The 144,179-nt window shown below is 42.1% G+C and overlaps 5 protein-coding genes across 12 annotated transcripts in view; 3 read left to right on the top strand and 2 right to left on the bottom strand.

Annotated features, from left to right (window-relative positions):
• Positions 1-33,465: 33,465 nt before the first annotated feature.
• PDP2 (pyruvate dehydrogenase phosphatase catalytic subunit 2) lies at positions 33,466-45,420 on the bottom strand. Of its 7 annotated transcripts, none has more exons than XM_060275970.1 (4): positions 45,047-45,420; positions 41,940-42,003; positions 40,258-40,323; positions 33,466-39,492 (listed from the first exon to the last, which is right to left on the bottom strand). In XM_060275970.1, the coding sequence occupies exon 4, from the start codon at positions 39,447-39,449 to the stop codon at positions 37,842-37,844; it is 1,608 nt and encodes a 535-aa protein (XP_060131953.1). In that variant the 5' UTR covers positions 39,450-39,492; positions 40,258-40,323; positions 41,940-42,003; positions 45,047-45,420; the 3' UTR covers positions 33,466-37,841. The 7 variants fall into 7 exon arrangements, with proteins under 7 accessions (XP_060131953.1, XP_034976262.2, XP_060131954.1 ...); XM_035120371.2 differs by having other exon boundaries at positions 41,940-42,000; XM_060275971.1 differs by lacking the exon at positions 45,047-45,420 and adding an exon at positions 44,833-44,968.
• A 16,687-nt stretch (positions 45,421-62,107) lies between these two features.
• CA7 (carbonic anhydrase 7) lies at positions 62,108-77,071 on the bottom strand. The gene is made up of 7 exons (XM_035119127.2): positions 77,008-77,071; positions 74,583-74,780; positions 66,808-66,926; positions 66,321-66,416; positions 65,316-65,378; positions 63,894-64,049; positions 62,108-63,452 (listed from the first exon to the last, which is right to left on the bottom strand). Exons 1-7 carry the CDS (start codon positions 77,045-77,047, stop codon positions 63,330-63,332), a joined length of 795 nt encoding a protein of 264 aa, XP_034975018.2. The 5' UTR covers positions 77,048-77,071; the 3' UTR covers positions 62,108-63,329.
• Positions 77,072-83,871: 6,800 nt separating this feature from the next.
• Positions 83,872-99,772, top strand: NAE1 (NEDD8 activating enzyme E1 subunit 1). Its single transcript, XM_035120317.2, has 20 exons — positions 83,872-83,999; positions 85,359-85,462; positions 85,548-85,608; positions 86,198-86,228; positions 87,604-87,675; positions 88,376-88,455; positions 89,234-89,343; positions 90,263-90,372; positions 91,096-91,158; positions 91,557-91,620; positions 92,464-92,555; positions 92,874-92,933; positions 93,016-93,149; positions 94,015-94,090; positions 95,117-95,156; positions 95,730-95,816; positions 97,674-97,766; positions 98,209-98,323; positions 98,415-98,464; positions 99,254-99,772. Exons 1-20 carry the CDS (start codon positions 83,914-83,916, stop codon positions 99,361-99,363), a joined length of 1,638 nt encoding a protein of 545 aa, XP_034976208.2. The 5' UTR covers positions 83,872-83,913; the 3' UTR covers positions 99,364-99,772.
• Positions 99,773-103,820: 4,048 nt separating this feature from the next.
• On the top strand, positions 103,821-119,810 carry TERB1 (telomere repeat binding bouquet formation protein 1). Its single transcript, XM_060276461.1, has 17 exons — positions 103,821-104,117; positions 104,574-104,684; positions 104,793-104,921; positions 106,395-106,526; positions 107,508-107,568; positions 107,658-107,770; positions 107,878-108,000; positions 109,103-109,246; positions 109,676-109,807; positions 110,524-110,649; positions 111,079-111,242; positions 112,353-112,776; positions 115,698-115,778; positions 116,238-116,408; positions 117,382-117,494; positions 117,858-118,067; positions 119,698-119,810. Exons 1-17 carry the CDS (start codon positions 104,084-104,086, stop codon positions 119,722-119,724), a joined length of 2,295 nt encoding a protein of 764 aa, XP_060132444.1. The 5' UTR covers positions 103,821-104,083; the 3' UTR covers positions 119,725-119,810.
• Positions 119,811-122,443: 2,633 nt separating this feature from the next.
• DYNC1LI2 (dynein cytoplasmic 1 light intermediate chain 2) overlaps positions 122,444-144,179 on the top strand; it is a 22,977-nt gene continuing 1,241 nt past the window's right edge. Inside the window, exons 1-13 of one of the 2 annotated variants that reach the window (XM_035119167.2) lie at positions 122,444-122,587; positions 127,703-127,776; positions 128,283-128,399; positions 129,524-129,754; positions 133,435-133,598; positions 134,283-134,376; positions 135,608-135,743; positions 136,838-136,949; positions 138,743-138,802; positions 139,362-139,403; positions 140,861-140,978; positions 141,600-141,716; positions 142,205-144,179. The exon at positions 142,205-144,179 is cut by the window's right edge and continues 1,241 nt beyond it. In XM_035119167.2, coding sequence (XP_034975058.1) covers positions 122,457-122,587; positions 127,703-127,776; positions 128,283-128,399; positions 129,524-129,754; positions 133,435-133,598; positions 134,283-134,376; positions 135,608-135,743; positions 136,838-136,949; positions 138,743-138,802; positions 139,362-139,403; positions 140,861-140,978; positions 141,600-141,716; positions 142,205-142,311 — 1,503 coding nt within the window. In that variant the 5' untranslated portion in view covers positions 122,444-122,456 and the 3' untranslated portion in view covers positions 142,312-144,179. Of the gene's footprint in view, positions 122,588-123,088; positions 125,196-127,702; positions 127,777-128,282; positions 128,400-129,523; positions 129,755-133,434; positions 133,599-134,282; positions 134,377-135,607; positions 135,744-136,837; positions 136,950-138,742; positions 138,803-139,361; positions 139,404-140,860; positions 140,979-141,599; positions 141,717-142,204 lie in introns of those variants that run through there. The other variant, XM_060275969.1, reaches the window with a different exon arrangement.

The raw sequence follows: 144,179 nt of genomic DNA, 5'->3' as shown, positions 1-144,179 counted from the left end.
TCCCTGGCTGGTAGCCTTGGGTAGATCTATTTTCCAGGAATTTGATGGTTTTTTTCTGTAAAGCCATTGAGGTCAGCACTCACTGATACATCTTATGCCAATGCATGCCATAATATAATGGCACATTGCTTTGCAAAGAACTGCTTATGCTTGTTGTGGGCCTACTGTGTTAAGCAATGTTATTGATAGACCTTGAGTTTTTGACTTGGCTGTCACTAAAGTGACAGTCACTAAAGTGAAAAGCCAGCCTTCTCCAACCTGGTACCCTCCAGATTTTGCTGGGCTACTTCAACCCTGATCGTTGGACATGCTTATTGGGATTGATGGGAGCTGTACTCCAATGACATCCAGAGGGCACCAGGTTGGGGAAGGCTATGGTAGGCCCTGCTTATTGTTGGTTCTGGCTCCACCTACTCTTGGCTGCTTTCCCTTCTGCCCTACCAGTTCCAGTAGGCACCAGCCACCACTGAGTGAGGGACTTTGTCAAAAGCATTTTGAAAGATCAAGTACACATACTGACATTCTCCACAAACTCTAAAAAGCTAGAGAGATAGGAGACTTTGGAGAACTAACAGGCAAAAAGCAGGGATGGGTGAAATGATCAATTCCTGTTTCAGTTTCTCAGTCTGAAGTACACATTTCTGGTTCAGTTTGCAATTATTATTATTTTAAGTCATTGTGAAAATTTGTTAGCAGTTTTGTATACTAATATATACTTACCGTACCTGAATGCAATTTTGCCCAACACCTATTTTTGCAAGTAATTGTCATTAATATAATGCACCTTTGCATGTTGTTTTCATTAATATACTGTATGCCTTTTTGTACACATTATTTGGTTGGAGAACCACATCACAAAATTCAGAGAAGTGAGAATTTAAAAGGATAACTGTACTTTAGTTCATCTTTGTTTCAGAAAGTGTGAATTAGGTAGGTTGTCATCAAAGTTAGAACTGAACCAAATTTCTTTGCTGTCCTTTGTTACAAGTTGGGGAGGCCTACTCAATCATCTTCCTCCTTTTGTCCTCTTTTTCCTACCCAGGGTAATGTTGCACAGTCCAGGACTAACCAATTTCTGCTGAACACTAATGTACCATCAAACACATTCCTTCTCTTACATCCTTGATACGATGAATGCTTTTATAGGAAGTGAGGGATGAGGAGAGTAAGATGAGTAAGTGTTCATTCCATAATGGGATCAAACCAAGCATGAAGTGGGCAATCCACAGTTGGGTCTCCTGATTCCTCCTCCTGCCCTTAAAACTGTGTGTGTGTGTGTGTGTGTGTGTGTGTGTGTGTGTGTGTGTGTGTGTTGTGGGGGGTGGGAATCAGAAGCAGCAGTGGTCCTGCATTTTATTCCTAATAAATACTGTAGCTTGGGACGGAGGCAATTTGGATCAGGAAATGTAGAGGGAAAGCATTCAACAACTCCTCCACCAACGCCTCTGCTCTAACAGCACACCTGCAACTGTTTTAACAAACAAATTCTCATGAAATCACAGCTCTTCTATGTCCTGTGAAGTTTGGCCCCAGATCTCTGAGTTAGATTACAGCACATCGAGGATGGAGAATTTACAGCATACCTGTATACCTGAAGGAGCGTCTCCACCTCCATCGTTCTGCCTGGACACTGAGATCCAGCACTGAGAACCTTCTGCCCCTTCCCTCGCTGTGAGAAGCCAAGTTACAGGGAACCAGGCAGAGGGCCTTTTTGGTAGTGGTAGTGGTAGTGGCAAAACAACTACCAGACTTTTAGAGGACATCTGAAGGCAGCCCTGTTTAGGGAAGCTTTTAATGTTTAATAAATTATTGTATTTTAATACTTCTGTTGGAAGCCGAGCAGAGTGGCTGGGGAAACCCAGCCAGATGGGCGTGGAATAAATAAATAAATAAATTATTATTATTATTATTATTATTATTATTATTATTATTATTATTACAGCAGGCCTCCAGGCTTGGGCTTGGCGATACCTGGTTTTCAACATTGTGAAAATCAACAGCTAAACATCACAATATACTGATATATACAGTGGAACCTCGGTTTATGAACACCTCGGTTTATGAATTTTCGGTTTATGAACGCTGCGGACCCATCTGGAACGGATTAATTCATTTTCCATTACTTTCAATGGGAAAGTTTGCTTCAGTTTATGAACGCTTCAGTTTATGAACAGACTTCCGGAACCAATTACACCCATGCTTCAGTTTATGAACGCTTCAGTTTAAGTACTCCGCGGACCCGTCTGGAACGGATTAATCCACTTTCCATTACTTTCAATGGGAAAGTTTGCTTCAGTTTATGAACGCTTACTCTGCGGACCGTCTGGAACGGATTAATTCACTTTCCATTACTTTCAATGGGAAAGTTCGCTTCAGTTTATGAACGCTTCAGTTTATGAACAGACTTCCGGAACCAATTGTGTTCATAAACCGAGGTACCACTGTATAACAATGTCTGAAATAAGCATGGAGCTATGTAGGGGCATTGGCTGGCTTCACGGTTTCCCCCACATTGTGATTTTTTTTACTTAGCGCACACACATATATCATGATTCGCGATATATTGCTAGGTCAAAAACTATGAAACCAATAGTACGATTTGGACTTCAAGCCGGTTTGGGGTGATATATCGATACATCACCCAGCCCTACTCCAGGTCTCTCTGGCTGGCCCTGGTGACTCTCCTGAGTTCATACCTTCTCCACAGCCACATCTCTCCTCCTTAGGCTACACCCATCACTGGCCTTCCTTCACACCCTTCTCTGGCGTTCTTGCCTTACTAAAATGTGTCCTTGACTCTAATTATGCACCTTGCTTGCCTGGATGGACGAGAGAGAGAGAGGGGTGTGTGTGTGTGTGAACACATGTGGAAACTAGGCTATTATACAAAGTTTACATGAGTTGCTCTGCCCACTTTTGCCTCTGGCCCTGCCCACCACTGTCATGTGGCCCCCAGAAGGTTGTCCAGAAGGGGATGTGGCTCTTGGGATAAAGAAGGTTCCTCGCCTTTGTAGTGCACCATTTCTGCTGCGAGGCATCGGTTCCCTCCTTCCTCCTTGTTCCAATCAACCCAGCACTGGGTACATACTAACCTTTTTGATTAAATCACAGAATGACTCATTATATCGCCCAGTCAAGCTGCTACCCACCTGCGGCCAAGACAATCTGCACTCAAGGTGTGTCATCACCATCGTCTTTAGCCCCTTCGAGATTGCCCATTCATAGGAAGCAACGCCAGCTTCAGAAAATGCAAAAGCCAAGTGTTCCATCCAGGCACGCGCTGCCAGCCGAATGACTGAGGCTTGATATGATACAAGCAATTTATTGCAAATTGCCCACATCCCCCCCCCCGCTGCACTTCTCTTGACAGCGACAATAGTAAACCTTGTGTCAGACACAGGTGTGAATCAGACCTGTCTGATTCTCCTGAAAAGGGAGAATGTTCTAGTCTGAATTAGCTGGAGCTCGATGACGTCACGGGAGGATGAATCACTGGAGCGTTTATGGGAATAAATTGTTGTGATCTAACCTGCTAATGTGCCTGGTGCTGCGCTGCTCTGTTCCTTGGAAATAGCTGATCTATTGCAGATGACGTCATTTCCCACCCATATAACAAAGGTTTAAGCCAGGACAAGGGTCTCTGATTTTAAGAATTTGCAAAACAGAATTTGCAAAACAAATGTATAGAGATATAAGAACATATGAGGGAGGGTTTTTTTTATTAGGTTGTTTTTCGTTTTATTATGTGTTCAGTGTTTTTATATTGTGATTTTATGTTATAACTGCAGGTATAGGGCAGTATACAAATATAGTTGACAACAACCACAGAAGAGATTTGCTGGAGGTGACAGGTGTCCATGTAACCCAATATCCTGCTTCCAACCTGCTCTGCATAAATAAAATACATCGCCTTCATATAACATCAAACTTTATTTTGACTTCTAAATCAATCCTTTCCAGTACCTCTGTCAAGTCTTGAAGAAATCTAAATATCTCTGATTTGTGGAAAAGAGGGACTGGAAAGCAATATAATACCATACTAAGGAAACAGCGGCTCTGAGCATATACAAAGCACTGTTCCCTTAATACATATAGTAACTTCAATGGGGCCCTCTCGCTTGCAGTTTTAGGAAATACTTTAATCTCAAAGGCATCATTTCAGGGTAGACTCAGGCTAGTATGGCATGGCTCAGAAAAACAGAACTAAATGGTTACTATTATGGGCAGGGGGCAATAGGAGCAGTCCGCCCCGGGTGCCACTGCCACCCGGGGGGGGTGACACTCGGTGCGTCCCTCCCTGGCCCGCCTCTCGCCTCCGCCCGCGCGTGCCGAGTAGGTGAGCAAGCAAGCTGTGGAGCAAGAATTTTTACTGGGCGGCAGGGCAATGGTGCCTCCCAAGCTGCCCAGTAAAAAAACCTCGCTCTGTGGCTTGCTGGCGCCACTGCTCCAGTGCCTTACGGACAGTGCCGGGATCAGTGCTGGAGCGCCGCCACCGGCAACCTGCGACGCAGCGCGCATACGTAGCGGCGCCGTGCATGCGCGCAGCGTCATGGGTTGCCGCTCCGGGTGCCGGAGCGCCCTCTTCTGCCGCTGATTATGGGGAAGAGGTCTATTTCTGCCAATCACTTGTGGATGGCCAAAACCCTGCAGTGAAAATGTTTGCTTGCCGAAATAGTTATTGTGATTATTATTAACTAGCATTAGAAACATAATGGGCATTTGTTTTCTGCTTTCCTTCCAACATCACTTATAAAAAGTACAGCATATAAAATACTGAGATGGGATTGGCATTGTTGGATTATGCACTGGTATCTGTTTACCTGTAAGCACACACCTTTAATATCTCCCCCCATACAAGTTTCTCAATCTACCAGATTTGCACAAAACAGCAGTCGTGTGTGTGTGTTGCTCCAAGCCAAGAAACCTGATATCCATGAGTATTTGTTTACATGTGCACCTACACCTTTCATGATCTAGCATGCTTGCACAAAAGAGCAGTCCAAAACTAAAAATAAGTGATGCCTCACTCCAAACTAGGGCCAGAACGCTGGCCTGACCCGGACGCAGGTTTAGCAAAAACTGCTTACATCTGATTAGGAGCAAAACTGTCCTTTTACAGCCCAATTGCAGTCCCATTTAATAGTGACAGGCTGCACTTAAGAGTCACATTCAAACCCATTTTCAACTGTTGTGCTTTCATACCAGCCTTCCCCCCCTTAGAAGTCAAGAAAGGCCACCGAGTCACAGCTTTGGGCTGCAGCCAATCCAACTAAGGAAATTAAAGGCTTGGGTGTTGTTTTCCAGCAAAATTCCATAGTAACGAAAAGGTAGAAGGCAAATACAGTTGAATGGAAGCTGATTTCAAAATTTCAGCACCTGCCTCCCGACAGATTATTCAGCTGGCCATCTTGATGTTGATTGTCCTTACATTTAGCAGTTTCTTGTTTAATGAAACAAGAATGGGCAACTCTCACTCCCCACAAAAAAAACTGCTGCAGGGGAATCTTACATGGATTGGGAGTGTCATTAATGTGGTGATTGTTAACCCTTTACCCCCAAGTGTGGGGAGGAGGTGATTTTTGGCGGGGACATGGTACTGGAGGTTGTTATCGTTTGTTTATTTTAATTGTTTAAAATATGCTTTCTGGGACCCAGCCCTCTCAAGGTGGCTTATAATAAAAAGAAAAGCATAATTCCAATAATATAAAGGTAAAGGGTAAAGGTAAAGGGGCCCCTGACCATCAGGTCTAGTCGTGTCCTACTCTGGGGTTGCGGCGCTCATCTCGCTCTATAGGCCGAGGGAGCCAGCGTTTGTCCGCAGACAGCTTCCGGGTCATGTGGCCAGCATGACAAAGCTGCTTCTGGCGAACCAGAGCAGCGCACGGAAACGCTGTTTACCTTCCCGCCGGAGCGGTCCCTATTTATCTACTTGCACTTTGATGTGCTTTCAAACTGCTAGGTGGGCAGGAGCTGGTACCGAGCAACGGGAGCTCACCCCGTTGCAGGGATTCGAACCGCCAACCTTCTGATCAGCAAGCCCTAGACTCTGTGGTTTAACCCACAGCGCCACCCTGGGTCCTATAGGTAAAGGTAAAGGGACCCCTGGCCATTAGGTCCAGTCGTGACCAACTCTGGAGTTGCAGTGCTCATCTCGCTCTATTGGCCGAGGGAGCCGGTGTACAGCTTCCAGGTCATGTGGCCAGCATGACAAAGCTGCTTCTGGTGAACCAGAGCAGTGCACGGAAATGCTGTTTACCTTCCCGCTGTAGCGGTACCTATTTATATACTAGCACTTTGAGGTGCTTTCAAACTGCTAGGTTGGCAGGAGCAGGGACCAAACAACAGGAGCTCACCCCGTCACGGGGATTCGAACATAGCTGCCAAGTTTTCCCTTTTCTCGCGAGGAAGCCTATTCAGCATAAGGGAAAATCCCTTTAAAAAAGGGATAACTTGGCAACTATGGATTCGAACCGCCGACCTTCTGATCGGCAAGCCCTAGGCTCTATACAATGGTATTAAAAAAACATTGGGAGTTCAGTACCACATTTGTATAATGTTACTTTAAGCAACTAAAAGGAGCGATAGAAAATTGCTAATTTAAAAACCGCAGTAATAAAGAAATAGAGTTGACCTATCCTTTCCCACAACACAGTTCCAATTTGCCTCAGTGACAAAAATACCAGCTGTTTTTCCTGCCTACTGTGAACTGTCCATATGGCTGCCTAGATTGAACACACTGCACAATTCTCTCCATTTTGCAGTGGCTCCTTGGCAAGCAAATCAGTATGGAAAGAATTCCCTGAAGGTAGGAGCTAAGTAAGGAAATGCACCTTCCCTTATAGTCACTTTCTGTGTACAGGTACCAAAAGATCCTGTTTACATTACCACCCACTGGAGTTGTTGCTCAGGGCAACTTCCAAACAAAGGAGCTTCTCATGCAATCAAGTGTTTTGTGGCATCTACACAACATTGTCACAAAAATGCTAACCACGGTTCCCCTAATAACAATTTACCCTTTCTTGGGGGGGGTCCAATAAGCTTTTAAAAAACAAACAAAAACCTGCTCCCGGTGACGCATTTGGGATACCTCACTGACATATTTACAATATTAAGTCCCCGTTTGGAAGTCCCCCCCCCCCCCAGTTATTCAGAGAGGAAGAACTAGTTGTATTGTAATCTGCCCTGTGGTGAAGAGTGGTATAGAAATGTAATATATGTAAATAAATGGCTTAATTTAGTTTTAAATCTTGTCATTCTGAGTGAGTATAGAATTGGCACCTTTAATATTCTGATTTGGCTCTTGTGCAGGAGATTGTGGAAATTATTTAGTGAAGCTTTATATAGCATGAAAATAAAGGAATGGTGCGGCTGACAGAGCAGATGGACATCCTTTGTGTGTTCAGTCTGCTGCTGTTAAACACATGAGAGTAAACCCAAGAAGAGGTGGCAACTCTAAGCACCCACTTTTAAGTCCTACTTGTAGCACAGAACTCACTTTTTAAAAAAACCATATAGCAGGGATGAGGAACCTGTGGCCTCCAGATGTTGTGGGACTTCAGTTCCCACACACCCCTGACCATTGGCCATGCTAGCTGGTGCTGGTGGGAGTTGGAGTCCAACAACATCTGGAGGGCTGCAGGTTCCCTTACCCCTACTGTAGAGATTAGGGCCTGAATGAGAAATGTTTTCCATCTATTTTGCTAAAATAGCAATTAGCAGTTAAACAAATGAACCTAACCGAGAGGTAAAAAGAACAAGCATTAATGGAGAAGATATATAAGCACAGTGTGTATTTTTAAACTTTTTCCATCCTCAGATTTATTGTAACGCCTTAAATAAGGCAAATATTTTTTTTTCTGGACTCCCCTCTCAACATGTAAAAGTTTACAAGTTTTAGCAAGATCCTTCAGATTTATGAACAAAGTTTCGTCTCTCCCTTGGCCCACACAAGAAGACTTCTTGTTTGTCTGTTCCCAGACTTGATAGGTACCTATATGTTTTAGGAAGGAATTCAGCAAGCTTTTGGGCAAGTTTGGAGTTTCCATATTACCTAAATAAACATGCTTAAGGCTGTGTATTAACAAATATACATTACATTTCAGGGGTTGGGAGCCTGTGTTCATCCAGATGTGCTAAACTACTGGCTTTAGGCCATCTTGCTGGGGCTGATGAAAGTTGTAGTTCAGCACAGCTGGAAGAACACAGGTTTCCAACCCCTGAAATAGATTGCCTTTTGTCCAGTAGGATACCTGGCCACTCAAAGCCGCCTCTACCATTGGCTTTGACCAGCGAAGGATGTGTGACAGGTCCCAAGGCTTTCAAAGTCGACTGGAAGTGAGCCATTGACCCCAAGGCCTCATGAGGTTGTGCACTACCACCCCTGCCAAAGCATGATACTTGCTTAATTCACCACAGTGCTGAGCAAGCTAGCTGTGAGTGAGGCAATGGCACAAGAGTATGAAAGCAGAAAAGGGTTTTCTGTTATGAGGAAGGCATTTCTGAAACACTGGAGGGCATGTTATGTCATAACATGCCTACTAAGCATCCTCTCCTGAACTGTTTTGGCTTATCTAGTTGACACCTCCACCTCTCTTATTATCAGTGGGAGATCTTTAAATGAGCAGCTCAGAGCAGGTTGGCTGGCACACTGTTGTGCTGCCTGAATTTCTCCTACCTGCAGTCCTTGTCAAAATGAGCAATCCCTGCTCAGTTCTGCTATGCAAAGTCTGAAGGTGCTTACTCAACAAACTCAACATCCCTTTCTGGAGCATCAGTCAAAGTGCATTGTAAGGATGATCCTCAATACAGGTAAATATACTTAGGTCTTTTGCATAATTGCTAGATACCACTATGAAATTGCACTATATAAATGGGGATGGTGATGTGTGTATTATAACAGGGATATAATGAACAGCTCCCACGGCCAAAGGGACAAACCATTTTATAACTGGTCAGTGGCTTGTCTCTTTGGCAGTGAGAACTACCATAACAAAAAGACATGCAAAGTTTCAGCTATGTGCATGTAAGCCGGCGTCTATATTGTTGTGAGTTGTGGTGGTGGGGGGGGAGGTTGGTTAGGCCGTATGCCTGAGTCCCTTCTAATTCCTGGATCCAGCAAAGGTTCAATTGCCAGAATAACCTGACCAGTTTCTTGATAATAGCCCTAATAATGGGTTGTTAAGGTAAGACCCAGGTGGCGCTGTGGTTAAACCACTGAGCCTAGGGCTTGCTGATCAGAAGGTCGGCGGTTCGAATCCCTGTGACGGGGTGAGCTCCCGTTGCTCGGTCCCAGCTCCTGCCAACCTAGCAGTTCGAAAGCATGTCAAAAATGCAAGTAGATAAATAGGAACCGCTACAGCGGGAAGGTAAACGGCATTTCCGTGTGCTGCTCTGGTTTGCCAGAAGTGGCTTTGTCATGCTGGCCACATGACCTGGAAGCTATACGCCGGCTCCCTCGGCCAATAATGCGAGATGAGCGCGCAACCCCAGAGTCGGTCATGACTGGACCTAATGGTCAGGGGTCCCTTTACCTTTAAGGTAAGAAAGGAAGTGGCTCTGTGCTAGAGGGCAAATAGGTGGGTCCCCTTCTTTACCTGGCTGTTCATGAGAAGAACAAAGCCCAGAGTTGCATGTGTAAGCAGGCTGCAGGCCACATGCCAGCCAAAGTTAAAAGTGGACGGGGATGTCAGGGGGTCTCTTTACAGAGAGCCCGCACCCATCATTTTCACCAGCTCATCACCCAGCATCAGCGAGTCAGAGGAGAGCCTTGAGGCAGTGAGCAGAGTGGAGAGAGGGCTGTCATATGCTACAGAGCCCTTGCACCACTCTGAGGGAGAGCTAGGGGAGGAGTAGCTGAGACAGCCATCGGACACAGGGCAGCCGTTTCCCCCCGACGCCTGAATTGAGGCATGCTACCACCCGTAGGGTAAGGGAGGGGCGTTTTGGAGTCCCCAGGCTCTTATGCTGGGTGAAGACCAGGAAGAAGCCATTGCGAGGTTCTGATACGGATTGAGCAGTCATGTTTCCCGATACTCTTGCACTGTAAACAGCATGCACAATAAAACTCTGAAAGAAAAGACAGAGTGGAGCATCGTTACTCATGAGTAGCCGCAACCTTCTTTGACAGGAGCAATAAATGTTCATTTCACCTTGTAGAATAGTTAACTTAATACATAACACCCATTGTGGACCTGAGTGAGAACTGCAGCCACAGTGGGCAGGGTAAGAACTGCAGCCACGGTGGCCAGAAGGAGTACTGCAGTTAACTTAATACATAACACACCTTAATACAGGAAGCTTGTTTCTACACCCACTCACCTCCACTTCCATATTCTCCATCCAGGCAAGCAAGAAGCATGGACAGAGTTCAAGGGCAAAAATGAACGCGAAGTAGGGCTAGGCAAAAATGAACGCGAAGTAGGGCTGGGAAGGAGTGTGGTCTGAGGTGAGTCCCGAGGACTGGAGAGAGATGTTCGGAGCCCGAGGCTCCCAGTGCACGCTCTGCCCTGGTCCATGTAGGTGACCTTTACTTTATGCATAGCTGTTATCTAATCTCATCAAATTGGCTTCTTCTCTGTACTTGCGTTATCAATCCATTTGTCTCTGACAGCTATAGCATGCAATTAGTGCGCACTTTCAGTATGCACTTCTATTTAATAGGTATCTAAAGTACAAGTGGATTTTTTAAAAATTCAGATCAATGACATGCAGCGACTTATTTTCGCTTCACAAAGGACTGCAGTGAGATCAAAGCTTTTGTCCACGAGTTTAATTTTTGCCATCACTGAATGCAGTGGGCCAGGGTTAGGGTGGATTTACCTCACTGTGTCCGATTGAGAGAATCTGAGCTGTTGGAAAGCCATTTGAAGGCTTCCGTCAGTGTTCGCAGCTGGTAATATGGAAGCACAATGCAATTAATGAGGAGTTCAGTCATGGGCACTTGGCAAATGAGTGCGAATGGAAGTGGAGGGGAGTGAGAAAAGCAAATGTTTGGGCACAGCACTTGCTAAGCATCTTTCAGACGATGACTCAAAGCATGTGAAACACTGTGGCCCAGTTGTAAGTAAAAGCCACGTTGCCATGCAGCCAGGTGTCTTATTGAATCAGTGAAACCAGGAAAGTAACCCGTGGGGATCCAGAACAGCTAATAGGCTTCACAGTTTGCCTGGTTTGGCAACAAAAGTAACCGTTGTGGTACATTCCAGAAGGGACAAAACTGAACAAACCAGTGTACAACTTAAGCATAAAGGGATTTTGCCTTCAGATCAGGGTTAGACTCAACTAAACATGCCAAATATAGTAAAACAGACAATAGCAATTAAACTCAGCTTTCACAATAATCCAGGTTTGCTGGCTTATCTTGGTTTATTAGAATGCTGCACCTGATTCAGTCTCGCCTGCCGCCCCACTATTTTCCTGCTTCCACCACTGCTTGCTACATTGTCCCCTTTGTGGTGGCAGCAGTGGCATCTTCTGCTTTGCCCCTGATGCCTCCCCCCATTCTTTTTCCTCACTTATAAATGAATGAATAAATATAAATAAATAAATAAATAAATAAATAAATAAATAAATAAATAAAGCTGTTGATTTAGTGTGGGTTGATGTTGACTGCTGCACTAGCTGCAAAAGTTTCGCAGACTTAGTTTTTTATTTTTTAAAGTTACTTGCAACTTTACTTCTAATTCTAAGTTTAAGCATCCTTTCTGGGCACTGCAGCCAACCATAGCAGAGGCACAGGCACCCTCCAGGCCAACTCACCCAGAATGCCTCACTCTGAGAAAGGAGACCCGTGGCATTTTCCCAGAGCAAGGATTAGGCAGGCAAAAAGTTGAGCCCTGGCCTCACTGGCTGGGTGGGGAGATGATTGGTTGGCTAGCCCACCCAGGAAGGAGGTGAGCAGGATGCCAGAGGGTGCCATTTGCCGCTCCCCAAGAAACAATTGCCTCATTTCATCTCAGCGTTGGGCTGGCTAGCCTTGCTTCTATGATCCTCTATTTATAGGATTGAAAATGAAGCGGGGGTGGGGGGTGTATCTGAATTATGACAGCAATAAATGCATAGTCCAAGCCTGGGGGAAAAAGTCATTGGAAATCTCTGCTTGGAAGGAAAAAGGAAATGGAAAAAACCCCACGCATAGTACACCAACATCCATACAAATTAGATAAGGAAATGCTCATTCTTAATAGAAGCCTAGCAGCAGTGGCAATGTTCTAGGACTTTAATGAATGACACATTCCCCCAACTGGTGAAACTTTGGGCTAAACGTTGAGAGGAGGAAGAGAGTCGTGACTGGCCCTCTTCATCATGTCTTCTGAAGAGGCAGGCGCCGCGGCCACCCCCTGTAGCAAAAGGAAGGAGCCTCACTATAGAGGTCGCCCCCTCCAACCCAGTAAGCTCCAAAGTTATTTGATTTCCAAATGCAAATGTATTGCTCACTGACACATCAGACCAGATACATGCACACAATAAAATAAAAAAACAAGATAACACCAAAATAAGTCCAAAATAAGAAAGGAGGCATGTTTTGCTGTTGCAAATGGAACAGTTTTAACTGGTGGAACACATGAAGGCTGCCACTCTCCCGCACCGTCCATATGGGCGTCCATATGGGCATCTCGCATAGCGACTGTACGGGCTGCTGTACGGATGCCGTGCACAAGCGGCAGCCTGTATAATCATCGTGCATGCACACTCCGTATGGGATGCCGCACATGTGCAGTGTGTCACCAGGCGTTTCGCCCTTCCCCTCAGCATCCCACCCCGGGTGCCAGAGAGGGTTCCTCCGCTACTGGGTGTGGGGAAGTGTTTGAATCAGGAACATGACTCTAGAGACCAGGAAGAGGGAGTTAATCCTTCTCCTCTGCCCCCCAATATATTCCTGATTTGATATCACCTCACCAATGCTTCTCTTTCGCCAGCTAGGGGAAATTGGCACCCATATATTATATTGATCCACACATCCCATGCCCCCTGATTTCAGCATTGGGTTTTAATAAGGAAAATGGTATGTTTGGAGGGGGAGTGTTAAGCCCCCCTCAGTGCTTTACTGTGAAGCTCTCTGATTGGCTGTGGAGTAAATCACTTTATAGCAGGCACGTCCAACAGGTAGATTGTGATCTACCAGTAGATCACTGGATGTCTGTGGTAGATCACTGCTAGATCACTGGCACCCCTAAAAAAAGCTCACCCCAAATTTTCCTCCTCCCTAAAAAAAGCTGAACTATGACCTGAAGCCCTAAACAAAAATGGGCCTCCCTCCCTCCTAAAAGAAGCTCAACAAGTTTGACCTAAACCCCCCAAAACAGGGCTTCCCTTCCTTAAAAAAAACTCAACAGCTTTGACCTGAACCCCCCAAAAGGGGGTAGATCACTCCCAGTTTTTAACTGTGAGTAGATCAGAGTCTCTTGGGAGGTGGCCACCCCTGCTTTATAGCAAGTGTGGAGAACCTTTGGCCCTCCAGATGTTACTGACTTACAACTCATGTCATCCCTGTCCATTGGCCATCCTTGCTGGGGCTGATGGGAGTTGTAATTCAGCAACATCTAGACAGGGCAAAGGGTTTTCCCACGCCTGCTTTACAAGATTGTTGGGTGAGAATTAAAACGGCTAAGGTTGCATTCTTAACTCCGCTTCCCTGAGAGTAAGTGGCACTGAATTCAAAAGAGGGTACTTCAAAATAAGCATGATTAGGATTGCACCATGATTCTGCATGTGTTGCCCTGAGCCATTTGTAGAGAAGAGCAGGATGCAAATTTGATGAATAATTAATGGAACTTTTCATTGTAAAATAACACTTGGTTATCTTTACATGTGTGTGTGCCACCCCCCCCCCCCGAATCATCAGTGTTGTTTTTGTGGAGGGGTGTAAAACTGAATGGGGAATGAAGGATTATTTCAGTACAAACGGATGCTGTTTGCAATCATGTATGAATAATGCTGTAAATGTTTAGATTCATCTGATGATAAAAGGTGGGGCTGTTGAGAAAGATGAATCTGAATATGCAGCCCTTGCCATTTGACCAGCCATTATATAACCACTAGAACAGATTGTACTTCTGTAGTATTACGTCGCAGTTCACTCACAATGGTTAACTCCTGTTGCCAAGAGAACCAGGCAGGGAGAGAATCAAACAGATTTGCAGGGCGAGCCCAGAAATGGATAATCAATGAAGGATTGAGTTTATCATCACAGCTTCAGCTCACTGGAAACTTTGCCAGGAATCCCTTAAACCAGTGGAAGCCCCTTCATGTGGGACACAGATTCTGATAGTGGAGAATGCAACATTCCAGGGAGGGCCAGGATCCATGGGGGGCTTTTTTCCTGTCACCAGCCAAGAAATAGGTGAGTTGAACGCCCCCTTACTCAAGATGCATAAGCCTTCCAAAGAGCATAGCTGCCAAGTTATCCCTTTTTAAAGGGATTTTCCCTTATGCTGAATAGGCTTCCTCGCGAGAAAAGGGAAAACTTGGCAGCTATGCCAAAGAGCTTTCTAGACTTGAGGTGGGTGAATACAGCTGTCAATGTTGGCTTTTCTCATTTTTCATTTTCCCAATCTTAAGATTCGTTCTCCAGTTTTCAGTTTGCAATTGTTTAAGGCCTTTTGAACATTTATCAACAATTTTGTGCACATTTCTCCTAACAGATACATTTTAAACACAATTTTGCCTAATACACACATTTTTGCAAAGCGATTTCCCCTCATGTGATGCATTTCTGTATGTTATCTTCAGTAACATGTGCAATTTATTTTATCCTAGCAATTGCAGCTAAGTTCACGTTGCTTGGCTGGAGAGCTGCACTGCAAAATTCACAGAGGTGCAAATTTCAAAGGATAGCTGTGTTTCAGTTCATTTATTGTTTCAGAAAGTGCAAATCAGGTAGGTTCACCTTTAAATCAAATTTCTATTCCATCCCTACTGCCTACGGCCTTGAGTTCTGTGATGGGATTTCTATGATGACAGATACATGTAAATTAATACATATCTGAGTTCATTTTGTTTTATTGATGTAGTTATCAATAGAACGATTTATGCGTATCAAACAGAAATACCAATAAACAAATACAAAACCAGGCCTGCCAACTGTGACGGCATGACAGCTGAGCTAACATAGCATTTTATTTTGTATTATGGGAAGAAGACGACAAACAATGTTCTTATATTAATCAGTCAGAGGGACTTCAGGCATCATAAACAACATTGATCAAAAAATTCTCACTTAAATAATTAGGTCCCCCCCCCCAAAAAAGCTGTTGCATATTGAGCTGGTATTGTCAGTATTATTGGGATGAAAAATAAAATTAATCCATGTTGCAAAAAAAGAAAGAAAAGCATTTGTTGGTTTTTTTGCCCAGTTTTGGTGTTTGGTTCACTACATGTAGGTGCTCCCACCACAGAGGGAAATAAATGTCTTGTTTTGTTAAATCCCCTCCACAACAGTTTGATGCACATTCTGGGTACAATGTTCCCAATCTCAGTGGGGTATAATACCCTCTATGGATTGTCTGGAATTTGAATTTTCGGAGGCAGCTATTTCCCAAATTGCCTGATCAGTCTGGTATGTTTTGGAAGAGCTGTGGAGAACTAGTGAATAGGTTTAGACCTACTTTGTGGAAGAGGTTTAGACCAGATGGTCCAATGAATCTCATTTTAGACTCAGCAAAAAAAAAAAAAATCACCTTATTTTTGAATCCTGTTTCGTGGTTCACAGATTCATTTTTTCAGCATGCATTGGCCTAATTACCCAAGGCGCGAAGCAAGCCCATTTTTAGCTATCTACTGTAAAGTAAGCATTGTTACTATTCTTACTCAGAATCAGCACCATGTGTCATCTATTCCCACACTAGGCTAATATTTAGTAAGGTCACAGGGTTGGCTAGCCCTTATCAAACACATTCCCTGGAAACTTGGCTGGAGCTCCACTTTGAAAAGACCTCTGCAGTGTAGTGTTGGTTACCGTTGTTAGGCTTTCTTTGCTTTATTATGCGTGTCCCTCCCCCTCCACCGCCGCTTCTACTCTGTGAGTTATCATAAATGCAGTTTTTAAAAGAGTGGATTAATGAAAGGTTGGTCAAGAACTATATGTTAACCTGTAGATTTGCCACCTTTTAAATGAGTTCTGCTCTTGTGCCTTCAACAGCAGCCTGATATGTGGATAATTTAGCAGGGAAAGCTTTCCCCATTACTTTTCTCTGTTCCAGGAAAGACTTCACCTACTTATTTCATGCATATCAACCTGCCTTTTAAAGCCAGCAAAAGAAAAAAGGGGGGGAGTAGCATCCCAAATAAATGTCCACAGGTGAATAAAGTGTATGGTGTAGTCCAGGCATGTCCAAGAGGTAGATCGTGATCTACTGGTAGATCACTGGGCGTCTGCGGTAGATCACTGGTAGATCATTGGCTCTGATCAAAGAAGCTGAACAACTGTGACTCCCCTAAAAAAAGCTCAACATTTTACCTTCTCCCTGAAAAAAACTCAACAACTTTGACCCGAACCCCCAAAAAACGGGCCTGCCTCCTTCCTAAAAAAAAAAGCTCAACAACTAACTTTGACCTGAACCTAGATCACTGCCAGTTTTTTTTATTCTGTGAGTAGATCGCAGTCTCTTGGGTGTTGGCCACCCCTGGTGTAGTCAAACTTCTTTTGCATGTGTACAACATAATCAACATCAGTAGAGTTATTTTAGTATCACAAATTTTGAAGGAGGAAAAGGAGTGGAGAAAGAGAGAGTGTGTTGAGGGCAAAAGCAACAGAGGCTGAGAACTTGGGTAACCTGCAGGGGCAAAACAGATCCAATCAGGCAGCCATGCTTCTTTTTCATGTATCTGCCTTGTTCGAATATAAAGATGGGGTTGAATGCCTGATTTTCTACATCAAGGGGAGAGCAGATGAGGGGAGCTGAACCTTCCATGCCTTACCTCACTTCAGACCAGGAATGACTCCGAGGGATACCGAGGAGAAAAGCAGGAGCAGAGCCACTACTGGTATATGAGCTAACCACTAGGTGGGATGCTGTTGCTTAATTGGTGGGGTGAGATGCTGGGAAGGTTGACACAGTTCATTTGCACCAACAAAGCCAGTTCAGCACTCCTGCTGGAGTGTTTGCACTGCACCACACCAACCCACCCTGCCTTGCCTTGCCTCTCCCTGCCTCTGCCTCCTTGTAAGCAACAGTAGCCAGGAAGCTAGTGTGAGCTAGCTCATCCAAAAATAGTTCCCTCCAGCCCATTAAGTCCTTCAGCTTTTAGTCCTATATAAAGGTAAAGGGACACCTGACTGTTAGGAGCAGTCGCAGACGATTCTAGGGTTGTGGCACTCATCTCGCTTTACTGGCTGAGGGAGCCGGCATACAGCTTCTGGGTCATGTGGCCAGCATGACCAAGCCACCGCTTCTGGCCTGAAGCAATGGGGCATGGGGAAACTCGGTGAGGAGGGTTTAGTCTCTCTCTCACCCATATGTCCCTTCTGATCTAGCCTAGGAATAGGGAACCTATGGCTATGATGCTCCAGATCATCCCATAGGCCATTGGCCATGCTTTCTGGGAACTTATAGGAGGCTGAGACATACACATCAAGAAACAAGCAGGATTGCCCCCCCCAATGGATGTATAGATTTGCTCAAAGCACTTAGTGGTTGCCTGGAAAGTGCAGCCAGGCAGCCATCTTGCCATTCCCACAGGAAATTAAGCAGGAGACTCTTACTGATTGGCTAACAGATGCTAGGCTGCTTCCAAGCCATTTTTTGCACATCTCTCCTCTCCCCTCTCATCCAGGTACTAAACAAACTGGCACTGAAGTGTGCAAAGTAAGAGGGATGAATGTTGTGTCATTTGAAAGACTATGAAGAATACTATGAAGAATCAGGACAGCTTCAGGGACTCACGTGGAAGTCACTGTGTCCTTTGTACTGTTTATCTTTGGTGTTTGCAGGCTGCTGATTGCCTTTCTATCTGCCTCCCTGCGAAGTGGTGGTGTCAACACTCCCAACCAAAATAAACTGTCCTGACTAACAGAATGGGATAGAGACTCTTCTGGCTCAGTGGGGAAGGCTTTTAATAGCAACCCTTTGATTTCAGATATAAAAACAGTGAGCTATTTTTGGTGCAAAGAGCCCAGGAGACTTTCGTGATCGTTGGCCTGTGACCACTTTCACACATATCGCTCAGGACTGTCTGTCACAGTTAACTGTGGTCAAGAATGCATTTACTCCAGCCCGGCACCTTACAACCTTCCCAGGCACACAGGGCACCCTCTCAGTAGGAACGGCAAGGTCCAAAGGCCCCACTCTTGGGAGCAGTCAATGTGAAAATAAAACACCACAACGTTTGTTATGGTTGTTTCTTTTTACTCTCACAACAGTAACGTGAAGACAAATCCATCACTGCCAGCAGTTTTCATTAGGGCATGGACTAGGAGCTCAAAGTATGCAAGATAATCCTCCTGAGCCTTCTAGTTGCTGGAAACACCAAGATCTCTGGCTCCTTGTTCTCTGAAATTGACAGATTCACCCACCCCTAATTCAAACTGTTCTTGAAGCTACGAACATGAGTTTGACCAAGCTGCGGGAGGCAGTGGAAGACAGAAGTGCCTGGCGTGCTCTGGTCCATGGGGTCACGAAGAGTCGGACACGACTAAATGACTAAACAACAACAACAATTCAAACGGATGAGTTTTAGTCATAGGTATAATATGGACACCCGTCAGCTGTTGCAGAGTTTTCTGGAAAATCTCTAGCAAGCAAAAGCACATGGCTTTCCCCTTACTTATTGCACGAAGGGGAATCCCCAGTTCTCTTTCCAATTAACAGCATAAATAGATCTCTTAGCAGAGCTATTATGTATCAGATTACCAGGACATTCCACTTACAACATGCTCCTTTTGCTCACTACATTTAACAGACACCAAGTCATTCTTGGTTTGTCTATAATATTCTTAATACTTTCTGAATAACCTGAATTTCAAAAGTATGGCCCAAAGCAAAAATTTGTTTGAAGATATCATTGAAGTCAAAAGTTCTCTGTTCTCATCTTCACAGACAACAGAACAATGCTGCTAATGTCAGCACTGTGTCAAACATACCAGGTCATCCTGTGAGCAAGAACGGCTGGCTTCGTGTCATAGTGTTACTGTTAACAATTTTGCAATGCTTTCCTATTTTCCAAGTACTTTTGCAATAAACTCACTTTATATCTTCTTCAGGCAGGGGACTGCATTGGCACATAGGGAACTGGGAAACAGATCAGGGTGACACCTCTGCTGCCAGAAAGAAAGACAGAAAAAGAAACAGTGTCCCCTGCGCTATAAAGATTATAGGAATGTGCCCTCTGCCTGGAAGTCCCGACTTCATGTTTCTTTCTGAAATGAGCAGCCAGAAGGAAGCTCTAAGGGAGGGGTGGGGGATCTGTAGCCCTCCAGATGTTTCTGAACTTCGGTTCCCATCAACCTGTACCACTCACCATGTTTACTGAGGCTGATGGGAGTTGCAGTTCAGCAACATATGGAGGGCCAGAGGTTCCCCACCCCTGCTGTAAGGCCAGATAAAGAGTGTTCTAGGGTTATACAGTATACGTTGTTCCACTGCTGAGCCTATTGTGGAAGCCACCCTCTCCCCCAAACCAAGTTTAAGAGAAGCCTGCTCTTGGGTTTTGTAGCAGAAGAGAGCTTTGCACAGAGCAGAGACCCTGTGTCCAACCCAAAACTGCATTCTCTCCTCAAGTGAGATTGTGCACCGCACTAATTGGTGGGTCTTCACGTCCATCTTGAAGACACAACCTCCCTCTTTTCTTGCAGCTGGTTTCAAAGTGTTAAAAAGAAAAGTTTGATGAGATAAACATTAAAAGTGCTTAAATCAAGTATGGGACAGCGTAAGATCGGGAAGCTGTATACTGTATGTGCCATGACAGAAGTGAAGACAAGGGAGCAGAGTTTGAACTGGAACCTGACAGCCGCTCCTGTCTACAAGTACTGTACATCTGTAGGCAGCTCAAGGCAATAATGTTGCTGTCATTTGAAGCCTCTCTTTAGAACTGGCATCACTTGGCCTGGAACAGTGGATCATAATTCTCTGGAGCAAATCACTTTGGCTTACCTGGTAGTTGGCTTAGGGTGGGAAGCGAAGCGGTGGCTGTGACACTGACTTCTGCAACTTGAAATGTGAGCTAAAACAAAAGTCTCGGAAAGAAAACAATTTTAATCCGGCCACACTTTCAGAATGTTGTCACAGAAAACCATGGCAAGGCTGCTGTCCTAAGCTTGTTGAAGTCTCGTCAAGTTCAATGGGGCTTACCTCTGAGTTAACACGCATTGGTTCACTTCATGCATTCTGATCAGTTTTGCGATGTGCCAGAGGTTCCTTCACTCAAGATGAACTCCTAAACTGAAGCCCCTTAAAAACTAGTGTTGCAATGGAATTTGTGAATGACAAGCTTTTGCAAATGAAACGACAATATTCTTCTATCATGAACTGGAATTTCTTTTTGGTTCTATCTACAGAAAAAAACACAGCCAGCAACTACTCACTGCAGAATGCACAAAACGAGATCTTTTGTGCACCAAAATAAATTATGGCGTCACGTCATGAAATATGAGATGACAGTAGTGCTGAAAGAGTGAGATGAATATTTCTGGCTCATTTATGATTTATGACCAAATTGTTAAAATGGAAATAGCAGCTAGCAAAGGCTGATAGAAATAACTATTCCTTTGAGCTCATAGCCAAGCAGAAATGTAAGCTTTGCTTCCATCCATAATTTACCCAATTACTCTTTAAATGGGAAGCCTGGAAATAGGCCTGCTTAGCCACAAACTTGTAAATAGGAGAAGGAATAATGAAGTCTAGAAATTATGCTGGTGTAATGCGAATTGGCACATGCCAGTTTAGGGACATTGTTCCATTTGCTTGATGACTTGATTACTGTAATATAGTGGGAGATAGCAGCAGACTTCCCATCCCAGTTGCAACGGTGTCTCCCATACAATCTAATGGAGTGGTGAAATTGATTAGACCATATTGCATGCAGCTTCTGGTCTAGTTAATTTCATTCCTAAGGGAAACTAAGGAAAGAATGTTTAATGACAGTGCTTTGCATTATTTGTGTGGCTTTTTTTCCTCCCTTTTTAGAGAATTACATAGGTGAATATGTAAATGAGCATAATCTTTCACAAGAAAGTGTTTCGGGAACAATTCAGACAAATTTTAAAATGTCATTCATTCCCAGGGAGAAGATACCAGTACATAACTGTGGCTGAATCATGCTCCAGGCAGCGGGTGATTGACTATGGTGGAACAATAGGCATTGTTTGTATTCATTTATTTATTACAAGACATATTTCCCACGGATTAAGAGTTCTGGAGAACTTAACAACATGTCACATTTTTGTGACATTTTGGTTGGTTCTATTCCATGGAAACAAAAAGAGTAGCTTTACTTCTCCAGATTGCACTTCTCCAATATGTGTCCAATCATTTCTCCATCAAATAATTTGTGCAGAAATGGCACTGTGGGTTAAACCACTGTTATAGGAACCGCTGCAGCGGGAAGGTAAACAGCGTTTCCATGTGCTCCTCTGGTTCACCAGAAGTGGCTTTGTCATGCTGGCCACATGACCTGGAAGCTATACGCCGGCTCCCTTGGCCAATAATGCGAGATGAGCGCGCAACCCCAGAGTCGGTCATGACTGGACCTAATGGTCAGGGGTCCCTTTACCCTTTACCTTTTTTTATGCAAAAAGATTTAAATATTGGTGAAGTGACATATAAAATGCATTATAAGGGGAAATTATTGCAAAAATGTGCATTTTAGGTGAAATTTGCACTAAAAGGCTGGTGTATTTTTATGAGAACTAAAAAAAACTGATACAAAATGTAGAGAACTGGATTTAAGACTGGAAAAAATGAGAAACTGAGAGAGAATTCAAACTCAACAGATTGGTCTATCCCTTGCCGTAATACAAATTCATCACCAAAGTTCTGAGCTTAAACGCTACAGCCAGTTCCTTGGCATTTCCAACCATATCTGGAATTCTCTTTACATGAAATATAAATAAACTTTTTGATGTGACATTTCAGCACCTTAGAAACCCCTGCCCCAAATTTAAATAGCAGGAAATTGTTAAACAGGGTGCAAACTAAAGTTGTTAATCTTGAAATGATACATTATTTTTTTACCTCTTTCTCTGAAACATTATTTTTCTTCTGCTTCTCTTTGTGAGCAGGATGAATAAAAGATGAATTGACAAGTCGAGTCCTCTTAAGTATTTATTACTAGCAGGCAATGAAAATGACAGGAGAATGTTTCTAAAAGCCTGTGCAGAGAAACATCTTAAAAATTTATCATACTGTATTAACCATCCCCTCTAAAAAAGGAAATGAAAGTAACTAGAAGGATTCCTTCCAGCTCAATATTAAGGCTATTACAAGTGGCACCTGCAACAAAGTTTTGCAGCATGGTGTGTGTGTTCACTCTTCAGGTCAGTCAGCTTGGCTGTCTTCCAGGCTACAGTGGTGCCTTGGTACTCAAATGGCTTGGCTCCCGAACAAATCAACTCCCAAACGCCACAAACCCAGAAGTAAGTGTTCCGGTTTGCGAACATTTTTCTGAAGCCAAATGTCCGGCGCAGCTTCCACTTGAGTCCAGGAAGCTCCTGCAGCCAATCGGAAGCGGCACCTTGGTTTTCGAACAATTTCGGGAGTCAACCGGACTCCTGGAATGGATTAAGTTTGAGAACCAAGGTCCCACTGTACTCCATTCCATCCTCCTCCCCCTGCAATGTTCAGCGGAATTCTGCAGCTGCTGAGCCTGTTGTGTCTTCGGTGGTCTGTGTTTGGGGCCTACCTCCTTAGAGTTTTCTACATTAAAAAAAAATATTTCTGAAAATGCTGGGTTCCCCTGAGATCTGCTGATACTTCCCTTTTGTGTATGGGTGGCACTCTTTGGGCTGCATAAGAGATGGCCCAGATGGAATATTGAAAATGGAGCGAAAGGCAGAAGAGGTCCATCCTCTGTTACATAAGGAACAAAAACACCACAAGTTTAGCCTGAAACCACACAGCCGCTGAGTGACTCATCAACACTTAACACTAACTTGCTATCAACTGTAGCCTGCTAGGTGCTGGATGGCAGTGCTTGCGATCCCAGGCAGGGAACATGAGCAGGACATTTAGTGCAGGATTTATAGAGCCAGAGGGAGCTTTTATTTGACAGGATTTATATACCACTTCATCATGAAACCTCTGACCCTTACTCACATGTAGATGCTTAGGCTTCCTCTTAGAATTTCTGCCTTGCCGCTGCCCAGCAACACTTAACACCAGCATACCTTCCAGGCTCCCCATTTTCTGTGGGATGCTCATGGTTCTTTGAAGGCAACCCCAGGCTCTGTCTTTGTCCTGGGGTGCCCCGATTTCATGCAGCCTGCAGACAGGGGCTGCGGAAGCAGCTTATGCGGCAGCAGTGGGAAGGAGGCAGGGGAGCTTCTTCCCTTCCGCACCAACACGGCACCCTTCTTCTCTACAACACCCATCAGCCCCGGAGAGAGGGGGATGTTTCTTGCACTTGCACCCCCACCCAGGATGTCTTCTTGCGGATGCCACAGCGCATGCTTTCTAAGGATGCCTCAGGTTAGCGTGATACAAAGTGAGGCAGCAGTGGCAGAGGAGGCAACATGGTGTGTGGGTGGGGGTGTCCCAATTTGCCCTCCTGAGATGTTGTAGGATCTGCACCATGACAGCAGACTGAGCAGACACACAGGTCATCTTGTCATAGACCCCCAACTATGGAGAGATGTATCCATTTCTTTAAATTATAGCAATTACTTCTTAATGTGTATGTGTAAAGGTAAAGGTAAAAGTCCATTAGGTCCAGTTGCGGACGACTCTGAGGTTGTGGTGCTCATCTCGCTTTACTGGCCGAGGGAGCTGGCGTACGGCTTCTGAGTCATGTGGCCAGCATGACTAAGCTGCTTCTGGCGAAACCAGAGCAGCGCATGGAAACACTGTTTACCTTCCCGCTGTAGCGGTTCCTATTTATCTACTTGCACTTTGATGTGCTTTCGAACTGCTAGGTTGACAGGAGCTGGGAACGAGCAACAGGATTCGAACCACTGACCTTCTGATCGGCAAGCCCTAGGCTCTGTGGCTTAACCCACAGCGCCACCCACGTACATGGTATATATATATATATATATATATATATATATATATATATATATATATGCAAATGTTGGTCTTTTTGGAAGTAGTGGGTCAAAAGATTTCCTCCTTTTGGGTGAAAGGTAAGTGACCATCTGGACAGAGTTTGTTTGGTTCAGTCCCATTAGCTCTGGTGGGACTTAATCTGCACATTTTTCACCCATATTTAAAGCAAGTGTCATTCCCCAAAGAATCTGGGGAGCTATAGTTCACCCCTCGCAGAGCTGCAATTTGCAGCACCCACAACAAACTACAGTTCCCAGGATTCTTTGTGGGGTGTTGTGTGTTTTAAATGCATGGCGTGGGTGTGACCAATGTGTGCAGGATGTCTCGTTCCCAAGCTACAGACTCCAGACATCCAATGCTAGTATATAGCAAGCAGCTTAAAAACTCCCCCTGTGTTTAAGAAAACATGTTAGGGTGTAGCACTGGGGAGCTGTGGTTCAGGAAGAACAGTAAAAAAGCTCCTTTCTGGGTGGGTTAAAATAAGCACACAAATAAAATGAAACAAAATCTGTAGCGAAGGCTGTGGACCAAAATAAAACAAAATATTTTAAACCTCTGCGTGCAGAGAACATTTTGCTTCTAAAGCTGGCCTTCTGTTGCCTACCCCCTGAGGAAGAATATTTAGCCTAACAGCTAATCCAGTCCCAGGAAAAGGACGGGAAACTGTCAGGGTGCCATAGGACTATCCCTAATGCTTGGTATTCTCGCAAGTCACTATCCTCCCCTTGCTGTCTACACATTTTCAAGCTTTCTTGCACAGCCAGGAGAATCCCACCCCCATTTTTAAAAGAGATATTCATTTTACAAGTTGTGAAATTACGCAGCAGATACCAGATTATGTCATTATATAGTGAACACACACCAGTAAACGTAAGCAGAGCCCTGTTGGATCAGACTAATAGTCTATCTAGGTAAAGGTAAAGGACCCCTGGACGGTTAAGTCCAGTCAAAGGCGATTAAGGGGTGTGGCGCTCATCTCGCTTTCAGGCTGAGGGAGCCGGCGTTTGTCCACAGTCAACTTTCGGCGTCATGTGGCCAGCATGACTAAACCACTTCTGGTGCAACGAGACACTGTGACCGAAGCCAGAGCGCACAGAAATGCCATTTACCTTCCCACCGCAGTGGTGCCTATTTATCTACTTGCACTAGTGTGCTTTCAAACTGCTAGGTTGGCAGAAGCTGGGACAGAACTACAGGAGCTCACCCTGTCAGCAGATTCAAACTGGCAACCTTCCGATTGGCAAGCCGAAAAGGCTCAGTGGTTTAGACCACAGCGCCACCCACATCCTGCTGATGGTCCATCTAGACCATACTTGATTGCCAGACCCATCTTCTCCCACATCAATCTGCCCATGTGCAAAGGTCTAAAATGGAGACACTTATTTAAGTGATCCCACCCACTATCAAAAGTAAGACACATGGCAGTCAAATAGGGCGCCTGTCTGTGTCTGGTGATGGCAAAACAGGCACCAGCTGAATATGGAAAGAAGGAAAACCGGGTTCTCCGCCCCTGTTTATTGCAAGTCTACCTATTCACTGCAACACATGCATGCTTTTCTTTTTTTTCCCATTTTCCACTGCAGCTTGGGTGTTTTCCGGACATTTTGAAACAGGTACATTTTGTACCTGAATTGAAAGTGAAGTGTGAATTGGCCTCTAGCAGTGCCATATGAAAGGTTACTTTGCCCATTCTCTGTGAACCTCTCCCATGCCAAATTAAATGCTGACACCTTGTGGCTAGTCCTTGCTATGCAATCTTCAAGATCTTCCCAGAAGATACTAATGAGCAAGTGAACACCATAAAACATGCCAGAATCTGCAACTATAAGGCCCTGTTGAAATGGCCATGGGATACACAACATCTACATTTATGTGAGTTTATCCCACACCATTGCTATATCATCCAATTGCCATAGGGCTAGTGTAGGTTTTGCACATAGTAGTGGCTTGAAATGCAAGGAGGTCATTCCCCCCTGCTGCGTTTCAACTCACATTCTTAGGCAGGGATGTCTTCACCCAATGCCCATTACCCAATTTGTTTCTCTGCAGAGAACTCCAGTTCATTAACTCTGTCATCTGCGCATGTGCGATGGCTACCTGAAATGTACACAACTCAGCTTCACCATAACTTTCTATCTTCAAAAGCTGGTCTGAGGGAAAGCACATTCAACAGGCATAGTTCTCAAGGAGTTGGAGGATATCTATGGTTTATGGCTAACATCACGCATACTCAGCATCAAACGCCAAAGGTGGAAGTGCACTGGAGCTGCGGTAAGCAGTAATGTCACAGGAGAACACTCCCCCTAAATGACGCAGCAGCTCTGGGAGAGGCTCTCATGGAAAACTGGCTTGCAGGCTGTTGCTCTAACATGTAAAGAAGGGATGGGTAGCCTCATGGGTTTGCTTAGTGTGGTGCAGGTGGACACATGATTTGTGTGCATGATGCTAACAGTCATGTACCTGCCAGAGGTTTTTCTTGGGGGGGGGGAGCACTGCTTCATTCCCAATTTCCTACTGAAATCCCATAGCTTTTCATACCACAAATATTTTGGGGAAGTTTTTTCCCCTGATTTTGTTGTTCTATACCCCCTTGAGACAGCAATACTGTAGTAGCACTGGGGAAGCATTGCAGAACAATTAATAAAGCAGAATAAATCCACCACTAATGCCCTACTATTGTGTCATGAACATGTTACGGAATACACCTGCAGTAAAGCACCCATCTGGAGGGACCCTACATCTGTATAAACTTCCCTTTCTTTAAAATTATAAATCAGGACATATATTTTTAATGCAACATACCAAACATCCTCTGCCTCTTCTCTGGACAACGAGTTAAACTATGTTGGACCTTTACTCAGCAGCATTAAATTAGCTCACTCACCACATAATGACAGTGAGAGCATTTATTTAATAACACCTCCATCCCTGAACAGCTCTATAAATTTGTCTCTTTGTGAATAGCATAAAGGACAATTGCCCACAAATCCACCTCCACCACTACAATTATCCTATTGTGAATGGCAAAGTATAAAGAAGCTAACACAGAAAGTACAAATGAGACCACATTCCTCTCATTTCTTTATTCCTTATTTCTCACTTTCACTAGCTTCCAGTTTGCATCCAGACCCTATTCAAATAGCTGGTTTCAACCTATAAAGCTTTACATGGCTTGGGCGTTGGAAGAGCAGCAGCAAGGATCATTCAGTTAGTAGGTGGTTGTTGCCTAGCAGCCAGAGTGGCATGATCCTTGCAAAGTGGTCTGATCTCCTAGATTGTTCTGAAGTCTCCCCCTGTGCCTGTTGTTGAATATCTCCCTGCTCTCAACTAAACCTATCAATAAGACAGAACCCCTATGTTTTTTGCTCCTCTTGTTATTTACCATTTTTGCTCAGTTCATCCAGAAAAGTATAGTTTCTTTTCTCTCTGGACTCCATGTCCATTCGTACCTCAGTGCATGAAGAAATGCCTCTATGTACCTATGAGCTACAAGGGTTCTTCTCCAAGTGCCCCCTCAACCTGAGGGTGGCTACAAAAGAGAAGGCCTTCTTTGTAGTTGTCCCATGCAGGTGGAATACTCTCCCTGGAGAGTCCTCTCCAGCTTATACAAGGCCAGAGAGGCCTTTCAACATTCCATTTTTACATTGTTTTTTTGAAGACTATTGAGGACACTTCCAGACTATCGCTATTTCTAGGTGGGATTCAGTCACATGCCGGCAGATTCAGGTTGTGCAATTGTCAGTTTGGAAGGTCATGCACAACAAACCAGCTTCCCCACAAAATCAGATAAAAAAAGTGATGGGGAAATGCACTGGGAAGTGTGGAATAATACTTGCTTTCTTGCAATGTCACCTAACCTCACTGCAAAATAAAAAATAAAAATCAGGAAAGAGGTTGTCTCAAAGCACCCTTAGTATCCTGTATTGCAGGGGGTTGGACTAGATGATCCTTGGGATCCCTTCCAACTCTACAATTCCGTAATTCTTTAAGATTGTTTACATTCTCCTGGCCTCTGTTTTAATGGCAGTTGATCAGTTTTTAGCCCCTTCTAGTTATTTTTATATGATTACGTTGTTTTAGTATGATATGCTATTTTATTCTCTGTTTGCTGTGGGACTTTTTAGACCAGGTTGTGTATATAAATCTACGTTATGGTGTGCTCCTTTTAGAAACTTAATGGTTGCATGTTACGTAGAGAATTTAGGTTATGAGGTGACTCACACATGCAAACAAAGAATCAAGCAATCTCTGGATGAAACAGATTGTTCATCTCAATTCCTATATAGAAAGAAAATTCCAGAGCGACTTTGGTTTCCATGGGAAGAGAGGGAAGCAGGGACTCATGATTTTAAAAATAATAATAATCTGCTTATATACAGAAATAGAAACAGCAGGCAAGAAACTAGCAAGCAGAGAGGACAGCCATAAAATGAGAATACTGCACCAGTGACCAAAAGCAGCAACATGGGGTAAGCCAAGTGACTGGAAATGAGAGTCATTGGATCAGCCAGAAGTCAGGACTGAAGTGTGTCAGTACTCAGGACCAAAGGGCAAACCAGGAGATGGGGTTGTGCAGCAAGCCAGAAGTCAGGTCTAAAGAATAACTAAGAATATAGAAGGTGCCAGAGCTCAGGCAGACCACCAAACAAGGTTCAACTGGAACGGGAAGCCCTTCTATAGTACTTCTTCCAATGGCCAGCCTGGGTGGGGGAGTCAGTCCAGGGCCTAAAGGCACTTAAGTGATAAGAAAGGATGGGGAAGAATTTTAATTCAGGTCACATTTAAAGATGAACCACCCTAATTCACTTTCTGAAATAATATGAGAACCAAAGCACAGCCATCCTTTGAAATTAGATTTTCTAAATGTTGATAATACAGTTCTCCAGCCAAGTAATGTGTACAAAATGGTATATACTTGGGTAAAGTGTCATGTATGAGTGAAAATAACATTTAAAAATGCATTATTTTAGGGGAAATTATACTGTACAAAAGCGTGTGTTCAACTTTCCCCCCAAAAAGCTCAACTTTCACTTTTTGAAATATGGCAACCCTAGTTAGACCAAATTGCATTCACATGTGTATTCCACACTCAAATACAAATGAATTTGCATATGGACTTTTTTATATATATAAAAAATTGCAACCTGATGTGGAAATGTGGAGAACTGAAGACTGGAGGAAAAAGCGAATATGAAAATGACAGATTTTCCCAATACTACTAGGTTCCGGTTCCCGCCTGCAGGAATGGCGGACCTGTTTTCCATCCCTCTGACCTTCGTAAGGAATTTGGCGGTTGCTAGGGGAGTAAATGGCAACCCCCTACCCTCTCCGGGGGTTACGGAGAGGGGCCGCTGGCCCGCGATGCCCCCAGACCCACTCCGACTGTTTTTGGAGTGGGGGGAGCTTGGGCTGAAGCACTTACGAGGGCCGGGACTCCCGGACGCTAATCTGCATGGCGGGGATTTCCATGGTTAAAGAAGATAATTAGGCTTAAATCTATGGACATACTTCAGAAGGAGGGGAAGAAGCGCTGTTTACTGCTGAGAAATTTACGCTGCTGAGGGTGAGGAGTCAAAGGCTGTATTTCATCTGGAAGAAGGATTGATGGGGACGGAGCGATAAGGGAAGTGAGTTTTTTTTGTTTTTTTTCATATGCGTTACTTCGTACCTTCCCAGACGCGATGTCCTGGCTTGTTTGGAGTGAAAGAGAAGCAAAAGACTGTGTGAGTTGAACTTTATAAACTGTTGTTACTGAGCATATTTTTTAAAGATGAGGAGTTGCCGACGAGAAAAGCCCCCCTCTAGTTGGACGGGAGGAGTGCCTGGACGCGTTCGGAGGATTTATGAGCTGTGACGCACTTTGAATTGGAGCAGCGACCTGAAGCTAAGTTCAGCTATAGGGCAAGGAGATCCATTAATTTATCAAGAGTCTATGCATGGTGTGATGTCTGGATCTTCGGCCTGGAAAAGCTGTAAATTTTACAAAGATCGTTAATCTACATGGTAATGAGAGAAAACGAAAGTGATTTGAGTTTTTTAAGATGGCGCTGCTTCGTGTTGACGACGCAACAGGGAGCTCCAGACTAAGAAGATTTAGGGGGAGGCTGGACTGATTAACTCACACAGGAGAAAGAACATTTGTGAAACCTTGTTTGATATTATCTCAGCAGCTGGGAAACAATCGGTTGAAAGAGGAAAACATCTATGTGACTGTAAGGGAAAGATCTGGATTATTATGGACCCGGAGAGACGATTTGAATTTTAGAAAAAAGACGGCAGTGGACGGTTGCGAGGAATCGCCAATTTCTTGAAGCATGGGAACCCCCCAAAAAATTTTTTTAGATGGTTTGGTATAACATTCGGTTTGATTGATATATATGTGTATAATTTGAAATAATGAATGTGATATAATTGGTTTTAATTGGAAAATTGGTTTTAATTGGAAAAAAAGATTTTCCCAATACTACTGAGAAACTACATTTGGCAATTCAGTGATGCACCACATGGGGCAGCTGCACACAGATCCAGCTGCTCCTAACACCTTTCTCACCCTTTTCCTACTGCATTTCATTAACCAGCTCTGCCTTACCAAATTCAGACAGCACAAATGGCTTGTTTCTGCTCTCACCATGCAGGTTAAGCATGTAGGTTCAGCTCCACCATCAACTAGCAAGTTATGCAAACAACAACAAAATGGCCTCTCTTCCCTTAGCACAATAGGATGACATAGTGACATTGAGCAGCAGGGCTGCATTGAAATGCCCATGCATATGTGTACTGAAATGTGTTTATGGATGCAGGGCTTTCCTGCAGCAAACTCTCAGTTAGGGAGGTGTGAAAAGCTGGGGCCAAAGCAGCCTTATACCACGCAACAGCCCCAGAATCTCTTTTCAGTATCAGAGAACTGAATTCTGGAACATGTGAAGCAATGCTGAATAACTGCCAAGAAAGCACAGCCCGGGCTTGTACCGTTAGGATCAAGCACCGGGGTTTAAGATCCTGCAGTTCATTTGAGTTCACATCCTTAGTCATTGCATGATGAAAACTGATTTTACCTGTAGATAAAATTTTCAAGAGGCTAGTATAGTTGCCAGTACTTTTGCAATGACATTCAGACTTTGTTGTGCAAAGCAAGCATATAAACTGGGATCCCAAGAACAGAACGAGTTCCACTCTCCTTGACATTAGCTGTTCCTATTCTGAGTTGTAGCATAGTGTCAACTAGTTGTTCCCTTCTTTTGATTGCTTTTGTTTTTTTATTGTGGTTTTGAGTGTTTATCCTCTCTTGAGAATCTCTCTCTCTCTCTCTCTCTCTGGTAATCTAATTCAAGAAAGGCGAAAGATCTCATTCTCCACCTAATTTGGCTTTCAAGCTGTTACATTATTTTTTTTTAAAAAAAGTGGTTTGTAAATGAGGCAGGCTATGAAGATGATTCATATCTATTCAATTCAGAACCATTAATTAGAAAGTATATTACCTTGATTTTCATTTCAGAATAAGGCACAAAATACTGAACAAAGTAGTCAAATACATTTCTTAACACATTCTGTCCCAATTATATACCTTTATTCCCAAATGTACAATATTTACAATTTAGAAAAGTATGTATATTAAGTACAGTATACACATTTAATCATATTTTCTCTTCAGCTTTGCAAACCAGAGCACTAACATTTTAGCTTAACACTACCAGTATAATACCCAACACTTTTAAATAGAAATTTACATATATTTTCCCTTACAATAGGCACATTAGCAGTATTGCAATCAAATTGATAAATGTTGATTTCTGCACTTGAACTGTTGTTCTTTGCTACATAATGTTGTTGATAATATAACCTTTTCTCCTAGTTGATTTTAAGCAACAATGGATTCTGAGAGCAGAATATACTGGAAACATTTCTTGTGCGAATGCCACTTAATTGTGCAACTCCTGATCCCTGCAAAATTGGAGTTATGCATCTTAGTCACCATCTGAACCAGTTGTGACTAACAAGGAAAGCGACTGTAACATTTTAATGCATAGCTCAATAAATACATTTGAGCCAATATGCAGCAGGTGTTAAGAAAAGGTGAACTGAATTCTACACTAGGGATCATTAGGAAAGGAATTTAGTGGTGGACCTTGGGGTCACAAATTTCTACAGCACCCTGTGCAATGCCAAAATCTGTCCCCTGCCTCTCACACTCCATTCTAAATAATAGTTGTAGCGCCCTCTAGGCTCTGCACCCAGTGCGACTGAACCAGTTGCGCTCCTCTAAACCTGCCTCTGAGGGATTGAAAATAAAACTGCTGCTATCTCAATGCCTTTATAAAGATCTAGGGTTCAACTGCACTTAGGATTCAATGGACAGTTTTAGTTACTGCATCTCAAAAAAGATACTGTAGAATGGGAAAAGCATAAAGAAAGGGACAAACAAAATTATCAGCGGTCTGGAACTACTCCTTTATGAGGGTTGTGTACACACCATACATTTAAAGAACATATAAAGTGCATGGTTTCCCCCAAGGAATCCTGGAAACTGTTGTTTGTTAAGGGTGCTAGGAACTGAAGCTCTGTAAGGGGTAAAAACTTCAGTTCCCAGGGATCTTTGGGGCAAGTCTGGTGCTTTAAATGTACGATGTGCAGCTGAGGAAAGGTCACGGCATCTGGTGCTTTTAGTTTAGAAAAAAGGTGAATGAGGCCATGACAGAGGTGTGTTAAAAGTATGAACAGTATAAGGAAAATGGAGTTTTTCTCCTTCTCTCATAATGTTAGAACCTCGTGTCATCCAATGAAGCTGAATGTTGGAAAACTTGAGACCAACGAAAGAAAGTTCTCCTTCCCATAGCACATAGTTAAACTCTGGGATTCAATGCCGCAAGATGCTGCAATGAGCATCAACTTAAGGCAGCTTTTTAAATTAGACAGGTTCATGGATGACAAGGCTATCATGGTTACTGGTTATAATGGCTGTATATTATCTCCAATATCGGACATAGCATGACTCTGAATACCAGGCACAACACAAAGAGATGGCAATTGCACTCTTCTTGTTTGCAAACTTCCCAGAAGTACCTGGTTGGACCCTGTTTGTGCTAGATGGGCCTTTGGTTTGATGCAGCAGGGCTGTTCTTATTTTCTTATGCTATATCTCAGGCATCCCCAAACTTCGGCCCTCCAGATGTTTTGGACTACAATTCCCATCTTCCCCGCCACTGGTACTGTTAGCTAGGGATCATGGGAGTTGTAGGCCAAAACATCTGGAGGGCCGCCGTTTGGCGATGCCTGCTATATCTGCTTGCATTACTAAATATTAGGTGTATACAGCACAAAAATGACAGTCCTTGCATAGAATTATACTGTGCAACAGACACCACAGTATACAGAAATGGAGAAAAGATCACGAACAGACCAAGAAAAGCAGTAAATGAGTTGGGGAAGAGCAAGACAACAGAGGTGAAAAGTTCATAGCTCAGTGGTACAGTACATGCTTTGCATGTGTAAGGTTTTGGGTTCAATCCCCAGCATCTCTTCTGTTAAAAGTGCTCTCAAAAGAGGGCTGGGAAAAACCCAAGAAAACAATTGATGGAACAGACCACTGGGCTTATGGGTTTTTTTAAAATTGTTTGTTAAAACGAGTTTTGAAGAAGGTTTCAGGAGACAGGAAGTAGGCTTGTCAAACAAGGAGGTCATTGGCCTGGTTAACACATAACACTAAGCCATAATTAGTTTAAGCCATGGTTTGTTGCACAAACTGCAAGTTTACAATGGTTTGTCCCACACATGATCAAAGAAACTGTGGTTTGTTTCTCCAGTGTTGCTCTTGCCTTGTGCCTTTGTAGTTTGACTAGCGTTTGGGGGTGTATGGTGGTCAAACAAACCCATAGTTAAGGCTGTTGTGGAATGGAAAGCCATAGTTAAAACAAAGCAAGGTTCATAAGCCAACAATAAAGCATGGTTTAAGATTGTAGTTTGTTGGTAGTAGAAACACCATAGTTAAGCTGCTGACCAGGCATCCCCAAACTTCGGCCCTCCAGATGTTTTGGACTACAATTCCCATCATCCCTGACCACTGGTCCTGTTAACTAGGGATCATGGGAGTTGTAGGACAAAACATCTGGAGGACCACAGTTTGGGGATGCCTGTGCTAAGCCATGTTTTAATGAACTCTAGCTTAATAAACCATGGTTTAGCATTAGGTGTGAATCAAGACATTGTTTTATACTGTTGAAGGTGATAGCATGACAGAAGTCACAGAAACAGGAGCGCAAGAAGGACAGGGGCTTGATCACAGAGGAGCTATTACAGAATAGATGGAGCAAGCAAGGAAATTTAATGGGTAGGATATTGTCATATTGTCAGTGACAGAGTTATGGGCAAGTGAAAAAGAAATAACAGGCAGAGAATCAAATAACAGGCAAAGGACTTCAGGTGGGACCAGACATGATCCAAACTGATTGAACAGAAACACACATTTATTTAGCAGAGGTGCTTTGAACTGATTCAGTGGGTCAGATATACCAGGAGGGTAAGCCAGCAAGGAGTTGTGCTTAGATCAGAAACAAAAGCTTGGAATGAAGTATCATATTGACACTTGGGAAAGCTGTAAGTCACATGCTCCTGAAAAGCAACAGCAGCCTGAGGAAATTCAGAAGTTGCCTCAGAAGCATAGTACCGGTAGTTAATGGCAAACAACTGTATTGCTGCAGCTACAGAAAGAGTAGAATGTACAGCCAACTGCATAATTTGCATATATGTTAAACACTTTCTAAATATTAATTTTCACACTCTGAATTAAAACACTCTAAATTAAATACATGCTAAGTCTGTTTTTACAGGGAAAAACCCACAAATGTAGTCTCTTAAACAGTAAACCCAGGTGGTGCTGTGGGTTAAGCCACAGAGTCTAGGGCTTGCTGATCAGAAGGTTGGCGGTTTGAATCCCTGCAACGGGGTGAGCTCCCGTTGCTCGGTCCCAGCTCCTGCCCACCTAGCAGTTCGAAAGCACATCAAAGTGCAAGTAGATAAATAGGGACCGCTCCGGTGGGAAGGTAAACGCCGTTTCCGTGTGCTGCTCTGGTTCGCCAGAAGCAGCTTTGTCATGCTGGCCACATGACCCGGAAGCTGTCTGCGGACAAACGCCGGCTCCCTCGGCCTATAGAGCGAGATGAGCGCCGCAACCCCAGAGTTGGACACAACTGGACCTGATGGTCAGGGGCCCCTTTACCTTTAAACAGTAATTGCCAGTTAACAAGTACAGTTCAACACAATCTTTCTTAACATTTTTTTTAAAAAGGTTAGTGTGTTTAAGTAACACACACCATTTCTTTTGAAGCGGACATGAAAAAGCCTCATTCGTAACTATCTTACTTATGCACAATTGACTAAAATGATAAGAAAACCCTTCTAATGAGGTATTAGAGATTGTACTTGAAGCTAGAATCTGCATCTACTTAAAGGATATCTCTCCTCACATTTGACGGAGATCTTACACAATTCTCAGGTCCATTGCTAAATAATGCCTAGACATGCATTCAGATCCAGCAATATTTTATGATTTAAGCCTTTCCTGTGTGCAAAACCAGGTACAGTAGTTTGGTTTTAAAGTGCAGGCAGAAAAAAAGCAAACTTTTGAATTATAATATACTTTTTAGAAATTGATTCCAAAATAAGAAGTGTTAAAATTCTACAGAAATGAATACATGTTGTGAATGATGCCCACTTCCTTCTTTCCTAGTTCTCTTCTTACTCACTTTCTTCTGCTTTCAGTTAAGGCATTCCTGCAAGTCTCAAGTTATATCACTTGGAAAGAGACAAAACTTATTTCTAATCCACATCAAAAACTAACTCATGAATTGTACCTCATGCCATTCCCCCAACCTGCCCACATTTCTTTGTACAGAACATGACATTTAAGATTTTAATTCATTGGGCTTTACTCCTGAAATTTGTACTGTAGGATGTGGCCTCCAAACACCGTTAAGTCCCAATTTTGACTCAGAGAGTGGAAAATTCCACCTGTGTGATTCTTCATTGCCCAGTACAAAGGCATTGTATTCAAGTTTAAGTGATAGACTGAAGTGTATTAAATGTGGCTTTATCTGATGGTTTTGAAAGAAGGTTGCAACTGTTAACTATGAATTGGATTTCAAGTGAGCAGTTGGTTAGGTAAGGTCTAATCTGAAAGCAGGATTCAAACTATACAGAACACTAAATAAAGGCTCTTTAGGAAGCATTTTTCACGAAGATTCAATATGCATGAAACAACTAGCACTGTGTGCAGATTCAGGACAGCATTTCCATATAGCCTACAAACAAAACTTCAGCCATCTTTTCTTAAAACGAAAACAAAAAAGATCTTTTTAAGCTATTAAAAGAATACATTTCCCAACGAGCCAAAAATAGCTAGCTTCCACTGGCAATGATTTATTTCAAAAGACATGAGTTGCCCCGATAGCAGATCCAGATGCCCAGACATGTTAAAAGGTATTAGAAAGGATACTTTCTGAAAACTAGAAGTATTCGGCCATATGCTTTGCAAGGGTGCAACATAACTAAAAGTAGTAATTGCTTCTGAGGTATTTTTAAAAGGACAACATTTCTATAGGCTTGAGAAGCTCTGAGGCATAGATACAATTGGTACTATGGCAGCAGCAGCAGCAGTAGTCAGCAAGTGATCTGAATCCCTGTAGTGCAGTATAAATGTGTTCAAGCAGCAATTAGTCTAGTGCATAAACAATCTCACAGTCAGAACAAGAAGAAAGCTAGTTTTCAGATTTTAAATAGGGCACTGCAGGAAGCTGAGTAGGAGAGCCAGTCAAACTGACATTTAATTTTAAATGGCTGCACTGCTTTGTGAAACAAATATTCCCTGCAGGAATAAATGCAAAGAATTTATCATGCTAGTTTGGAAGTGAGTCTCAGTGAAATATTGTGCACGATTTCCTGAGACAGTTTTCTAATATGTGCCCCTTTTGTTCAGCTGCTATGCATTTCAACACATCTTGTACCAGAATAGTACCTAGCAGACTTTCCCTTGGAAACACTCAGTCCTGGGGGCACACCTATACCAAGCCCCTCCTCACCTGCCATACAGTATTTGCATTCATGGCTATCTTGCAACTTGGCCTTCAAAGGAAAAGTGCTGGCCACCATTCTAGCGTATTTTTCTAATATTGTTCAGCGCAAGTTCTCTCAATTCACAGAGAAATTTGCCATGAATTTCAATGGCAATGATATTCAGCCACTTGAGTTTATGGCTTTGATTAACAAGCAGCATATTTCACTCTCATCCACCTTGGCACAAGGATGCCCCTTCCGCCCAGGATGTCTTACAATCTTTGTTCTACTAAATAAATAATTTTGCATTGCTTTAACCCACCTGTTCCCCCCACCTGGACTATAATTCAAATCAGCCCCATCCAGCAGGTCTTTGCCGGCTGAGGATGATGGAAGTTGGTAGTTCCAAAACGTCTAGATAGTTGGGGATAGCTGTTTTAATCAAAGCAGGCTATTAGAATTTTTACATGAATTCTTCATTAAAAGAGCCATTATAAGACTTCTGAAGACAAGAGTTTCTGCACAATGGTATTGCTAGGGATTTAATTTTTTTTTAATCCCTAGTGGTCCATAGAACATGTACGGCTCATAAAGACAAGTCCATTATTCGTTATCTCTGTAGTAACTTTCAATTATATCCGAATTAAAATATATCACAGTAACTGTGATGTCATCCCTGTAGAGCCGTGCTACATCATCAGGAAGAGTCAGCATTGCCACAAGCCTCTCTGGATCAATCTCTCCATATTCATTATTGCCAATGGCATTTCGGATGAGGTGGGTAGCCACGTTATGGTCATAGGAGCGGATGTGCCCGCCCTTCCTCTGAAGAAGGAAGTTTTGCATGTAACCTAGGTTGGCTGGTTTCTTAAAAGCAAGTGGTGTTTTCTGGGCATTGTCTTCAAGCAGATGCGTGGCAACAAGCTTGACCACCTCTTCATTACTCAACATGTCCCACAGCCCATCTGAAGCAATCACTAAAAATTTATCCTGCTTTCTTATTTTGTGGTACGTGACTTCAGGTTCTGCAGTTAAATAAGGAGGTGTATGATAGTTTGGCGGTGCATACTCATAAATGTTCAAAGCCTCCGTGTTGCAACCATTTCCTAGCACACTCTGCTGAAGTTCCTGGCTCCACTTAAATCTGACATCTCCAAAAGCTCTGGAGGGCATAAGAACTCCCAGCAACCTGTTGTTCACAATGAGAGTGTCCTCTTCAGAGGCTGGGTGCTCACTTTTTAACCTTAAAGCTTCCAATTTGTTAAAGGCATTGTGGTCTTGAGTAAGAGGGAGGGCGGACCACATCCCATCTTTATTTTGAACCCCTAGAACTGCTCTACAGTCACCAGTATTTGCAACATGCAAATTAACACTGTCAATGTGAGCCACACATGCTGTTGCGCCCGAGAAAGCCACCTGAAGAGCTATGTTCCTTGCCAATTCATTTTCTGTGGGAGCCTGGACTTCCAAAGAGAAATCTGAATCCAGCCTTTTAAATGCATAGATCAACGCATCCTTCTTAGTAAGGCATGGCTCCATGTCCAGGTTCAGCAAGTCTTGCCAATAAACTCTGAGCTGCTCCAAATACATTGGGGCGACCTCATGAAAGAACCTGTCGTTGGGATGTTTGTGCCACTGCAGAATAGGCAGAACTGGTTTCATGGACTCCATGGCAGACTCGATTTCTTGCAGTGTTTGTTGAGACAGAAGAGAAACAGCAATGTAAAAAAACAGCCTCTCACTGACCGACTGTGCACAAGCATAGCCTGCATGGCCATCAAAAACTCCAAACATCATCCCTCTGGTCTGCAAACATGTAGCTGCACTTCTACGGTCTTCACTCGGGGCGTTGGCAGCCAAGTGGTTACTCTCAAATTTCAACACTGAACTCGGGTTTTTCCCATCAAATTCAGGTACTGTATAAGACAACTCATTAGCCCTTATGATTTCATTTATCTGTGATGGTGTCAGGTGGAAGGAGAAGTCTTCTTCTTCTGTGGAGGTGTGCCTGAAAGCTTTTCTCACAGCGCTGTCCACGCCACAACTGCAACTTGACAGGAAAGAAGAAATGGAGTCTTTGGCAAGCAAACGCCTCCATGCTACTTTGTTCTGGCTTGAAAAGCACCTGGAATACAAACGTCTTTTTCCATGCAAAGTGGAGATAATGTTTCTTGCCGAGATTATACTCCAGGAGGTCATAGTGCTGGACATCTTAAGAACTGGTTCTGCTTTAAAGCAGGACAATTTGAAAAGCCTACAGGTAAAAATAAAGCTATTAATTTTTTTTTAAGGCAACAATGCTTCATGTTAACATCCATGCTGTGATTTATACCAAGAGTTTTGCTTTATAAATCTAGAATGCAGTTGTAGTTACATGTCTGGCTGTACTCAGAACAGAAGCGTCAGAAACTGGCTTGTTATTTCCCTCCCCTCTCTGCTCTCTCTTGACATGAAAAAATAATCAAATAAGGTTTTATTGTCCTTCCAATCCTAAGAGTTTAAGCAAGCCTACATAGCTCATGACACTTTGTTATTATTAATAATTACCTGCCCTTCACTCTAAGGCCCCGGAACAGGTTACGACATTAAAACACAATATCAAAAATAGTTTAAAGCAACTTACAATCACCAAAATGAAGTGGTTCCTAAAAATATACACCTCAAGTGTCAAAAGTCAGGGTAAAGAGGTGTGTATTCAGCAGTCACTGGAAGTTGTACAGTTAAGGTGCCAGACACACCTCTGCCAAACACAGTCTATCAACTACGTATGAAGGACTACATAAGGTGCCCGGTGACTCCATGTCTATACTATCATGTATTCAGCAAAAAAGAAAAGAAAAAGAGTTTCATTAAACTTCTGGTGATCAGCATACACAGTTGTTGAAACGGAGTTGGGCTTTGCAGGCTACAAATGTAAAGCTAAAGACTTTGGGGTCCTATTGCTTGTAAAAGGGTAGTCTCAGGACAGAAAACTTCTACATGTATGATTTAATAAAATATTTAACAGATATGCACTTACAATGGAGAGACTGTCCTATCCTGGGTAACAGCTGGGCATTTCCCAAGAATGGTCTTTTTTAAAGAACTGTGAAATAAAGAAGATAGATAGATATAACATAATCAGAATCGAAACATTAAATCCTGCACTCCCTTTACCAATCACATTTTTCTCTTTAATACGCCTTCAAAGTAATTTGTTAGCCAAGCACAGGAAGGTTTGCAGCCCCTGAACTATTACATGTGTCAGATAAATGCCTCATCAACAGCTCATAATATGGTTACAGGTAGGTAGCCGTGTTGGTCTGGATCGAAGTAAAATAAAAAAATTCCTTCAGTAGCACCTTAAAGACCAACTAAGTTTTTATTTTGGTATGAGCTTTCGTGTGCATGCACACTTCTTCAGATACAGTGAAATGGAAGTTTCCAGGCACTTATGTAGAGAAGGGGTGGGGAGGGGTGGGGATGGGGAGGGGGGATCACTCAGAAGGGTGGTGGAAATGGGTGATTGACTGACTGATAGCTGTTGATGACCGCAAACGACTGCAAATGGTTTTGCATGAAAAAGCAAGGGTTGAGATGGCTGAAGATCGCTTATCATGTATAATGAGATAAGAACCCGATATCTCTGTTCAAACCAGGTCCCTCCATGGTTTTGAGCTTGGTGATAAGTTGCAATTCAGCAACTTCTCTTTCCAGTCTATTTCTGAAATTCTTTTGTAGTAAGACAGCTACTTTGAGATCTTGTATAGAATGTCCTGGGAGATTGAAGTGTTCTCCTACTGGTTTTTCTGTCTTCTGGTTCCTGATGTCAGATTTATGTCCATTTATCCTTTGGCGTAGGGTTTGGCCTGTAGGGTTTGGCCAAACCCTACGCCAAAGGATAAATGGACATAAATCTGACATCAGGAACCAGAAGACAGAAAAACCAGTAGGAGAACACTTCAATCTCCCAGGACATTCTATACAAGATCTCAAAGTAGCTGTCTTACTACAAAAGAATTTCAGAAATAGACTGGAAAGAGAAGTTGCTGAATTGCAACTTATCACCAAGCTCAAAACCATGGAGGGACCTGGTTTGAACAGAGATATCGGGTTCTTATCTCATTATACATGATAAGCGATCTTCAGCCATCTCAACCCTTGCTTTTTCATGCAAAACCATTTGCAGTCGTTTGCGGTCATCAACAGCTATCAGTCAGTCAATCACCCATTTCCACCACCCTTCTGAGTGATCCCCCCTCCCCATCCCCACCCCTCCCCACCCCTTCTCTACATAAGTGCCTGGAAACTTCCATTTCACTGTATCTGAAGAAGTGTGCATGCACACGAAAGCTCATACCAAAATAAAAACTTAGTTGGTCTTTAAGGTGCTACTGAAGGAATTTTTTTTATTTTAGCTCATAATATATTACATTTGTGAATATATAACACAAGGTTCCTTTGACCGGGTTGGATGTAACATGAGACAATGATCATTCTGTAGGAAGTAGGATTTCCAGCTTGGACCTACAAACCATGTGTATTACTTTACTTTCCTGTGTATTTTCAAGATGTGTGGTTGTGGTTTGTTTTTTTTTACTATTTTCCCACTTCCTTATTCCTTCTGTCACTTTCCCTTTCTCCCACCTACAATCAATATGGATTCCTTCTGTTTATATAACCAAAGAGAATGGAGATACAAAACATCTGGCATTTATTTACCTTGTTAATAATACATGTCTCAGCTATATTTCTGAGCATAAGTAACGTCCTGCTTCTAAACCTGCTGAAAATAAAAATAAATAGGGGGATTAAGAAAGAAGGATGCAAAATAATTTATAACTGCTTTCAGAACAGAAGCTTTTATTCCCTCTAACAGCAAACTTGGTGGTCCCATGCCAATGAGTATATCAGTTAAACGAAGCTACCTGCAAGCTAAGGATTTCTGCATTGGCAGTCAACTCCCCAGGTATGCATAAAAATATTACTTTGTAACAAGGGGGAGGAGAGCGAGACAGGTTATTTTTACTTCACTTATGAGGCATCCCAAAGTGATACGCCTATATAAAACAGTTACATATATAAAAACAGTTTTAAACAATATAATAAATAAATAAATATAAAAACAACGTAAAGCAACAACAGCACATAAAGAAATTCAATTCAAATCAGAGACAGATACCATCTGGGATAAATATTTCTGAAAGCTTGCTGGGGGAAGAAGTTCAAACACTGAAAATATTTAAAAGCTTTCCTGTAAGAATGTTAGAAGATAAAAGTTTTGACAATGAAAATGTGAGAGGAGTAAACTACTAAACCCATGGAGAGACCAATTTTGTTTAATGAAGGCAATAGGGGTGGAAGCAGAAATTGGCCCTAGAGGAGAATTCTACCCCCTACCCAATCTTCAACAACAGAAAAGGAACCATCCAAAACAGCATGAAGAAAGAGATATAGTACTGTAGTCCCATTTCCCCTGCTGCACTGTTCAGAATGGGGCTTAATTACACAGTCACCTCTGAAACTTCACTCCTCTGTAGAGCTACAGTTTCAGAGCTCATGGTGCAGTGGGGGGGGGGGCAGTCTGACAACCACCTATGCTATGCTACCATCAACCTTCCCTGATCTGTGTCTCTCCACCCCTAACAAGGGGAGAAGGGAAGATTAGCACACTAAGTCCTCTTGGATTCCCAATAAATCAAATACCCTCGATGCTAATACTCCAAAAATGAACAGCATCTAAGATTTCAATCCTATCCACACTTACCATTGAATTTAATAGGGCTTACTTCTGCATAAACATTAATGGGATTATGCTGCAAATTTATTTAATATCAAGACCAGTTACAACAACATTGCACGTTGCCAAAATACTGCTATTTTCACCATAAACTTCACCTTGTTTGCATAATAGATCAGCCAAAGTAAATATTACATTTGAACTTGATCAAAGTGGTTCTCTTCTTGGTTGTAGTTTAAGTGCAATGGCGTCTGTTTACTTTTTCCTCATGTTGCCAAAGAGCTATCAGCAAGTTCAAAAAGTAAAAAATAAAATAAAATCCAACCAAAGTTTTTTTAAAAAAAGAAAATGAAGGAGGAACAAATTAAGCAAGGACAGAGCAGCCATTCCCCCATGACAAGATTACACACTTGCAGCACAATCCTAATTGTGGCTACTCAAAATAAAGTCCTATTGAATCCAGTTGGGTTTTCTCCCAGGTTAGGATAGCAGCTTTATATATTCACCTTTATACTAGTCCAAACAAATAAAGCACACATTGTCCCTCCATTAAGATTAAAACCTGAAAACAGAATAAATGAACATTTCCTAAATCCACTGCTAAGCGGGCCGGAGCTGGGAGAAGTACAGCGACAGTATATAGAAGATCACCCCAAAACTTTGGCTCCTGAGAATTCCAGAATTTCTCTTTGCTTCTTTGCCGGAACTGTGTTTTTAGTCAAATTAAAACGGGGGAAATCAAATGTTAAGAGAGCTCCTAAGAATACGGCTTGACATTCTATAAAATTTTGGAAAGTTTTGGAATCGAGTTGCCAGCTTTCAAAACGGTTCCTTTTACAGTCGTTTGATCTACGGCAGTAATTAACAGGTGGCAAAGTTAGAAAATCAGATCCTGAAATGTATCACGGATAAGAATTGCAAATAAATAGCGTTTTGTTTTACCTGCTGACTTCTTACACATCAGTGAAACCTCTGACAGAGACAAGACCGAGCCGCGCCAATAGACTTCATTTTGCTTTGGAGTTTCCCCCCTCCGAGTCCTAGCCACTTGGCAGCTCTCCCCTTCCGTTACACGGAGAACAAGCAGGACAATTCAGCCCGTAACACACTAAAGCCAGGCTGACGACTTTAGGGAGGAACAGCTCGGCTCCTCCCCCAGGACGCTCAGCGATTGGCTGCAGAGAGGGGCGTGAGGAGACTATGGCGGAGCCAAGCGGCGCGTGTTCGGAGCGGACTGTCCCTGCCCAGCCATGCTGGTCTGCTGAAAAGCGGGGCGCGCGGGCGGAATAAGCGCACGGCGCGGGAACCTGCTCCCAGAATGCCTTTAGAAGGAGAACGCGTGAAGTTAAGGAACAGATCCCATTCTTGGCTTAAGCGTCCACCGGATCGCAGCCTTTAAAACATGTGCAGTTTCCCCTTCCACGGCTGGGGCAAGGAGCATGGCTGTCAACTTTCGGATTTGAAAATAAAGGGATCAGCAGCAGCCTCACCTGTCCCGGGGACAGTCTACGGTATATCTAACAATCCAGGATAGCAGCGGGAAACGAAGCTGGAATAAGGGAATTTCCAGCAAAAAAAAGGGAAGGCTGACAGCTGCGCCTTGGAATAAGGAAGTTTCCCACAAAAAAGGGAGGGTTGACAGCTATGGCAGGGGGGGGGGGCGAGTCTTAGGCACGCTTACTCGGGAGTAAACACAGCTGGCTTTTGGGAGGTTTTGCGCAGTGGCACCGGTTGTAAGCCCATGCTTCAACGGGGCTTCCTTTGGAGTAGGACAAACCGCGTTGTTACCAGCCCTGCACAATCCTAGCCATTTCTACTTCTCCTCGGAAGGGAGCCCCCTTGAAGGGTGTGGCTGTGGCCGTGTGCTTATTATACCTAGGACTGCGGGCTTATCTCCTACCACCCGACGCCCGTCTGCTCCGAAGTAAGCCCCAGCGACCTTCCTCAACGGAGCCTCCTCGCAGCAGGAAATCGTGTAGGTAAAGGCGACCGCTGCTTCCGACGCTGGAGGCTCGGCCCCTCCTCCTCCCGCAGTCTAACCCAGCTCGTCTCCTTCCTCCATTCCCACAGGACACCAAGCACCCCTTACCCGCTTGGCTTGGCAGAGGCAGGAATCGGGGCCGCCGCCGTCAGTCCATGGTCGCCCCACGCCTTTCCCGCCCCCAGGCCGTCGCCGTGCCTTGTTCGCCTGGTTGCCGCTAGGTGATCCGCCGCCCGGCGTCTGCAGCGCGGCTAGGTCCTCCTCTCTGCCTTGACGTTGCTGCTGCCTCCGCCGTCCTCGCCTCACCTCGGCCTTGAGCGACTCTGCCCCAGGGGCTTGGCGTCCGCCCAGCTTCCCTCCCCCGGCTGTGAAGGATACGGGTCACAAGCGGCCTGTTGCCTGCTTCTCGCCCGGCCTGTTTTAGCGGATGTTCTGTTCCGCCTTGCCAAAGAACGGCCTGCTTTTCTCCCTTTAAGAGGCTTAATGATAACATTAGGACTCGGGAGCAAAGAGGAGGGCAAGGAAAGTTGTGCTTAGGACGTTGGCCGCCTTATCTCCCATTAGGGGGACTCTAATGATACTTTTTATTGACATGTCTGAGCTACCCTTCATCCAAACCAGACCCCATTAGGCTACTAAACCTCTGGTGGCTCTGATCTGCCCTCTCCTCATCAGAGGTGCTGAAAAATGCCGTTGAGCCCAGGACCTACTTGCTAGTGGGCTTCCCAGGGAGGCATCAAGGTGGCCGTTTGCGATAACAGGATGCTGAACTACGGTAGATGTGTGACTTCTGTTGTGTGCAGTAATAAGAAAATGCAATACTGTAAAAGCAAAACACTAAATGGTTAAATAAAAACCCCAAAAGTCAGTGGCTAAAAACCAAACATCAAACAGAAGACAAATGCAACGCCATTAAAATGTCAGAGCACACAGGAAAGCCTTAACCTTAAAGATTGCAGTGTCAAGGCCTCTTTCTGGCTGTTACCTCAAAGGTCACAACGGAGAGAGTAAACTTTCAAACTCACCAGAGCTTTTCTTCAGGCTGGATAAGCTATGAGTATTCTGTGGCAGCTTAAAAACTAACTAAGGCAACGTGATGCATAGCTGCCAAGTTTTCCCTTTTCTCGTGAGGAAGCCTATTCAGCAAAAGGGGAAATCCCTTTAAAAAAGGGATAACTTGGCAGCTATGGTGATGTGGTTAGAGAAGATTGGGAGAGAGGGGTTCAAATCCCCACCCAGCCATTGGATACGTTTCTTTATCTTTGCTTCTGGCCTACTTCACAGGGTTGCTGTAAGGAGAAATGAAGGGAAGAACCACTAATGGACCCCTGAGCTCCTTGAAGGAAGGGTGGGCTTTAAGTGTAATAAATACATAACAAATTTTGTATGGCATATATACTTTCTGACACATAGTGAAGTATTATCCTCAGAAAGAATGGGTGCTGGTGGAGTAAAGATAAACAGGTCAAATGGACATGAAATTCAAAAGTTCAGTAAAGGCAGGGAGGAAGAAGGGAGAGGAAAAGGATGTTGGTGGTTATGATGGGAAAACCCCAGCCTGAACTTTATTACAGACGGCAGTTGCAAATATTGCAAATTGCAACATGGTTTATTTCCATGACATCCAACATTTATAAATGTCTGTGGTGCCTTTTTGCATAAAATTTAGCATAAAGAAAAAATTCGACCTCGTGACTTTTTACCCTTTAAGTTAACTTAAAGATGTCACCAGTACACAATATAAGGGTAAACCTTATATTGATAGTATAGTAATCTTTGGTTTACCCTTCTTGCTTATTTGTTTTTGTTTTAACTATAAGTGTTTGCATTTTAATTTTAGTTTTTTATAAAGAGATATCATTGCAGCATGAAGCTCCTACCCCCATATTCTACATCCTCTGTGAGTGTATTCAGTGATGAGTGGTAGTCATACAGTAGCTGCTTAAAAGCTGACAATGTGGTGCAACCATATGGAAAGGTGTTTTCACTCCTACCCCGCACAACATGAGTTGCTAAACAATAATCAGGTTTAGATAGTAAAAGGGCTGGGGTTGCAAGTGGTAGTTACTGCACGTAGCCAGGGCTGAAGTTCTTGTGATGAACTTACATCACAGTATTGGTAATCAGAAGCAAACATAAGATACTACAGAGTTAAACAGTAACTAGCTGTCTACATATATAAAATGTTGGTGATGACAGTTACCAGTAAGTGTTCAGCTCATTCCTCAAGGACAGGAACACTTCCTGGCCAAGTCTATTTACTATTTGTAAAGATAACAGATAAAATATCTTATATTATCCATTTGAGAATAGTTTACTTTTTATAATAAAATTATAAAAGCATATAAATCCAACTAGTAGAACAGCATTGATCCTGTACTATGGTCCTGTTTGCTTCTGGCCTGTGCATTTTATATATTTCTTTAACCTTCTCTTTGCAGTGCAACATGGAACTGCCTGGAAATTGAAATGGACACTCACGAGCCACATCAAAGCTAACTGGGGTCATTCCAACTAAGTTCTACTCAAAGTAGACCCAAAGAAATGAATTGACCTAAGTTAGTCATGTGTATTAATTTCAATGGGTCTACTCAGAGTTGCATACAACGAATAATGTATGAGCAACAGATCACCAGATAATAAAATACTGTTGTTGTAATAGCTGCATATTAGGATCACGCAACTTATGAAGTAGACTCTCATCCACAAAAGCTTATGCCAAACATAACACTTTGTTGTTATTGCATATTAGAATGTTTAGTTAAGAGGACGTTTTCAATGCACTCAGTTTTCTTCCATTTGTCATTTAACAAACCACTTTTGATGTAAGATACAATTACATTAAAATTTTAATCAGTCAAAAAGTACAAAGTAGTTTTTTCTTTCTTTTCTTGTGCAGAGAAATTCATTAGCGCTGACTGCAGTCCAGTTTGTGTTTATTTCCAGAAATACTGCTGTGCTGATCCAGCATGAGATCAAGACACACACAATTATAACACTTCCGATAACACAGCCTAATAACCTCAGTTTCCAAAAGTGATTCGCTCTGTGACAGGTTGAACAGACACCTGCCTGAAACCCTGGATTCCCACTGCTATTACTGAGCAAGATGGATCAAATGTTCCAATTGAGTATTAGGCTGCTTCCTATATTCATTCCTTTAAGAAGTACAGCATGAGATTGTCACATAAAGCCACAGCACAGATAGGAACAACTACCTTAAACAACCTTCATTTCTTTTAAAGGTGCATAAGGCAGAAACATATCCAAATATCACTGTAAAATCTCCAGCTCCAATGAAAAGTTCTTCCACACAGTGCCTGCCCGTTGACCTGTATCATTCCAATAACTGTTTGCCCCAAGCAGACAGACAATAGATATGAACAAAGTGTACTGTGTGAAAGTCACCTGGAGAACAGACCTACTGGAAGTCTTTTTTACCCACAGATTGATCTCAGATAATGCTGAATGTCTGGTGACGAGCATGAATATGTTGCCCTCTTATTGGCAAACACTTGATGGTGGTGGTGGTGGTGTTTATATTTGTTAAAAACTTTTCTCACAAAAGTGACTCAAGACAACTTACATTAAAAACCAACATAATTCATAAAGGGCTAAAAAACACATTTATGCAGATACCAGTAGATGACAGATCCCATCCCACTAAACCCTAAGGAATGAAAGCCTTGGCAAAGAGAAAGGTCTTTGGTGCCTTTAACAAAAGATGGTGCCAGGTGTGTCTCCCTGGGGAGAGCATTCCACAAGTGAGGGACCACTGCTGAAAACTTTAAGTAACAACAGTTATGATCTCATGTAGTTACGGGTAGGTAACCGTGTTGGTCTGACGTAGTTGAATATTTTTTTTAAAAAAATCTGCATCTGAAGAAGTGTGCATGCACACGAAAGCTCATGCCAATGACAAACTTAGTTGGTCTCTAAGGTGCTACGGGAAGGATTTTTTAAATTTTGTTTCGATCTCATGTAGATACAGCTAATCGTAACCCAACTCATCCCTTTGAAGTTCTCATCCAGGCACTAAAGTGGCCAGCTGGTCTTTGTCTTCAAAGAAACTTGCCTGACCAGTTTTCTTCAACCTCCACCAAACTCCGAACAATATGTTGGGGGTGCAAAACAGAGAATGGGACATATGTGGTGGCCATGTAGTTATGCAGAAAGATATTGGAAGGTGATTACTAGATTGATGACAAAAATATTGATATATGAAATACTCTTAGATCCTGTATTGATATTGCTGAACTTTATGTCATTTTCCTTTTTCTTTTCTTTTTTTAAAAAGAAAATTTCCTATTTATTAACAGCAAGGATGCTATTGGAACAAAACTGGAAAGTTACATTACTCCCTCACTGGGAAGAATGGCCTAACAATGTTTGGGATTTGGCTATAATGGCAAAAATAACATTGTTTCAGAGCAAAACTGGCAAGTGGATACAGAAACACATTCTAGGAAAACTGGCTAGCTTTTATACAAGGAAGTATGTCCTGTAAAAGCAAATTCATGTAGGTTTTGAATTTTTTAGAATAAATATTTCAGTTTTATGTTAATTTACATTTATTTGCATAACATGATATGAGGTGATTTTTTAAATTTAGTTTTGTTGAGAACTGATGATTGCTAAAAGAATAAATTGTGACTAATGATGATGATCTCTGGTTTTTCTCTTGGAAAACCAGAGATCTGTTCAAGAAAATTGGAGACATGAAAGGAACATTTCGTACAAAGATTACCATAATCAAGGACAAAAGTGGTAAGGACCTAACAGAAGCAGAAGACATCAAGAAGAGGTGGCAAGAATACACAGAGGAATTATACCAGAAAGATATGGAGGTCTCGTACACCCCAGGTAGTGTGGTTGCTGACCTTGAGCCAGACATCTTGGAGAGTGAAGTCAAATGGGCCTTAGAAAGCACTGCTAATAACAAGGCCAGTGGAAGTGATGATATTCCAGCTGAACTATTTAAAATTTTAAAAGATGATGCTGTTAAGGTGCTACACCCAATATGCCAGCAAGTTTGGAAAACTCAGCAATGGCCAGAGGATTGGAGAAGATCAGTCTACATCCCAATTCCAAAGAAGGGCAGTGCCAAAGAATGCTCCAACTACCACACAATTGCGCTCATTTCACACGCTAGCAAGGTTATGCTTAAAATTCTACAAGGCAGGCTTAAGCAGTATGTGGACCGAGAACTCCCAGAAGTGCAAGCTGGATTTCGAAAGGGCAGAGGAACCAGAGACCAAATAGCAAACATGTGCTGGATTATGGAGAAAGCTAGAGAGTTCCAGAAAAACGTCTACTTCTGCTTCATTGACTATGCAAAAGCCTTTGACTGTGTCGACCACAGCAAACTATGGCAAGTTCTTAAAGAAATGGGAGTGCCTGATCACCTCATCTGTCTCCTGAGAAATCTCTATGTGGGACAAGAAGCTACAGTTAGAACTGGATATGGAACAACTGAGTGGTTCAAAATTGGGAAAGGAGTACGACAAGGTTGTATATTGTCTCCCTGCTTATTTAACTTATATGCAGAATTCATCATGCGAAAGGCTGGACTAGATGAATCCCAAGACGGAATTAAGATTGCCGGAAGAAATATCAACAACCTCAGATATGCAGATGACACAACCTTGATGGCAGAAAGCGAGGAGGAATTAAAGAACCTTTTAATGAGGGTGAAAGAGGAGAGCGCAAAATATGGTCTGAAGCTCAACATAAAAAAACCAAGATCATGGCCACTGGTCCCATCACCTCCTGGCAAATAGAAGGGGAAGAAATGGAGGCAGGAGAGATTTCACCTTCTTGGGCTCCTTGATCACTGCAGATGGTGACAGCAGTCACGAAATTAAAAGACGCCTGCTTCTTGGGAGAAAAGCAATGACAAACCTAGACAGCATCTTAAAAAGCAGAGACATCACCTTGCCGACAAAGGTCCGTATAGTTAAAGCTATGGTTTTCCCAGTAGTGATGTATGGAAGTGAGAGCTGGACCATAAAGAAGGCTGATCGCCGAAGAATTGATGCTTTTGAATTGTGGTGCTGGAGGAGACTCTTGAGAGTCCCATGGACTGCAAGAAGATCAAACCTATCCATTCTTAAGGAAATCAGCCCTGAGTGCTCCCTGGAAGGACAGATCGTGAAGCTGAGGCTCCAATACTTTGGCCACCTCATGAGAAGAGAAGAATCCTTGGAAAAGACCCTGATGTTGGGAAAGATTGAGGGCACTAGGAGAAGGGGACGTCAGAGGACAAGATGGTTGGACAGTGTTCTCGAAGCTACGAACATGAGTTTGACCAAACTGCGGGAGGCAGTGAAAGACAGGAGTGCCTGGCGTGCTATGGTCCATGGGGTCACAAAGAGTCGGACACGACTAAACGACTAAACAACAACAACAATGATGATGATGTACAAAGTCTCTGTCCAGCATCCTGTTCTAACAGTGACTGATCAGGTGCCTCTAGGAAGCACCATAAGCAGGGTGAGGAAGCCAAAGCTCTCCTACATCCTCGCCCTCCCCCAGTAACCTTTGCTACTTTGGGATATTTCCATTTAGCTATTGTGGAAAATAACCACTGATTGCTCTATCCTCCATGAATTTGTCTAAGCCTTCTAAGCCACTTGACCACATCCTGTGGCTGCAAAAATCCCCCAAGTTAATTAGGTGTTGTGTGAAGAAGTACTTTCTCTTGCCAATTTCTCTGTATAAACCCAGTCAGTCTTAGGGGGGGGGGGGGAGACAGAAAATCCCTCAGTTCACTTTCTCCACTATCGTATATGTCATCTCCCTGCTTTCCATACTGAAATCATTTGTGCCTATGTACAACCAGATTTCTATCAGCATGAAGTGAGCAAAAGTTTACTGACCAATGAATTCTCAACCAAGGCTGCAACCCGGAATATAGCTAACTTAATCAATAATGAAAACATCATCTGTAATACCTGATCATAATGTGAGTTTCACACTTTATGTGATTTTTATTGTATAGATATAGTGGTTGTAAATTACTTTGATATTTTTAAATGAAATTGCAGTACAATTAAAAAGAAATAAATAAATAAGTTATGGGAGTTGTAGTTCAGCAACATCTGGAGAGCCACAGGTATTACTCCTGAATGCAATGCAAACACGTATTTAGTAACCCTTATTATAACACCCTTGCGGAGCAGGCCTTATTATCTCCATATTGAAGATAAGGGGTTGAACCTGAGAAATAGTGACTTCATTATATCTGCCTAGTAATTCATGACTAAAGCGAAATTTTGAAGCAAAAGCTTCCTGGCTCACAGCTCATACTCTTACCTGCCAGGCTATTACCTAACTGATTCCACAAAAGTGTTCATTCATATTATGTTGTTAATCCAGATTACTCCCTTAAATAGTTTACTGCCAGTGAACTGTCTGAAAATAGGTAAGTCTCTGTGATTAACCTCAATTAATAGCAGGGCAATTCTATAAAAAGCACACATCATTCCAAAAAAGATTTGTAGGTAGGAACTGGAGGGGAAAGGTAGCTGGAGGAGAGATTTCAGGGCTGTCTGCGCACGGAGGTTAAAATGGAGCAATTACTCGCCACCCTGTCTCCATCAGCAGTGCGAGATTCCAAGGGTATCAGGCACGCTTGCCGGGGTCTGTGTTCCCTTTGGGGGCAATGAGGCAAAACAAAGACTGCAGTGTTTTTATGATATATGACCTGTTCACATATATACAACCTGCACCTAGATGGATTGCAGAGTACAGTATTCACATCCTGAAGGACTTGTCCTTCCTAGCAGCTCAGCATTGGATTCAGAGCCATCCTAAGTGTCTCTCCGTAACAGCCTGCTCCAGCCAGCCAGCATGGCTGCTGCCCTTCAGTCCCCAAATGAAGTTCTTCTCTCCCTCCTTCCCAGGAGCACTTGCAGCAAACAACTCCTCCCCTTCAGCTTCCAGTATCGTGCCCCTGCCCGCCATCACCCTGGCAACCTCCTTTTCTCAAGCTCACTGCAAAAGGCACATTTCTCTATTGTTTACATCAGGCCAACAGTAATCCTGCCCCAAAAGCTACAGAGGCTGCACTGTCATGGCTTGCCATTATCAAACAAACCAGGCCATTATCGTCTTTTGTTTCTTCAACAACCTGCCCCAGCAAGCCTTGCCAGGTTGACCTCATGAGAAAGGTATTGGAACTGGAACAAATCCCTTTTTAAGACAAACTTTCCAAGCACAACTAGGGTTGCCGTTTTTTCAAAAGGTAAAAACCTCGCCTAAGATCCAGGACAAAGCGCTGCCTTTCAGAAATTCCCCTCAGACATCAATTCCACCTTGGAAATCTTGGAAAATCTGGACTTATGGCAGCCCTAAACTGCACCAAACTGGCAATAGCACCTGCAGTCTTCTCCTGGTCCACCTTGAGTTACATAAAAATACCCATAATTGACACTGAAGATGAATTTTGTACTGACACGGTCCATAGTGCACAGAAATGCTGACATCTTCAGAGACCTGATGTTCATTCCACTGAAGTTGGGCACATGTTTTCCTGCATAGTCACGATTTTTAGACACTCATATTTAAATAGGGAGCAGGGTGGTAAATTTGGTAAAGGCAATGATCTGACTTTAAACCAGGACCGTGAAGAGCAGGAGGCACGAGGCCGGGTATACTTCCCCCAGGCCTCGGAGGGCTAAGCTGCCAGGGGCCCCACCAAGGGGTATAACCTGATATAAAATATACCCTTCAATGAACTATATTGACCCTGGTGCTGGTTGTTATCTTAGACATATCCTGAAAGGGATGAATAAATATTCTAACTTCTTAATATAAAGATCAGCACACTAATCCTGGGTTATGAGCAAAGTCTAATATCACCTGCAGGGGTTCTGCACAGACAATACAATCTTCCTCTAAAAGTAAACTCAGCATTCAGGAAACACACAGATAACTTACTGATTTCTCATTAGGGCCATGTCTTTTCAACTACAAATTGAGCAAGGTAAATGAAACAGCAGACAGCCAGAAGCTTGTTGGAAATAAACAACTTACTCATCCAAAAAGGCCCCTTCCCGTTTCCATAAATATGTAATAAATTATATTTGGGAAAACACAAAAGGCAATACAGGAGCTAATGGCAATACTGTAGTAAATAAACCTTTGTGGCAGGGGGTTTGTGTAGTTCATAAAAGAAGATATCCACCAAGCCCAATGTAAAAACATTCTGCTAGATAAGAAAAATGGTTGATGTTTTTACTCAACCATCATTATTTCAAGGGACGCGGGTGGCGCTGTGGTCTAAACCACTGAGCCTCTTGGGCTTACTGATCAGAAGGTCAGCAGTTCGAATCCCCACAATGGGGTGAGCTCCCGTTGCTCAGTCCCAGCTCCTGCCAACCTAGAAGTTTGAAAGCACTTCAAAGTGCATGCAGATAAATAGGCTACAGCAGGAAGGTAAACGGCATTTCCGTGTGATGCTCTGGTTTCGGTGTTCCATTGCACCAGAAGCGGCTTAGTCATAGTGGCCACATGACACAGAAAAACTGGACAAACGCCGGTTCCCTCAGCCTGTAAAGCGAAATGAGCGCTGCAATCCCAGAGTCGTCTGCGATTGGACTTAGCTGTCAGGGGTCCTTTAACTTTTATCATTATTTCATAAGGATCTGTTTGTACTTACCGTACCTTTTGCAAATAACTATATTCCCACATTACCCTCAATAAAAATATAAACATGCCATCTGCATTATTTGTACAGTTGTTTTGAAAAATATCAAACTATGCATTAAAAAAAGAGGACAGGGAGTATGCTGCCATTGAAAGAACCGATCCATTAAAATATTTCTGCCCAGGACAAAACTAGTTACACTCTATTCCACCCTAAGCCACACACCCTAACTTTCTCGTTTAACAATTTCAAAGGCTGTTCCAGGGGTTGGGGGAGAGATGCAACTCTAAAAATGCAATCTTATACATGTCTTCTCATAAGTAAATCCCAGTGAGTTCAATGGAATTTACTTCTAACTAAATGTGTATAGGATTGCAGCCTCAATTACTGCTACTTTGGAGGCAAGCAGAAGCCACAGAGGACACAGAGCTCATGCACTTTTAACAGCTGTGGAGGAGGGGAAATTTCAATGGGTGCAGCTTACATGACAAGCTACACAGGTACAAATTTCTACACAGCTGCTGAAAGTGCAGGGGCCCTGCCCTCTTTGGCATCTGGCCAGCCAACAGCTATATTGACACATGCAGCCTCCAGCCTGTCAATATTTTGCAGAAAGGATTTATGCACACAGAGTAGATTTAGGTTTGCGCAATTAACAAACAAACAACAAAAAAACAAAAACCAGATTTTTTTTTTTTCGGTTATGCGAGTGATGTAGGAATGCACTGAAAAGTGTGGAAGGAAGAAATGGTGAACTCAAACATGTATATAAAAACTCTGAATGCAAATCAGAATTAAGAATGGGCAAGTCTGTCCATTTTGGTTTATCTCCGCTTCTCATTTTTGCAATCTTCAGTTCAGTTCTCCTCATTTCCACATTTGCAATATTTTTTTAATGTCCCCATGAAAATTCATCAGACTTTCAGTATGCATTTATCCCAATATACATATCTTTTGTGCAGTTTTTGCTAAAAGAATGCACTTTATTTTCACCGATATATGCAGTGAAGTCCATATTTATTTTACTTTAGTTTGTTGTTTTTACTTTATTTTATGTAATATTATATGATTTTAGCTTAACAGATATCTAAGCGGAATTAGAAGGTTAAATTAACATTTTTATGTTAAATTACTTTAAGAATATTTTCTTGTATGTATGTTTATGTGTGAAGTTAAATTTGTAATGACAATGAATTTCAATAAAGAATTTGTGTGTGTGAGTGCGCGCACACACACACTTTACTCTAACATTCACATTTTTGTATAAATATTTTGGTTGGAGAACTGCATTGTAAAACCCAAAGAAGTGCAAGATTTGAAGGATGGCTGTGTTTTCATTTGTGTATTATTTCAGACAGTGCAAATTAGACAGGTTTGTATAACCTCCCCCAAACAAATAATCACAAATGTTCAATATAGCTTTGACGTAGTCTAACCTCTGCATACGTTTTGTGCAGGATAAATGTTAAATTTAAATCTTAAATTTAATTTTAAACAGGAGGAACAGTTTCCAGCAGTCATTTATTGCCACATTTCTATACCATACTGCAGGCAGTAAAGGTAAAGGTACTGTAAATGACTCCTGGACGGTTAAGTCCAGTCATAGGTGACTATGGGGTGCAGCGCTCATCTCGCTTCAGGCAGAGGGAGCCAGAGTTTGTCCACAGACCGCTTTCTGGGTCATGTGGCCAGCAGGGCCGGCTCTAGGTAGATCCCCGGTGGTGCGGTGTGTCAGGGTGCTGGGCCGGCAGGCAGGGCGCCGTGCGGCAAAGCCGCACGGAAACCATCCTGCGCCCTGCGAGGGCGGGGGCGCCGGAGCGATCTCCACCCCTCAGCACCAGGGCGCGCGACCTGCTTGAGACTGCCCTGGTGGCCAGCATGATCAAACCATGCACAACGGAACACCTTGAAAGAAGCCAGAGTGCATGGAAATGCCGTTTACCTTCCCACCACAGTGGTACCTATTTATCTACTTGCACTAGTGTGCTTTCGAACTGCCAGGTTGGCAGGAGCTGGGACAGAGCAACAGGAGCTCGCCCCGTCAGCAGATTTGAAATGCTGACCTTCCGATCAGCAAGCCCAAGAGACTCAGTGGTTTAGACCACAGCGCCTACTGCAGGCAGTGGACACATCCAGTACCACTTCTAGCTGTAAATCTGCAGTCACACTCAGTTACTGACAGATTAGTATTTTAATAAATGCACAGCACCTATTTTTTTCACAAATAGGAGAATGGGCAACCCAGACAGGCTGGCTCAACGTGCCAGCCATAGGTCACAGCAAAACATTCTCCACTTTTAATACAGCAGAATCTACCTTTGAACCTTTAGAATAAAAAACAGAGAGCAAATCCTGTGGTCCCAGAAACGCAAACAAATTCCAAACAGAGTAAATACAGAAGGGACAAGATATTGCATCTAAGTGCCAGTGGTCAAAAGACAACTTTAATTTCCTTCACTACTGAGTTGCCCTTTCATTTTAGTTTCAGTCCCGTGAATTTACTGGTAATTCCCTGTCCTTCCATGCATATGTACCAGCTACCCTTCTGCAATTAACTTGTTTACCTTCCTTTGCTCATCAAAGTATTCACACTTCACATACAGCCCGACATAGTGGCAGCTATTCCCACAACCTTCTTTTTCTAGCTTGATACACAGTCCAGCCAAAACTGGCTCCATAACAGCATTATATCAGTACTTTTATTTTCAATTACTTTCCTAATGATGCCTAACATGGAACTCACCTTTTAAAGAGCTACTTGCACATTGATCCAACATATTCATTGAGCTATCCACCCCAAACCCAATATCTCTTTCTGTCACTGCCAGTTCACAACTCATTATGTGACATAGCTGAGGGTCACCTCAACCCTGGTAATAATGAGGCAGTGCCCAGTTTCTGTTACTTCCACTTAAAAGTGTGGATGAGTGAAACAATCAGTCTTGCAATGTTACATTTTTACAATGTTAGGTTCAGTTCTCCACATTTCCACATCAGTTTGCAATTTATTTATTTTCATAAAGTCTTCATGAAACCAGTGCTTATTTCTTCTCCTAATACACAAGTTTTTGCATGTAATTCTACCTAAAAGACATATTTTTGCAAAGCAAATTTCCCTCATACAGTGCAATATACAGTGTATATTATGTTCATTAACATAAGCATTTTAATGCACACTTTATCCTAGTACAGTATATGCATTTTCGAACACATTACTTTGCTGGACAACTGCACTGCAAAAATTTGGAAACCTTTTCGAATTTTCAAGGATGGCTGTGTTTTGGTTCACATTTTGCTTCAGAAAGTGTGAGTTAGGTACCGTAAGTTCACATTGAAATGTGAATTGAATTTCTACATCAACCCTACTGAAAGAGAACCCTCAAAGATTTCAACAGTCCTCATTTCCCAGCAAGTATATTGGGAACTGTTATAAAATCATATTGGGGGGGGGGTTGCAGGACACCATTATTAATGAACAGAGAGGGGTGACAGCTGCAATACCCAGAATCCTGTTCAATGCCATCTTCCCTGTCTCCCCACCCCTCCAGCTAGGACTCGACCCTGCCTGAAGGAAGGCTTAAGGATCTGCATATGCACAACAGTTAGCATAAACTCACACATTTCCCCTCTCCACCTCCCCTCCGCCAGAACAAAACAATGTTTCCAGAAGAAGGGGGGGGGAAACCGCCCAAATCCAAAGTTAAACTTTTCTACTCAAGTTAATAATACAGCCTATTATATGTTCTCTTACCATGAAATCTCTATCCGCTGCCTCTGTATTAGAACAGAGGCAGCGGATAGAGATTTCATGGTAAGAGAACATATAATAATATTAGTGCACATGTGCACAGTATTTTTTAAAATATTATCTGGAATGACCTGAAATACCTTCAGAAAGGAAGAAGGGTGTTGCTGAAAGCCTCTACAAGGAGCTATGTGATAAGAGACTTATCATATGGCCTTATCGTGCAGCCTCTGGATTGCTTTCATGTTGTATCTATCTCCTCAACCTTTGTGCAACTTTGAAACCCCACCGGTGCAAGGCTGTACTTTGTCACTTGCACCCATTTCCTGATCAGTCACACCTGGAATGCACCCCACATGATCGCCTGCTGTGCCACAAAAGAGACGGCATGTCTAGCAACACCTCCTTGAACTCTCGGCACATGAAAGGATTCAAAAGCAACTTTCAATATTGTCTCAAGTGTTACAAGTGTACAGCTAGCTGAATTGTCAGCTGTGAATTCTCATGAACAAAGGAGGTTCTCAGACAACCCCAATTTGGATGGATCTCTATCCTCAAAAATCAGGGGTGGGGAACCCGTGGCCCCCTAGGGGTTGTTGGACTCCCAGATCCCATCATAGCTGCCAAGTTATCCCTTTTTTAAAGGGATTTTCTCTTATGCTGAATAGGCTTCCTCGCGAGAAAAGGGAAAACTTGGCAGCTATGGATCCCCTCAGCCCCAACCAGCATGGTCAAAGGGCACTCTACAGTTCCCAGGATTCTTGGAGGGGAAGCCATGATTGTTTAAAGTGTTATGATGATACTGTTTTAAATATATTGCCTACATGGGGACTTACTCTCAAATACAGTGGTACCTCTGGTTACAAACGCTTCAAGTTACGAGCTCCGCTAACCCCAAAGTAGCTGCTCCTGGTTGCAAACTTTGCCCCATGATGAGAGCGGAAATCGCGCGCTGGCGGTGTGGCAGCAGCGGGAGGCCCCATTAGCGAAAGCGTGCCTCAGGATAAGAACGGTTTCAGCTTAAGAACGGACCTCCGGAATGAATTAAGTACGTAACCAGAGGTATCATTGTAAGGGCATAATGTTGCTGCCTAGGTCAATCAAGGCCACTAGATGGCATTTGCAAACTAACTTTTTCATTATCCATTTCTATTAGTGAGTACTTGCTGTATACAGTACCTCCAGTATACAGAAGACACCTATATAGCAGAAACAGGGGCTGACCATCTGGAGCCTAGGGGAACAAGGGTTAAAAGATCATGGTAGGAAAGGACATGGGTCAGTAGCACAGCATGTGTTTTACACCCAGAAGATCCCACCTTCAATCCCCAGCATTTCCAGGTAGAGTTGAGAAAGGTCCCCGTCTGACACTCAGGAGAGCCACTGCCAGTCAGCACGGGGTCCAGGGTTTCTCAACCTTGGGTCCCCAGCTGTGGTTGGACTACAACTCCCATCATCCCTAGCTAGCAGGACCAGTGGTCAGAGATGATGGGAGTTGTAGGCCAGCAACATTTGTGAACACAAGGTTGAGAAAGGATGTGAGACAATGCTGAGCAAGATAGACCAATGGACTGAATCAGTATAAGGCATCTTCTCATGTTCATAAAATGTAACAGCCATTGTTATGGGAGGTGGGGGAGATCTGGCCTGTAAAACAGTTTGAGACAGAGCTGAGGTTTTCTAACTTGTTCTTCAGACCTTTAATTAAGAGGGTTCCTTATGAGATGAACATTATTGTCAGAAATGTAAACTACAGCTACTTACATATTTAAAGCATACACCCCTCCCAAAGAATACTAGGAAATATAGTTTATTGTGAGAACTACAAAATCCAGCACCCGTAACAAACTACAGTTCCCAGGATTCTTTGGTGGAATGTGTTTAATGTCTGGTGTGGCCACAGCCTGAAAGTCTGCCTGCAATTTTGTGTCTCCCCATCTCCCTTGCAGAGGTCAGCAAACTTTTTCAGCAGGGGGCCGGTCCACTGTCCCTCAGACCTTGTAAGGGGCCGGACTATATTTTGGAGGGGGGGGAATGAATTCCTATGCCCCACAAATAACCCAGAGATGCATTTTAAATAAAAGCACACATTCTACTCATGTAGAAACACACTGATTCCCGCACCGTCCACAGGCCAGATTTAGAAGGTGATTGGACCAGATACAGCCCCCGGCCTTAGTTTGCCTACCCATGCTTTAGGGGAATGTTAAGCAGGTGCTATTGTGTTTCCTTCTTTCCACAGCTTGTCAGGTAGACCCAGCAGGCCTATTTATTCTTCCTGATTTGCTTGCAGGTGTTTCTGCATCTTCTTGTTAGTTATTTGTTCATCCTACACCAGGCTTTCAGACTACAATTGTTTTCAGACTACAATTCAGACTACAATTCCCATCATCCCTGACCACTGGTCCTGCTAGCTAGGGATCATGGGACTTGTAGGCCAAAAACATCTGGAGGGCTGAGGTTGAGGAAGCCTGTCCTACACCTTTTCTTGCATGTTTCCAAATGGCAAAAAGTCAGATTATTTTTAAAAGTGAATTTGTTGTGCTAGAGCAGCAGAACACTTTAATCTGCTTTAATTGCACAAACCTTAATTTATGGTATGTGCTTGAATCCCTCCCCCATTTCTCATTTATTTTGATGAAGAGATGCCAGCTTCGGAATTATATCACAGTGTCAACATTATAGATCAGCAGGAAAATGAGTAAGGGTAGATTACAATTAGGTTGAACCTTTTTTATTTTATTGTGCAAAGTCAGATTTATAATACATTAAGTACAACTTTGAAGAGGATCGATTGGAACAAAAATATATGTACCATGAAGGGCAATGGAGTTCAGTCAAGAGCAACAAAGCAACCCATACTTTCAGTCAAGCAAAACTTCTTTTTGCTTTTTATAGGCCTCACTGCTATAAGAATACCTAAGAGCACAACTATTAAATGTCTATGATTATAAAAAAATATTGCCCCTGGTGTCCTGTTAATTCTAATCGGAAAAACTGCAAGACTTTTCATTGTAATTTCCCAAGTTTTCCTGCTACTTCATCTTTGGATTATGACAGTCAACCAATCAGGAGACATTAATCCTTTTGTCCTAGTGTGGCACAACTTTGTGCCAATGCAGTGTCTGCTATGCCTGTTCAGTTGCTGATTGGCAAGTCCCTTCTTCCACATCTGAATCTGCCTGCATTCATCATTCCTTCTATTTCTGATGTTGAGGCTTTAAGGAGGGATGGAAGGATCTCAGCTTCTCATTTTTCCAATCTTAAATTCAGTTATTCACGTTTTGCAGTAATTTGCCATTTTAAAAAGAATACTCATTAAAATCCATCATAGTGTGAATGTCTCCTAAAAACACACACTTTTATATGCAGTTTTGACCAACATACACATTTTGTCAATCAATTTCCCTAATATAATACATTTTTGTATGTTATTTTCACTGATACCATCCTATACAGGTACACTTTCCTGTAATATATGCATTTTTATTGGTTGGAGAACTGCATTACAACATCTGGAAAAGTGTGAATTTCAAAGGATAGCTGTGCTTCAATTTGTGTATTGTTTAAAAGGTAAAGGGACCCCTGACCATTAGGCGCAGTCGTGACTGACTCTGGGGTTGCGGCGCTCATCTCACGTTATTGGCTAAGGGAGCCGGCGTACAGCTTCCAGGTCATGTGGCCAGCATGACAAAGCCACTTCTGGCGAACCAGAGCAGCACACGGAAATGCCGTTTACCTTCCCGCTGTAGCGGTTCCTATTTATCCAGCAGGAGCTGGAACCGAGCAACGGAAGCTCACCCCGTCGCGGGGATTCGAATATTGTTTAGGAAAGTGCAAATTTTATAGATTCAGCTTTAAATGCACACTGAATTAAATTTCTCCTCCAACCCTAGCCGTAGGTGTTGCTGCTTGTTGAGTGGAGCAAAACACAAAGAAATCCCAATGAGGACTGAGCATGCTCAGTGGGCACAGAATGCTGACTTACTGTTGGAAGTGGAATGGACCAGAAAACTGGGTGTGACGGGAAGTGAAATGGAGCGTTGTGGAGGAGGGCATGGCTGGCTGGCTGGCTGGCTGCCTGACAGGTGCAATGAACAGGAGAGCGCTGCAACGCAACATTTTGTTCCAGCCAGGCTCTTTACTTATAATATGAATAAAACAGAATGTTCAGTAGAATTGCAATGATCTGAAACACCTAGTCACCTAAATTCAGTGAGTAACTCATCTGTTGCCCCTTATCGGAACAGCCAGATTTATATGCTTTCTCTGAACAGTTTCTTCCAGCTGCAATTCTTTGGCTTCTCCCAGAATCCAGAGTTTGCAAAAGTTTAAGTGGACTGTTCTAAGTAGCTTTATAGGGAGCAGAACGCTATACTGTGACTGCCTTTTGCTTTCTGAGCCCTCAGCTGTGCCCTCAATACACTGTTTTCTGCTACCTTGAAGGCGAGAAACTTATTTTGTAGTTGTGTCCCTCAAACAGATGAAAATAGAGACACTCATAAAATCCTTAGATACAACTTTGATACAGTAAGACTATTCTTACAATAAGGACCACGCCCACCCCCTGTCCTCCAAAGCCTATTTATTAACTTAAGTGTTTATATCCCACCCTTTTTTTAAAAAAAAAAGGTTCCCAGGACACCTTCGACAACATCCCCAGCATTTTTCTCATTGGAAGATAATGACAGATTGAGGAGTTTGCTCCAAGAGACCTAACTGCAAAAATAAGGACTGCCCCAGGTATTATTTTGAAAAATAATAACAGAAAGCAACTATCAGTACTTAGGAAGGGAGCCCAGATTAGCACAAGCACAGTACATTATATTTTCATTTAATCCATGCTCAGATCCAATACTTTGGATGTCCCAGAGTTCCACTGAGATGGTTTTCTAAGCTGCAGGTCTATTATCCATTTTCTTTTGTTTGCCAATATTGAAGCCCTTTGGATGTTTTGAAGTTCAGTTGTTATTTCTCCTACATGCACACACACCTACTTAAGCCTTGAATGAAGCACGAACCACTCTTCCCTTAAGAGGCTGAGCGGGACGAAAGTTATTCACCATCTGGATTCTTTCATCTTCTTCTGTGGTGAAGAGGAGGGTACGGAATTTCTCCATCTGTAAATTCAGGGGGCTTGATATTACTTGCTTAGGATCAGTCGCGCCAGAGAAAGGAAAACGCAAATGGATTTAGGATGGCAATTTACATGTTGCCCAAAAAGTGGACCAAAGAGGACACAGGTTTGCATGGTATTTGCATACCCTAATTGATAGCTGAAAATATAGAAATAAATTAATTAACAAAGAAAGTGCAATCCATCTCACTGTAGAGGGAGGCTGTGACCAGGTGACATGACAGTCTGCTGTCCAGGTGCTAACAAGTGATGGGAAACTTCAAGTCTGCTTCTCTCTCTTCTTGGGCTTTTTTGTATACTGTATGTTCCTAAATAAAATAGCATTTTTGTGTGGGTGTGTCCAGGATTTTAAGAGCAGACAGCATGGGCCCTTTTGTGCAAAAACGGACAGCCCCCCCCCCCCCGCCCGCCACCCAAGATTTACCTGTTTGTCAGATATTCTGATGGCCTCCTTTAGCACTATCCAGGTCACACTCTCGTTAAGGGGAGGCGTTGTCAAGGATCCAGGATATGTCCAGTAATCTAAACAAGAGGGCAGGAGGCTGCTGGGGTCAAAAGACTTGAACTGGGCTTTGGTTCCCTGAGAAAAGCATGGGCATGGATTAGAAAATTAAAAATAGAAATTAAAGGTACAAACTAAATTGTTTTTACAAAACCTTCTGGAAGCTGCAAAAGCAAAGCTGTTGTTCTTGTCCAATGGCTGATCAAATACAGTGGTACAAACACAATTGGTTACGGAAGTCTGTACTTATCCTGAAGTGTACTTAACCTGAAGCGAACTTTCCCATTGAAAGTAATGGAAAGTGGATTAATCTGTTCCAGACGGGTCCGCGGAGTACTCAACCTGAAGTGTACTTAACTCGAGGTATGAGTGTAATTGGTTCCGGAAGTCCGCACTTAACCTGAAGTGTACTTAACCTGAAGCGAACTTTCCCATTGAAAGTTATGGAAAGTGGATTAATCTGTTCCAGACAGGTCTGCAGAGTACTTAAACTGAAAGTACTCAAACCGAGGTATGACTGTATTGGACTTAGCTAAAAAGGAGAAGGGAACTGGGGGGGGGGGGAATACATGACGTGCCATCATGGTGTAGTGGTTAACGTATTAGACTAGGACTTCACAAAATCCCAGGTGGGGGGAGGATTTATGGGAAGCATTGTGTCCTAATAATTTCAGTGGTCATATAATTATATCAGTGTTGATCAAGATTTATCTTTTGGGGAAGCAGATTTGTTGCACAAGCTGAATTTGTTAGTGTATAGTTGAATCCCACCCAAAAACAGTGACAGTCTGAAGTACCCTAAGCACAGAAATGAATTGGTTATCAATGCAATGGGTGTGGGATAGGTGTAATGGGATGATGATGATAATGATATTTATTTATATGCTGCCTTTTCCACAGACTGGGACTCAAGGTGGCTTACACAAATTGTAACCGCATAGATAAAATACAAAACGCTAAAAACAAAATATAATAGTCTAAAAGCAATTAAACAATGATAGAATTAAAACAATATAAAAACAAATCCATTAAAATACAGATAGTAAAAGCAGCACAGCGCTATTAAAAGGACTTTTCTTAAGAAACAGTCAGTTCGCCAAAGCCTGCTAGAATAAAACAGACTTCACCTGCTGGCAGAAGGACGTGGAGGAGGGAGCCAATCTGGCCTCCTTAGGAAGGGAGTTCCAAAGTCTGGGAGCAGCCACCGAGAAGGCTCTCCCCTGCGTGCCCCACCAACCCACTCCCACTGGCATCCTGGCTGCCACATTCAATCTAGACCAATTGGAGTTTCTGGACAGTCTTCCATGACACAAAACAAACTTTGCATTTGTATTTTAAACTTACTTTAAATTTGACCATGTACAAGGCGTCTGTCAATCTGTTCATACTGGCATGTTCTTCTCCAATCTAAGAGTTTAAAATGAGAGAGATGCCTAAGAATGTGGATTTTGGGGGAAAAGTAAGAGTTTCAACAATCCAGGAGCTGCCAATCTCTACCACCAATTTGTTTCCCAGCCCCCCAGCCGGGGGTCTGGGTAATTTCCGGGTTATCCAGCATATGTGGGGGTTGGGCTAGCTCTGGAGAACATACGTTCAAGCAGATAGCCCACCCCCCTTTTCACCGCCGCTGGAGAGGGAGGGCAATGACGGCCCCTGGGTGAATGGTCAATGCTTCCCCCCAGACCCCTTTAATGGGAATCCTGGTATCGCCGCCGCAATGGGGGCGGGGGGTCACCTCCCCCTCGCCCCCCCTTTGGTAAATGTCTAAAGGATTCCGCCCAAGGCCTGCAACCGCCAAAGTTGTGACGAATTGCTACGGGAAAGGCAAAACCTGCCAATGCAGGGAAAGTCCTTTCTGGCCCTTCAACCCAAAACCTGCCTTGTCATAGCAGCGCCTGCGTGCGTGTTCGCCTGCGGAAGAAAAAGAGGTTAACCTGCAATGTAAGCATTAATTTTGGGGAGTGGAGGGTGGGAAAGCTCTGGAGACATTGACTGTTTCCCAGGTATGTCTCACCTTCTGCTGTGGGCACTGGATGGTTACCTCCTCCTACCTGGCCAACCCCCCTGGCAACACCCCCCCCCGGCTGGATTGGACGGCTGGCTGTGTGGGAGGAGACCACAGGTATCCAGCTTTGGAAGGTGGTGCCAGCCTCCGAACTGCTGGAGGCTGCCTGAGGCTCCCAGGGTGCTACGCACGACCACGCAAAACGCACACCCCTTTTATATGGGAAACGGCCATTCCCCCTCAAACAGGGATTATTCAGCTGTGATTCCTGCCCTGCAGGTGGGTGAACATGATGATCTTTGCAGCCCTTTCCAACCCTACACTTCTATGTATATGGCTCTTACCTCTAAGAAAACACCAATCACTGCTAAGCCATCTGGAGCCGCCGCTGCCTCTTCAAAGGTCACATATTTCTTGGCATTCCAGTGAACTAAATGGAGCTGGGGAGACAAGGCAAACACCAGTATTCAGGGGCAGCACACCCTGTTCCGTCACTTGAGGCAAAGCAGAAAGTGCTGCCCTGCTCTGACATCACTCCTGCCGCCACCAGGGCCATCATACCTGCCACTGCTGTCTGCACCGCATGCTCTGCCAAATCAGTTGCTGATGGAGAAGTGGCAGCTCCATCAGTGCTGATTTCAAGTGAAATTGTGCCAATTTCGGGAGAGATCTCACCCAAAATTGGCACTGGTGCTGACCCTGCTTCTCCATCGCTGGTGTGATTTCTGGAGACCACAGAAATCTGACATCCTATGATTTTCTCTGCAACCCCACCACAAATTTATATATTAAAAAAGGGGGTTTAAAAGACACCCAAAATTAATGACTTGCCTCGCAAGGAAAAGGGTTGCCATCGATGGTATGCTCTGATCCGGAGTCTTGGCTTGCCCCCCAATGAAAATGGAATTGTTTCAGCCTGTAAGGATCTTCCAGTGGCCCTCCATTGACCGCTGCAACCAAGAAGACAGACAGAAAACTGGCAACTGGCTTCCATGAAGCTGACCCTATTATACATCCCTCCACCCACCTCAATAGCTCTAACAGGGAAAATCCCCAGGTGCAACAAAACAAGGCTTGGTTTCCTTTCGATAAGTGATAAGACGTCTTTGCAATACTGTATCTGCTTTATTTACAGATAGTATTCACATTGCCAGAAGGGCTCCCGGAATTGCTTACAGATAAATAAGCACAGTCCCTGCTCCTCAGGCTTACAGTCTAAAAAGACACAGCACGAAAAGGAAAAGGAAATGTACAGGGAGGGAGGAGGAAAACAAGCAAACCCAGGCAGCGTATTATTGACACTGCAAGGTTCTTATAAGTTGCTTACAAAAAAGAGAGAAGAGAAACAGTTTCTCTTCAACAAGAACAGAGCAGTAAAAGAAAATGCCAGACTCCATCCGGATATAACTAAGTACAGTGCCATCTACTGTTTGAACTAAATAATGAACTAAATACTGTACCGTAAATTCACAATGAAATGCAACCCCAAAGGTTAGAGAGAGATCCCCAAATATCAACCTCTAGCTCAGGACTGTCTATACCAGGGGTGCCCAAACTTTTTTCAAAGAGGGCTAGATTTGATGAAGTAAACATGCATGAGAGCTGTTATGTACTGAGCTGAATCCTAGAACAATAGGATTCAGAATCAGCGGGAGCTACCCAATCCAACTCCAGGTGGAAGTGAATCCGCAACCTGATTGGCCTGCTGGAGCAGCCAATCAGGCGGCTGGCAGAAGTGAATCTGCTACCTGATTGGCCTGTAGGAGCAGCCAATCAGGCTGCAGGCAGAAGTCAATCCACAATATAATTGGCCCACAGGTGTAGCCCTGAAGTAGCCAATCACGCAAGGCCCATTGTGTAAATAAGGTATATAAGCAGATGGTTTTGGGAAAAGAGCGATTCTTCTTCTCCTCTTCTCCTTGATGACTATGAGCTGAATAAAGAGCATGAAATTCACTCTCGACTCCGAGTACATTTCACTGGCGACGAGGATGGGATCCTGCTGAGCTGACCGCCACCACGCACTGCACCGCAGCACCGCCACCTGCTGCACCGCTGCATCGCACCGTGCATCCAGGCTTCAGCTCCAGGACCCAAGGAACCCAGAATGGCAACCGACAGCAGCTTCTCGCCATTCAAACCAGCATCAGGAGACTGGGAAGGGTACGCCGCCCGTTTCAACTTCCTCCTGCAAGCGAAAGAAGTCACCAACGATGCCATGAAGAGGGCGACATTCTTCAGCGTCTGTGGAGAGGAGACGTTTGAAATCGCCCGGGCTCTCCTTGCACCTAGAGATGTCGCTACCGTCTCTTACAAAACAATAATGGAACGGCTGAAGGAGCACTTCTCACCACAGCCCTCGGTGGTAGCTTGCCGAAATGCCTTCTACGCAAAGCGGCAAGCCCCGGGGGAAACCATAACTGGGTTTGTGACCTCCCTCCGCCAAGCCGCCTGGCTATGCAACTTCTCAGATTTGGAGAACATGCTTCGTGACCGCCTCGTTGGTGGCCTGAGGGACGAGATGTTGCAACGACGCCTCTACGCCAAAAAAGACCTCACGTTCCAGATTGCTCTGGAGGAAGCCCTGGCAACCGAAGCCGCCGAGAGGTCAACGCAAGAGGCACGACCGGCCCCGCCATCCCAACCGAGGGTCTACCACGAAGACCTCACCGACGAATCCGAATTTGACAGGGAGGAAGTACACCGAGTACAGCGGCGCACTCAAGCAGCACACACACCACAGCAGCCTCGACGAGAAGGAGGGAACTGTGCAAGCTGCGGGGAGAACCACGAGAGGAGGACCTGTCGTTTCCGCAACGCAGAGTGCAGGCAGTGCAGAAAATTGGGACACATCACCCGGGTGTGTCGGGCTCGACTCACCCGTCGACAAGCATCAGATGACCGACCCAGGAGCCCCAGGTCACACGGCACCATGCACCAAGGCAACTCGACGGAGATCACGGACTACCAGGTATTCCAGTTGCCCCATCCCAGCACAGAGAAAATTTATATAGAGGTACAGATAGAGGGAGCCCCATGCCGCATGGAGCTGGACACGGGTTCAACTCTATCCATAATCTCGGCCCGAACATTAAGGGAACTGTGCCCTAATGGGGGTCCCAAACTAAGGCCGGCCCCATTCACCCTCCGGGACTTCCAGAAACGTAAGGTCCCTACAATGGGGGTGGGGACCTTCAGGGTGCAATATCGAGGGCGAAAGCAACAATTGGACTTGCTGGTAGTTAAGGGCCCCTACGTTAGCTTACTGGGACTGGCATGGTTTGGACCTCTGGGGCTAGCCGTTACCGGGGTGAACCGCACTAGCTTACAAGTGGACGTGGACGCCATATGCAAAGAGTTTCCAGGGGTTTTCGATGGGGCATTGGGACGATATACAGGACCCCCCATTGCCCTACAGCTAGACCCCGCTGTACGACCCATCAGGCACAAGGCCCGCCGGGTCCCGTTCGCCCTGAAACCCCGCATAGACGAGGAATTGGACCGGCTCGTGGAGCAAGGAGTGCTGGAGCCGGTGCCCAACGCCCCCTGGGAAACTCCAATTGTCACACCCGTCAAGCCTAATGGTTCGGTCCGCATCTGTGCAGACTACAAATGCACCATAAACAAGGCTCTCACGGCCCATGCATACCCAGTGCCAGTGGTCAGCCATGTCCTCGCCACCCTGGCTGGGTCAAAAATCTTTGGCAAACTGGACTTGGCCCAAGCGTATCAACAGTTGCCTGTGGACGAAGCCACAGCAGAGGCTCAGACGATTGTGACGCACAGAGGGGCATTCAGAGTAAAGCGGCTGCAATTTGGCGTTAGCGTGGCACCAGGCATATTCCAGAATCTAATGGACTCTCTCCTTAAAGGGATTCCTGGCGTCACCCCCTTCTTCGATGATGTACTGATCGCCGGGCCCACACCAGAGGAATTTGAGGACCGCCTCCGCTCCGTCCTGCACCGTTTCCAGACGGCGGGCCTCAAGGTGAAGCGGGAAAAGTGTTTACTGGGAGTGCCGCAGGTGGACTTTCTGGGATTTAAGGTGGACGCAGAAGGGGTCCATCCAACCGGTGACAAGGTACGGGCCATTTGTGAGGCCCCAGCGCCCAAGAGCAAGCCCGAACTTCAGTCATTCTTGGGACTATTGAACTTTTACCATGCCTTCCTTCCCCATAAGGCAGCGGTAGCGGAGCCCCTACACAGACTCCTAGATAAAAGGGCCCCTTGGGTGTGGGGCCAGCGACAAAGGGCCGCATTCCAGGCAGTCAAGGACTTGCTCGTCTCGAACTCGGTCTTGGCACACTTCGACGAGAGGCTGCCAGTGGTGCTGGCATGCGACGCCTCTCCCTATGGCATCGGCGCTGTCCTGGGACACCAACTCCCAGATGGAAGAGAGGTGCCAGTGGCATACTTCTCCCAGACGCTTGCTGCAGCCGAACGAAACTACTCACAGATTGACAAGGAGGGTCTGGCAATCGTGAAGGGCGTAAAAAAATTCCATGATTTCTTGTACGGGCGGCCCTTTACCATAGTGACTGATCACAAGCCGTTGCTTGGCCTGTTTGCCCCCGAGAAGCAGACCCCCCAAGTGTTGTCTCCACGTGTCCTCAGGTGGTCAATTTTCCTTGCCGGCTACCAGTATGCACTAATCCACCGCCCTGGGAAGGCGATGGGCCACGCAGACGCCCTCAGCAGGCTACCACTACCAGAAACAGGCCCCGACCCAGCGCCTGCGCAAGAGGTTATGACCCTGGAGCTGCTTCCCGACCGACCCATTCAGGCACAAGAAGTTGCGCACCATTCCACAAAAGATAGGGTCATCTCCCGGGTCCTGGACTGGGTGTGGCGAGGATGGCCCAGCAGCAGCCCCGGGCCAGAATTCGCTGGCTACACAAACCGCAAACATGAACTGTCGGCCCACAAGGGGTGCCTGTTATGGGGAAGCAGGGTTGTTGTTCCCCAGCCCCTCCGCAAAAGGGTCCTCACAGCCCTACACGAGACACACCCAGGGGTAGTGAGGATGAAGGCCCTTGCCAGGAGTTATGTGTGGTGGCCAGGGATTGACAGAGAGATAGAGGCCTGGGTACAACACTGCCAGACCTGCCAAGAATCCCGCCCGGATCCCCCAAGGGCCCCAGTCCAGCCCTGGGAGTCCGCCCGACATCCATGGTCACGCTTGCACGTGGACTTCGCTGGCCCCTTCCAGGGAAAAACATTCTTCATAGTGGTGGATTCCTACACCAAATGGCTGGAGGTCGCACTGGTACCGTCCACTTCTACGGCGGCAGCCATCCGGGTACTACGTAAGCTTTTTGCAACCCACGGGCTCCCTGATACCCTCGTCTCGGACAATGGAACCGCATTCACGTCAGAGGAGTTCCAGACCTTCACAGCGCAGAACGCCATCCGCCACTCCGCTCAGCACCATTCCACCCTGCCACCAATGGCCAAGCGGAGCGCATGGTGCGGACCACCAAGGACAGCCTCCGCCGCATGACACAAGGGGACTGGGAATACCGCCTTGCCGCATTTCTTCTAGCACAGCACAGCACCCCAAGCACAACGACGGGCCGGAGCCCAGCTGAACTACTAATGGGCCGGCGCCTTGCAACTAGACTGGACCGACTTCATCCCGACAGAGCTCAGGATGAGGTAGTGGTGGGGAAAGGCAGGAACCCCCGGACATTTGTGGCCCAGGACGCAGTGTACGCAAAGAATTTTGGGGCAGGCCCAGCATGGGTACCCGCCACAGTCACCAAGGTGACCGGTCCCGTGTCGTACGAGGTACTAACGGAAGGGGGGCAATGTTGGCGCCGCCACTGCGACCAGCTACGGCGACGATTCCCAGGAGGAACCCGGGAGGAGAGCGGGACAGAGGGGTCCCAAGGGGACAGCAGGGCAGTGAGGCCTGTAGAGCGAGAGGGGTGGGCAGGGGAAGCAGAAGCAGTAGGCACAGAGGGGCGCCCCGAGGCTGGAAGGACACCGGAACCAGAGCCACAACCTAGTGGTTCAGTGGCGCCAGACCAGACAGCCCCGGCACAGCCAGCAGCCTCGGAACACGAGCCAGAACCAGAACCCCTGACCAAGGAACACCCCAGGCCACAACGCACACGGAGGCGGCCAGCAGACCTTGGGGACTACGAATGCAACTTCCCGGGCAGGACTGGAAGTTAGAGGGGAGGGGTGTTATGTACTGAGCTGAATCCTAGAACAATAGGATTCAGAATCAGCGGGAGCTACCCAATCCAACTCCAGGTGGAAGTGAATCCGCAACCTGATTGGCCTGCTGGAGCAGCCAATCAGGCGGCTGGCAGAAGTGAATCTGCTACCTGATTGGCCTGTAGGAGCAGCCAATCAGGCTGCAGGCAGAAGTCAATCCACAATATAATTGGCCCACAGGTGTAGCCCTGAAGTAGCCAATCACGCAAGGCCCATTGTGTAAATAAGGTATATAAGCAGATGGTTTTGGGAAAAGAGCGATTCTTCTTCTCCTCTTCTCCTTGATGACTATGAGCTGAATAAAGAGCATGAAATTCACTCTCGACTCCGAGTACATTTCAAGAGCCGACCAAAATTGTTGACTTTTTTAGGGTTGAAGTTGTTGAGCTTTTTTTTTTTGCGAAACAGACTTTGGACATGTCTGGTCTATACTCTCCTAGATTTCAGCAGGCAGGAATCTTTCACAGTTAGGGATTGAATTTGGGACCCTTTGCATGTCAAGCTTGTGCTCTACTACTGGGCTGCAGTGCTTCCTACAAGATGTTAGGGCAGAAGGCGCAATGCAGGCACTGTGGTAAGTGCCGCCCCCTGCAGTGTGGCACCCAGTGTGCCCCCCCCATAGCTATGCCTCTGTGTTGTGGACACTCCCACCCTGCCAAGAGGGCACACCTGGAGCCAAGCCTGAGTGATGACAACCCAGTGCAAACTGAAAGTGTGCACTAGAAGAACTTGTGATATCGCAGACCAGACTTCCCCAACCTCAGGTCTTCAAGATGTTGTTGGACTACAACTTCCATCATCCCTGACCATGGGCGTAGTCGGGATTTTTGTTAGACGGCAGTCCTTTTGTTAGGGGGACAGAACTTCAGTTTGCTGTGTATTTTTATTGATTTAGGAGAAGCAGCTGCCCCCCCCCAGCTATGCCCATGTCCCTGACCACTGACCATGCTGGCTGGGGCCATATAATGCACAAGCATATACTGAACCAAGGATTTGACCTCATGCATTATTGCAGCACAGAAGCACCCTTCCTAAGCTTAAGTGAGAATGGATTCATTACAGCCCCGTGCATTGTCACTAAATACCACTGTAAATGAAGAATTCGCTGAACGACATCTACTACTATTCTTCACAAGTTAAGTCTTACGTATTCCAAAGGCTGCAACTTAATACTGTACTTCATAATTGGCACCATGGACGTTCCTCACCTGTCACTGGAGACTCAGCTGCTCTGTAACTATAGCTTTTAAGGCATCTTTCCTGGCTGGAAAAAACCTGGAACAGCACCATACTAGTGTGTAGGCACAGACAAAAGAAGTGTGGGACACTTCTGCTCCCCACAGACACAAATTCAATGTGCCAGCAAAGTTTCCCTAGCAGTTCTCCCCTGTCCCACGTATCTGATTGATCTGGCTTTTTTCTTCTTCCCCTAATTCCAGTGTTGCCCCAAGTATAGAGAGAGTTGCTTGTGGGTGTGATGGTGGAAGGTAAGGGAAGGATTAACTCTTTCTCCTTGTGCTGTTTTCCCAAAGAAATTCACCAATCAAGAAAACCCTTTCAGGTGCAGCCTGCAGTAAAATGCTGCGGTGTGGGTATTCCGTTCCCTTCTCCATCCCACTTGGTTTTTCCATTTTGTTCTCTAATAGCCAGCCTGTGTTCTGCAGCCACTGAGCATGGGGTCACACCCACACCATACATGGCTTCCTCAAAGAATCTTGGGAAATGTCGTTTGTAAAGGTTGTTGGGAATTGTAGCTCTGCGAGGGGCAAGCTACTGTTCCCAGGATTCTCTGGGGGAAGCAATAGGCTTTAAGTGTATGGTGTCCTCATTGGACTGTGTTTGCTCTTACCTTCCCATCCTGGCTTTCTAAATAATGTTTGGTACTTCTGCAAACTTTATAGTTCCTCCAAGCTCACTGATACCTCCCTCCTTTTGCATGGATGGTGCCATTTTCACCCCTGAATGATCCACACTCACCTCTGCACTTTGAAAATAGAGGGAATTGTTTGTTACATGTTAATATCATTTCTCTACCAAGGGGGCTTAGAGGAAAGTAAACCTTGTTCCTTCCTCTCTTTTTCATGCAAATCTCTCCTAAGAAGCACATTTTTGTGTACAGTTTTGACTACTGTACACATTTTTGCAATCCTAGCACAATGCATTTTTCGATGTTATTTTCACTAATTTATTCATTTTATGCACACTTTCCCCCAAATACATGCATTTTCTGAATAAGTATGAACTTTGAACAATGGTTGTATTTCAGTTCTCATATTATTTTGGAAAGTGTCTATTTGACAGATAGATTCTGCTTTAAATGTGAACTTAGTTGACACCTCCCCCCCCGGCCCCCACACTCACTGAACATAACATGCACCACTCACCTGTTTTGTCATCAACATCCTTAAAGTCTACCATGACTGAATGCCCATTGTTGGAGATGTCGATAGATGAGCACGATTCATATGAAACGCTAAGGGGCTTCAGGCAGGGGTCATATATGGCTTGTGTGGGGATTATATCAATTGGAGACTGGTGATTTCCTTGGGCAATGGGGTAGGACTTGTACCACTCAGGAGGTCCTTTGAGAAGGGAAAAGGGAAAAAGGGAAAGACTGTTACATCATTCTTACCTTCAGACACTGTGAGGTGGCTTTTTATTTATTTATCCTCAGAAGGATTTTGGGTACTGCCTTCCGTCATTTACAGGGGGCAAACTAAAGCTTGTCTCAGTAAGACCTTATATGGAAAAACCCGAACTAATCAGACTAGTAGAACGTTATTTTACTGACTAGGTAACTTTAGTGAAATACAGCAGGCAAAAGGCATTAGAACCATTGGCACATCTTGTTCAGTGTTGCCTACACCAGGGTGGGGAACTGTAGCCCTCCAGGTGTTGCTTCTGGAGCACAGCTCCAGAATGCAGCAACCAGGGACTTTTCTGAACACACCATTTCTAGTGGCATAGTTGCTGTGCATTTTTTCCAGATTTTTTTGCATGCTGCTGCATGACATCACCAATATTCAGCTAGTTTTCTGGAATAATGTAATAAAAAAAATTGTTCCTACCACAAAAAACCTGACTTTTGTGAAAGAACTGCAATGGAGCCCTCAATATTTTCATTTATGTGGCATGTGCACAAACACCATCCCAGTTTCTGTATAGCTGGTGGACATGGTTTGGGAGACACCTGTTCTGCACCCCTTCCCTTGGGCAACTGCCCACTGTCAGCATACAAGCTCCATTCAGGAGATGAGGTTGAGGATTCTGAGTGAGGTGGGGAATTTCATGCAGTCTCAGCAGCATTTCCATGGAAGACAAGCCAGTGGGGCCAGTGCTTCCATGACTTGAGGACATTACACTGACTCAGAGGACTCCATTGCAGAAGCTCCAGTAGAACCAGAATCTCTGCCTCTCTCTTGGAGCTGAGGCCCTTTAACTGAAAGCAGAGAACTCTTGCTCCTATATAGGGCTCAGACTCAGGCTAAGTGTTCCTCAAGTGATGCAGGAGGTCTGCTTTGCTTGCACAGTCAGCCTAAACCCTGCACACAAGGCAGATTAGCGTTGCCTACCCTGCTGCAGAGGCCAGTGCTTGCAGCAGGACAATTGCTCCATCTCCAATGTATTGTCTACATTGCCTGGCAAACAGAGGTCTTCCCTACCACCTGGTGCCCCAGAGATGCCAGGGACTGGATCTTGGAATTTTACATATGCAAAGTATTATGTGCTGGTCTGCCTTGGAGATATGGCTCCTTCCATGTGCAGCTGTCTTGCTTTTTCCTAGCATTATCATCCACAGTTTTTCTGTGAACTGTTGTGTTTTTTTGAACAGTGAACACACATGAAGCTGTTTCACACTGAGGTATCTGGACCATTTAGTTCAGCACATATATGCTTTCTGGGAGAGGCTCTCCAATGCAAACAACTTTCCCAGGCCTGTTACTTGGAAACCTTTCACACGAGAAGCCAAGAATTCGCCCTGAGCATGCAAACCTCTAATGTGTTCCACCATTGGTCCATGAAAATGCCATTTTGAGCTACCTTCATTCACCCTCCTGATGACAATCTGATGACAGAAGTAGCCACGTAGCCCTTTTAAATAATGGTAAACACCAGAATTGCTATGCTCCCCCACCCACACTCAGTCATTTTGTGAGGACATATTTTCTATAGATTTACTTTAATGCTGTGCACTTTCCCCTGATCAATGCTAGAGCATGCATTTTCTCTCCAGTTTTGCTCCCACGAAAAGGCTACCCCATTTTCCATTTGCATGCCGACTAATGTTTGATTAGCATACAGGTACATATTGCTGACTAGCAGGTTATCTGGAAAGGCCCTTAAAGGGGGCACAGGTCATGAACAAAGGTCAGTAGACCTGGTGTCTTTGCCCTTCTCTAATGAAGAATAAACTTACAAGAAGATGCTGTAAAGGCAAGTCATGCTTTCGACCCAGCATGCAGAAAGGCAATGAATCTTGTGGCTCTTCCGAGCAATAATTGAACAGTTGCTTATTGTTACAGGTAGGTAGCCGTGTTGGTCTGAGTCGAAGCAAAATAAAAAAATTCCTTCAGTAGCACCTTAAAGACCAACTAAGTTTTTATTTTGGTATGAGCTCATACCAAAATAAAAACTTAGTTGCTTATTGGTTAACCACTTAAGCGCCTGTTGCACTTTGCCTATTTGCTAGGAAAGATGGCATGCAATCGGCATCTGCAAGGAGTACAGCAATAAGTGTAATAAGCAGAAGAGCGGAGAAAGGATGGGATGGATTCAAAGCAGAAGGGGAAGGGTCTGCATATAACCTACCATCTTTCTGCCCATATCCCCAGCAGTTATGACTGGTCATTATGTAGGCTGATTCCGTTCTGCTTTGCTGCCAGCTCTTTTAATCCGAGCTGCTGCAGCTTACCTGCCTTTATAATAGCTCACTTGTGGGACAGTGTCAGTCTCTTAAAGAGGCAGCAGTAGTTCCTGATCCTGAGTCCACTGTGTACAAGTAGGACTGTTTAAAACATGATCCCAGAAAATGAGATACCCAGTTAGGTGGGGGTTTGTGATGGGGGATTTGGAATTCTACGCATACCCTTTTGAATTCACTCATGGCAAATATTAGGCAGGTGCTCTCTCTATTGTCTTTTCAGCACCTACAGAAGATATTCCTGTCCCAATGAGCCTTTTAAGTAGAGACCTTCCTCTGCATCTGTATTGAAATTGTTTTTATATGTTTTAATTTGTTATCGTTTGTTTGTTTGCCACCCTGGGCTCCTTTGGGAGAAAGGACAGGATGTTGTTGTTGTTGTTGATGATGATAATGATACATAATGCCACCCACACAGCTCCTTTAATTTTGCTGGTCTTCCATAAGGGCTATTGAAGCAACAACGATTGTGTGCAACATAGGTTGATTCAGTGCATCTTCTAGTCAGTGCCTCTTAAAAAGAGTTAAAACATATTACATTCACAGGAATAGGGTGGGCCTTGAAAACACACATCTCAGGTGTCAAAGGCCAGGGTAAAGAGATACATCATCAGTCACCGAAAGAGAATGCTTTCTCCCAGGACCCCTGGCTCTGCCCAAATTTGTAGGGAAATGGAACCACCTAGAGCCCCCCCCCCCGTTTATATTATTAATAATAATAATCATGAACTGACATGGAAAAATTAGAAACTGAAAGAAACCAAAATTGACAGTTTTGCCTGGACACATGTGAAGCATTTCCAGGCCCACCAGCATAGCTCCATCGTTCATTTGCATCCTGCAAGTAGAAGGCTGTAGTTCTATAGTCATTTACTTGGGAGTAAGGCCCACAGAACTCAATGGGGCTTACATGTACAATTGTGCAGTAAAAGGGGAGAACTTTGATTCATGTCCCCCACTTTGGGGCCTGTCCTTGGAGGGGCAATTTAACTTGGTAAAGAGACGTTAGTTCCTTCTATATTTGTTATCTCTTATGTGACATATGATAAAATAAGTCACTATAACCGAAAAAGTTAATGAGAAACACCATTCAGCCTGGAACCTCTGAAATATGTGAGGAAGCAGATATGAAGTGCAATACAGCAGGGAAGATTAAACCTACAGTATAATCATAACCACTAGCCATTGATAGCCTTGTTCCCCCATGGTATTTGTCTAATATTTTAAAGCTGTCCAGGTTGGCAGCCATCACTACATCTAGTGAATTCCATAGATTATCATTAGGAAAGGAATCAGAAACAAAACTGAGGGTATCGTTATGCCTTTATACAAATATATGTTACAACCATACCTAGGCTGCATTCAGGCATTTTATTCCATCCTCTCTTTATCATTTAATTTTTGCATTTTATGTCATCTTTCACATGATGCAAAAGCTACTTACGGAAATCTAGAAGTGGATTCCAAAAGACGTTACGTGCTCATTTCTGTGTTTCCAGAAAAAAAATCAGTTCGCAATTCCATTAACTTTGCAAATTGCTGGAGTTTTACATGGTAATTTCCCCACGGTTTTCATGATTATATCATCACTGCTCACATGAACAAATCTGGGATATATAGTTATCTTCTGCAGTAAAGCCACAGTTGCATCACACAACAGGTACTGCAGTGTAAAAGGAGCATTGGAAATAAGGGCAGAAGTGCTAGCATTATGCCCCATCAAACTAGCTCAATAAACCCCATATCTGAATACTGTGTACAATCCTGGCCACTGCATCTCAAAAAGGGCATTGTAGAGCTGGGAAAAGTGCAGAAAATTGCTACCAAGGGCGTAGCCAGGATCAAAACTAGGGGGGGGCAAGCCATGATCATTCAGGGGCGGGGCCACAAAGTGGGAACGTGGGCGGGGCTACAGGGCCAGCTGGCCTGACGACATCGTGGTGGCGGCAGCGGCGGCAGCGGCCACCTTGTGCTTCTGGGGCTGGCAACGGCGGCGGCTACCCTGCTTGGCTGGAGAGGACGGGAGGGTCGGGCAGGCAAGAGGGGGTGACAGGGTGGGCGAGGGCAAGGCAAGGCACGGCCGCAGTCACGACGGCTCCGAGGCGTTGCTGCATATCAGCATAATATTTCAACCATGTTGTGGGTTCAAGCCCCACCTTAGGAAAAAATTCCTGCATTGCAGGGGGTTGGACTAGATGACCCTTGTGGTCCCTTCCGACTACAATTCTATGATTCTATTGATATATTGCCATAGCATATGTATCATTCTGCTTTCTTGAATTGTCCTACTCCTAGGCATAGCAGCCAACTCCTAGAGGCCTAGGTGCCTCCCCCCCCCCAAATACTAGTAAATACCGTATGTGAAAGAGTCATCCCCCCCATGTTGATGGGCTTTCTATGTGGGGCTTATCTGCCCCCCCCCATATTTTATTAAGAATGGAAGAGGGAGGGAAGGAAGGAAGAAACAGAGAGAGGGATAACTCATATTTGTGGGTGCCTCTGGATGACGCTGTGATGCTGGAACTCTGCAGCAAGAGGACGGGAGGGTCGGGCAGGCGAGAGGGGGTGGCAGGGCGGGTGAGGGCGAGGGAAGGCACGGCCGCAGTCACGACAGCTCCGAGGCGTTGCTGCATATCAGCATAATATTTCAACCATGTTGTCGGTTCAAGCCCCACCTTGGGGGGAAAATCCTGCATTGCAGGGGGTTGGACTAGATGACCCTTGTGGTCCCTTCCGACTACAATTCTATGATTCCATTGATATATTACCATAGCATATGCATCATTCTGCTTTCTTGAATTGTCCTACTCCTAGGCATAGCAGCCAAATCCTAGAGGCCTAGGTGCCTCTCCCCCCCCCCCCAATTACTGGTAAATACCGTATTTGAAAGAGTCACCCCCCCCATTTTGATGGGCTTTCTATGTGGGGCTTATCTGCCCCCCCCCCAGTATTTTATTAAGGATGGAAGAGGGAGGGAAGGAAGGAATAATAGAGAGAGGGATACCTCATATTTGTGGGTGCCTCTGGGTGATGCTGTGAAGCTGGAACTCTGCAGCAAGAAGATGGGAGGGTCGGGCAGGGGAGAGGGGGTGGCAGGGCAGGCGAGGGCGAGGCAAGACAGGGCCGCAGTCTCGATGGCTCCGAGGCGTTGCTGCATATCAGCATAATATTTCAACCATGTTGTGGGTTCAAGCCCCACATTGGGGAAAAATTCCTGCATTGCAGGGGGTTGGACTAGATGACCCTTGTGGTCCCTTCCGACTACAATTCCATGATTCTATTGATATATTACCATAGCATATGCATGATTCTGCTTTCTTGAATTGTCCTAGGCATAGCAGCCAACTCCTAGAGGCCTAGGTGCCTCCCCCCCCCCAAAAAAAGAAATTACTGGTAAATACTGTATTTTAAAGAGTCCCCCCCCCATGTTGATGGGCTTTCTATGTGGGGCTTTCTATGTGAGGGAAGGAAGGAATAATAGAGAGAGGGATACCTCATATTTGTGGGTGCCTCTGGGTGACGCTGTGATGATAGGACTCTGCAGCAAGAGGAAGATACCGGTACACCTGTACAGGAGCCATGTAAGCAGCTTTCTCTCTGCTTGATTTACAGCAGGCACGTCCAACAGGTAGATTGTGATCTACCAGTAGATCACTGGATGTCTGTGGTAGATCACTGCTAGATCACTGGCACCCCTAAAAAAAGCTCACCCAAATTTTTCCTCCTCCCTAAAAAAAGCTGAACTATGACCTGAAGCCCTAAACAAAAATGGGCCTCCCTCCCTCCTAAAAGAAGCTCAACAAGTTTGACCTAAACCCCCCAAAACAGGGCTTCCCTTCCTTAAAAAAACTCAACAGCTTTGACCTGAACCCCCCAAAAGGGGGTAGATCACTCCCAGTTTTTAACTCTGTGAGTAGATCAGAGTCTCTTGGGAGGTGGCCACCCCTGATTTACAGTATACAGATGCAGGAGGAGGGGCAGACTGGAACACCAATGCTTTTTATAAACATCACTGTGTCTATCAAAGCTACAGCCCCCCCTTCTTATTCACTTCCTTTTAGCCTTGCAGGGCCACCTTAGTCAAATTGACTCCTCTGCACCCTCATTAAATCGCCAATAGAACTGTTAATGCGATCCCTGAATGCCCATTAACAACTCCCACTGAATAACAATAGGGTGAATAGGGTGGACCTTGCCTGAAGGGATATTCTGCTCCATTGTCTTAACTGCTTAAGTACTGGTAGCCACTTTGCTTTATTTATTTGATGTGTTTTTGTTACAGCTGTGTTCCCGCCCCCAGCAAGTAGAGAGCTGCTCTTGCTAAAGCAAAGCCCTTTCCACTTCAGTTTTTGGAGGGGCAAAGTATTGGTTATGGTCTGTAAAATACAATAATTTTTTGCTTCTAGGGGGGGGCAGCTGCCCCCTCCTGCTCCCCCTGTCTACACCCATGATTGCTACTAAAATGACCAAGGGGCTAGAATAGCACACATTTCAATGTTGGTTGTGCAGAACAGCATCTCATTGGAATATGCTCCCTATTAATCTGTCAAATTGCTCCAGAACCGCTTTTAAAAGAAAATATTTTCACTTCCCAATAACTGTACAGTAGTCAACCTCCATTTGTTTTAGTGAGTCTTGAACAGAACACCCACTGGTTGTGCTAAATATTCTCTACTCAAGAATTCTCCCCACTCGCATTTCTGAAATAGTATCTTATCCTTGTACAGCGTATCTCCCCTTAGGTTACAATGGAATTACTGACATTCTCAAGAGCTACAAGGAGAACTGTAGCTGCAAGTATGAAGATAAATAGAACAGGACTGCAACTTTAAATGTATGTTGCAGAATGAGAATGCACTTTTTAAAAAAGGAAGGAATGCTGTAATTCTATGCCCATTTAACTGGGAGTAAACCCAATTGAATTTAGTGGGACTTACTGGTGAATAGACATATACAGGATTGCATTGTAATAAACAAAAAGCCATACAGAGTTGGGGGGGCCGGAGGGGGAATACAAATGCATGTATGTGGAAAAGTGTGTGCTTGCGGAGAGATATTTGCAGCAGAAAATTCAGCTACTGCATTAAATGGGTTTATGTCCAATATTTTTACCTTTCTGTACCAGTGTTCTTTTGATATGAATTATGAAACAGTAATCCATTTCCAGACTATCTACAATAGGGTAGTCACTGAAGACAACAAATCTTAAAATGTTGCCATTTTATTTCAATAAGCAGAATGTCAAATATTTAACCGTTGCTACAATCCCAGAATGGGGAAGAATGTATTGACACAGCAAATACAAAGCCTGAGAAAAGCATAATGTGAGATAAGAAAGCTGGGAAACAGGAAACATTTTCCTGCAGTAAATCATCTCTCCATTATAACATTAAAGTTGCAGAGAGGAATCCCCATGGAGCTCACTACTTCTGAACAGGTTTACATAGGACTGCTCTGTAAGGGGAACATACCATCAGTGCCGGATTTATGTACAGTACAGTGGTACCTTGACTTACGAATGACTCGACGTACGAATGTTTTGAGTTACGAACGGAGCTCCGTCCACCATTTTGGATGCGGCGCAAATAGGAATTTTTCGACTTACGAATTTTTAATAGGGGGTTGCTTCAACTTACGATTTTTTTAAAAAAAAATTCCCCCATAGGCTTCTACTTACGATTTTTTCGACTTATGAAGGTCTGTTCGGCACGATTAAAATCGTAAGTCGAGGTACCACTGTATAGGCTAAGAAGGCTGAAGCCTAGGGCCTCTAAATCTAGGGGGCATCGCCAGCCCTTCTGCTCCCCAGCGGGCAGTCTCCCCTCTCCCAAAATTGCAAACCCAAGACATCATACAAGGGCAGGGCAACTCAGGCCCAGCAACTATGAGACCTAGGGCTAGCCAGTGGGGCGCAACTTGAAGCAGTGGGGCACAACTTGAATTTTTTTATTTTGTAGGGCCCCAGTTCACAGCCAAAGTCTGCAAAATCTTATATCCTATATGGTAATTTATGGACCTAATAGGTATCTAAAGCCATTTCCACATGTTGCCATGCAACCAGTCCATGCAGAATGTAGGCACCCTATATATAGAAATGAGCAAATCAGTGATATTTTAGGGAGCAGGCTAGCAGGTGGGGCCCATGACTTACATCACAGGAGCCTACACAACACAAAACATTGTTGCTGTATGTAGGTTTTATTTTATTTGTTTTTTTTTATCTTATATTTTGGAAATGTACATCCAGTATTTATTCCCCTTTGATTTTTTTTTGGGGGGGGCCCCTAAGCTACAGCTTGTTTTGTTTAGCTTATAGGCCTACGTCAAGCCATCACTGGTCCAGCGATAGTCTGGAAGCGAAGCGTCCTGCATAAAAGCATTTGCCCATCCTCACCGCTTTCCTTAACAGAAAGAGCGCTCCTAGGCTGCCGCTGTTCTCCAGTGGGATTCAATCGCATCTTACTGCCGCATTTATTTGGGAGGAGGATGGCTTTGGATGCCAAGCAAGGAAGGTGTGCGCGGAAACCTACGCGCATAAGCCACGCCGATCCCACAATAAACAGCGACGGCTGCTGATCGCCGCACCAGCGGCCAACTTCCAACCAGCAAAAGCGACGCACCGCGGTAGGAGGCGGGACGAGCGAGCCTGCCCGTCAAGCAAAAGCAGCGAATTGCCGGCGAAGCTTGCCGGCTGCGCAAGCGCATTCGCGGACGCTGGGAATTCTCGCGCCCCTTCAGGAAGGCTTGAGGAAGTGCGGCGAAGAGGTCCGTCCTCGGTTCGGCGAACGGGCGTCATGGCGGCGGCGGCGGCGGCGGCGGCGCCGGTGCAGCAGCAGGGCAGAGTTAGCTTGAAGGAGCAGCGCTACGACCGGCAGCTCAGGTCGGCCTGGAGGGCGAGGAGAACGAGGGCTGGTTGGGCGCAGCGCAGGGGGAACGGCCCGCCTCGCCTTGCTGCTTGTAGGGAGGCGGGTTGGGCAGGAGGCTTGGCGAGGCTCTGCCAGGGCAGAATCCTTCCTTGGCTGGTTCCTAGGGGCGGCCCGAGGATTGTCCAGCCGCCGCTCGGGGGACTTTCCTCGGCGGCACCGGGGCCAGGACGCCCTCCATCTCCTCCCGCCCAAGGCCTCTCTGTCGGCTAAGCCTAAAGCTTAAAAACAAAAGCGAAAAGCTCTCTTTAAGTCCAGGTATCTGAAGAAGTGTGCATGCACACAAAAGCTCATACCAAAATAAAAACTTAGTTGGTCTTTAAGGTGCTGCTGGAAGGAATTTTTTTATTTTGTTTCTCTCTTAAACTGTTTTACAAAGGCAGTGTGGGTCTAGTGGTTACAGCGGTTGTTCAGGACTGGGAAGACCCAGGTTCAAATCTCCCATTGGCCATGGAGCTCAGAGGGTGATCGAGGGCTTCTTACGCTGGACAGGTGCACCTCCAGCAGAGATCTATCTCCTTTGTATGCCAGATATACATCTCAGGGACTCGCTGTGTATGCAGGTTTAAAGCTCTCTGTGTACCCTACATTACAGTACAGTACTTCACTGGCTTATTATGATGATGGAAGGGGAAGACCTATGTTCACATCAGCCTGAGTTCCTTGGAGCTTTAAGCACTGTATAAATATTACAAATAATGCTTACAAACTTCCTTAAAGTGCTCAAAAACCATACAGCTATTACAGATATTTTCTGAGTGTTAGAAATCAAGCTTTCTTCTTCTTTTAGCCAATTGTTCTATCACTCTGACAGATTTGTATTGTGCTCTTCAGGGCCGCATCATCATAGTACAGTAGTCTATTAGGTGGATAAGGCTGAGAGATGGTGAATAGTCCAAGACCACCTAGTAAGTTTTATGGGATTTTGAACCTGGATCTTTCTAGTCAAAGTCTTAACACCTGTAGTCCTCCATAATACATCCCATTATCCCTGATTATTGGCCATGCTGACTGGGGCTTCTGGGAATTGAGAATCCAACAACATCAGGATAACTATTTGTTCCCCAATCTTAGTCTAACATTATAATTACTATATGAAAGTTTCTGTCCTGTTCCATTTTCAAGACTAGCCACTTCTCACCTTTGTTTCATCTGTTAGTTTTTTTTAAAGATACTCAGTTCCATGCTTATCTAAAGAAGCAACACTTAACAGTGATGTTCTGAACCATCCTTCAGCAATGCATCAATTCTTGAATGTATCCTCTCTCAAAATTTGAATTAGGAATGTTGACGATGCCTGTGTTTTTGTGTTGCAGATTATGGGGTGACCATGGACAAGAAGCTTTAGAATCTGCACACGTTTGTGTGATAAATGCAACGGCCACAGGAACTGAGATCCTCAAAAACTTAGTTCTGCCAGGTATAAATAAAAACAAATCTGCAACTTTCATTGAGTAGAAAAGTTGTAATTTGGTGTAAGCACCATGTTTATTTGTATCTTCAAGGTGTTGGATCGTTTACAATTGTTGATGGGAATCAAGTCACCGGTGAAGATGTTGGAAATAGGTAATGTGTGCACCATAGTTCTGAAAATGAAGGAGTGTGTTTAGGTGTGAGAGGTGAGGTGCTTGCAAACCCATAGAGACACTGCTGATCTCTAAACTATATGATTGGAAGGTTGGGCAATGTTCTGTCTATACCAGGCCTATTTCAAAATTACCATTTAAAATATATGGGAAGAATTCAGTGGTGCTCTGAGGAGCACAGTGGTGTGTAGAGTGTGGGGCAAGTAAAGATGTGGCTATGCAGAAACAACTGGGAATGTGCTCTTGGTTGGTCTTTGGCAAGTGAGACTTGTTATAAGCACTGATAAATTAATTGGTGCTTAGAGTAAGCCCTACTGGGACTGACTGGGTCCTGCTCCTGCATTCTTCCACTGTCTCAATGTTCTGTTGTTGATAGGGCCATAACCCCTTGAATTACAAAAATCCAAAATATTAATTCCATAAAGAACATTCCTATTGGAGAGAGGAAATGTGGTTGGGCTGTTTCCTTGGGGTACATTCCATAAAGTGATATATTTTACAGTATTTCCAGAAATGTTCCATCAAGTTAAAACTCTAAAATGTGTGATTGGTTTTTCTGCTTTTTTTAGTTTTTTCCTGCAAAGAAGCAGCATTGGCCAGGTAAGAAAATATTAAATGTGCTGCATTAGGAAAGTGACTCTGTAGTATTTGAGAGACCACCTTATCTCTTACCTATGCAGTAGGTCACTGTAGTTTACAGGATAACGTCTCCTGAAGTTCCAAAGATCTCGGAAGCCCACTCCACAGTAACTTGGAGCAGGGACTTCAGTATGGCAGGCCCTGTTCTATGGAACTAAGATATGACAATTGCCCACTATTTGCGCTTTACGGAAACAGTTGAATACATTTTTTGTTCTGACATGCTTTTCCAGGTGAATGAATGGGTCTCTGCCCACTTTGAATTGTTTTAAAATTTGTCTGTTGTTGTTTCCTGTGTTGCATTTATCTATTTTAAGCTGTTTTTATTGTGTTTTGTACATTGCCTTGAAACATGTTCATGGAAAGTGATTAACAATAACTAACTAACAGTACATTGGACCTACCTGGTGAAATATATTTTACTTTCTCTTTCATAATAAATAGATTAACAGTGCAATCTCATACATGTCTACTCAGAAGTAATTTCCAATGAGTTCAAAGGGATTTACTTCCAGGTAGGAGTGAAAAGAACAGCATGCACATACAGTAACTAAATAATATGACCAGAATACAGATAAACAGATTGCAAATTATGTAAGAGCAAATCAAAACCCTTACAAATGCTTGGAAGGAATTGTTCTAATTAGTTCACTCAAAATTAAGACTCCTTAGCCACCTGCTTGCATGCAAAAATCAGTATGTTCTACCCAAACAGAACTTTGGGCATTTCCCCTTCTAGCTATGCTAGTGCCTGTGAGGAAGTAGAGCTCGCATCAGATTCCATTGTCCTCTTTTCTCTGTGCCACTTCATCAGCAATGTATAACTTGACCACTGCAGTCCATGTGTTGGTAACCTTGAGATTGGGTTACTGTAGTGTGTTCTATGTGGGGCTGCCCTTGGATCTAGTTCTTTGTATGTTGATTTAAATGTAAATTTCACCATAATCAATATTAGTAGTAGTAGTATCAATACGCCACCTTTTTCCCTGACAGGGACTCAATGCAGCGTACAGATAAAAATAAGAACAGCTTAAAATATGGGGCAGGGAAACAGTCATTAAAAGCAATTAAATGTTGATAGAGGATCAAAACTATATATATACAAATAACTGCAATAAAAACAGCACAGCGTAGCCATTTCATTAAAAGCAGTCAGTTCCTAAAAACCTTTTGGAACAAGAAAGTCTTCACCTACTGGCAGAAGGACGACATGGAGAGAGCCAACAAGGAGAGGGACCAAACATGCTTGTGAAAACAGCTGGTGAGAGAAGTATGTAAGCATGCATAGGATTGTAGTCATAACAGTCTAATATTTCCAATTGTTATTTTTAAACAGAATCGAGCCCAGTGCGCCACAGAACTATTACAAGAATTGAATAATGATGTCTCAGGAAATTTCGTGGAAGAGGTTTGTAGCAAACATCCTTGTGTATACTGAAGTGTTGGCAATTGGAACTGTATAAAAGAGAAGGTTGGATGCGCATGCCACCCATAATTGTGGCATGCTACTAGAGAATTACAAGTGAAAGGAAATGGTAGCCATGCCAGCTGAGTTGGGTAAGCGTCCTGCCTCCTCCACAGCACCCTTTGTCATCACCACATCACACTGGAAAGGTCTGGTGTGAAAAGGCATCATCAGCCACACTTTAAATAGCAAATCCTGTTCATGTTGTGTGAATTGATACTATAGGAGAGCATAGATTTACTCCAAAAGTAGGGTGAACTTGGCAGTTGTTAATGCAGCTTTAAAGAGTGTGCATGTGACAGTGAACCTTGGCCAAATTGTGCCATACAGTCATCACTGTTCTGTGCAGGGTGAATGAGGTAACTGCTATGTTTATGTGGTTGATGCCTTGATTGATGCTTGAATGTGAGGAACAGAAAATTCCAGGGGTTGATTTATTCATATCTATAGGATTTAGGAAAATCCTAAATTTAAGGGGGGAGGGTGGTTGGTTTAATTTAACCGTAGTCCTACATATATGTGCATATTAAAAGTAAGTTTGCAGTTCGTGCACTTAGCCCAATAAGTGAAACTAATGTTTAATATTTCTATGTGTAATTGCTTTATGATCCTAATATGTATGTGTCTAATGCATTTTCTTAAGAATCCAGATAAACTTCTGGACAATGATCCTTCATTTTTCTGCCGGTTTAATATAGTGATTGCAACACAACTCCCAGAGAGGTAAGCACGGATCAAATTAACATTATCATCTAAAACGCAAATATTCTTCAGGCTTTTTCAGTGAATATGTAAATTACGTGAGAAAGCTAGCGTGTCATCTTTGTTTTTAATGCTCACATCAAATTGATTTCCATTATGTTTGAGCACAATTCCATTTAGTTAAGTTGTGTTTTCCTCTAGTTTTTGCCATTCCACTGAAACAAAAAAAATACACATTTGGCTGGGAAATTCACTAGATAAGGGCCAAACTGGATGTTCTAGAAACCTGAGTTCCCTAGGAATTGCAAAGGGGTAGGAGTGGAAATTGTGTCCTTGCAACCTTTCTCCCTAGATGTTTTGTCCATACCCGACCCAGAAAATGTGTGTCTGGGAATGAAGTGGGGGATTGCAAAGGGAAAGTGCATAAATTATTTCTGCCCTTTGCTTTGTAGCAGAGAAACAACAGTCTGATTTCCCAGTGCTGCATTTGTTTCTAAATGCTTTGATTGGCCCTAAGCTGATCTGCTGTGGTAATCAACTTGTTAACCTACCGTTCCTTATAAAAGAATTCTCTACTTGATTTGCGGCCTGCATCTTGATAATGAAAGGAGTTCAGTCATCTCTACACTCTGATAAAGATTCAGAAAAAGTTCCTACATTGCTCGCTATTTTATCATAATATGCTTAAAACAATAAATTTGAATTATTTAAGATACTGTACACTATATCTGCAATCTCTCTCTCTATCTCTCTCTCTCTCTGTTCTCTTGATCTGACTCCATATCTTAATATTTTTCAGTACATTACTCAGGCTTGCCGAAGTCCTTTGGAATTATAACATTCCGCTATTAGTTTGTAGGACTTATGGATTAATAGGATATATGAGAATCATTATTAAAGAACACCCAGGTAAGAGATTAATTTAATAATTAAGAGCTTCTCCTATGTTGGGGTAGTCAACATGGTGCCTTACAATTATTGTTGGTTTCCAGCTTGTATTGGCCAAACCAGTGTGGGCAGTGGGTAGGGATGATGGGAGTTGTAGTCCAACAACATCAGAAAGATACCATGTTGGCTATTTCTGCCTTATAGCTTATACATGCCCATCTTTTAAAATGTTATTATTATTGAATCATAACATGACAGGTTTTTTGAGACACTTCAGTGTGTTTCATAGTGAGTGAACATACTAAAAAATAATCTAGAAATGGATTATGATCATGTAGTTCATCTTCTTGGTAGCAAAATTAGATGTAAAATCCAGTCCCAAGCTGTAGATCTGACTACTTCTACTTTTTATTGTACAGTGGTCCCTCGGACTTACGAACTTAATCCGTTCCGAATGCACATTTGTAGGTCAAAAATTTCGTAAGTCGAAAAGCAGATTCCCATAGGAAAAAAAATATTTGGAAAAATTCGTAAGTTGAGGAAACCGCATTAAAAAGCGCCAACGGTTTCCATTTGGATGTAGAAAAATTCGTAAGCACACGGCCATTTGTCCCGTTCGTAAGTCGAAAACATCGGATGTCGAGTAATTCGTAAGTCGAGGGACCATTGTATGCCATTTCTCCAGCAAATAGTAGGTTTTTCCAGAGGGGAAGGGGCATTGCTCAATAGTAGCATCCACATTGTATGTAGAAGGTTCTAGGTTTAATCTCTGGCATTTCCAGGTAGGTCTGGAAGAAAACCTTGTCTGAAATCCTAGAAAATATTGCCTGTCAGTATAGATAACACTGAGCTAGATGGACCATGATGATAAACAGCATGTGAAGTTGTATATGTTAACAACTTTTCCTTCAAATCAAAATCTTCTTCAATATTTTGATAGTTGTGGAATCTCACCCAGACAATGCGTTGGAAGATTTGAGACTGGACAATCCTTTTCCAGAACTGAAGGAGCACATTCAGTCTTATGATTTGGATCATATGGAGAAAAAGGTTAGTACAAGCTCTGTGTTCCGTCTAGCAATATGGGTGCAGGCTTTAGAGACAATCCACACAATCATTTTAAGAGAAGTGGCTTACAGGCTGTAGCTAATGCCTACAAATGACTCTTTTTAAAAATAGTGCTTTGAGTTTGAAACTTTCAGTCAATTCACCTATTCTAGTTTCTGGTTTTATTTTGAAGAATTTAATGCTGCAGTAGAATTCCATGAGATAAGCAGTGTGAGGCCTGTTTGAAGAAAAAATGGCTAAGCATACTTTTTGAACCTGATCCTTCATTACAGGTTTGCTTCTCCATACACTTCCAACATAAGCTTGTTGTAAAACCACAGCAACTAGCCCAAGAAGCATTGAATAGCTAAAAAAAAAACCCCTAAATTATTAGATCATTATTTAAGCCTTTATGGCCTCACCTGAATGCTGTGGGGATTTTAAACCAGAGGAAAATTCACTAATGGGCAACTTGCAAAGTCATATGCAAACTCATAAAGCTGAGGAAGTTGTGCGGGGTCTTCAGATCTGCTGCACAAATTGGAAGAATTATGCTGCAAATATGTTAATGACACCTGTGTATTGAAAGCAGTTCAACTAATTTATCTGTTTTTGTTGAATTCTGAATTTTTGTGGTGCATTGAACCTGTACTTAGTCCAACAGCTTCCATGCTTCAGGGTTGCTGTATTCATCTGTTTAAAACAAGTATAATTTTGCATTTGCAGGAACACAGCCACATTCCATGGATTGTGATCATATCCAAGTATCTAGAAAAATGGAATAATGAAGTATGTATACACCATGGTAATATTCTAACATATTGGTGCTTTGTTGTCAGCGCTCTGGAAATTAAGCTCCCCCAAAGAAGCTTAAGTGTATCAGGCACTTGATTTTTCATCTTTGCTTAAACATGAGATCCTGCTGCTGTTTTTGCTAAATATTGATGATTGCTTTTAATGCAAATGTTAAAACAAGTAAAGATTTCTCTTTATAGAAATTAAAAAGAGCATCGATGCCTGGATAGCTTACCTCTGGTCAGACATAGTTGGAAACATGGAAAATAGTGCCCCAAAGAACAATTTCAACTATTTGCTGGAAAACAGATGCATACTCAATACCAGTACTCCTTTGCTGGTTGGCCGCTCTATGTTTTTACATAGTTCACATATATAACTTTTCTATTTAGAACAGTGGACAGATGCCTAAGAACTACAAAGAAAAGGAAGCCTTCCGAGAGATGATTAGGCAAGGTAATGTCAAGCAGGAGCTTTTTAGCAATATACCAAAGGTGCAGGATTTTAAAATACATTTTTTATATATCAACATGGGCAGGGGGGTGGGGCTAACCTATGACCTCCAGATGTTCTTGAACTTCAAGTCTCATCAGCCCCAGGCAACATAGCCACTGGTCAGGAATCATGAAGATTGTAGCATCAAGAGAGTCAGGTGCTCCCGAGTTAACCCAGGGCTTAGCACTATATGAATGAGCCTTTACAAGTCTGAGTGAAGCATCAGGCTCTCACACTCTGTCCCCTTTCATCCTGCTGCTGAGTTTAGTTTCATTTTCAAAGAATCTCCGCTTAGCATTGCTTGCAAGCCAGGGGTCGTTATTTAAAGCTAGCAATGCTTAGTTTCTAAAGGAAACCAACTTCAAAATACAGGTTATAAAGCTATCTTGTTTAAATAACTATTTTTTTGTTTTAAATCAGGATCCGTAGATTGTACACAACACTACAAAACTAAGCAGAAATCTTCCTCCCAGCTATATGGTGTGTGTGTGTGAGCAGGGGCTTCACTTCGGAGTTTCATCTATGTAGAACTAAACCATGGTTTAGCATTGCAGTTTTATCTTGAGCTCTGTTGTGCTTTAAGAATACATGTAAAATATGCATAAATGGTATTACTATTTTTTATCATCACCATCATTAATGTATTAATCTTATAAGCCACTGTCGCAAGGCAATTTACATAAAAATGTCAGAAGTATCAACGTTTAAGAGAACCTGACAAATTCACTTGAATTTTAAGGAGCTAAAGAATAATGAAGATCATCTATGTTTAAAGTCCTGCTTTTTCTGTTCTTTATTTATTAGGAATCTTAAAAAATGAAAATGGAGGCCTAGAAGATGAAGAAAACTTTGAAGAAGCTATTAAAAACGTAAACACAGCTGTAGCTGTTACTAAGGTAAAATAAGATTCCTCCACATTACAGTCATACCTCTTCTTGCGAACGCTTCATGTTGCATTTTTGGGGGGTTAAGTCTGTGGCAAACTTGGAAGTGTTTACTTCTGGGTTTCGCCGTGCGTGCATGCGCAGAAGCGTTCTGCGTGGTTCGCGCATGCACAGAAGCACCGCTCTGGTTGTGGACTTTTCGGGGTAAGAACAGCACCCCGGAACGGATCATGTCCGCAACCAGAGGTTCCACTGTATTCTAGCTGCATAATTACTGAATCCTTTTTTGGAAAATTTGCTTAATTTTTTTCTTCTCCCACCCTCCTTTAGATACCAGGTTGTATTGAAGACATTTTCAGTGATGATCATTGTATCACTCTTTCAAAGCAGGTAATAAACACAAACAGCTTGCTCCTGTATTCTGCTTACCTAAATAGAAAAAGTTAGTGTGATATTTTTGTTTACCCTTAAGAGTCCACACTTTTGGATCTTGGTTCGAGCTGTAAAGGAATTTGTGGCAAAGGAGGGTCGAGGAAATTTACCTGTCCGGGGCACAATTCCAGATATGATAGCAGATTCTAGTAAATTTATCAAGCTGCAAAATATGTAAGTATTGTCTGTTTTTCACTTTATATTATATTAAATATTGAATAATCACACACACACACACACACGAATCATAGAATTGTAGACATGGAAGGGATCCCAAGGGTCGTCTAGTTCAACCCACTGCAATGAAGGAATATCAACTAAAGCATCCATGGTAGATGGCCATCCAACCTCTGCTTAAAAACCTCCAGGGAAGAAGAGTCCACCACCTTCTGAGGGACTATGAACCAATTGGACTAGCAATATCAGCATGGGTGACAAAACAGTGTAAGACAGGGTATAGCAGCTGTATAGAAGCACATGTAGATTTGAACGATTTTTGTTGTTGTTCCATGATTTCTAGCATTTCTTCCTTCAGAGCTCAATAAAAGGGAACCAAATGTGTATTCCCCCCCCCAATAGTATTTTTTTCAGCCACAAACGAATTGCCAGTGCCCCATTACCTGCAGTTCACTTACAGGGCAGTTCTCAGAAGTAAGTTCCACTCTTCCATGGGACTACAATCTTTAGAATGCTTCTCATTCCACTAGCTACTTAGCCATAAAGGAATTTGTTCCCTTAACTATGTTCATGTTCCTGATAAGTGAATTCAAGCAGATGACAATATTGATAGTTTTCAGTGGCCGTTTCTCACATGCCTGTTTTGTACAGAGATTCCTGTTTCAGTACAAAACATACAAAGTAATGATCTTCTAAGTATCAATTTTGATACAAATAGATCTTAGGAAGCTGGTGCAGTCTCTGTCTTTTCATTTGTCTTTGACAATCTTTAACCTGAGAATGAATATTAATGTAGATGAAGCCTACTGATTTCTGGAATTGGTTTTACTGAAGCTTTATGTTTTTTCCCTTTATAAAAAAGATATCGTGACAAAGCTAAGAAAGATGCTGAAGCTGTGGCTAACTATGCTGCCAAGCTGCTCCAGTCATTAGGCAAGGTGAGCTAATGAAAGTTATGTTTTGAATCTTCTCTTTAATCTTCGTCCTCTATCTTAACATGGAAAGCGGCTCCTATATAATGACCCAATTCAAAGAGCTCATGATCTGTACTCACAGATTTGTACTTGATGAACAGAACTGTTGATAATTGCAAGTAGATTTTTTAAAAATTGATAAATTAACATATTGTGTTGGGGTGGAGCCTTTAACTAAAAGACCCCACTGTTCATGTGACTTTCCTTGTTTCATTGTGACTGGGATGAATTACAGCTGTGAAAATTCATGGAAGATTCTAATTCCTAGGAATTGTGTGATGGAGGCATCTAGTAAAGTGTGGGCTAACATACGCACTGTCCTAAGGCAGGGTCACAGGGTACCAAAGCATCAGCTAGTTCCTGAGTCTTTGCCTCCACTCCAGTTCCTTTCCTTCCTTCCCTTGGAACAGAATATGTTTAAACTGCTCCTCACTCCTTCAATTTTTTTTATTCTTACCTTGCCAGTTCTTTGATTCTTCCTATTTTTTTCTGCCTATTTTTTCTTTCCCCCTTCAAAGTTAAAAAATAAATAAACCCAAACTCACCCCCCACCCTATGCTTTCCTGCCTTTTTTCTCTTGCTGGCATCCAGTGGGAAGGGGCACCAATGTCTTTCTTTCCCTATTACTTTTTTCTTTTGTGACGTTGGAGCAGTTCATCCAACAGCAGAAATTTCACCACTAGAAAATCATTGCCACATAATACCATTTTTTTAAAAGGTAATGCAACAAAGCAGTTTACACTAAAGCAGCAAATTTATATTGAGCATACACTTTCTTAAACACTATCAGTCTTACTGAATCAGGGCAATATTCCTCAATTTTCTTGTCTTATTTGCTACTTATTCTTATGACACTGCAGAATTAGGAGAAAGTGGCTGCTTAATAAGATTATTCTACTTAAATAAATGTGGCTTCAATCATCTAATGAGCGTTTTAAAAACAATTGTGTTAAGAGAATTGGCATGTTAACATGACAGTTTATTTCATAGGCACCAGAATCTATTTCTCAGAAAGAACTGAAACTACTTTGTAAGTATTTGTGGTTTTCTCTCAGCTTATACTGTATTACATTGTCTTTGTTACTGTGTATTTAGTTTTTCACACATGGCTTCTCCATTTAGGCTTTATTTTTGTTAAATAAATCATGACACATATGTCATATGTTGTTGTTCATCTAAGGTTGCATTTACCAAATTTTAAGATCTGCTAAGGAACAGATGATTGTTATTATGTCCTGATATGTAAAACATAATTCATAGAGGGTGTACTTTCTTTTTCACATGACTGTATATGCACAAAAACCTCTGTCTCTGCACTGCTGAGGACAGCTGTGAGCACTGATACAGAGTTTTTGGTGTCATTCTAGTGGCTGGAGAAAATCTATCCTTGTTTGAAGCATCTCACATTAGTGTTTCTGTGGACCAGGAGGTTCTAATCCTTACAAAGCCACTAGAAAATAACTCAGTGAATTTTATACAAATGCCAAGTTTATCCTTTTTTTTAAATGGTTGTTTCAAGGGCTAGTTGTTTTTGCTTTCTAAAAATGCTTTCCCTTCGTTACACATACTTTTCTCTCTTATCTTCCTTCCCAACTCTATTTAGGCACTAATTCAGCATTTCTTCAAGTAGTGCGGTGTAGATCTCTTTCTGAAGAGTATGGATTGAATACTTCAAACAAAGATGAGATCAGTAAGGACGTGACTTTATTATCTACAGTCTTCTTTTATTGTGTTTTCATCTGCAGACAGTGATGTGGAAATAATAACCTGAAAGGGATTGTGTCATGCTGTTGTTTCCTTTGTTTCTGCTGTAACATGGGAAATGGAATTGGGATCTTAGTTATGGGAAAATGTGTGAGCCCCAAAGTAGCTTTGATCTTTGTACCTTATTATAGATGGAATATGCTAATGGTTACAGCAGTGATGAGGAGAGTGAAAGTGCAACTTGCTTTTGCTATTTCTTGGTAATACAAATTTCAGAAATTATTTTGTTAGATCTGTAGACATACATGAACCATTCATGCTGACTTAGTAGGGAAAATTCTCAGGGAAAAACCTCAAATACTAGGCACATGATTAGTCCTTCTCTTTGTTTATTTTAAAACATTTTAACCCTGTTATCACAACGAGCTCAGGGTGAGATATAACACAACAGAACTAAAATACAATGTAACACCAGCATAGTGATATAAATACATGCAGAGAATAAAACAAAACAGCCTATAATGTTTTGGGGCTCTACAGTGGAGGTTGTTAAACAGATATCATACCTAAGTGGAACCATTAACAAGGCTTCCCCTCCACAGATTTTCATTCACCGACAGGAGAGAAGGTGCATATTTAGCTCTCAAATATGAGAGCCAGTGTGGTGTAGTGGTTAAGAGCGGTAGACTCGTAATCTGGGGAACCGGGTTCGCGTCTCTGCTCCTCCACATGCAGCTGCTGGGTGACGTTGGGCTAGTCACACTTCTTTGAAGTCTCTCAGCCCCACTCACCTCACGGGGTGTCTGTTGTGGGGGAGGAGGGGGAGGAGATTGTTAGCCACTTTGAGACTTCTTCGGGTAATGATAAAGCAGGATATCAAATCCAAATTCTTCTTCTTCTTCTTCTTCTTCTTCTTCTTCTTCTTCTTCTTCTTCTTCTTCTTCTTCTTCTTCTTCTTCTTCTTCTTCTTCTAGTTGTTTAGGGCTTTATAAATTAATACTTGTCTGGTAGCACATGGGTAGCCATTGTTGCTCCTTCAGGACCAGTGTTAACATCATCCTGGTATGCCAATCTACTCAGTAATAAGGTGGCTGCATTCTGCATAAGCTGCAGCTTCCAGACCAGCTCCAAGGGCAGCCCATGCTGAGCACATTACAGTCATTTATCTATCTGGGAGGCTTCCAGTGCATGAGTCACTGTGTCATGGCTATCCGTGTCCAGGAATGACTGTAGCCGACAAATCAGCCAAAACTGTAACAGGCACTCCAACTTGTTGGAGTTCAGCCTCAGCTTACTGGGCCTTATTCAGCCCACCATTGTATCCAAGCCCAATCAATAACTTGCAGACTACACGTGAGTCAGATGTCAAGGAGAACAAAGCTGGGTGTCATCAGTGTATTGGTGGCACCCTGCCCTCAATCCCCTGAGTTTCATGTCACTGAGTTTCATTCCTCCTTTTCTCCTAACAGAGGTCATCCATCTAAGAGACCCAAGACCATTTTGGTTCTGAAACTGGGCTGGAACCCAAGAATGGTTCTAGATAATCATCTTCATCCAAGAGCTGAAGTTCGGTGGCAACCCACCCTCTTGAACACCTTTCCCAGAACATAGGCCTTAGCGACTAGGCAGTACCTATCACAGCATTTGGGTCCCCAAAGGCCCGTGTTGGTCAAACACATTTATGTCTGTTGACTGTAATTCACAAACCGTACAGAGATGTTTGTGTAACTAATTTCTTGTAAAAATGTATTTCAGTTCAGGTGATTTTAGGATTTTTATAAAAGCAATGCAACACTTTTCTTCAGCTTATTGGTACACAATTGACACTATTTTTCCCTTAAAGTTTCCCATATGGATAACCCCGATAATGAGATGGTGCTGTACTTAATGTTACGAGCTGTGGATAGATTCTTTAAACACCATGGGAGATATCCAGGTAAATTTGATTTTAATACTGCCCAGTTTGCAACACTATTAGGAAAATATATGTTTAGTACAATGGATAAATTGAATAAATTGAAATTTTCCTCAAGTGACCCTTTAGTATAACCTTAATAATATTCTGTGTTCATAAATAACAACAACAACAATTATTATTATTATTATTATTATTATTATTATTATTATTATTATTAATTTGTTCCCCAGCCACTCTTGGCAGCTTCCAACAGAATATTAAAACAATCTATTAAATATTAAAAGCTTCCCTAAACATATATATAGATTAATTGTATGGTCAAGGCATATAGCATTATTATACTCCTGTATATTTTGCAAATTAAATTACAGAGATTTATTAAATCACTTGATTTTTTTTAAAAAATTATCTTCTCTTACAAAAATTATATCTATATATAATTTTAAAAAATCATTTCCAGGTGTTTATAATTATCAAGTGGAAGACGACATTGGAAAACTGAAATCTTGCCTCAATAGTTTTCTTCAGGAATATGGATTACCTGTAACAGTGAAGGATGATTATGTTCATGAATTGTAAGTACCTGTACTATATAAAATAAAATAAAAGTTTTCCTGGGTTTTGCTTTGGTATTACAAATTTTGCAATGTTGTTTTTCCTGTGTAGTTGTCGCTATGGAGCTGCTGAGCCACATATGATTGCAGCATTTTTGGGAGGTAAGAAATACTATAATTTTCACTAGTTCTTCTCAAGCTGTACACTTATTAGCACGTGAAAAAAATATTACAGCTTTATAGTCTCTTTTTTAACACTAGTGGAAGTTTTTTCACTTGTCTTATTAATTAATTTATGACTCCTTTTACATCCATCTCAAGACAACTTACAAACATACCATAAAACAAGAAAATAGTTTTAAAAACAATGCAAGAATAATAGTATCATAGATTTGTAGAGATGGAAGGTGCACAATGAAAGCTGTTCATTTTGAATTGTTTTTAAACCTAAGGCCAAGACCATTTTATCCAGCTAGAAAAGCTTGTCAAAATTAAAATGTCTCTGGAATATATAGTATTTGGAATACATGCTATGTAGAATTTGAGATACAGTATGAGATAGTAGTGTACAGTATTTGACTCAGCCATGATAAAAACAATCTCTATCATTTCTAAAACAAATATTTTCAATGTGTACACATTGTTCAAGGTAAGAAACATGTTGTAGACTCTGCTTTAATGTGACTACAGATATTATTTAACAAGGTTTCATGGGTTTTGTTGTATGCTGCTTTGAAGAGTCTATATATAAAGCAGTATAAAAATGTCCTAAAATTATTAAGTTGTTTGCTCTCTACCACTGAGTGAAGGTGGTTATGGGAATTTTATGCTCCATTTTCAGTTCACTGGTATAAAGTGGCAGTTGAAGAAAAACAATTTTGTATTGCATCAATTGAGTTATGAAGTTCTAACGTTGTTCCTTCCTCTTCCAATTCCCCTGCTGTTTTACAGGAGCTGCTGCTCAAGAGGCTGTGAAAATAATTACAAAACAATTTGTAATTTTTAATAACACCTACATTTACAATGGCATGTCACAGACATCTGCAACATTCAAGTTATAGGCTAAACACAGTACAGTGCATTGTTTAAAACTGTGGTTGCATTTAATTTGCAGTTTGTTCTGTAAATGATTGCTGCTGTGTTTGCTGCCAAGTTCCCTTCTTTGTAATTTTTCCCGATTATTAAATGTTCTTCTGAATTGTAATAAATATTTTTATCTTGTATTTTAGTAAGAGGCACTGGAATAGGTTGACTGTCATCACTACCAACACCATATTATTTTAGATGTAAGCAGCTTTTTTCTTGTGTGCTATTGGGAGTGGGACCCAATTCAGACCATTGCTACTAGCCTGCTCATATCACTCCGAAAAGTGTTTCTTAAACTATGTGTTAAATAAATACCTCTTTGAAGCAAATGTACAGCAAATAATATGGAGTTTTGTTTTCAATGTAAGCTACTTTTGTGCAGAAAGAGGTTTTTTTATTAAAAAAAACACACACCAATGTATACACTAACACACAATGCACCTTTGAATATTATTAATATATCAAACTATGAACAAGATTTAAAGCATTCTGAAAGAGAATGTGTAGTAATAGCAACTTTAGAAACTGTTGTTCTTGGTCTTCCCAATATATTTGTTTGACTACTTCTGCTCCTTATAGGAATAGATCAGTTGTTAGTATCTGTAACGTTGCTGGGGAAAGGATTAAATATGTTTTCCTGGGATTAGTTGAAAGACTTGGACTTGATGGTTTGTACAAACATACGTGATCATGTTAGCATTAGTTCCAGTGAATTGGAGATTGCTCAAGAATTGGATTTATTGGCGGTGGGGAATCATACTTTGTAGGTATATTGGTGTTACTTTGTACAAAAGGAGGTGCCCTAGTTTAAGATTGTTCTAAACTGCCCTGAGGCTCCATGGGGTCAAAGGCAAGTTAATAATTACTACCCAATAATTACAAATCAAGTGACATGGATTTTAGTTGTAGTGCAGGCTTCCTCAACCTTGGCCTCCAGATGTTTTAAGACTACAATTCCCAGCATCCCTGACCACTGGTCCTGCAAGCTAGGGATCATGGGAGTTGTAGGCCAAAAACACCTGGCGGGCCGAGGTTGAGGAAGCCTGATCTAGTGTGATGGAAGAGTACTATTATGCACTACCCAATTTATAGGCAGGCAAAAACAAGGAAGTAAATGATTTGGGATAATCCCTTCCATGGGTTTAATGTCAATTTTGAAACAGCATTCTAGGAATGCATGTAAGCCAAACAGTGGTTTGGTGCTGTGGCATGCTGGATATGTCAGCTATAGCTAATAGTGTGCTGTATTGGTTCTGTTAAAGCAAAAGGCATACTAAGTAGGTAAAATAAAATGTTTTATTTGGTGAGCAGGTTTTCATGAGATTTTAATATTTACCGTCTGCTTGCAGTTCCAGTGCTTTGTGTGAATTGAACTTATCACTGTTGCAGAGGTGGCTCCTTTGTGTTCACATACGGATTTTTATCACTTGATGTTTAAAATAAATGTGGGAAAACAACCCAGTAAAGATCAAAGCTCGTTGATTGCTTCACCCTGCTTTTCAGTAGAGGCATTTTCATGTGAATTAGGCACCTTTGTGCATGTGCATGCATTACTTGTACACCTTATTTTTCATGGACAAACTAATACGGCTGGATGCCACGTTAATTACTTCCTCACCAACTAGTAGACCTGGAAGTCTGATCTGAGGTGAATTAATTTCCATATCTAATGCACACCTCTGAAGTGATCCCCTTCCTGAAAAAAAGTGTGTGGGGTGACTTGGTGGTTTTAAAATACTGGAAAGCAGGTGTTGATTTTGCTGGCTTAGACCCAGAGCTGTGTCTGCATTCTAAAACTGCACCACTCCATGTCTCTTGAAGCTCAATAGTAGGGCATGAAACTTATAGTAAATGTTACTGATGGTGAGGGAGCACAAACAATTTTTTTTAAAAAATAATGGCACAGGCTAGCAAGTAAAATGAACAATTTGCATTCTGACACCTTGATCCTAAACCTCAGCATTGAAAGTTAAGCTTCAGGGGCACTTTCAGTGAGAGTGCAGAGGCAGGATGAGAACTACCCTGGGAGTTTAGACATTAAATATGGAGTAAGACTGAGGTGTGGGGAGAGAAGGGAAACGAATACTTTTTGGACTAAATGTAGGATAAAAATTGAATCGAGCTAATTCTATGCTGGTCCTTCTGAAATGTGACCTACTTCAAGACAATGGTGGGGGTGTGGTTAGAGGTGTGGCAGGTTTACTAAGAAGAAAAACTAGCTCTGTCCTATGGGCTCAAGGAGGTTCTAACTTTTCACTTCTGACTTTTTTTTTGTCTCTGTTAGTGTGTGTACTACACATGATATTTTGCACAAACGTTATTGCAATCTCCCAATTTTTAAAAAAATTAATCTAGTTGAGAGTGCTGACTGCAGAAGAGTCTCTTGGAGAGTCTGACCCCTCAAGTCTCAAGAGATGAAGATGCCACCAGAAAAGTAATACTGAAGAAGGAATAGATATAAAGTGTATTTTGGGTTGGAGGGTGTTCCACACCTTTTAAGATTTCTGAAAGGAAAAACAGTAGTATATTTTATATGATAGGTCATTCCATCCTACACGCAAAGTACATTTGAAGCCTTAAGACCGTCATATATATAGGTTTGTACGGGGTTTTATTTTTCGTCCAATATTGCAGCCTCAGTTTAATATCCAGTTCATGATTTGGTTATGACAAGTGTTTTATTTCCCTAATCGGAGGCGGCCCACCAGCTGGAGACGGTGAAGCCCGCTTGGCCCAGGTGGGAGCGCTCAGCTCCAAAGGAAGCAATGAAGACGAAGCTCGCCGCCGCAGCTGAGGCAAACCGGGAAGGGGGTAATAAATGAGGCGACGCTCGCTCGGCTCCTTCGCAAGAGGAGTTTCATTTAGGCGGGAAAAACTCGGCCGGTGAGTTTTCAGGTTTAGCCGCTCGCGGGACAGGGGGGTGGGGGGCGGCTGCAGGCCGCCGGCGTTTGCGAGGCTTTCCAGGTAGCGAGTATCTCCTTTTACTGAGCGGAGTGTCGTCGCCTGGCTGCCAAAGAAGAAGCCTCTTCTGCTTAGAGGGGCGCCGCCAGCCAGTGCTAAGATAATGTTGTGTCAGTCAGGGCACGTCTTCCCCCCTCAACCTGGGATGCCTTTTCAGCGTAACGGCAGGTTCATGGGCGTAGATTTAGGGGGAACCCCTAAATCAAGTAAATAAATAGAAATACTTGGCAACTGACCAATTGCGTGGCAGATAAGTCGGTTCTCCCCCCCCCCCGATAAATCTTGGCTACGCCCATGGGCAGGTTCCTGTCAGAAAGGGAGAAAGTCGCTGGCATTTTCCTGTTCCTTCCTGCTAAGTATTCTTTTATTTATTTCCTCGCATTTAAAAGCACCACGAATAAATATAAAACATAGAATTACAATTCCACGTTATTCCATACAGCATTATTATGTGAATCATGATAAATCTGTTAGTCCTTAAACTGCCAGAAGACACGGCTGGGTTTGTTTGTTTGTTTGTTTTGCTGCAAAGGACTTTTCATAGCTACCCTTCCGAACATGTTTTTTATTATTTTTGTGTTTCAGAGAATTGTAGGATTGGAAGGGACCCCCCAAGGGTCATCTAGCCCAACCCCCTGCAATGCAGGAATATTCACTTATTTGTCTTGTCCCCACCCACCACACACAAGGCAATGTGTATATGGGTTGCCTCACTTCAGAACAAGCCTCTGAAGTAGGTCAGGCTGAGATACGACAGGCTTTTCTCAGATACATGGGTGAAGAATTCCGTGGCCATTCAGTTAGTTATAGATCTTAAAGTCATTAAGTTCCGAACACAAGAGCTTAACTTGAGAACGTTCTCAAGATGGTGCATGAATCCAGCCAGACTAAATAGAGTAACAAAGAAGAGTCTGATCGTTTCTTTATTGTAAAAGTTGTTATTATTTAAACCTCAATAATATGGAAGTAGCCTCTGATCTACAAACACTTACCATAATAAAAACAGACCCTTTGCTGTTCTTTTTCTTGGTGACTGATGGACTCTCCCCCCTTGCAACAAAATGGTTACAGTCCCTGTAAAATATGTTGCAGACTTTATTTATATTGAATATTATTGAGGTAATACGCTATACAAATTCAGGAGATTAAAGTGTGTTTTTGCCAGCTCTTGTTCTTCATGGTCTTCGAAATAATTACAACTTTACTTGCAGTAGGTTGGGCAAAGAAACTAGTTCCAGAAGTTTTTAACAGAAACTTTTAGAAACTATTTGTTTCTCTCAAAACACTCACTAAAGATGCTAATAATCTCAAATTTGTCTCTAAATTAGTAGATTTTATGCCACTCTAGGCTCATATGGGCAGAAGGGTGGGATATAATTTTAATAAATAAAATTAAATCATTTATTTGCAGTATGTGCTAATTAATTTGCAGTACTTCCTCAGTTTGGTTCTAAACACTGATAAACTAGAACCGCCACACCATCCATGAAGGATTAATAAAAATTATTTACTTTGCATCTCTTTGTATATTATGCATGTATGTTAGGTGATCTTGAGTATGTTGTGCTCCTATAGAAGTGGTAATCAACATTAATACAAATGTTAGATTTTATTAAGCTGAATTTACTTTCCTTCATTTTCTTTTTAAAAATCCAAAATCGTGCTTTAATAACAGAGACAACCCTCTCTCTCTTTGTTTTGCAGTTAAAGGCTAAGTAAAATAATACAGTCAAAATGGAAAATGGAAAAGATCAGAAAATGCCATGTGGTAAATTTGCCAAAATTATTTTATATCCATGTTACTTTTCATTATTTTAGCAGTCTGCCAGGCTAATCTTCAAATGGAAGTAGGTAAAAGACATAGCCTTTTGCAGAGATCCAAGCACCTGATCCACAATGTTGGAGATGTCCTTCTGCCTAGCACTGCCTGACTCCACTGACATATGTCACTGAGAAACCCCATCAATGAGGAGTGCCCAATGTGCTCACCCAACTGGTGGTAGTCAGTAGAAACTCCCAAAATGTGGTTTTGGGAGCTGCAAAAGTGGGCTGGGCTGGGCTGGGCTGGGCTAGCACAGAATCTACTGGACTCTGAGCCAGCTCTGTTGGGATTGCCAAGATAATGGGATTCTGGCTGTAAATTAATCAGCCGTTTTAATTCTGTTTTAATTAAAATTAAATTTATGTAAAATAATTTGAAAAACTGTTTGCTTTATCCTTATAGAGATGAAAACTGATCTGAATTTACTACTTGAATGTCTAAAATATCAAATGGATCATCCTACTACTCAGAAAGAGGCATTGGTTACTATTTATTCAGCCTGTCAACAAAACAGTAAGATGTTGAGTTCTAGTTGCATTGCTCCATGTCTTATTCCTTTGGATTATTAAAATATATTCCTTTGAAAGTTGACACTTTCCGCACTGTTTCTGTCTTTGCTAGGTGATGCAAGCGATTATTTTCGAGAAATAGGTGGTTTGATGTTTGTATATAACCTTGCAAAGTCAAGTGTGCACAGCATGGTAAAGGAAGCTGCCTTCTTCACATTAGGAGGTTTAGCCGAGAATAATGGTAATGCACAATTGTATTCTTTTCATATAATTATATTATCACATTTGAAGATATTAAGTTTTCGTGTTTTGTTTCATTTCTGCAAAAGACTAGTTTTCAAGTACATATATGAACAACAAAAGCTTAAATTTGACTCTGTAGCAAAATGACAGCCAGTGCAGCTTCTTCAATAGGTGCATTACATGCTCCCCTTTCAACCTACCCATGGCATTCTGAACTAGCCACAGCTTCTGAAGTAGTCTTAAGGGCAGCCCCACATAGAGTACATTGCAGTAATCCAATACTGAGGTTACGAATATATAGCTTACTGTGGTCAAGCTATGCTTATTCAGGAACAGGTGCACCAGCCGAAGCTGGTAAAAAACACTCTTAGGCTGTGTTCACATTGCCACCTTCAGTGAAGTTCTTCCCCATTTCCCATGCATTTCACAGCTCTTTCCCCACTAACTGTTCACATCAGTGCAGCTTCATTCATTTATGTGTTGATGGTGCATGGATTCTTTACCTTAGTATGCTAAAGTGTTCATACCCTGGCTAGAGATGAATTAGGGACATCTTAAGGAGACTAAATCAGCAGGAAGTTGGTTTGAGAAACAAAACTTCAAACAGCAGACAAGGCTATGGCAATAATGCTTCTAAATGCCAGTTGTGGGAAACCCACAGGAAGGCAAAGTGCTCTTGTGCTCGGGTCTTGCTTGCTGGTTTTGCCTAGGCATCTGATTGGCCACTATGAAAACAGGATGCTGGAGTAGGTGGGTCATTGGCCTGGCACAGCAGGCTCTGTTTATTTTCTTATGTTCATGAGTAGAAGTTTGGGATTGGTTCCGCCAGTGTGCATGCATCATTTTGACCTCCCTGCCGCCTTGCCCCTTCCCCTCTTGGTAAGCACTGGCAGCACTCTTGGCAGGAAGCTAGCACTGAGGCTCTGCTCCAACAGGCAGGACACCTCTGTCCACAGAGTCTCCGTCTTATCAGGATTCAGTCTTCATTATCACACCACCACATCCAAACATCAGTTAAAGGCGTGTACATTCAGATAATATAGAGAAATTGAGATGGATGTCATCAGTGTACTACAAATAACCACTTCCTGTGGGTTCATTTAATTTTGAACACCACTGGGACAAGTTGTGTATAAATGTCTTGCCCCCAGTGTTATGTATGTTCCTTAAGTGTCCCCTGCTCAGAGCTTCACCCACCTTGTAGCCAAAAAATATTTTGGCGGCCAATAGAAATAAGTCAGTGTCTATACAAAAAAATAAATGGACACAACTCTGACATTAAAATGGCAACATTGAGATTTTTTAATCTCCAAGGGCTACTATTATTTGAATCCCTCCCCCCAACAGACTGATACAGATACCTACTATTATTGTAGAATTTATAAGAAAGTTTGATTCTGTTTGCTTTATTAAATTTAATGTATGTAATATAAGACACAAATTTCTCAGAGCAATATCTATTTTGTTTCAGTATTCTGCCAACAAGCATTATGTACTTCTGGATCATTTGAGGACCTTCACAGACACCTAACTAATAATGATTCCAGTGTGAATTTGAAAAGAATGTCTGTTTATTTCTTAATAGCACTGGTTTCAAATAACAGTAAGTCATTTCCCTCCACACACACATGTAAGGAAATTGCAGACACACAAACACATTTTAAATTATGATGAGTAGCCTCCAGATGAATATTAACTGCAATTAGTTCAATTAGACTTACATTCACAGATACATGCTTATAAATTTTATTGCTACTCACAGGTACTTAAGCAAGTTTAACTAATATATTTTCTAAGGATATGCTCAGCTTTAGCAGTGCATAAATCACTACTTAGGTTGCATAATCACTACTTAGGTTGCATAATATCATGAAGACTGCAATCTCTGGGAGTTCTATAGATCGCATAAATCCTTGGGCAATTTAGCATAATTCAATTTGGGGAACAAAGTACTTTCTCAGTACATCCTGTTGGGGTTAAAATGCAGTACAAAAATTTCCACCAAATGTAGGAACTAAAACTGGAAACTGCAAAGGATGAAATGATTGACATTTAAATTCTAAAAATAAAATACCACTTCTTTAAGCTTTCTGTCACTAACTTTCTGAAGAATATGGTCTATATATTTCATATATTACATTTTAAGCTTAGCTGCTATTCCCTGCAGGGTGTATACTCAGGGCCCCTGCAGACATGGGATTGATTGTGGGTGTATTCAGCAACATATCCTTGACACAATAAAGTGCATTACTGGTTGATATATTCTGCTTTAGTTTTTTTCTGAGATGCTTCCCCAATGCTACCATGCTGTGTACACGCAACCCCACAAAGAATTCTGGGTACTGTAGTTTACCCCTCACAAAGTAATAGCACTTATGACCACCCTGCTAGCATCTTGAGCACAAATTGTCATGAATGCACAATAAAAAGTGTCTAAAGAGGCCCTCAGTGACAAGCATGTTTCATACCACATAATGTGTGAAACAGTTCTAAGATTTCACTGAATTATTGATTGCTTGATATTTGAAATACTTCTTATATATTATTTTAAATCTTTACATGCCAAAATGTGTTCATTTTATAGAGCGTGGGCAGATGTGTGCGAAAGAGTCTGGTTGCCTTAATGCTCTGCTTCAATTATTCAGGTAAGTAATAAAGCAAGATTGTTGTACTAAGCTGAAAATTCCTCCCCCAAATTGCTATTTGTTATGTTTTTGTTTTAATTTCCTAACAGAACAAGTCTTTCAGTATGTGATCTGAACCTTTTGGATCAAAAAATTAACGAATATCATCTGTGGTCTTCAATTTGCAGTGCTCTCTGTGCAAGTGTAAATAATCCCCAGAATGGTAGTATATTTTTGTTAAACATTTCATTTCATTATTTGTCCGATGACAGTGAGGGGAAAGTATTTTTCAACGCATATCTAAGTGTGCCATTGTTTTGTCACCAACAGAGGAGAATCAGAAATTTTGCAGTTCGGTATTTCCTCATGCAAAAGACTGGCTGCAAAGTAGCATAACGCCTGAGATAGTTCGCCCAGTATGTTCATTCATTGGGCTCACAGTTGCAAATAATTGTAAGTATCTAACCATTGTACCAGCACGTTATTTTTCAGTGAAAAGCCTGATGGGATTTCTTTTGCCATTTCTAGTGCTTAATTTCCTGCATCTTCTGCACAGAAATAGGGCAACTACTTTTGTGATATTATCTTCTAATTCTAGAACATACAGTGGAACCAGGTAAAGAGAGGAGGGGAGGGCTTTTCCATGGCACAGTGAGTTGACACACATCCCCTCTAGCTTGTTTTGCATTTTCTAGAAATCACTATATATTCATTTGTTAAAATATTAAATATATATATGTTGCCTTTCTACCAAAGCATTCAGGGCAGTTTACAGTTTAAAATGATGGCTTTCAGTCTTGATACAAAACAGAGAACTCAGAGGAAAATCAGTACATTCAGGTACCAGCTCTTTCATAGTGTTACATAATAATAGACCTTCCAAGTGTTCCTATTTTCCAGAGATAGTGCTGGATTTACAGAAGCTGACAGAATGTCCTGCTTTTCCTTAGGATGTCCTGCTTTTCCTTAGGATTTATCAGAGAAATGTTGGAGGGCATGGAATTATCCGATCCCTGAGCCATCTGAAGGCTACCCTGTATAGGGAAATTTAAAAATGTTTAATGTTTTATTATATTTTTTATATATGTTGGAAACCGCACAGTGTGGCTGGGGCAACCTAATCAGATGGGTGGGGTGTAAATAGTAAAATTATTATTATGGATTAGGATGTCCCTATTTTCATCTGAGAAATGCTGAGAAATTGAAGGGTTTATAATAACCAGATAGAATGGTTGCTGCAGTAAACAATTTGAGGAAGGGATGAATTGAGATCATGATAGAAATTTTTTTGTGAATAATTTCTCTCAAAATTAATTTACAAAAGTTTTATTACATCCAGTCAGAGCACTGATCTGTCTAGCTCAGTATCATCTACATTGCATTGGAGTGTCTCCAGGATTTCAGACAGGGGTCTTTCCCAGCCCTATCTGGAGATGCTTGGGATTGAACTTGACACCTTCTGCATTTGACAGAAAGCCTGGAAAACTTTAGCTTAAAGCAAACTATGAGAGAAGCATGGCTGGTAATTGTTATGGTTTGTTTTTGTTTCTTCAAGCAAGAATGCAGCAATTTTTTGTTTCTGTTGGTGGATTAGCTGTTTTGGATGAGCTTCTTGTGAAATTGAGACAGAATTCAGTTGCAAGCACAAAACTTGCCATAGTGGTGACAAAAACGATTGATGCCTGTATTGCCGATAACCGTGAGTGAACAGATTTAAATATCTTTTTAATAAATATCTTAACAGAAAGTGAAGCTTGTATTCTGTAAGGGTACATCCAGGTTCTAGTTAGGTCCATGCCTCCATATAGGATTAAGTACTCTCAGATAATTCATTACTTATATTACCAGGATCTGCCTTAGTTTCTGACTTTATTTATTAACATGACAAACATTAAATATCATTAAAATAAGTTAAGGATACTGCAAGGAGGGGAAGGGAGTTGCAAATTCTTCTAATCTCCATTCCTCACATAGACGATGTCACAAATTTTGTAGTTAGTGTTGTACCTGGTATTGGATGAAAGCTTGAGATAACTGGAAGAAAGGATGGAATAGGCGCTCTATAAAAGTATGTCTCTTTACTGCATGTAGAGTTTAATGGGTGTTGTTTTCCCTTTTGTACCAATAGTTGCAGTTGGAATTAACCTGCCAAGGTATAATATTGTGCCAAATCTCCTAACACTGCTTTCTTACAAACATCTGGATCCGGGAGAAAAAAATAGTATTATACTTACCCTTGGACACTGTACATATGGCTGCGGTAGGAAACTGGTTCTGTATTTCTTAAATTGAACATGTTAGATGCTGCATTCAAATGCAGTTTGCATTAAAACTCCAGTGCACAATTACTGTACTTAATAATGACCTATGAAGAAACCAAACCTGATGTTGCTAGAGTAATGCATGGTTAGTTTTAACAAGCTGCTTTATCCCTCATTTAAATAAAATAAAAATGATCACTTTGAAACTTACTACATTTAGGCTGCAATCCTATATCCACTTACCTGGGACTAAGCCCCATTGAACTCAGTGAAACTTACTTCTAAGTAAACATGGTTAGGATTGTACTATAAATAGGATTATGATTAGGCACCTTTTCCATTAGTGGTTATTTCTAGTGCAGGATATAGGAACTTCTACAAAATCCTGATAACTGTCAGAGCCAAGTTAAGAGTTATTAGTGGTAGCTAAGTATAAATTTCTGCTTTAACACTTAAGTCTTAAAAAGGCACTATGCAATATTTCCATTAAAACTAATAGGATAGCTTCATGTAAATGAAGTCACACTACAATATGTTACTGAGCGTATGCAAATAAGCTAGATATGACTAATTGAAGTTGGGCTGAAAATTCAATATAACTGCATCCCATTGTAATTTTATTGCTTATTCTTCCAAATATGATAAAAGGTGCTGTTACAACTGTTTGGACAGTTTGGACAAATATGTTCCAAGAAACTAATGGTATTTTTTTTAGAGGAAAATCAATTTGCTCTGGTCAAGAACAATGGCCTTCCACTTATGATTCAGGCACTAACTGAATCGCAGGATGAAGAACTAAATAAGGCTGTCACCTTTGTGCTGCAAAATTGCAAGCAGATCAGTAAGATTATCATTATTTTCATTACTATTTTTAAAAACTTATAGGGCAGATTTGAGAATATCTTCTTGCCCATTAGCCACTTACCCATTTGCTTTATCTGCAAATTTTCCTATTTCACCCAGGTTAGAGATCATCAACTTCTGTTCTATGCTTCCCTACCCACTTTCTTCTACTTGTTAATTTGATCTCTTCTTGCTTCCATCTTCCCTTGATGTAGCAGAAATATTAATGAAGGGAGCATGTCTGGGGCTGTATTTGTATAAGGTCCTTTAAATACTGCAGAGAGATGTAAAAAGCAAAATAAAACACATCTTAAATAAGTCACTCTCATTGAGAGCCAACATTTTTAAGACTTTGGCATGTAGCATAAAATATAACTCTGTTTTTATAAAGCCAGCTTACCTTGCCTTATTCTCACTTTTTCTAAAGCTGAGAAGTTGTCACTGAAGTTAGGAAAACATTCATTAAAACTGGATGATGCAGAACAGTTGAAGGTTGATTGGCAGAACAAAGAGATGATCCTTGAAGACTACTGGGACAAAGCCAAAGAAATTTTATATAGAATCGAAGGACTTGAAAATGACCGACAACAGGTGGTTCTTCGTTGTTGTTGTTGTTTTTTTTAAAAAAATAAGAATAGATGCAGTATGTTAAAATCAGGATTTTTTAAAATCATAGATATTTTCTATGCAAGAAAATAGTGTCTGAATGAATTATAAAAAGGGAAGCATAAGCCTGATAAGCTGTTTTTTTAAAAAGTTTTTTTTCCTATTTTCCTGTGGTGGAAGGAGGATATCATCATCTGGGTTATTCCTCCCAGTCAGTCCAGAAGGTAGGGCCAGCGAAAACAGGTTTATGTTATGCCTTCTGTGGGGAATAGCACCTGTTTCAAGCTTCCATCCTGCCTTGGCGTCACTTTTTAGCTAAAGATGTTTGTTTCTATTCTAGTATTCCTAGCCTGTGTAAACATGACCATTCTTTGTTATGCAAACAAACATATTTCTGCTACCAATAGTACTTCAGATAAAATATCCTACCCACCTGTAAAATTATTGCTCCCCCATATTCAGCCACATAGTCATGGTGATTCAACATGAACTTCCCTCATGCTTTCCCTCAGTAATGTAATTATTAATTTTTAATTTGATCAGTGAAGGTTAGGATATCACAGGAAGAAACCTCTTCCTTATCTGTTTACACTTTCTGAAATGCTTTGGAACGCTAAGTCTTGTTTGTGTTGGATGATTTCTTAGGTTTCATTATTTTTATGTCCCAGTCTTGTTTTTAGTATTTTCAGCTGCTTATTTTGAAGGGAATTGAGCATGAAACAACAACAACAATTTGACCTGAATTTGACAAATACTTCTTCCTTCAAAGTAAATATGCAGTAATATTAAAATTGTGGAACCAAAATGCAATTGTCAAAACAAGTATTGAGTTCAGCAAATTAAAACTGACTTCAACTTAAAGGAAAACAACAGTGGAAAAAGACATACCTGAAATGTTAAATAAGATTATGAAAGAAGTAATAGGTGTGAATGATGTTTTCATTCTAATCCACAAAGTTTGGCTTTTACGAGTCAACTCCCTGAGTTGATCATCCCTGCCTTGAACCTTCAATATAAGTAGCCAAGGTTTTCCATCCTCCCCCACACACTGGATGTATTTTGTATGACCTTCAATTGCTATTTTTTTAAACACAGAAAAAAGTGAGAAGACAAATATTAATTGATTATATTCCCAAAGAAGTGATCCTGCAGACTACCCCTATGCATCTTAAAGAAAATGCAAGCAAGCCAAATTCAAGTGACATAACATATACAGAAGTGAACCAACAATTACTAGATTCTATGTCTACTAAACTGATTGCTACTAAATTTGTAAAAGACTATTCAAAGAATGAATTACTAAAGCCTGCCAATAGGAATCCAATTGATGCTTCAGTGAGTCGAAATGAACTTAATCTTCATGCAGCTGATAAAATGAGGACACCCAACATAAGCTATCAACATAAACATATTACAGATAAAAACACTGTCTGTGAATCTAGCAAGTCTGAAGTACAAGTAAGGTACTGTATCTATGATCCTACATACAATTTTAAATTGATACTTTTAAATCCTGATTGTGATTCAAATTAGCAAACTGCATTTAATATTATTAAAATTTGTCATGAACTCTAATGGACTGAAATTCCATCTGGAAGATATAAGGAGCTGTAGACCTCTTTCAAAATGAAACATTACTTTCAGCTTTTGAACTTCTTCATGGCTACTGAGTAGCCTCATGTGTGGAAGGTACCCTTAGAATTTTTATTTGAAGCGAAGTGTATGAAAAAGATTTATATCAAATAAATGCAGGTAATAAATAAAATTATCCCAAGCTTCAATGTGCATAGGAAACATGCCCCCCTTTCCCTGGTTAGCATTATTCACTGCAGTGCAATGTGGGAAATTGTGGGAGTCAATAAGCATGATACAACACAATGAAATATATATTAGGTCAAGTTTTAAGAATGTCTTTCTTATCCTTTTAGTGAATTGTGTAAACAGACAGATATTGCAGGTAAAAGAAGAACTCAACTGGTACAAAATGCAGGTAGGTACTGTTAATCAAAAGTGTTTAATTTCTGACATTTTACTAAGTTGATAGTTGTTAGAAATTAGTTTATTTTAAATTGGATGAAAAATAAGCACATATACCATACTTAGTGGTTGCATTTGCACATCATGCAAAGCCTTGGGCTTGTGCACTTGGTCCCTTCTCTCCTCTCCTGCATAGCCAAAAGAAGCAGTCAAAACCTTTTGCTTTTTACATTTGGTTAAAAGTGGTTTGTTGGAGCAACACACTGTGGTTCATAGAACTATAGTGTCAGAAGGCATCCTGGGGTTCATCTAATTATCCACCCTCATCCCTGCAATGCAGCAAGCTCAACTAAAGCATCCATGACAGATGGCCATCCAACCTTTGCTTAAAAACCTCCAAGGAAGGAGAGTTCACAACCTTCCAAGGGAGTCCATTCCACTGTTTAACAGCTCTTATGTCAGAAAGTTCTTCCTGATGTTGAGTCAGAATCTCATTTCTTCTAACTTGAAGGCATTGGTTCAGGACTTCAAGCTTGCTCTGTCCTCTATGTGACAGCCCTTTAGATATTTGAAGATGGCTATCATATCTCCTCTTATGCAGACTAAACATATTCAATTCCTTCAACTGTTCCTCATAAGGCTTAGTTTCCAGACCCTTGATCATCTTGGTTTCCCTCCTGCACACATTCCAGTTCGTCAATATCCTTCTTAAATTGTGGTGCCCAGAACTGGACACAGTACTCCAGTTGTTGTCTGACCAAGGCAGAATAGAGAGGCACTTCCCTTGATCTGGACACTGGCTTTTTTGCTGCTGCATCACACTGTGTTGATCATGCACCACACATGTTAATCATGTGGTCTATTAAGACCCTTAGATCCTTTTCACAGGTGTCCATCTTATATTTGTGCACCTGGTTCTTAGAACCTTACATTTGTCTCTCTTGAAATTCATGGCCCAGTTCTCCAATCTGTTACAGTCATCTTGAATTCCGATTCTGTCTTCTGCGGTGTGTCTGCAAATTTGATGAGCAGCTCCTCAGCACCTTCATCCCAGTTATTTATAAAGATGTTGAACACCAACGGGCCTAGGACAGAACCCTGTGGCATCCCTCTTGTCACACTTTTCAAGGGTGATGAGGAACAGTTAGTGAGCACTCTTTAGGTTTGCTCAATCAATCAGCTACAAAATCCACCTAACAGTAACTTCATCCAGACTGCATTTTACAAGCTTCCCCCCAATAATATCATGAGGGGCTTTGTCAAAAGCCTTACAGAAATCAAGATACACTACAAACAAGCCAACTTCAGACCACAGGTTATAATGCTGACTTGTTGGAAACTAAGCACCATAGTTAGTGTTGACCACAATTCCAGGTATGGATGACATGGCAAACTGTGTTTAACTGAAAGCAGAAGCAAAAGCATACAAACTCATCCTTGGGTGCATGGGAAAATGAAGGAGGTGTGTGAGACCAAGGTATGCCATAGCTTATGCATGTTGTACTAAAATGCATGTTGTGCTAAACTATGGTTTAGCATGACATCTAAACAAAGCCAATATGTTTTACGTATATTGTTCATTATATGTTGTCCAAGCATGCTACATATTTGCCCATGTGGAATAACAGTATTACTCCATCACATATTCAGTGATGAATTTGTCTTAAATTTCATAATCTAGTATGACTTTTTATTGTTAAAACTATTCATGATATAAATGTCTGTCGCATTTAAAATATAAGCACAGTTGTATTCAATTACAGTGGTATCTTGGCTTAAGAACAGTCCAGTTTAAGAACAATTTGGTTTACAAACTCCACAAAACTGGAAATAGTGTCTTGGTTTGAGAACTTTACCTCGGTCTAAGAACGGAATCCGAACGGTGGAAGGGCACCAGCGGTGGGAGGCCTCATTAGGGAAAGTGCGCCTCGGTTTAAGGACCGTTTCGATTTAAGAACGGACTTCCGGAACAGATTAGGTTCGTAAACCGAGGTACCACTGTATTTTAAGACCAGAGTTAAGGCTGTCATAGTAATTCAAGCTCCATAAAGCTGGAAAATGGTTGCTAAGGCTGATGCTATAATGGACTTACCCTAACAGGTATCATTTTTATAAATAGAATTTTGAGACATAATGTTGGACTTTTTTGTTGGCTACCCACCTTAACTAAAGGGGTACTTGTGTGTCCCTCCAACACATTGTAATAAAATTACATAGTTCTGGAAACTATGTTAGACACTATGAACTTGGACACCATGCTCCTGTATCACAGTGTCAACTGAACAAATTAATGCCTTAGAAATTTCATCTGGTATGCTGGCTGAATAACTTAGTTTAGCAACTTCTTTTTTATCTTTATCTTAATTTTGTGTTATTATGGTCTATAACTACATAAAGTACATAACATACCTGAATTCTTAACCATATGTTTCATATTGATCCAAAAACATTTCTCTTTTATAGATCCATTATGTTCAAGAACAACAAGCAGGAGGATAAACTGTAATCTGGCTGCTTCTAAAATAGCAGAGTTGCAGTGCACAGGTGGTTTTTGTTGTTGTTGTGTTTTGTAAGAAGCCTAAACTAGGTGATTTATCTACCGGTAGATACTAACAGATATTTCTTTTCTTTAAAATGCTAGATAATTTTTTTACATTTAAAGATGCAATCACTTTGTATTGTGTCTTAAAAATTAGTAATTTTGTTTTGGAAATCTAAGCAAAGAAGGATCCCCCTCCACAATTTTGAATATTTGAGCAATAACAAGGCCACTTCCAACTCTACAATTCTATGATTCTGTTTACTGATTCAATATTAGGTTTACCAGTGAATTCCCAAAAAGTATTTGCTAGATTTACTGATGTTAAACCTGGAAAGACCAGACTATGTAAATCACAATTTACTAAAAGCAGATATGAGAAATTCAGCCTGAAATCCTTTTTAAAATGCCTTTTACAAAGTCACATGCTATTTTACTAATACTGTATTCTATATTTTTTTCAGGTTGTATAACAGTAGGCATTCCCTTAAACAGCCGAAATTGTAGCAAGATTTTGCAGTCTTGTAAATATCTATGTGAACAACACAAAGTTACTCTAGAAACTGAACTGAAATATAAAAGGAAGATAAAAAGATCTATTATCTCTAGCAGGAATACTTCTACAGAGTATAATGGTAATAGTAATCATTTTTCATAAAATTTAATGTGGAGCATGCTCTAGCCCAGTGGTTTCCAAGCTCCCCCCCCCAACCACTTGAAAATTGCTGAGGGTCTTGGCCAGACACCCCCAGACTTTGGCCCTCCAGATATTTTGGACTACAATTCCCATCATCACTGACCACTGGTCCTCTTAGCTAGGAATCATGGGAGTTGTAGGCCAAAACATCTGGAGGGCCGCAGTTTGGGGATGCCTGGTCTTGGCAGACCACTTAATGATTTTTCTGCCTGTTGCAGCAATTGTAATATGATGTGCAATACGCTGTATAATTTTTAATTATATTTTCATTGCCTTTTAATTTTTTATATACTGTATTTTATTATATTTCATATAATTTATATTATAATACAATAAAAGACAATAAGAGAAAATGTAAGAAATAAAAGAAGCAATTAGAATGCAAATATATGTCAATATTCAATTCAGTTCAGTTCAATGGATGTGTAATCTCCTGACTTCAACCATAGATCCCCCAAGTTAGCTGATTTTCCTCCTCCCAGAGCTCTCCCTGGTTCATTTTTCATTGCAATCAGGCTTCTACTAGTCATGAAACCTGGGGGGAGGGGCAGTAAAATAACATGTCCAGGTATACCTTTGCAGGGAAGACTAAGCAGCTGGGGAAAGGGTTAAGCCTGCCCACGAAATCTCCCCTACAATGGCTGCCTATGCCAGCATTAGCATCATAAAAAAGCAGGTATGTGGAACCTTTGGCCCTCCAGATGTTGCTGAACTACAACTTCCATCAGCCCCCACAAGCACAGCCAGTGCCATAGATCAGCAACATATGGAAGGCCCAAAAGTTCCCCATAGCTGTGATGGAAAACACAGGATTTGGGGAGCCCTGCATTTCTCTCATGAAATCTAGTTCTGTCCTTTGTCTTCCATAACTTACAGTAATTTTAAATAAGCAAATGTTTTGTTTCAAACAGCAGATCTTCAAACAAAACAGGACGCATATTCAAAGAAACAAATAATCCAACAGAAACACAGGCTTAAACACCAGGATCTGAATGAAGATCATGCTTTCTCATTTAAAGATGGGGTATGGACACCTAAATGGCAAATGTTCTGTATGTTAACATTTGTGTATATGTTCTAGTACATATGACAGTGTTATTTCTAATAAGTATTAATGCCTAAACTGAGACCCGGCCTCAGCACACTGATAAATATTATTCATAACTGATGAAAGGATATCCGTAAACCACAAGTTATTGTTAATAAACAAACAAAGAAATAGCCTAACCAAAGCTCTGGTACCCCCACTTTGGGGAAATGCATACCTGTACAATGCTTGTGTTGGGCTTGGGACTGGACATAGGACCTTCTTTATTTCCTTGTATGAATGTTACCATTGAGCTCTGGCACATCTGCCAAATGTGTACTGTTTTCATTAATGATGCAGAAAACTGATATTCATCTGCAAGATATACCTGCAGCAACTTTTGAAAACAGCAAACGGAGAACTAGGAAAAATTTTACATCAGAAGAAATAAGATTTCTTTTGGATGGTGTAAAGAAAATGGGCCATCATTGGAATTTAATTTTATGGACTTACCCGTTTCAGAAGGGAAGGACAAATGTTGACCTTGCTAAGAAATACTACCACTTACAGGTAATATTTCAAATTAATTTTGTGCTAGTATTTTACAGCTTTGGGATAGGATGAGAGGAAAGGAAAGAACCATTGGGCTGGTTTTGGAAATGCTTTCTCTTCAGTGGATGGTGGTTATCCATTAGTGTTGGAGGTAAGGCTATGCAAATAATGACACTTGCCCCTTCAATGGGAGTGGCTTTCAGGATGTAATGACACTGAAAACTACAACTTGAATCCAAGTAGCCATTTACTTCTGGAAGTGTAAACTATGAAAGTAAGGTTATTTAAAACCCAAATATCATCCCTGGGACTCAATAGTATTTTGCAATATTATTAATTGATTGTACTTCAATCAATTTTATTGTATATAGCCAATGGCCATTAAAATAAAAGCATTTAGATAGTACATTTCATTTCAAGAAGAAATACCAAGGCCGTTCTCAAGCAAATAAATGTTTCATTTATTTGTCCTGGGGTCGGGTGTATTGGCTCCAAACCCAGTCCCCCTGGCTCGGCTGGATTGCCCAGGAATCAAATAGCCTATGGTGGGAAAGCCCACCAATCTCCCAGTGGCTGGCCTGGGAATTTCCCCACAACCAGCTGCATAGCTCCGATGTTGCTCCCAAAGGGGAGGGGCCTGGTGCAACAGGCTGCAACAGCCACCCACCCTGTGACCGGGTAAGCAGCCATTCTCAAGCAAATAAAAGCCAACAACAAAATAAGAAGAATACTATAAAGCCACCTAAAATACAGCAACCTGTAATTAAAATAATTAGCACAACAACTACTACATTAAAACATACATAATTAAAATATATAGCTAAGCAAGCCCATTAGAAAAGCACAATAGCTAAAACAGTTAAAGCAGCAATCAAATCAGGGTAGCAGGGAAATGTTTGTCCAAACAGGTATGTCTTCAAGAGTTGGTGAAATATCAATACCAATGGAACCTCTTGTATTTCAGCAGGGAGAGTGTTACTGACCAGGAGTCAGAGAGACCTGATCTGTACTGTAGCAATGAGACAACTGTTGAGTGGGCCTGGATTAGCTCCCCCCATTTAATGGAATTATGCCCAGTGCTTCTTTCTCATTTGATGATGGAAGTTATCCAAGATGTAAAGCAGCACTGTGGCATCCTGTGAAATTTTCTACACAAAACTACTATTGCCACCTGACAAGTGGATGCTCCAAGCCTGGGATGCCTCCTTCCCAGAACTAGCCTGGGAGCTCTTCCCTGTCCTCTGCACCCAGCTTACATTTTCTTCTCCATACAAGAGAGTCTGCTGGGCTGTCAGTTGAAGATGTACATTGCCAAAACTAGCCCATCAGCTCTGCTTTTCAGTGCAACTGGTTCTGGCTTTCTCCTCAGTTGGTCATGCAGCTAACATATGGCAGAAACCGCCCTTATCAGGGTCACATAAATTGTCAGGTACCGGTAAGCAAATGTTGACTCTGACTGCTAACACAACATAAAGTTCTGGCAGAGCTGGAGGAGCTCTAAAAAAGCCATATTCTTCTCTCACACACCTTCCTCTCACCTGTATAGCCTGTATAGCCATATGAATCACAACTGGATAACAAATATTTGTCTGTGCCAATGCTCTGACATTTGCCTTGTCTGGTTTCCTTTTTTTCTCTTCTCTCACAGAAAAATAAAAACAAGAAAAACATATGACATCTTATAAGTTACGTGCATTCTGTCAAGGAAACAGGATCATCATACAAGTTGGCTCTTTTTTGTTTGTTTAAAATGTAATAATTATTTTTATTAAGAGGGTACTCCATTTTGTACTTGATTATTTTGTGTGCTATAAGTCCTTTTAATCAGTAAATTTATTTTGTATATAATTTATCAATATGTATAATCAAGAAAGTTGGTAACTATTCTATCTTGCAGTATTTTTACTTGCTTTGGATATAAATGCTCTTTAAAAATAAATATGAAAATGCTACGCAAATGAAAAAACAAGTTTATTGCTAAAGCTTATCATTATACTTTAAATATGCATTTTGTGTTTATTAGGGCATTTCACCTTCTCAGTGGATAAAAGCATTTAGGTATAACTGATTTCCCCCTTTTTATCCTTCCCTGCCATTGCTGCTATTAGTGATGTATGGGGACAACCCCGTGGTTGTGGCCATGAAGTCCCAAACAGCTCTACATAAGGTGGTCCCCATTTGAATGTTTAAATACCCCAAAACAACAGTGCTGGGGTTCTCCTGTACCACCCCAGAAACCAACTTTGCTAGCTTGGGCAGGGATAATTTTGGGCAGTGGGGTGCCATAGTATAACAGTAGCATCCCAGTTTTGTGTTTCTGATCCAATATCTTTAAATCTGTTCTCCAAATACATGGGCCCTCCTGGTGAAGGAGATGGGATCTGTGTGGATCATGACAACCCCCACCCTATCAGTCTATGCTGGTTCTGAACCAAATACTCAGGTGAACAGAACTGGGTAAGAGCAATCACACCCCCAACTTGTCCACCCAGGTTTCTGTAACACATAATTAGGTCAAAATAAAAAAATTCCTTCAGTAGCACCTTAAAGACCAACTAAGTTTTTATTTTGGTATGAGCTTTCGTGTGCATGCACACTTCTTCAGAAGGTCAGTTCCCTCATCCAAGATTAAATTGTGGGTGGTTGCAGACTTGATCAGGCTGAATGGTTTATTTATTGAAAAGCATTAATTTTACTGCTTGATATTTTAAAAATCTCTAAACAGATGGATGATGGAGCAACATAGATCCTATAGGTTGGGGGAAGAATCAGAAGATAGATCTGTCATCTATCTATCCCATCTTTTCCTTATCTGCTATGTCCAACCTCCAGTGCCCTGTTCCCCTGAGACTATGCTACAGTATAACCATAGGCACCCCCCCATTTCCTATCTCTCCTCTGATTTTACTCAAATATATATTCTACAACCAATATCTCCCCATTCCCTCAAATTCAACTCCGCACCCACTCTGAGAAATATTTTGCTATGGAATGAACAAGAAAAAGTGCAAGGCTGGAAGTAGACACATCAAAGAAGCGTTTCAGTTAAATTTGCTGCAAACTTTGTATGAGAAATCGGGTTAGGGTTTTGTCTTTGCCAATGTAGCTGAGTGCCCAGTCTAAGTTCAGGTGCAATTATAATAAAGTGTAGTAGTAATGCAATATGATAATATCCAATAATATAAGAATTGCCACAATAATAGAACTTGGTCCCTTTCCCTGCTCCCTGCAGTAAATACGCAGCACAACCTGTTTCTTGCACAGGGTTAGTAAGGCCAGTTTCATGTGGCATTTATCCAGAGGTGAGCAATCCTTATCACCTCTTTCCCTAGTTAGCCCTGCAGGGCAACCTGAAGAGAGTGAGTGACACAAAAACCCCTGGGTTGCCCTGCTGGTGGTGCCCTGCCACCTGTGGTGGGCGTTGGCTTTATGATCCTCCAAGATTTGGAACTCTGTCAGGCCAGAAGCTGTCATTCATAGGTCTGAATCCTAATATGCCCTGCTGCATACAGGGATAGTCCTGATAAACGAGATTACCTACGGGGACAGTTGTAAATGTGATGTTTGCTGGTATTGCGCCCAATCAAAAGGTGAAGTCGTCACTTGAATTCTAAATCATTCCATCAAATGGGCAGCTGCCTTGAGAACTTTGCATGTATAGTTTACAAACTTAACGCAGGCTTGAATTCGCACCTCACTATCTATTATGACATGATGCGACTGTTCCATACTGGATACAGTATTTGCTGTTCCATACATTGCATGTTCACCAAAGAATTGCCCTGCAGCCTGCTCTCACCGTGCCAACCAGATGCCAGCCCTAAAGAAAGCCCGCAAACATCACGACGAGCGCAGAAGCACCCTCCCACCCTTGTTCCCCAGAAGCTGGTGTTTTCAGCACCTTTGGGACAACTCATCTGTGACAGTATCCCTCCCTATACTCCACTTATGAGTGTAGAAGCGATACACAATTTGTGAACATGCAAGCTTTCCAATCGATTTTGCCTCGACAATTGCGCCGCGTTCTTTTACGAAGCCTGGGCGTAGCCGGCAGAGTCTGCGCCGCTCTCCGTCTCCGCTAGGGGTCCCTGTTCCGCACAAACACTGGGCGGCGGCCCCAAAAAGCTTGAACTCATCGTCCAGAATATGGTACCGCTCCTTAGGAGTCCAGGACGCTGCCTGACTAGAGCGAAGCGCCCGTCCCCTCGTCGGGCAGGAGCTCCGCCTTGAAGCTGCCGCTTGGCCCCACGGAGAAGCCGCTGCTGGAAGCGCCAAGCGTGCCCACGAGAGTCGGGCGCGGAGAAAGGACCCCGAGGCGGTGGCGGCGACCCGGCACAGGGCAGGACGGGCGAGGTCCTCGGTGCTGCGCGTGGGAAAGGCGGGGTCCTCTCGGCGGGGCCTGGGCGGATGAGGTCACTCTTTGTGGTGGCTGCCGTTGGCAAGATGGCGCCGGTGCTGGCGGAGAAGAAGCTGCTGGGGCCGGACGGGCCCGTGGCCGCCGAGTTCGCCAGCGAGGAGGACGAAGGGCAGAGCCTTTGGTGAGGAACCGCGCTAGGCTGGCCTCGGCTCCTGGCTGCGAGGCTGGCATTATCCAGGGAGGGGCAGCGGTTGCTCTGTCTGCCTTCCACAGTCCTGACGGGACCTGGGCTTCAGCGGTGGGCTCGGAGCCTCCGTGCTCCTGGGAGCAGCCGTTGCCGGGGCCCCGCCGGGGATGCGGGCAAAAGAGCGCCTGGAGCCCCCAGCATCCCGCTAGTGGCTGTTTGACAGCTCAAGCCCGGCTTTCCCTAGTGTTGGGAGGGGCGGCTCGTGCAGTTATGAGCCTTGAGGAAGAAGGGCTGGTTGGGGTAGGAAGGGTCGCTTCTCCCTCCCTGTCTCTTTTTCGCTGTGCAATTACATAGGTGCATAGATGTGAGCCCTGTAGGCACCGAAGCCAAGAAGCTACGTGTCGGTGGGGTCCAGAGCATCCCTTTTCAAGTAGGATTATCTCTTCTCTCTTCTCCCCCCCACCCCTGCTTTCCATCGAAGGATTATGCAGCAGGGGACCCACCCACCCCCAATGGAGGCCCAGGAACAAAAATGCAGCGTTACCCTCTTGTGCCCACTTAAAATGCGATGCCAGCAGCCCTAAGCTTGACCTAGCTGGCAGCCATGGTTGTTGAAAAAGCTAATGAGACAAAATGACAGGCTCTGGATTGCTTTGTTGATGACTACATTCAGTGTGAATGCAGCAGAAACCCAGGCCGTAGTAGGGCTGACTTCTCAAGTGTTCATGTAATGGTAGTTTAGATGAGCAGTGGATGCACTTTGTATTTTCACCCAGCCTACTCTCTTGGTATATTTAAAAACAACATTCCTACACTCAGACCCATCTATTTAAATGGAGAAGAATGTCTAAACCAATGTGTGGTTCTAGCCTGACAGCTTTTGTCCAGGAATATTGTGCCAGGCTGAACTCTGAAGCATCTAGTGCTGGTCTTTCTTTTCTTCAATTGTAGATCTATAGAATTGAAAGGGACCTTGGAGGATATCTAGCCCAAACACCTGCTTAATGTAGAATCAACTACAGCGCTCTGACAAAGGACTCTTTGCAGAACTGCCCACAGACACCTGCTTGATAGGCTGGGTTATAAAATCTTGGTGGCTTTAGAAGATGGAGTAGTGCTAGTCAAATTAAGAATAAAAATCTTTTGAATTATAGAGTTGGAAGAGACCTAGGAGCCCTCCCCACTTAGTGCAGGATCTTGCAACTACAGCACCCCTGACATTGACTGTCCATTTTCTTATATATGCCTAGCTTAGGAAAGCCCACTTCCTCATGTGACAGTCGGTTCCACTGTCTATTGCCAATATGAAAATTACCCTAGCATTTAGACAAAATCTTTGTTCCCTGAATTTTCCCTCCATTGATTCTGATCCTGTTCTCTTGAGCAATAGAGCTCCATCTGTTATGTGACAACTCTTTAGCTATTTGGAGATTGGTATTATACTTCCCCTTCTCTTCTTCAAACTAAACATACAGTACTTGGCTCTTTCAACCATTCTAAACAGAGCTTGGTTTACAGACCTCTCACCAACCAGGTTGTCATCCTCTTACTGCTAGTTTGTTAATATCCTTCTTAAAAGTGTAGTGCCCAGAACTGGACATAATGCCATAATTGATTTCTCCAAGTTAAGAGCACTATCTTTTCTTGTAAGCAGCTTTGACTTTTATTTTAATAGAAAAGAGAGGTACAAATACTAAACTAAATTATTATGAAATCAGTTTTTTCCTGTGAATATTTGAGATTCTGTACCCCCATTGTAAAATAGCTTAATTTATATATAAAAAATACCCTATATTGATCAACTATTTTTTTTCACACATTCTCTCTTGTGCAGCACCTTTTGCATCCAGTCTTCATTTCTAGGATTATTTTGTATTGTTTTTGGTTGTATTTTAGCTCTTTTGTATATTTTGTTGTAACCTGCTCTGGAATTTTGTGTGAGGTGTGGTCTATAAATAGTTTTATAAATAAATGTGTATGTTTATACAAGATCAAGTTGCAGAACTGACCCTCAGCAAGCACTACAGAAATCATGCTCTGCTTGGGAGTTCCCTTTACTCTTGTTTATGCTCAGGTGTTGGCATATGCACAATATTTTTAACAGTAGCATGTAACTTCTCTTGGGAGTTTATAGGAATAGGTAGTAGTAGTTACATTGTGATATACAGAGAGGCTGTTTCCAGCATCAGATATGCTCTTTGACCACTGAAGCATTAAGGGTTCTGATTTTGCCTCTTGCAGTGGAGAGCATCTGAAAGCAATGCCACTGATTTATCTCTTGGGGGAATTTTACTGTTGTGAAGGAGGTAGCATTATAACTTGATGTACTCCTGAGCAAGAGAGAGTATATCAGATCTGTACAAGTACTAATAGGGCTATTGTGTTTTGTTTTATATGTGCAGCCTGTGTGATTTAGTATGACATCGTCTTATTTATTTGGACAGATGCTTACTCTTGTTTTTCAGCTGCTATTGGAACCCTAGATGCTTTGTAGAAGTTGGCCAAACCTGGCAGTCTGGCCTAAAAATGTCTCTTCCAGCTCCACTTCTGTGATCTAGGAGAAGATCTAAAATTTGCGCAAAGCCACTCAGTAGAATTTAAAGTGAGGATAAAGGAAAGGCTAATATGCACCTTGCTAATGAGGTTTAAGCGGCTAGGGATTTGAGCATCTGTTACCCATGAGTGTCTGTGTTTGCATTCTGGTGGAGACTGGTCTGCTGACATATTGCTAGAAGTATATCATAGTTAGGAATACATTGAAATTTCCCTTCCGAATGGTGCTTACTGAGTTTCAATATTGAAGGGAAGCATTAGCTGTAATAATAATCAAGAATCTGACAGTAGTAGCATAGCCTCCTCCCCGCATAGTGGAATTAGACAGCATTATAAGTGAGTTCTGCTTCTCTTGAAGATATGTATGTATATCTGTTTAAATTACATACAAAACCAGACATTTCATCTACAGTAACTAAAGTGAAACTGAAAACAAGTTATATATTGTTTGCTTTAAAAAGGTTACTTTATTAAGCAAAACTAGTGGACTTAAAATATACTACTATCATTTGAGGAATCAGCAGTGAATCAGCTGTCTTCAGAGTAGCAGAATTTCATGAGAGGTCAGGTTTCCAAAAACACCTTTGCTATTGAATGTCATTGTAGTGCTGCATAGACAAGAACAGCACATACTCATCACACTTAGTGTTCCATTCACTGTTGTTCTAAACATAGGAGGCCAAAACTGGTGGATTGATCTTTCTGATGAAGAGCAGTACAATCATACCTCGGTTTACAGCTGCTTCAGGTTGTGTCTTTTTGGGTTGCGCTCCGCGCCGAACCCGGAAGTACCAGAATGGGTTACTTCCAGGTTTCAGCACGCACGCATGTGCAAAAACACCAAATCGTGACCCACGCGTACGCAGACATGGGTTGCGAATGCTGTGGGTTGTGAACGTTCGCAACCCGAGCATCCACTGTATTGAAATAAATAATACATAATTTTAAGTGAAGACAATTTACATAGAATCATATAACATAATTGATTTAAATAAAGTTTCCTTGTACATTGTACATTTCCTTGTACACTGTACATTTCCTCCGCAGGGCCGCTACCTAATGGTTTCTCTATTTAAAAAAAGGTTGGCAACAACATAAAGCCTTTATACAATCTGAGAACATAATCCAAAACCTCTGGCCATGTCGCCCACCTGCCTTTTGTACTACACAACTGTATCTGTGTAGGGATGGCTGTGGGAGCTGGATTGTCACATCAGTGGATTTCTGTTTGGCCCTCTACACATGCAGGAACACTAAGCAAGCTCACTTAGTAAGGGAAATGCAACCCCCCCCAGGCCCTCAGGACTCTCTCCTGGCTGCCCTACTCTCTTCCAGGCCACATCCTTCACTGGCTCTGCAACATACCTTCTGCAAGTACAGTTACCGGTACTGTTGCCTGACTGGAATGTATTATTGAACTGTGATAATGCTGTTTCCTTGCCTGGATGAAGATGGATAAGCGTCTCTGTGTGAACAGAAACCTCTGACTTTTGCATGGCTGGAATATAGCCTACTGTATGAAGTTAATAGTTACATCTCTTACTCTGTCCACTTTTGCTTCTTGCCCCATCCACTGCTGGAATATGGCACCTGGAAAGTTGCTCATGAGGGATTTGGGCCCTTCGACTGAAACAAGTTTCTCAATCTTCCTAACTTAATTAACAACTAAGGCTTGGTTCATACTTTACATGAAACCATAGTTAATGTTTAATGTGGTTGCATTTCAGTAAGCTTATCATGTCATCTGAACATGTGATTTTATTTGATTCTCTCCAAACCAAAAGCAGAAACCAAGGTTAGTTGGAAGGAAACAAACCATGATCCCAGGTTTGGATGACACAGAAAGCCAAGGTTTGCAGTTTGTTCTTCCCTGGATGGCAGGAGTGAAGTGAGAACTTCTGCTGTTCATTCACAGTAAACTCCATTGTCTCTCGAGACAGATGGATGCCAACAGATTTAATGCAATGTGTAGAACTTTCCAGAAAAGCTGCTAGCTACTGGAACTTGCAGGGCATAAAATATACTGCATTTTTGAAGCAGATGATCCTGGTGAGAGATAGGTTGGTGTCTTCTGGGTCCTCTTTCGGCCCATCTAAATTCCCTTGTGGAGAACCTTCTGAGGTCTGAGGGCCAGAGGCAAAAGTGAGTAAACCAATGGACACAGTTCTTACATTTGTACAAGAGGCTAAATTCCAGCCATGCAAGAGCCAGAGGTTTCTGCACATCCAACCCTTGACTGTCTCCATGTTCTATCCTGTCAGACAAGTGGTATTATCACAGTTAAAGGACATGTTTCAGCCATGCAAAGGCACTTGAGGAGGGCGCTCAACAGGACAGATGACAGTGTGGCTTGGGGATAGTGGCAGGCCTGGAGAGAGTTCCAAGGGCAAGAGAGAGGGGCCTGTGGAGGGCTGCATTTGACCCCTGAGCCTGAGGTTCTCCACCCCTGGAATACATAAACCTTTCCTGCACAGAAATGTCCTCTGACAGTTATTTTGTTTCATTTGATTTGTGTTATATCTCAGACAAACTAATAAGTGAACTTGTTTTATGCAGGCACTCAATACTGAGTGAAGTTGCCACACGATCCAGGTCTAAATTACCCACAGGCAAAAATATTCTTGTCTTTGGTAAGTATCAGTGAGTAATAGTGGGAGGCTCTTGTGGGAATTCTGACACTGGATTACTTTTAAAAGACAGATTTAACTGAAAGAACAAAATGAGTTGTTTAATTTAGTACACAGCCTATTTGGAGGCATGTAATAAAATATTAGCCAGGCTAAAGTTAATCTTGTATCTTTTTTGTGCTGATGAAGTATCTTAGATCTAATGTATTGACAAAAGAGCTTGTGGTGCATGTTATAGCCTTAAGAAGATACATTCAAAATATTAAAGATGCAAGTGTGACCTTTTTGTAGAGTAAGTGAAAGAGTAAGTTCAGCTTATGAATGTGAATTGTGATGCTGAAACCAAGAGAGTCTCTCTTTCCTGTAATGGGGCTGTTTTGCTACCCTATAACAGAATAAATGAGTTGTTTCTCCAGCACCCACTAAATTCTCAGCTTGGAGGCTTGATCATTTCCTGGAAGAGATGAGCTTCTTGATGTTTGTTTTCTGCCCTCTAAACCTATTGGCAGGTGATGATGGCTCAGGCAAAACAACACTAATGACTAAAATCCAAGGAGCAGAGCATGGGAAGAAAGGAAGAGGCCTCGAATACCTGTACCTAAATATCCATGATGACGACAGAGATGGTAATGTATTTGCCTTACTTGCATGTCTTGTGCTTAAAGTTGGAGGCTGGCCTCTTCTAAAGGGCAGCTGATTTTTCTACTGCCTTCTCAAAGTCTCTGACTATGCATGTTCACATGGAATGAAGTCTCAACAGTGTTCAACAGAGCTTAGTCCCATGTGAATATATGTACTGTAGTAGTAGTAATAGTAGTATTATACTACTAAATAGTACTACTAAAAACTACTAAATATTATTTTAATTATTTATTTGTACCCCGCCCTCTGGGTTGCCCCAGGCACTCTACGTGATTTCCAGCATATATAAAAACATAGTAAGACATTAAACCTTTAAAAGCTTCCTTATACAGGGCTGCCTTCAGATGTTTCCTAAACGTTATATAATTTCTCATCTTAACATCTGATGGAAGGGCATTCCAAAGGGTAAGCACCACTACCCAGAATAATAATTGCAGCTGTAGTTTAATCTATTTGTTCTTTATATGTAGAGAAATGCTCCCAAAATGATTCACCTCTGTTATTGCTCTAGCCATGTGATACCCCTCATTAAATCCCTACATGGGAAATCCCTTATCCCCTCCTGGATATTGCACAAGACTTTTGTCCTCACTTGAAAATCCTCCATGGCTATCCACTTCTTATCTCTGTGCTCTTAATATCTTGCCATACTCATATTTGTGACTTTCTCAGTCAGCTCCAACACCATCAGGTTTCCTGCTCCCTGAAATGACCTTGATCTTCCTCTCTTTCTGCCTAGACATGTCCTTTCTCTATTTTCAAACCCCTCCTTAAAAAAACAACAACATTTTTTCTATGAAGCCTTTGGAACAGTCATAGGGAACACATGAGCCTCTAGATGTTGTTGGACTCTAATTCCCATCAGCCAGTGCCAGTGTGGCCAGTGATCAAGGATGATGGGAGTTGTTATCCAGCAGCATCTCAAGGGCCATAGGCTTCCCATCACTGCTGTGGAGTAACCCCTAGTCCTAATATCCATTGTAGGTAAGCCAAAGTGTGTGACTGCAATACACACACATACTATGCCAAGTATATAGGTGGTGATGCTAATACTAATAAGAACTGTGGAAAATGATTTCTTAATGAGAACACCTCTCCTTTCTTTCAGATCAGACCCGTTGTAACGTCTGGATTCTTGATGGGGACTTGTACCATAAAGGGCTCTTGAAATTTGCTGTTTCAGCAGAATCGCTGCAAGAGACCCTTGTCATTTTTGTGGCAGATATGTCTAGACCATGGACTGTTATGGAATCCTTACAGAAATGGGCAAGTGTATTGCGTGAACATATTGATAAGCTGAAAATCCCCCCTGAAGAGATGAGAGATATGGAACAGCAATGTAAGTAATGCGAGACTGAAATTTTATTTTGTATCCCTACAACTTTTGGGGATGATTGCTTTTAAATTCATATGCAGTTGCCTTTTTGTGACCCACCAGTGGTCATGTAGCCTAGCATTGTCTTTATTTTCCCTGCCAGCAGTTCATGTTTGGGAGTCTTCCTTTCAGCTAGGCTTTGCACATGAATTGAAACAATATAGATAGTTCGGTGAGCATTGTGGCTGTGGGCATATGTTCTGGACGTGTTTGATGCACAAGTGATTTGTAAAATCTCATTCCTAGTACAGAGTTTGGAATTGTGAGAACTCTGAGATTTGTAAACAAATCAAATACAGTTTCTTTTCCATATCCTTGCAGAACAAGGTGTGGAGACTTTGGAATAATATAGATAAAACATATATTTGGGGAGCAAGACACACTGAAGGCTGCTTAAGAAACTGACTTCATGACTTCCAAACATCTTCAAGAGCTTATGTTGTTAAATATTTTTTAGAAATCTCTGGCAAGAAGGTTGGTTAGCATGGAGATGGTTTATTCTTTTACTCCATTTTCCAGCCAAAACTGGCTATCAGAACAGCTTACAATAATAATAAAATCCATTGCAAAATTTAAGAGAGTACCTAAGAGCAATAAACTAGTAAATAATAATGACTATTAGATTCAGAGCAATGTGCACATATCACACATATGGGGGGGTTAATAGCTAATAATAGAACTTGTCTGGTTCTTAAAATATCTCCACATCTAGAAGACTTTGATGGTGTATCTGTGCAAGCCCTACTAAAATATATTCAGGTTGTACAGCTTCAGTCATGCTTGGTCAACAAAGTTAGACCCCTGTGAGGTGGGAGAAGGGCAGTTAAGAGAATATGGCTTGAGGTTTTTACATGTGAGTAATCATGGGTCATCAGTTAATGCATGCAGGATTCCCGTAAGTTTTGAGGACAGTCAGAGTGAAGTATGGAACATTTCTGCACAGTGGCAGTTTCCTTTGCTGAATTCCAGAAACAGAAATAAACAGTAAATTGCAAGAACTCGGGACAGGAGGAAGATGAATTTCAAGTAAGTCTTCAAAAAGTTTTATTTATATAATGATAAGATGAATCCAAATAGGAATCAATTCCAGTATGATAATGAGGCAAATAAATATAAATTCCAGTGAAAAAATCCCAGGACAAGGCCCTGTTTCGCTAATTCTTCATCAGCAATGTTTTAATGGTCAGAGTGTACCAAGTATGTTTGCAATTTACTGTTTATTTCTGGACTTCACCAAGAACTCCAATTTCGACAGGAATTCCAGAAACAGGCATAATTTAAAAATAGTCAACAGCGAAACCAATAAGCATTCTGCAGTATTGGCTTTCCTGTCACTGTTAGCATCAATTTCAAGGTTATAATACCCCAAGTACATAAAAAGACTGTAAGGAGAACCACAGTTGCTACTTAGTATTCTTCATTGTGTGAGCCCTCAAGGTATGCATAGTTGGTTGCTATGTTAAAAACTTGCATCTGTATTTATATATTAATGCAATGAGGTGGAAAGTGTGCTCATGAAAATACCTGTGCAGAATTTGTACACAATAGAAATGTCATTTAAATAGATGATAGTTCAGGATAGGAGACAGTGGTATCTAATTGCACATACCCTTGTTAAGGGGTACAGTGCACGAATGTTCTTCCACTGCACAGGGTTGGACTTATTACTGGAACTTTGAGAACTGGTCTTCACCATGCTGTAATGTTCCTGAAAATATAGTTCATTCATAGTATAGCAAGTTTGATTGAAAGAAATGGTTTCTCACTGTCTGTCCAAAAGTTTTCTAACACTCTGTTCCTTTGTAAAGAAATGCAATCTTGACAAGAATTCCCCGTTGCTTTTGCAGACTTGCACCATTAACTGTGCACTCATTTTAAACTAGTGGGACAATGTAAAAGGTGGCTGTCAAAGCTGTATTGTGCAGCTTTTCAAACCAAGAGGATCCTATCAAATTCAGTGGGTAAAATAATCCCTTTCTTCCCACCAAGAAGTACATTTTGTATTGGGGATTACATCACTCCATATTTGTCTCATGAGGCAAGTCATGTGCCAATGATGCCTATTGTGAACAAATTCAATGCCTGCTTCTGAGCTTCAGCAAAATATACGGCCATTTCTGTGTCTCCCCATTGTCACATTTCATGCAGTTTTTGTGGTGTTCATTCCTCTGCTGAAATGGAAGCTGCGAAGTAAACTGTTGAAAAATGCAGAGGGCAGAGCATTGCTGATTCTGTGCTTCCCCCCCCCCCCATAGAAGGATTCATTGTACCTAAAGCAGCAATTAAGGGCAGCCTAAGGATCCTATTGCTGCAGCCTTTCTTTGACTCGGGCACTCACCTTGTTTATAACATGCATCTCTGCTGCCAGTGAACAATTCTTGTCCCGAGAGGCCTCCCTCCCTCCCAATCCACACATTCCACAGCAGTGGAATGCAAATGTTGCTCCAAGAGCTGTGCTTAACCCTTGCCCAAGATTTTAACTGTTACCTGCTCTGTTTGCCTCCCCTGTGGGTTAAGGAAGGAGAGCAGCAGCAGTGTCAGTGTCACAAGGCATTCCAGCACATGCCTGCCGCACTTCTGCTTGTGGGGCCTGTTGGATGAGTTGCCAAGGCTCATCTACTAATTAGTGATAACATGTTTAATGGAATACCATTTTAAAGTTTCTGTTAAGTTTTTTTCTGAAATGGTGCAGTGTTGAAGTTTCAAACCAAGATGTACACAAATGGTCTCTGAATGCTGAATTAAAACTCATTAATGACTAATAATTTATGCAGGGAGAGAATGTTGCTTTATGCTAAAAAGAAAACTTGCAAGTTAAAGGCTGCATTTGCATTTCACAATAAGCCAGGATTCCTGGCTTATCCTGGCTTACTGTGAGTGACCCGCATGCTGGTGCATCCAGCTGGTTCACTTCCCCCACCCTTTGTGCAGGTGGGTAAAACTAACCAGGAATTGCTAGCCTGTTGTGATGTGGGAACCTGGTCTGGGAGGAATCCTGGTTTGTTGCTCCCAAACAAGTCAGGATTTGTATGCTAACTTCAGACCTTTTTAAAAGCACATTGGCTTCTTTGGGAACCATAGACCAGGATCTCAGGTTTTTTGTATGTCGTTAACTAGTCCTTCCTGGTCAGTTAGCTGGTCAATTGAAGACTCATCTTCTCCTCTGAGAGGTGAACGTTGTTTGGAATCTCACAACTGATATGTTGCTTCTTCTGTATTGATTTTGTTTATGAGTGTAATTTCTTTTAGACATTTTAATCTTTTAATAACGCTTCTGTATTTTTGTTTGATTATTTTACTGTCCTGGTATCCAAAAGGATGAAGAGTAGCTTAAAAAAATTAAATAGTTTTACTGAACCTCCACATTTTGCTTAACCTCAAAACATACTCCCCTTTGCATAACTTTAAAGAGTGATTATAAAGTGGTGCTTGGCAGCAAGTGGAATTGACTTCCTCTTGCACAAAGAGAATTCCCTCTTCTCTCTCCTCGTCTCCAGGCTGTGTGTGCCTACCAGATAGGTTCCAAAAGGTTGAGGGACGCTCCAAAGTGGAAGGGGCAGGAATGAGAAATTACCCTCATCCAGTGCTGTATATCACTCAAAGTATTTTATAATTACATGTAAAAATATTCTTTTTTATCATAGTTGTGAAGGCTTTTCAGGAATATGTAGAACCTGAAGACGGGTATCAGGGGTCACCACAGAGAAGAGGCCCATCAGGACAAGATGATGAAAATGTAATTCTACCACTTGGAGATAATGTTCTGACTCACAACCTCGGCATCCCTGTGATAGTAGTTTGTACAAAGGTAAGTTTGAGCTCTCGTTTACTGGCAATTTTGGTTATTGCTAATGATATGTTTTATTGCCCTCTTGCATTTCTTGTGATCCTGATATACATTGTGAGTGTTTGCCGTTGCCCATTTAAAAGAGTGTAATTGTCAGTATTTGTGTGTTTATATAAAACATTTGGATTTTTAAAAAGTATGTCTGGGAAGAGCATTGAACGCGGTCCATTTTCTTTCTTCAGGATTCTCTGTTCTATTAGTTATTCTTATTTTCAAATCTGTAAACTGTCTCTCAGTTAAATTCAGAAAATGGAAGATCAGTTTCTAATCTTATACACACACCACAGAAAAGCCCCAAACTTTAAAGTGTGATCAATAGTTGCAAACCTTTATCTTCTGAAGCATGAATATGCAAATTACAATACATTTCTGAATTTGCTTCAAAGCTGAGGAGTAAGGTGTCTTAAAGTATGTGATGTCTATGAAGTTTAAATGTGTGCTTTTGTGATATTTTAATAAAAGATATTTTGTCTGTCCAAACTTGATGGTATACAATATCTGATGGCTTTTGACGTATTTTGCTTAATGACCCCAAACCGAGCTTGCTTTGAACACTAATTTATGCAAAAGTGTGTATGTTCTGCACACATTTTCCACTTCAGGCTATTAGAATTCTTAAGACTTTTCTTTGTGTTTCTTTTTCAGTGTGATGCAATGAGTGTATTAGAAAAGGAACTTGACTACAGAGAAGAACATTTTGACTTTATTCAGTCGCACATTCGTAGATTCTGCTTACAATGTATCTTTTTCTTGAGCATAAGTAGTGGAATAAAAAACAGTGCCATATTGAGCGCTGTCACTTTACATAAAGCTCAGTATGCCATCATCTCAACCCAAATGTATGGTCTGAGTCTGCTATTTCTTTCCCACTATTGAAAAAAATCATTTGTTTCCTGTATATTTCATTTTTTGTACTGCTTACATAAAGATGAACACTTTATCTCCACACTTTATTTTTCAGTAGTAATCTGGCAGCTTTTAAGGACTGATAAATTTGCTCAATCTGAGTGTTTTTTTAATGTACAACTAACAGTGCAATCCTCTGCATGTTGATTCAGAAATAAATTCCACTATGTCCATGGTTTTCCCAGTAGTGATATATGGAAGTGAGAGCTGGACCATAAAGAAGGCTGATCGCCGAAGAATTGATGCTTTTGAATTATGGTGCTGGAGGAGACTCTTGAGAGTCCCATGGACTGCAAGAAGATCAAACCTATCCATTCTGACGGAAATCAGCCCTGAGTGCTCCCTGGAAGGACAAATCCTGAAGCTGAGGCTCCAGTACTTTGGCCACCTCATGAGAAGAGAAGATTCCCTGGAAAAGACCCTGATGTTGGGAAAGATTGAGGGCACAAGGAGAAGGGGACAACAGAGGACGAGATGGCTGGACAGTGTTCTCGAAGCCACCAACATGAGCTTGACCAAACTGTGGGAGGCAGTGGAAGACAGGAGAGCCTGGGGTGCTCTGGTCCATGGGGTCACGAAGAATTGGACATGAGTAAACGACTAAACAACAACAATGTCCATGCTTGCTCCATTTTTACATATTTACATTGAACATGGTGGATCTTGGTTTTGAGTAGACATGCATAGAATCGTGCTGCAAGTACAATTAGTTAATTATAAGTAGGAATTAATACACATATTATATGATATATACATATATTAGAAAATACTGTGGATCGCTTGGGAATGGCACTTTCTGTTTAAACCTAGCAGATTGCTTTTAGTCATGTTGCCACCTTAATTTTTTTACTTTCAAGTTCTCTGTTCCCTTTGTTAGACACTGAAATGTACAGCCCATTTCATGTTAAGGAATTGCACATAGGGTCCATCCCATTACAGTATTTCAAGTATTTCATTTCTGGAAACTTTGCTCTGTTTAAAAAAACATAAAATGCAAATTTAGCAGATTAATTTCAAATGATCTTAATAACATTTTCAAAGTTGTCCTTAATGCAAATTAATAGATGGTGCAGCCTTGATCTATTCATCAGTTAAAGAGGAAAAGAATCTTGATTTGTTGTATAAGTACATTGTACATAAAACATATGGCTTTCATTTTATCACACCTGCCTTAGTGGTAGAAAAGGACGCAGTTTTCATGTAAGTTGAAGAGCAATTTATTTTACATTTACACTAAGACTCGAAAATTCCCTTTAATTTGAGAATAAGATTTTGATTTGGGGGGGGGGTGATGGATGGAAAGGAGACACTGTTGTAGATTAAACATAAATAAGATAGCAGAATATACAACTCTTAATCATTCTAGCCAGAAGTCAGTCTACGTTGATTTAATGGAAGTTCCTTTCCAATAAGAACACTCAAGATTGCATACTTACTGCCTGAACTTTAGAACTGCTTTTCTGAAGCACCAGGTTATATGTGGAGTTGCTATTGTTTCTGCAAGGAGACAAGTATCTCCCTTTCCCGTTGCCACCATGAAGTGGAAGAAGCTGCTCTGGTGCTTCTCCATCCCTGAATGTCTTTTTCCACAGTTGTGTCATGCAAGGATAGTAGTGTTGCTTAGGAAAAAATTAGTTATATGACTCCACATAACATTCTCTTTGGGATATTTGGCCCATATAAAGGCCAGTGCCAGCACAAACCATATGTTCGTTTGTGTGTTATATTTCTGTCTCCTTCCTCTCCAAGGAGTTGAGGGCCCATCTGATTACAACTGATCATAAGGAAAGGGGTGATGGGTTTTGTGGCAGGTTGCACAAAATTCATCCTTGCCTTCTAGGCATAGGTGCATTCTTCAGTTGTAAGGTCACTTCACACAGCACAGTTTTAAAAGTATAAATGTGATCAACGTAGGTACACTTAGAGCCAGGATTGGCTCCATCTTCCTGCTGAGTGTGCTTGCCAGTGCACCCAGATGTGCTGTAGTGGCTGCAGTTGACTGTAAAGTGATCCAGTGAATTGTCTCTTGGTCTCTTTTGGTTTCCTGCATTTCACAGTAATGTGAATTAGCATTATACTTCTTACTTCATTGAGGACAGTTTTGCTTTGTGGGAGAGAAGAATGTCCCATTTAATGTACAACAGTGATAACACTTTTCTGTATTTTTCTCAAACGTCGTGAAAAGGCAGGCTAAACAAATATTTTCAAAATGTACCAGTGCCATTCACCATTATGCTGTACTTCTGAAAAAAAGGATGTGCTGGTGTGCTGACATGAATCCTTTCTCTTGCTAGACCTGCTGGCTGGGACAATGAAAAGAAAATTTCAATTCTACATGAAAACTTCACAACAGTGAAACCAGATGATCCATATGAAGATTTCATTGTAAAACCTCCTGTCAGAAAGGTAAGCACCATTGAATTGTACATTGCTTTTTCAAGTGTGCAGGGCTGTAAGTAACCACTACAGTGAATTCAGTATCCTTAGCCATGGTAAGAATGCTAAACCATTAATTTGATTTTATAAACCACCACCCTTATTTATTTATTTGCCTAGCCTACAGTATTCCTTTTAGATTTGTAAGCATTTGGGGACTGCCGTGAGGCAGGTGTACTGAAGTCTGATTGGACTAATGCAGGAGGTTTCAAAAGCAAACAAAACACAGCTCTCAATCCCTGACAAAATGTAGCACATTGCATTTCTATATGGGAAGAGATAAAAGAATGGTGGCTTGGATCCAATGAACTATGAGTAGAAGAAAATAGATTAATGTAGTTCTAAATATCCTGGCGCAAGCTTTAGCTGTAGGCTTCTTGCTGTTTATTTGGTGTATGTTGTTGTTGTTTAGTCGTTTAGTCGTGTCTGACTCTTCGTGACCCCATGGACCACGAAGAGTGTATGTATGCAGTGTATTTGGGGTTGTGCTACAATATGTGAAACTGAATCAGGATAATAGGGGCTTTAGCATGTGACCTGTAGTCTGGGACCCCCCCCCCCAATACATAGGTCAAACTCTTCCAGTAGATCAGCTCTGTCTAAATCATAATTTCCCATGGAGTTGCTGGCAGAACAGCTGGTCCTGGATTTTTATTAATATTGATGTTTAAATCAACATATTTTAAAATATGTTGGTCATACTTGGAGCAGCTTCGTTTAAATTAATTCACTTCCAAGTCCACAGTTTTCAGGGGGTCTGCTCTGAGGATGAGTTAGTTGAATACCACCCTACCTTTTAAATTTTGTAAGCTGCCTAGGGAATGTTATTGATATACATTTAATAAATAAATAATGATGCACAAGAGGAGGCCAGGTCACAGACTATATATATATTTGTGACTTTGCATATAAAAGGTTTTGTTCTGGAAAATTCTTGATATCTACATGGCATATCTGTTAAATTCCTATTGAGTCTATGGATAAGGTGTCTTGTATTTGGGGGGAACTTGGGGTGGGGGACACTTCTAAACTGAATCTGTCTTCAAGTCCTCCAAGTTGGAAATCCTCTCTTTAACCAGCAAACAGACACTCAACGCAAGCAAACAGCCTGCTACTGCTGCTATGTGTTTAAGGACCTAATAGCTTTGGGGGTACTAATCCAACAAGAATTGAATACTAATTGGGGTACTAATTGAGCAGAGCTTCTTGCCCCCCTTCTGAAACTAGCCATGCAAGAAAGGAGTCAGAAAGAAATGCAAGGAGTTGTTGTGGCCAGAAGCTTCCACATGCTCCCTGCCTTCCTGTAGCTTCCATGGCTAGCATAGTACAGCCTTCCCCAACATGGTGCTTTCCAGATCTTTCAGACTCCAGCTCCCACCAACTGACCATTGACCATGTTGGCTGGGGCTGATGGGAACTGGAGTCGCAAAACATTGAGGGTGCTCTAAGTGTGGGAACCTTGGCATATCAGCTGTGGTCCTAAATCTTTGCTGCTAGAAAGATAATCTCTCAGGCTGTGTCTGCTGCAGGATTCCCTCACTGGAGTTGCATGCGTGTAAACACACACACACACACACACACGTTTACTACATAACTTGTGTCAGACAGCAGAGTGTAGGAATTATCCCAGATTATTAGGACAATGAAGGGATAATTTTCTGTACAGTATAGACAACTTTTCATGGTAATGCCGCCCTTATAATTTGTGCAGCCATTTTTGTTTTATAATGAAGTTTTCTGTGTTTTATTCCTCTTCTCATCAGCTAGTTCATGATAAAGAACTTGCAGCGGAAGATGAACAAGTGTTTCTTATGAAGCAGCAGGTAAGAAAATCACATATAGCCAAAATTACTTTGCTGGCAAGTGGGGAGGAAATCCTTTGGGGAGGCCTCTCCTATGTCTCCACTGCCTCCCCTCACTCCTCCACGTAAGTGACTAGCAGAAGCCAGTGGAGGAGGGAGGCAGAGGGAGATGCTGGCAGAAGAAAAAGGCTGAAATGGACTGCAGCTGAGCTGAATTTGCATGTTAAACGTGTATATGATGCGACTCAACTTTATCACATGAAGCATTTAACAGCAGCATGAGGAATTCCATAGCATCTTGAGAAGCATATATCAACAGTTTCATTTTTGCATAAACATGACTCTTGGAACTTAACCCCCACTTATGATGCGATGCAACTGTACTGCAGAATCCTACCTCTTTTCCTATTTAATTCTGGTGCCCTCTAGTGATATAATTTGGGAATAACTTTGTAAAAGTGTCACAAGTCACATTGAGTAAGGTTAAGCTCAAGTTCAAAAGATAGCATCATTGCCACGCGTTTTTAAATTTTGGGACATTTCCCCCTAGTATATTTAAGAGTTCTTTGTTCTTTTTCAGTCTCACCTTGCCAAGCAGCCAGCCACACCTACAAGAGCTTCTGTAAGTATGTGTTTGTAGGAAAGTAATTTGTAGTTTAAAATGTAAGCCTGAGCCCCAGAGCCTGAATGATTTAAATTATCAAACCTTACTACAATGCTTGTTTAGTATCTTTTTGGAATATTGCATGCAGTTTATGCATAACATTTTAAAAAGTGTCCTAAGCAACTGAAGGTGTTGTGCTATTCTGTTACACTATGTGAATAAATCATTTTACCAGTTGAATGTATTTACAAATCTGTGCCTGAGATATACCCAAAAATTGATACAGTACTTGAAATTGACAAACTTTTTACAGGTATCATTGAAAACATGCAACTTCTACAGCAAACTCAATAGTTATCAAAATGATATATGGGCAGTTGACTAGGGAAGCACAAGCTACTAAATAAAGTGGGAGGCATAGCTGCCAAGTCTCCCGTATTCCCCGGGAAACCCCCGTTTTTCCAGCCATTTCCCGCTGGCAGCCCGGATTAAAAAAAACAAACCATAAATCCCCTGGATTCTTACTGGCCCGGGGAGGCTCCTGCGCATGTCTGGAGTCTCTGGACATGCACAGAAGCGATTTCTGGCGCTGCGGCCATTTTGGAAATGGGCAGAGCCTGCGTAGAAGCTACTTCCGGTGCTGCTCTGCCCAGTTCCAAAATGGGCGCAGCGCGACTTCCGGTGTCGTGCCGCGCCGATCCCGGATTTTTCAATCTGGGAGTTGGCACCTATGGTAGGAGGAGAACAACGTCTGCTGTGTATGTGTAAAGAGGTTGAACACTTAAAAGAGAAAGGCAAGAAAGAAAGAAAACACTGCAGGAGGAACCCATTCTGGGAACTTAGTAGGCTGCATTGGGATGTAACAGTAAGCTCTGGAGTACAGTTCATTTTAAGAATGCTTTGTTTAACTGTGCATGAGCTGTGTGTTGGTGTGTGCAGTTAAAGCTCTCTCACTTCACCCTTAGTTGAGTGGGGAAGCAAACTGAAACAGCAGGCTTAGTGTTATGTGTGAGGCAGTGCTCCTGGTTTATTTCTCTCCAAACTAGCCATGATCAGGAAGCAGAGGAAGGGAGGAGCAGAGTGGGAGTGCTCAAATTGCATGCACAGGTAAACTAGTAATATTTTAAACAAACCACACTATGTCTGAATGCAGCCAATATCACTCAAAAATAGTGAAAGCTCTAAAATTTAACTGATAACAGTTTTCCGTATATTTCACTAAACCCAAACAAAGTAATTTATGCAATTAGATTTGCAATTGAAATTTTACTTTTAAATTGCAGAGAGCTGCTTTTTTCCTTTTTGACAAATATAAATTGCTGTTCCTTCCTCAATTCTCTTTAATCTGGAGAAGTTCACTGGTGTAATTTGGGAATCTCTGAGCAAGGAAGTGTTTGAGTACACTTTAACAGTTGCATTTTTTCCTCTTTTTCTCTTTATTGTTAATTACATTGTTGCAATTTGTGATTGTCCAGGAATCTCCTGCACGAGGGCCTTCTGGATCACCAAGACCCCAGGGCAGGGCAGGCCCTGTCACTGTCCCCAGTGCCTCGCCAATAGCTTCTGTTAAGAAGCCAGATCCAACAATTAAAAGTATGCGCTGCAACTTAAACAATCTATTTTGTTTGTAATCTTTTCTTGGAAAACTGAGCTTGTTAGATGAAAGGCGGATACTAATGTAGCGATAAAATCAAATATTCATGTGGCATACTCAGTGGGCAGCTGTTGGGGCTTTAAAATGTTTTTTAAGTTATCAGGGATGGAGAGAATTATGAATAATATTTGCATCCATAGTTTAATCATATAACTAATAATCTGAAATAATAATAATATAATTATAGGAGAAAAAAATCAGATTTCGTTGACTATGTAAGTAATGGGATTTAATAGATACATTCTTGCCACAATTTCAGACCCAACAAGGAAAACAGTTTTATTTCTGAATGGAAGTGATGACCAGTTTTGCTAGAAGAGCCAGTAAATTGGAAAGCACGAATAAAATATAAGACAATATATTTAAATATGTTTAATTTTTTGTATAAACCTCTTTGAAAAGGGAATGGGTTGATATGCCAGTTAGGAATTACATTCTTTGTAACATTCGTTTCCCTCCCACTCATACATTTTATGCCTTTCATATATTTTGAACATAAAGGATTGTTAATCTGCCACAGTCCTGTGTGTTTTAAACTTTTCTCACCTCCTTTTAATTAGATAATGCTGCAAGTGAAGGTGTCCTAGCCAGCTTCTTCAACAGTCTCTTGAGTAAAAAGACTGGCTCTCCTGGGAGTCCTGGTGCTGGAGGAGTGCAGACCACAGCCAAAAAATCAGGTACTGTCTAGAGGCTAATGCAGCACTGGAGGGGCCCTAGCTCATAGGTAGAACATCTGCTTTGCATGCAGAAGATCCCATGTTCAATCTCTAGCATCTTCAGGTACGGCTGGGAATGTCACCTGTCTGAAACCCTGAAGGGCTGCTGCGAGTCAGTGTAGACAATACTCAGCTAGATTGTTCAGTATAGGGAAGTTTCCTATGCTTCTAAAAGCATTAATATTTTTTCATATTAACTTACTCTGCATAGACCATACTGAAATCCATGTATAGTTGGCTAATGTCACAGCCAAGTATTTTAATAAATAAATGATCCTGGAGTTGTGTCTCACAGAGAATTAAGCCGTTCCCATTCTAAATTATCCACACCTTGGTTTCTGTTTATTGTTGTGATTCTAGAATCTTCCATGATGACATAGAAAGCATGTTTGCAACTGTTTTATTATTTGAGTGCTTTGGCTAAAATAGTAACCTCAAGTTTTCTTTAGGGCAAAAAACGGTTTTGACGAATGTCCAAGAAGAACTGGATAGAATGACTCGCAAACCAGACTCTATGGTAACGACCAACTCCTCTCCAACAGAGAACGAAGCTTGATTATTGCTTGAACCTGCATATGTAAATGACCAAATAACTATGTACATTGATCTGATAAGACCAGGAGTTCTCTGCTATGGCAGATGCTATAAGTTTTTCTTGGGGCAGGGGGAAATGAAATTTAACCTTCATTGGCTTGTCCCAGTATCAAGTGCACATTCAGGAAGATTTGCATATAAAATTCCTGTTTCAAGATAACCATTTTAGAATATAAATAGGGCAATTCTCTTGATTTGGGTGGCAAACAAGGTGCAGCTGCAATTCCTAGGGAAGAGCACAGAGAAGTGAGATGCGGGATTCCTGTTGAAAAGCCACCAGTGGCTGCTGGCACTAAGGATGGATGAAGTCCCCTTTTCCAAGTATACTGGAGTTGGCCATTCAAAACATATTTATACTTGGGAGAATCTGGTGTAGTCGGGTGATGGTTAGATGAAGAGAGTGTAAGATGCTGCATTTAAAATAAATGCAAGATCTGACTCAGAAGTGAAAAGTATGTTGGACAGACTGGAGAAAAGCAGTGTTAATACATCCTGTGTTGAATATAGATCAGATAATCATGTTTTGAAAACAAAAGCCTTTACAATTGGAAAGTGTCCAAAGCTTATATGCTGAGTATCATGGGAATTTTTCTTGTTATAAATTGCATTTTTTGTTTTTGTTTTAACAAGAAGCTACATGAAATGTGGTGGGTGCCCTTTTTGTCACAGCTGACACAGGGAGAAGCTTGATTAGACCAAGTGCCTGGCACAGTGACTGATGTCTTTTGGAAGGTGCTTGAACCTCTTGTGCACTGTAGTACAAACAGTCTTTGTTTGTTTGACTTTACTTTGAATAACTCAGTAACTTTTTATAGTAATGTTTAATTTTGAATCCTGATTTCTCATAGCTTCTGCCTTGGGTTCCCCCCCCCCCTTTTCTAAATGCCAATCACATGGCCTGTTAAGAGCAATGAGTGACATATCACTTTCCCTGATGAAATGTATTATGAAATACAAATCTTTCTTATAGTAGCTGAAAACTCAGTCCTGCCTTAAGGTTTGTGAAACCTTTAATAATTTTCTTATAGGCTCCCAAAAATTTTGTTCCACTTTGCAGTAAATTACTAGTGTTTGTAGGTTTACATTGTTAAAACATAGAAACTAATGACTTCATTATAGCCCTTTAGTGTAGCCTTTTAAATGTGGAAAGAAATTTTACAATTGTCCCTCATTGCTACTCAAATAATTACCCATGGCCAGCTTGAGCTATGAAAGACTCCCACAGTTAACTGAAATGGCACTTTTGAGTTTCTGTACGATATATTTGAAAGAGAAACACTACCTTGCGTTATAGTACTAAGCATCTTTGTAATCAACACACAGAAGGGAAAAAACCACCGTATGAATTATGCAGAGTTTACTTTTTATTGATAAGGATTTGTGTGTTATGCTTAATCTTGTTTCTGAATAGAACACCCCTAATATTTATATATACATACATATATATATTGTTAAATATACAGAATAAATTGACCACTAACACAGTACTGGATGTAATTGCAAACCCTGTGTTACATCAAGAGGCCGTCTCTTTGTTTTTGTAAGTCTGTCTAACACTATCTAGAAAGCTAAGAGTATTTACTTGCATTAACTTAAAAGCATGTTTACTTGTGCCAGTTATGTGTTGTTGTTTTCCTTTACTTTTTTACATTTTTATAATTTCAGAACCTCAGTTACATCCACAGTTGCCTGTATCTTAAATTGACGAGTTGTGGTTGGGGCAATTTGGTGTGTGGTTCTGCTGGCATATGATTTGCCAGATGCATGTTAAAGAAAACTGTGGCCACTCTAGCAGATGTGACTTACATCCTGTCCTCGTGGCATACAGCT

This window comes from Zootoca vivipara, chromosome 6 (genome assembly GCF_963506605.1).
Source record: "Zootoca vivipara chromosome 6, rZooViv1.1, whole genome shotgun sequence".
NCBI lineage: Eukaryota > Metazoa > Chordata > Lepidosauria > Squamata > Lacertidae > Zootoca > Zootoca vivipara.
The sequence above is the reverse complement of the archived record's forward strand: the minus strand, read 5'-3'. Positions and strand labels throughout refer to the sequence as shown.

Coding starts and splice junctions, on each gene's coding strand:
- TERB1 (XM_060276461.1), top strand. CDS start 104,084: ATGGAAAATGGAAAAGATCAGAAAATGCCATGTG. Junction 104,685..104,792: donor TTCAGCCTGTCAACAAAACA/GTAAGATGTTGA, acceptor TGTCTTTGCTAG/GTGATGCAAGCGATTATTTT. Junction 115,779..116,237: donor AGCAGAGTTGCAGTGCACAG/GTGGTTTTTGTT, acceptor TATTTTTTTCAG/GTTGTATAACAGTAGGCATT.
- CA7 (XM_035119127.2), bottom strand. CDS start 77,047: ATGACCAGTCATAACTGCTGGGGATATGGGCAGAAAGATG. Junction 74,781..77,007: donor GGGATATGGGCAGAAAGATG/GTAGGTTATATG, acceptor CCCTTCTCAAAG/GACCTCCTGAGTGGTACAAG. Junction 63,453..63,893: donor TCAGAATATCTGACAAACAG/GTAAATCTTGGG, acceptor CTGAATTTACAG/ATGGAGAAATTCCGTACCCT.
- PDP2 (XM_060275970.1), bottom strand. CDS start 39,449: ATGTCCAGCACTATGACCTCCTGGAGTATAATCTCGGCAAGAAACATT.
- NAE1 (XM_035120317.2), top strand. CDS start 83,914: ATGGCGGCGGCGGCGGCGGCGGCGGCGCCGGTGCAGCAGCAGGGCAGA. Junction 90,373..91,095: donor TGGATCATATGGAGAAAAAG/GTTAGTACAAGC, acceptor TTGCATTTGCAG/GAACACAGCCACATTCCATG. Junction 95,817..97,673: donor TTCAAACAAAGATGAGATCA/GTAAGGACGTGA, acceptor TTTCCCTTAAAG/TTTCCCATATGGATAACCCC.